Here is a 114,234-nt window from a genome sequence, read left to right on the forward strand (position 1 = left end):
ATAATAACTTTGAACTTGGTCGGAGACGAACCCAACGTCACAGCGCAACTTGCCCAGAAGCCCCGCCCTTACTCCGATGCCACACCCAAGATGACGGCTCCAATCACATCACCACTAACAGAGAAGAATGGCATCGCAGAACAGACATGCGCTTACGTTGGCCGCCAATAACGCATGCGCATGTTTTGGACAGTCTGGTGACCTCTGACGTAGTGCGTTGATGGGGTCACGTACCGTACAACAGCGCCGGTTGACAGCGCCGTTTGAATCCGGTGAGCTTGCGGCCGCTTCGGCTTCAGTAGAACCTGGGGAGGAGAACGGGTGGTATGAGGATGAGGGGAGGGACATGCAGGAAGGGAGGAGGAGATAGGAGCGAATTAAGACAAGGAGGGGATAGTGGTGGGAGCTGGTGGAGAGGGAAAGGTGATGAAAGGGGGAACATGGAAACGAGGAGGAAGGGAAGGACAAGGAGGGAACTAGATGGAGGGTAGTAGAAGGGAGATGAATAGAGGGTACTGAGGGAAGAGGAAGGAAAGTTGAGGGATGGGGACCTGAGACGCAGAGAGGGAATCTGTGAAGAGGAGAGGATGTTAACTTGAGATGGGATGAGGGCAGGAGATTGGGGAGAACCTTAGAAGAAGGAATCGGGGAGGGGGTTTGAATGGAATCATTGGCTGTATTTAAAGCTGAGATGACTTCCTCTAGCACTGTGTGTTGATAGTGTTTTGATTAGTCAGGGTATCAAAGGTTACAGGACGAAGGTAGGAGAATAGGATTCAGAGGGAAAATAAATAGCAATGATGGAATGGTGGAGAAGACTTGATGGGCCAAATGGCCTAATTCTGCTCTTATGCCTTTTGGTCTTAAATGTTTCATTCAGGTAATTCTAACCCCTGCTCCCACCTGCTAGGGTAAACAAATGCAACCTCTTCAGAATTGAAACAGAGCATCTTAGTGAATCTCTACACCCTCTCCAGTGTGGCTGTGGAGATCACATGTACACTAAAGCATTGTGAATTGTGTAATTTGCATTAACGACCAGCACAATCTGAGGATGTGCGAATGTTGTCACATACATTCTAGCACCGATATAGCAGGTGTACAATGTTCAGCTGAGCAACACACAGCCCGCATACAACAAGCAACATTAACCCTCACCTCACCATCACTCCACCCTACTCCAGACCGTAGTACTCCAGCTATGGTCTACCCAATTTTTTGTGCAGTGGCACCATTACCTCCCTGATCAGGTACTTAGATAATCTAACTAATATATCTCATGTGGTTTCTTCCCAACATTGACAGCTTCTGGGGACCTTTGGATTTAAATACTGCAGTTCCCCTGTTATTTAGTATTTGGCCCTACTAAGGGGAAGGGTGGAGTGTCGGGGACGTACAGGAAAAGTTATGGGGAAGGTTGAGATCAGGGTGGGTGGAGTCTCAGTGAGAGGGATCAGAAGACAAAACACAATGTGTTTGTGTGTGGAGGGGGTGTAACCAAGGTGGAGATTAGATTTGGTGTAGGGGAGGGAAAATTGGGGTTCAATTTATAGCTTACTGTTCAATTTGGGTTTTTTTTTTAAAGGATGCTGTTGGTCTGCAGACCTGGATCTTGTTCTGCTGGAATGCTTAGTTGCTTTTTGAAATATTTATACAAGGTTAAGCTTGGCAGAACAATTGGAGTGACTTCCAAAAAGGTGTGTTCGTGCTGCATGAGAACATGATCTTCAAGAAATACCAGAGCTGTGAAGAAAATGCTGAGGAACAGGAATCAGTGAATTGGCTTGGAATTGGGCTGTGATTCTGTGCTCTGTCCTTTGGTCTGTTTGCACAACTTTTGCTGTTTTAAAACAATGAAGGAGACCAGGCGAATACTGTAACATTAATGTAGGAAGTGGTTCCATTTTGCAGCAGTTTCTGTTCTCTGATGCTTGATGCTTCTAGTTTAGGAGTTTCAGTACTGTTGAATGAAAAGTGTTAATGGTTTTATCTCCATCAGTGCAATCAAATGTTACCTTCATCTTACTCAAGCATTAAAATTAATGACAGAAGAGTTAAAACCATCAAGAGTCTTGAAAACAATAGCTCTCCAGACATAATTTTTTAATCTGCATTCAGCATTTAATTTAGTTTAAACTCAAAACATTGCTGGGTGTTGGATTTTACCTTGCCTGGGATTTTGCCACTGAGGTTACATACAGTAACAGGTATTTTAACAGAATCCTCTGGCCCTTCAAGCCATGTTGCCAGCAACTTGCCGATTTAACCCTAGCCTAATCACAGGACAATTTACAATGACTAGTTAATCTACCAACCAATATGCCTTTGAACTGTGGGAAGAAGGCGGAACAACTCTGGGGAATCCATACAGTCATGGAGAAATGTACAAACTACTTACTTTTGATAAGGGTGATTGAAGGTAGAGCAGTGGATGTTGTCTATATTGAACAATGAATTCTGGCACCTTGATCCATTATAGCGTTGTGCTGGCTGCTACGCTGTACGTAATGTCTTTAGACGTTCCAGTGTGTTTGTCACACCTACATTTTTGTAATTGGAGTCTCTGTCAGCAATCTTTCCACAACAAACAATGAAGACCAGATAACCTGGATTTTGATGCTATTTGCTCTTTGAAGAAGAGCCTTGAGAGCTTTTTCATTCATCTCAGTGGAAATGAGGTGTGGGCTGAATGCTTTACCCTCTGATAGTGAACAACTTCCTCATGACTGCACTGCAGACTGTTGAAGTCTCTGTGGTGCTATGTCTAAGTTAGAAGGCAGCTCTAGATTGACATTTAGTCCTGACGAAGGGTCTCGGCCCGAAACGTCGACAGTGCTTCTCCTTATAGATGCTGCCTGGCCTGCTGTGTTCCACCAGCATTTTGTGTGTGTTGCTTGAATTTCCAGCATCTGCAGATTTCCTCCTGTTTGCTCTAGAGTGACAAGTATGGTTTCCAAACAATTGCGCTAAAATGGGCTAGTAGCTTGGCAAACTATTGAACAAGTTCAATAGACTGTTGACAAATAATTTTCATTAAAAAAGGTTACAGTTTTTTTATTTGCAGTGGATTAAAAAAAAATCCTTAATTTCACATATTTATTATACCCCCGGCCATTTTGGTTCCCTTCAGGTCCATGAGAACAGCAGCAGCTACATATCTTCCTCTGGACTTGTACAGTCGGCCCTCCTTATCCGTGGGTTCCACATGCATGGATTCAACCAACCGTGGATCGGGAAAACCCAGAAGTTCTCTCTCCAGCAACTCGTTTGAGCATGTACAGATTATTTTTTTCTTGTCATTATTCCCTAAACAATACAGTATAACAATTATTTACATAGCATTTACTTTGTATTAGGTATTATAAGTAATCTAGAGATGATTTTAAAGTACAGGCAGTCCCTGGGTTATTAACAAATTCCGTTCCTGAGTCCGTCTTTAAGTCGGATTTGAAGTCAGAACAGTTACATCTGGTATTATTTAGCATCAGTTAGTCAAATGTTTGTCTTAGTATATAGTATATATTTTACCTTTCTATGCATATAAAACACTTAAGAAAAGTATGTATTTCAATAATTAAACCACTGCGTTGCTTAGATATAATTGTAGCTTTCATCGGGGTAGGGCCTTTCACATGCTGCATTAAAATTGTTCCAATCGTTGACCGACTGTAGCCTAAAGCTTTTCCACTGTCTGATGGTACTTCAGCTCTTTCTGATCACTTTATTACTTCCACTTTATTTTCAATCGTGATCTTGATTATTTTCATGAACAGAAACACTGCTGATTTAGAGCTGTGCCTGGTCCACTGCACTGAGACAGGTTAAATAAGGTCCGGGGTAAATGGTAGGGCATTGAAGAATGCAGTAGAACAGAGTGATCTAGGAATAATGGTGCATAGTTCCCTGAAGGTGGAATCTCATGTGGATAGGGTGGTGAAGAAAGCTTTTGGTATGCTGGCCTTTATAAATCAGAGCATTGAGTATAGGAGTTGGGATGTAATGTTAAAATTGTACGAGACATTGGTAAGGCCGAATTTGGAGTATTGTGTACAGTTCTGGTCACCGAATTATAGGAAAGATATCAACAAAATAGAGTACAGAGAAGATTTACTAGAATGTTACCTGGGTTTCAGCACCCAAGTTAAAGGGAAAGGCTGAACAAGTTAGGTCTTTATTCTTTGGAGTGTAGAAGGTTGAGGGGCGATGATAGATGTATTTAAAATAATGAGGGGGATAGATCGAGTTAACGTGGATAGGCTTTTTCCATTGAGAGTAGGGGAGATTCAAACAAGAGGACATGAGTTGAGAGTTAGGGGGCAAAAGTTTAAGGGTAACACAAGGGGGAATTTCTTTACTCAGAGAGTGGTAGCTGTGTGGAACGAGCTTCCAGTAGAAGTGGTAGAGGCAGGTTCAGTATTGTCATTTAAAGTAAAATTGGATAGGTATATGGACAGGAAAGGAATGGAGGGTTATGGGCTGAGTGCGGGCCAGTGGGACTAGGTGAGAGTAAGTGTCGGCATGGACTAGAAGGGCTGAGATGGCCTGTTTCCGTGCTGTAATTGTTATATGGTTAATAAGGGACTTGAGCATCTGCGTTTTTTGGTATCCGCGGGGGTCCCGGAACCAATCCCCCGCGGATAAGGAGGGCTGACTGTACATGTGTCTTCAGGACCACCTAGTGACTTTTTGAGAGATTAAAAGGTGCCGTGATCAGAAACCTTTGGGTGTCCCAGTGAAAGAATCACTAAAAATTAATATGCTGGCTCAACAGCAGTAAGACAAAAGTTATGTGGCCTTTACTGCATAAGGATTTGGATTCTAGCGTGCTTCAATTATACAGAGCCCTAGTGAGATTCTGATATGGAGTGATATCTGAGAGATTGCGTGCTGATCGATCATTCCTACCTTGGGAACAATATTCCTAAGATGGAGAGAATGAAGCAAAGGGTCGCTAGGTTGATTCCCAGGGCAGTGGGCTTTTCACAGGAGCCAGGATTAGCCTCAGGAGAAATTGACAAGTGTTCAGCGTTAAGGAGCTTGAGAGGGTAGATGCAGGGTTGATGTTTCTTTTGGCTAGAAGTATCGAATAGTGGCCACAGTGACAAAATAAATGGCCAGTTATTCAGGACGAAGCTGAGAGAAACTCCTTCACTCAGCATGATGAATCTACTAGACAAGTGGAAACTGAATTGCTGTTAATTTTAAAGACAGATCAATAAATTTTTAGCTGGGGATTTAAGGTACAGTAAATGGGATTAGAACGTGAAAGTGGCACTGGGGTAAAAGATCGATCTTGATTCCATTGGACAGCTGGCATGACCTACGTGCTCCTGTTTATGTTATTTGGGCCAAAATCCCTACTGATTAGTACTGTGTAGGTATCTCTAACATGGACAACAGTTCAAGAAGGTAACTCAGATTTTTTTTTAGAGAAACTTAAGAGATGTCATCACTGTCCTCATCACCTCTGGAGATCTCTGAACTACAGACTTTTGTCTGCATATCTTGACTCTATTTTGTACCCCTTAGTTCATTCCCTTCCCACCTCCATTTATGCTTTATATCAATTCAACTTTCAGCTTCCTGGTCCTGACTTCCTTATTTTTACGTGTCTGGTCTCTGTGCACTTCCACCTTCCCCTTCTCATCTGTACTCGCCTACCTACCAGCTTGTGTCCCTCTCCCTCCCCTACCTTTTTATTCTGGCTTCTGTCTCTTCCTTTCCAGTCCTGATGATGAGACTTGGCCTGGAATGTTGACTGCTTATTTCCCTCCACAGGTGCTGCCTTCTGAGTTCCTCCAGCATTTTTTTTGTGTTGCTCAAGATTTCCAACACCTGCACAATCTCTTGTAACTGAGTTTTTCATCTGTAACTGCAATTGATTAATGATGTATGCACTGGCATGGCAACTACCTATGGATGAGTAGCAATTTTAGACATAGAACCAAAGGACACTAGCAAATAGGTATGGCCACCAGGCCCCTCAAGCCTGCTCTGCTTTTCAATATGATCTCGGCTGGCCCATGCCAATCTCAGTTCCTTTTCTGTGTTGACGCCTCAATGAAGATTGGTGCATGTTCTCCTGACTTCTCTTTCCTGATGTCCACTATTGCATACCTGGACTTGCTGATGTTGAGTGCGAAGTTGCTGTTGAAATGTTCTCACTCCTATGCACCACCTTGTCTATATTTATCTATCCTCTAATATTTATTCCACCTTAAATATATCTAATGATTGAGCCTCCACATCCTTTGGGGTGGAGAATTCTGTGATACCCTCAGAGGTAATTTCACTGTACCTCACTTTTAAATGACTAGCCCATTATGTCGTAATTATGTTTCCCTGTTCATGACTGTGTAGACATAAGCTAATGTTACAGCAGGGGTTCCCAACCTGGGGTCCATGGCATTAAAAGGGTTGGGATTGGAACCCCTGCTTTAGAAGGTGTGCATCATCATTGTGTAGCTAGTATAAAATATTCGTTTGTGTGGATAACATCTTGAATCTCTTTTCCACTCTGTAGTAAGCGGCCTCTGGTCTCCCTGCATTTGTGACTGTTGGACTTCTGGTTATTTGTAATGAGTATGCTGGCTTGGTCATGGTCCTCAATTCAGTGCTGAAGTTGGTTCAGAGGCAGACTTACACCTGCCTGTCCCACCGATATGGCCTTTACCTTTGCTTCGGAGGAATAGTGCTCATGATTGTGTCTGCCTTCCAGTTCGGAGAGGTGGGTAACTAAACTATTATCTGGGAGTTTGGCTGTTCAAAAGGTGCTACATTAGAAGCTAGATGAAGGAGCCATGAGGAGGTGAAAATAATTTGAATGGATGATGCTGAAGGCGGGTTTATGGGAAAGGGGACAAATTGGACCAGAGATGAGAGCGGGTAACCGAGGGTAAAGGTTAACTGAAATTAAAAAGTCAGCATTCAAAATTTTGGGTTGTAGATGTTTATTCCAACATTTGCTCCATTTGATGCTGTTGATGTGGCCTTTTTAAGGCTAAATGTAGACTAGGCAACCTTCAAGCTGCTTCACAAATACTTCCAACAAAAACTTGGTGATCCATATACACTGACAGCTAAATTAGTCAATTACAAGTCAGAAAGTATTTAGTTTCCCTAAGGACCCAGTAGAGTTAAATTCTAGGCTGTTATTCAGATGATACTGAACTGTGTTTGGAAGTGTGTGTTAATAAAAAAACAATTTACATTTATTTTTTAATTTTATTTTGTTTTCATAGGTGTTCTTGGAATGGAGTCGGGATCAATATCATGTCATGTTTGATTCATATCGTGACAATGTAGCAGGAAAATCATTTCAAAACAGGTAAAAGTAAAATCAAACCCTCCTTGATTACTGGTTTAGAGCATTAGAGTCAGAGACATACACCACCACAGAACAGAAACAGGCCCTTCCACCCATCTAGTACATGCCAAGATATTAATCTACCCAGTCTTATCAACCTAAACCCGGACCATAACCGTCCCATCTGTGTCATTATCCAAACTTAACTCTGATAACTCTGAACATCCTCTACATAGCACCATCCAGAGACAGAGAAGCAGTTTCAGCGACAGGTTACTATCGATGCAATGCTCCTCAGACAGGATGAAGAGGTCAATACTCCCCAATGCCATTAGGCTTTACAATTCTACCGCCAGGACTTAAGAACTTTTTAAAAGCTATTATTAATGCTTTTTGAGATAGTGATTTAGATGCATATCATATTTTTTACTGAGTTAAGTATTGTATGTAATTAGTTTTGCTACAACAAGTGTATGGGACATTGGAAAAAAAGTTGAATTTCCCCATGGGGATGAATAAAGTATCTATCTATCTATCTATCTTCTGGTAGTTCATTCCATGCTCATACCCACCTCTGAATGAAGGAGCTCCCCCTCAGGTTCCCCTTAAATATTTCACCTTTCACCCTTAACACAACCTCTAGTTCCAATCTCACACACAACCTCAGTGCACTTACCCTATCTATATCCCTCAAACAGATGGCTTTTGTAGGGGGTGACCATAGTGTAGCAAAACTAATAACCTTGTATCCTTGAATCTTCTGTGCCAAACATTTCTGGTCCACTGGATGGTGCATCTATTAATATCTCAGAATCAGATTTATCATCACTGGCACGTGTCATGAAATTTGTTAACTTAGCAGCAGCAGTTCAATGCAATACATAATATAGAAAAAAAAGTAAATTACAGTATACTTATTTTGAATAGATTAAAAATCGTACAAAAAACAGAAATAATGTATATTAAAAGTGAGGTAGTGTTCAAAGATTCAGTGTCCATTTAGGAATCGGATGGCAGAGGGGAAGAAGCTGTTCCTGAATCGCTGAGTGTGTGCCTTCAGAGAGGGGATACTCTCTGGAGTTCAGAAGAATGAGAGGGGATCTTATAGAAACATACAAAATTTTGCTAGGGATAGATAAGACAGAAGTTGGAAAGTTGTTTCCATTGGTAGGTGTGATTGGAACTAGGAGACATTGCCTCAAGATTCAGGGGAGAAGATTTAGGATGGAGATGAGGAGAAACTGTTTTTCCCAGAGAGTGATGAATCTGTGGAATTCTCTGCCCAGGGAAGCAGTTGAGGCTTCTTCACTAAATATATTTAAGATACAGTTAGATAGGTTTTTACATAGTAAGGGAATTAAGGGTGATGGGAAAAAGACAGGTAGATGAAGCTGAGTTTATGGACAGATCAGCCATGATCTTATTGAATGGCGGGGCCGGCTCGATGGGCTGGATGGCCTACTCCTGCTCTTATATCTTGTGATCTTGTGTGTTTTTGTGTTCAGGCTTCTGTACCTCCTACCCGATTGTAACAGTGAGAAAAGCGCATCCCCTGGGTGCTTGAGGTCCTTAATAATAAACGCTGCCTTTCTGAAGATGTCCTGGGTACTTTGTAGAACAGTACCCAAGATGGAGCTGACTAAATTTACAACCCTCTGCAGCTTCTTTCGGTCCTGTGCAGTAGCCCCTCCCCCCGCCGCCCCCATACCAGACAGTGATGCAGCCTGTCAGAATGCTCTCCACGGTACAACTATAGAAGTTCTTGAATGTATTTGTTGACATCCCAAATCTCTTTAAGCTCCTAATGAAGTATAGTTGCTGTCTTTCCTTCTTTATAAATGCATCGATAAGTTGGGACCAGGTTAGGTCCTCTGAAAATTTGACATCCAGGAACTTGAATCTGCTCACTCTCTCCACTTCTGATCCCTCTATGAGGATTGATATGTGTTCCTTCGTCTTACCCTTCCTGAAGTCCACAGTCAACCCTTTCGTCTTACTGACGTTGAGTGCCAGGTTGTTGCTGCAGCATCACTCCACTAGTTGGCATATCTCACTCCTGTACGCCCTCTCGTCACCACCTGAGATTTTACCAGCAATGGTTGTATCATCAGCAAATTTATAAATGGTTTTGAGCTGTGCATAGCCATACAGTCATGGGTATAGAGAGAGTAGAGCAGTGGGCTAAGCACACACCCCTGAGGTGCACCAGTGTTGATCGTCAGCGAGGAGAAGATATTATCACCAATCCACGCAAATTTGGTCTTCCGGTTAGGAAGTAGAGGATCCAATTGCAGAGGGAGGTACAGAGGTCCAGGTTCTGTAACTTCTCAATCAAGATTGTGGTGTTAAATGCTGAGCTATAGTCGATGAACAGCATTCTGACATAGGTGGTTGTGTTGTTCAGGTGGTCTAAAGCCATGTGAAGAGCCATTGAGATTGCGTCTGCCATTGACCTTTTGTGGTGATAGGCAAATTTCAATGGGTCCAGGTCCTTGCTGAGGCAGGAGTTCAGTCTGGTCATGACCACCCTCTCAAAGCATTTCATCACTGTAGATGTGATTGCTACTGGGCGATAGTCATTAATGCAGCTCACATTATTCTTCTTAGGCACTGGTATGATTATTGCCTTTAAGCAAGTGGGAATTTCAGCCTGTAGCAGTGAGAGGTTGAAAATGCCCTTGAATACACCTGCCAGTTGATTGGCACAGATTTTCAGAGCGTTACCAGGTGCTCCATCAAGACCTTCTGCCTTGCAAGGGTTCACCCTCTTTAAAGATAAACCTAACATCGGCCTCTGAGACAGAGGTCACAGGGTCATCAGGTGTAGTAGGGATCTTCACAGCTGTAGTTATATTCTCCCTTTTAAAGTGGGCATAGAAGGTGTTGAGTTCATCTGGTAGTGAAACATTGCTGCCAATTATGCTATTGGGTGTATTGTCACTGATGCATGTTGTCTTGTGACAGCAGTACACTATCATACATAAAATATACTGTGACTTATAATGAGAAACATTAAAACTAAATGCAAAAAGAGAGGTAAAAATAGCGAGATAGTATTCAGAAATCTGATGGCAGAGGGGAAAAAGTTGTTCCTAAAATGTTGGGTGTGTGTCTTCAGGCTCCTGTACCTCCCCTTTGATGGTAGTAATGAGAAGTGGGCATGTCCTGGGTGATGAAGATCCATAATGATGGATACCAGCTTTTTTGAGGCATTTCCTTTTGAGGATGTCCTCGATGCTGGGGAGGCTAGTGCGGGAGCGGGTTAAATTTGCTATACTCTGCAGCTTTTTTGATCCTGTGCAGTGGCCCCTTCATGCCAGATGATGATGCAACCATTGAATGCTCTCCACAGTACATCTGTAGAAATTTTCTAGTCTTTTGTGACATACCAAATCTCTTTAAGTTCCTAATGAAATATAGCCGCTGGTGTGCCTTTGTAATTGCATCAATACGTTGGGCCCAGGATAGACCTTCAGAGATATTAACACCCAGGAACTTGAAACTGCTCACTCTTCCCACTGCTGACCACTTAATGAGGACTGGGCTTTCCCTTTCTGAACTCCACTATCAATTCCGTGGTCTTACTGATATTGAGTGCAAGATTGTTGTTGCAACACCATTCAACGAGCCGATCTGTCTCACCCTTTTATGCCACCTTGTCACCTTATGAAATTCTACTTACAGCAGTTGTGTCATCAGTGAATTTATAATGGCATTTATGCTGTGCCTCACCACACAGTCATGGGTGTAGAAAAAGTAGAGCAGTGAGCTAAGCACACATCCTTGAAGGCGCCAGCGTTGATTCAACACATTTTTAATTTACTTAGTTTTAAGATTTATATTGTGATATAATAAACATAGCAGTCAATCCATTAAGTTTAAAAGAAGCATTAGAAATGGGGTCCAAGTAATTCGAAGCAAGGATGGATAAGAGATCCAGTGACTTAGATGCAGAATCACTGGGATTACTGAACAATGGGATAAAAGGTTATCAGAATTTTATTGTACTATTTGCTTCAGTACTGACATATGTAAACCCATTCCATATCTCTTGTTCATTTTAGCTAATGGGCTTATCACAAGTTTTATTGTTTGCTCACTTGAGGGGACTTGTCAATTTATTCTAATAAACAAAATGTGGTCTTTTAGAAACCATGTTATCTACGTCAGAACACGGCTTATTGAGGGCTGTACAGAAGAGAGAATGTGAACCTGTTGAATGAATGAGGCCTCCGTTGGTTAGGGTTGACTATGGATGTTGCATCCTAGCTGTCTAGACACACAAGCCTGATTAATAAGATATGAAGAGCAAGCTGTTGCTCATGTAGCAAGTTCCCCCTCTCCACACATCTTATGAACCCAAAGGAACGGCAGAGACTGATACAGTTTGGCACCAGCAGCTTTGGAGGAGTTGCCAGTCAGCGTTGAACTCAATGTAGGACTGCCTTAGGGACTCCAGCTCTGGAGTTTTTTCTTGGGATTTACTTCCAAAGCCTTCTCCATGACTGGATGAGACTACAAGGCAGTGAAGGTTTGAGATTAGAGTTCTCCTCCTTCTAGATGAACTGCCAACCACAGTTTACGAGCCCCATCTGCCTGAAGCAACTGGTTTTAAAGCACCAGTAACCTTCTGTCAGTAGGAATGGTTCTGCCGGGTTTGGTAACTAAGCCACACATGAAGCTGGACTTAGTTGTCAGAAGTTAACTGAGTTGCACACCACTGGGAGCGTTTAATAGGTAGTGGGAGCTTGTCCCCACTACCACTCCTAGCTATAACAACCTTAAAGGAACCAAGTGAGCATATTAATGGAACATAAAGTGAACTTTTAAAGCAAATAGTTGCATTTGTGTAGGAATTACAGCTCCAAAAGGGCCACAAACTTGTGGTTTAGAGGCTCATGTGCTTCAATGACCCAGAAGGCTACGTTGGCTGAAGTCGAGGCTTTGTGCTTTGACTCTTGGTTGTGTCACACATGCCAAATAGGTCAAAGGGTAGAGGCCAGATTAAGAGCGGTCCACCAGTCCTCCGGTTTCAAGGATTCACCTCAGGGCTAACAACCCAGATTGATCAAACAAAGCTGTTACAGAAACAGCAATAAAAAAATCCTATATCTGAGTGTGACAGTATTCCTGAGTCTCCACCTGGGACTTGCATGGCTGACAGTAGTGAAAACAGAGAGGAAGCTACTGGCACAATGAAGGAAACCCTGAACATTGCCAAGACAATGACCACAGTTGTTTTCTGGATAGACAGACTGAGATGGAGGACCTTTATTGCCGTCTGATACACCAGCAGGCGTAACGGGTAGTAACTAAGAAAGAAGGAATTCAGTGGGTTGAACAGTGGGGGAGAGGGAAGGAATTGACAACATTTTAGATTGAGACTGTCAGGACTGAGAACAGAGAGAGAAGACAGCCAGAATAAAGAGAAGAGTGGGGACAGGTCTTTCAGAAGCCAGTAGTGATAGGTGGACCAAGTAGGGGTGATGGGCAGATGGAGCCAGGTGTGTGTGGCGGGGATGTTGGGAGAGGAACCGGACACTAGATTCTGCAATCTGCAGCAACAACCTATCTGCTGGAGGACCTCAGTGGGTTCAGCAGCATCTGTGGGAAGCAGATAGTAAGGAAGTGTCGTTCCTGCATCAGGACAGAGACGGGAGAAGGCTAATATAAAAAGGGGAAAGGGGGAGTGATGAGGCAGGAGCCTAAGGTGATTGATGGACTGAGGAGAGGTGAGGGCTGATGGGTTGATCAAACTAAGTGGGGAGGAGAAAGATATAATTAGGAGGCAGCAGTTGGTTGACAGGTGGAAGCAGACAAAAGAATTTGTGTATTTGCATTTAAGTAGCTTCTTACCTCCAAACCACCCAAACTAGTTTGCAGTCAGTCCTCATTATCCAACAAATTGCTCTCTATCAATTGGTATATAAGCAAAAGCTCCTTGTGTGTAGATATGTGTTTAAAACAAATGTTTAATCATTGAAGAGTCAATTTGTTTAAGTAAATATCTGTTTCTAAACCACTATTATTGATGGTTTTCTGCTGTGTGGATTCTAACAGAAGGGAAAGGGGTGGAGGGTTCTGACCTGGGTGCAAGTCAATTGGACGAGGGAGAATAGCTTAGGACACAACTGCACAGTGATTTTTTGAAACCAATCCTGCTTGTAAGCTTCAGTGGAAATCATTTGTTGGCCAATATCGTTTCATTTTAGGTGTTTAAGCATTTTAATGTGTTTATTAATTTAGACTGATTCCATGAGGACAATTATAAGGTACTCTTGTGCTCATTTGAAGGTTGGGTTCGGTAGGAAGCAGAAGGTCATTTGTAATATTGTTGATTTTGTTGTATGTGCGAAGTCCATATCCTTATTCATAGAGCCAATTAAGTAATTTTGAAGTGGAGGCAATACTGTAAGAAGAGGATCTAATTAACATGTGAAAGTCTCCATGAAAAAGCATTGTGGTAATAACATCACTAACGTAGCTTGTGGCCATCTGAAATAAATATCGGGCAAGATATTTGAGAGATTCCCTTTGCATTTCACTAAAGTACAACTGATTCTTTTCCTTTGGAATGGAGCTTAGTATTTTGTAACTCAACACCTTTGATTGTGGATGGCTTCTTGAATGCTGTGCTGGAGTCTAAAACTTCTACTCTGAAACTGGGTGGGACTCTACTTTCAGCCTTCAGGCTAGAGTTGGTTAGCTACTACTGAGCCATTTCAATTTGTGGTAGCTTTGATTTATGTGTCAGTATATTCAAAATAACATGGTAGATTTGGAGGTTGTATGGATGGGTGGTACCATAAATATTACTTCATACAAGTATGTGTGGAATTCTTGAAGGAGTGGTTAAGAAACATGGAGCCTTGCTGAACATTTGACTCTTAATATCTGGTTTAGTGAGGAATAACTCTTAAATCGAGTTTGTTGAAATGCTTCAAATAAGACATTGGGGTTTATTAATATTGAACTTATCAAGTCAGTTTTACTGTAATGTAGCAACTTTATAGCTGCTTTGAGGAGAGGAAAGTGTGAGGTTGTACTGCAAGGCAGGACCTCTGTATGGGTCTCCAGCTTTCAATTCTTAGGAGTGAACATCAAAAGGGGGATCCCTTGGGCCACCACCAATACTTCCATGATAGTAGGGAAGGCTCAGCTGTGCCTATACAATTGTAGGAGTTTAAAGACAGCAAATCTGCCTCAAAAGCTGCTGGTAAACTATTGATGTGTGATTGAGAGCATACTGCAGTATGGTATACTAGCTGCCACAAGATCGACCAAAAAGCATTGCATCAGGTGGTCAGGACTGCACAAAGCATCGCTCAGACACAGCTATCAGATAGGGAAACCATCTACAGCTCGTGACATCTACAGTGGGCTTGCAAAACTGGGATGGACTCATCCCATCCTCCCTCCCAGTAATCACCTGTTCAATTTCTTACCATTTGGCAGAAGATACAGAAATATCTCTGCACAGACATCCAGACCAAAAAACAGCTTTGTCCCCATGGCTTTTCTGCAACTGAACAATAACCACCCCCCCCCCCCCCCATAGTCCAAAGGCATTATAGACAACCTCTATGTGCAATATATGGGTATGTGCAATATTTGGGTTTAAATGAGACAGCTACCTTCCTTTGATATCAGAGCTCTTTTTTAAAATCTTAGATTTAATTCTTGATGCTATTTTATATTTAATCATTGTATTTTTATAACATGGGTATGTGCAATACTTAAATGGGCTGCGACTGTTTCTTTTAATTTTAGATTTGATTGTTTTTAATCCAGTTGTAATTTAGATGTCATTCTAAATAACTCGGACATTATTTTAAATGTAGTCATTGTGATTTTAGTAATTGAATTGACAGTATGTTGTGACTGAATGGAGTAGCACTGCAATCTGTTTGTCTTTAGACTGAACTGAAATTAACAGTATACTTTTTTATTACCATTTTTGTTATACTAGGTTATGTCTACCAATGCCAATTGACGTGGTATATACGTGGGTCAATGGTACAGATCCAGGTTTGCTAAAGGAACTGCAAGAATTAAGGGAGCAGATGAAGAAAGACCAGCATAAGCTGAGGTATATCTTTCCTTCAACTTTTTAAACATGCCTTTTGACATTTTATTGCAAATGAATGTATTATTTTCACTGTCAGTGTTTCTGCATAGATCTAGGTTTGTGTGGCAGGTCGGTACTGATCTGAATGCAATAGTTCCTACTTATGTTCATTCCATTAACACCATTTTCTTTCTTTTAGAGAAAGTCTTGGAAATGTCACAGAAGCTACTATGAAAAGGTAACTTATATTTTAACTTGTTTTACCTTACAGACATTTTATAATGTTAAATTTTGTCTCTTGGTTTATATTATTTTAGGTAAGGAAGCAGCTGAGACATCTTTGTATATACCTTGTCACTGTGAATATTTTTCACGATAGTACTAGCAGTAAGATCATTTGTAAAAGTAGTTATATTTTGTAGGATGTTTTGCTTATTTTCAAATGCCATAATGATGCTAAGTGATATCAAGTCCTTTTTAACCTTGCTGTTTTCAGAATGTTTTGTAAATACATACTGTAGTTTACTAATGACTAACTATGTGACTAGTTGCTTGCACCTTTTGAGACGGCATGAACAGGGCCTAAAGTCGATTGGTTTAGGATAGGCAGGCTTTATTCTTAGTTCAGCTGAAAGCTAGAAAAGTTCTCATTTCATAAACATAAGAGATTCTGCAGATGCTGGAAATCCAGAGCAACACACATAAAATGCAAGAGGAACCCTGCAGTTGAGGCAACATCTATAGAAGTATAAAGAGTTGACGTTTCGGGTCAGAACCCTTTATCAGGACACTTCTTCAGTCCTGATGAGCGATCTCTGCTCAAAACATCGACTGCTTATTCCCCTCAATTGATGCTGCCTGACCTGCTGGCCTTCAACATATTGTGTGTGTTGCTCAAAAGTTCCTATTTTCTCATTTGAATTAAAACTTTAAGCTGTGGGGATCAAAATAGATTAGTGCATATGGATTTGAAGTGGGCACTTCTCTCCTGGAGTGGAGAATGCTTTACTTTTCTAAAGAATATCTTGACTGGGAGGTCTTTGATTTACCAAGTTCTTTAGAGGTAGAAGCAAGCAAATCTCTTTGTTGATTGGAAATTGAATTGAAGCTGCCTGCTCCAAAACTGATCATAGCAACAATCATTTATTTAGGACTGAGGACACTAAGCAGTGAGTCCAGTAATTGCTTTTAACATGACTACAATAAATGCGGTTTTGTTTATTACAGTGAGAAGCAACCAGAATGTTTGTTATCGCACTGTGTAAAGGGACCCATGATCGTTTTGGATCCAAGTTTACCAGCAAACATTACGGTCAAGGAGTTGCCTTCAGTCTTCCCTCACTTGCGTGCTGTAAAGCATCTGTTTCAAATACCAAAGCTGAAAAGCCCATCATCCAATATTACTGTAGTTATGTTTGATAATCAAAAAGAGGGTAACTATAACACAACTTTAAACCATATATTTGGTAAAGTAGGAAGTTGATAAAAATTGTTGGCATTTTATTATTTTTTAAAGCTATAAATCATCGAGAAAATGGATGTTAAGTTAATCTTTGAGATATTGGACAGTGTAGGAGAAATTTTTTCAAAGTTCTAAAATTGTAGAGTCCACTGTGGTTGAAGCAGAATGTATGTGAATGAGATTGTAGTTTTGCCCATTATATCAGATCTTGTGGAAGTGTTCAAAGGAGAGTTCTGCAGAAGATTGGTCGGTTGGTTTATGGCTTTTGTGGGATGTTGCTTTGAATGATTATCTCCATGATAGCCATGACTAAACTTTGACACTAATTTATGTGAATTGTTTTTGGTTTATGCAAAATTTGGCTTGCTAACTTCTAAATTCATCTGTGAAACTTGTATTGGGCCATAAAGCTAATTTAATACAGGTACTTGAGCAGGTCCAGGCACGATTCATATAATTTTATCTCCACACAGAAATGTAAAGCATTAAATTACCAGTGACCAATGTTAATTTCCCTCCACTGTCGTACCACCTTCCTGTGACATGGATTTCTCCAGGTGTGCCCACATTCCAAAGATATATGGATTAATAAGTTAATTGGCCATGTGTTGTCACTTTCAGATAACCAATGGGATAAAATTTTTCATTTGGTAAATATCTCTTCAATTTGTGCCTGTCACTCCTTGATACAGTTCAAGGTGTAGTGCATTGGGCCCATATGTCAAAGGACAAATTAGCCTGTATTTTTTCTAATATTAATCGCATTTGTGACAGATGTAATATTGAGGTGGCTACTTTAACACATGTTCTGGTCTTGTATCAAATTAGATAATTTTTGGAAAGAAGTCTTCAAAACTTTGCCAAAGGTTCTGAATTGGGATCTACAACTGAATTTACTTACAGCAATTTTTGGGATCATTCCTTTGGAAGCAGGAGATATTCCTGCTTCCGCTCAACGGATGATAGATTTTACAACTTTATTGGCTAGAAGAGCCATTTTGCTTAAATGGAAGGATTCTAATCCAGCTACTGTTATTCATTGGCTTGCCTCCATTATGTCCTGTTTAAGTTTAGATAAAATAAGAAGTTGGACATTTGATACATCCTCTAAATTTGAGGAAACTTGGTGACTTATGGCCCTTCCAGTTACCTTTTTGAAGTTTTGGATTTGATCAGAAAGATTTTCCTTTTTTTTGGCTTTCACTCTCAGTTTGAGCTGCCTAGTTCTTTTTTCTTTATTTTAATAAATGTTTTGGGGTTTTTTTTACTGTTTATGTCAATTATAAAAGTTTCTTTATCTTTTTTTTCTTTTTATGGATAAGAGGAGAATCAATTACCTTTTTCTTTATTATATACTATTAGATTAATACTTTGATCCTGATAATGTTTATTTTTCCTTCATTCGAACAGTTATTGATGTAGATATTTGTGATAATTCTCCGTGTGTGTGTGTATATATGTGTGTGTGTGTGTGTGCATATATATGTATGTATATGTATATATATATGTACTTTTTTATTTAACTAGTAAAAAGATTGATAAAGGAAAGGAAAGGCCATGTGTAATTGGGCGGAGAGGGCTCGTTGGGTCAGAAGAGCCTGTTACCATGCTTTGTCTGCAAACAAACAAGTAATGTAATGGTTGTATTAAGAAGCAAATAAAGCTTTATGCAGTCAAAATGTATTATCGATAAATCTGCATGAGTATAATATTCAATATTTCTTTTAGTGGATGATGCCCTTTTAACAACACGAAACCAAAATGATAAACAATTGGCGTGGAGAGGTTATCTGGTATGTGCTTGTTTTCATATCTAATTCTTGGAGCAATGCCATATTGTTATTTACTTAAGTAGGTTCATGCTTACAGTGCTTGCTTAAAAAGCTTAAGCTATTACAGATTTATTGAGTATGCCCACAAGAAAATGAACCTCGGGGTTGTTTTATGGTGACACATACTTTGATAAGTTTACTTTGAAGTATTGTATTCTAATAGTTTTGAAACCTTGCTAAATATTGTGTTGTATTGTGGACATCCTATGTTGATGCCAGAATGTGTGGCATGTTAATACAACTGACACATTTCATCATCTTTTGATGTACATGTGATAAATAAATCTGAATCTGAACTGATTACATGGACCTGAATATGATGTGAATGAATTGTGATTGAGGTCCTGCAATCTTATGCAACAGCTCACTGGAGGAACTGTATGAAATGAGCAGCCTCTTGAGGATGGAAGGAATTATTGACTTTTACACAATTCCTTTCCTCCCACAGTCACTGCTCAACCCACTGAGTTCCTCCAGCAGATTGTGTGTTGCTCCAGAGTCCAGCATTTGCAGTTTCTTATGACTCCTATCATATTTTGTTAGATTTTGAAGAAGCAATTTGCCAGTACAGTCTTTGCAAAGCATACACCAGAGAAGCATGGATAACTATTAGTAGGTCAAATATGATGGCAGAATATAGTATTAATGGTAAGACTCTTGGCAGTGTGGAGGATCAGAGGGATCTTGGGGTCCGAGTCCATAGGACGCTCAAAACAGCTGCGCAGGTTGACTCTGTGGTTAAGATGGCATATGGTGTATTGGCCTTCATCAATCATGGAATTGAATTTTGGAGCCGAGAGGTAATTTTACAACTCTATAGGACCCTAATCAGACCCCACTTGGAGTACTGTGCTTAGTTCTGGTTGCCTCACTATAGGAAGGATATGGAAACCGTAGAAAGGGTGCAGAGGAGATTTACAAGGATGTTGCCTGGATTGGGGAGCACGCCTTAAGAGAATAGGTTGAGTGAACTAGGTCCTTTTCTCCTTGGTGCGACGGAGGTGACCCAATAGAAGTGTATAAAATGATTAGGGTCATTGATTGTGTGGATAGTCAGAGGCTTTTTCCCAGGGCTGAAATGGCTAGCACGAAAGGGCAGTTTTAAGGTGTTTGGAAGTAGGTACAGAGGAGATGTCAGGGGTAAGTGTTTTTTTTTAAATGCAGAGAGAGGCGAGTGCATGGAATGGGCTGCCAGCGATGGTGGTTGAGGTGGATATGATAGGGTCTTTTAAGAGACTCCTGGACAGGTGCATGGAGCTCAGAAAAATAGAGGGCTGTGGGTAATGCTAGGTAATTTCTAAGGTAAGGACTTGATCAGCACAGCTTTGTGAGCCAAAGAGCCTGTATTGTGCTGTAAGCTTTCTGTGTTTCTCTTAATTTATTTTATTTTTGGTGTATTTCACATTAATATAGTAAGACCATAACTCATAGGAGTGGAATTGGGCTATTCAATCAACACCGGTTTATATTCTGACTGAACCCCATTCTTCTGCCTTTCCCTGTAAACTTTCGCACCCTTACTAATCAAGAACCAATCAATCAGAGCTTTAAATATACCCAATGATGGCCTTCACAGCTGTCTGTGCCAATGAATTCCACAGATTCACCAAACTCTGGCTAAAGAAATTCCTCCTCATCTTTTATTCTGAGGCTGACATCCCTCCACACTATCCACAATGACTGAACTCATCATCATATGAAGTGTTAAATCTTTGATGACCTTATCAGCCTACAACTGTATTGCCCTGATGTGTAAACATAAATAAACTAAAAGTTGAAATAATGCTACAGTAAGGCTTTTGGGTAGATGAATGCAGAACTTGAGCCAGTTTCATTGTACCTTGAGCTGCACTTGGTCACTTTATTAGGTACAGGAGTGGAACCCAGTGCTACTGTCACCGATCCACTCAAGATTCAACGTGTTGTACATTTAGAGATACTATTCTGCACACCACTATTCTAACACGTGGTTATTTGAGTTACTGTTGCCTTCCTTCTTATTGAACAGCGGAGGAGGCTCGACGGGCCAGATGACCTACTCCTGCTCTGATTTCTTATGTTCTGTCAGCTTGAACCAGTCTGGCTATTCTCCCCTGTCCTCTCTTTAATAACATGCTTTGATCCACTGTTTGCTCATTGGATGTGTATTTTTATTTTTAGCACCATTTTTTTGTAAACTCTAGAGTAGGGGTTTCCAAACTTTTTTTATGCCATGGACCCCTACCATTAACCAAGGTGTCCATGGACCCCAGATTGGGAACTCCTGCTCTAGAAACTGTTGTGTGTGAAAATCCCAGGAGATCAGCAATTCCTGAGATACTCAAACCACCCCATCCAGTACCAACTATTATTCCACAGTCAGAGTAACTTAGATCACATTTCTTCTTCATTATGATTGGACTGAAGAATAACTGAACCTCTTGACTACACCTGCAAACTTTTGGGTATCGCATTGCTGCCACATGATTGGCTGATTAGATATTTGCATTAACGAGCAGGTATACCTAATAAAGTGGGCACTGAATGCATTTTACAGCTCCGTTAGGGAGATGGAAGTTATTTACACCTATTTTGTACAACAAAATAAAATTTGCTGAGCATATTTTTCAATTAAAAACCAGTTTTCGCCAGTTACATGAGAATTGTGAATGCATGAATAGCAGTGAGAGTTTTCTGTAACTCTACACAATTAACAGCAAGTAACTGTTTTGTCTAGACCACAGATAAAGACTCTCCTGGATCCATTCTAATGCAAAATCTTGCTTTCTTGAGTGGTTTTCCAGCATCCTGCAAAGAGGAGGAACAAATTCGAGCCAAGCTGCCACCATTTATTGCAGGCAAAATGAAACAGGTAATATCTTTACAATTGTTTTGAATCTTAAGGGAAATGTGTTATTTCATTGATTGCAAAAGGAAATCAGACTGGTACTAGCTCAGTATTCCATGGGAACATAAGAATAGAAAGGAGCAGACTGTGTGGCCCCTCAAGTTGCTCAGTAAATTCATCAGTGATTTGGTTTCGGCCATAGTCGTCATTCTTTATGTAACCCATAATGCTGTATATCCTACTGGTTCAAACTTTGATCTCAGCCCTGAATATATTTAGTGATGTGATTCAAGTGCTCTAGTAGAAAACTTTCACAACACTCTAGCAAGGTTCTTCCTTGTTTTCATTGGTGATTCTTTTTCTGAAAAATTTCTCTTAAGCTTGATTTCACTAAGAAAAGATGTGCTGGGAATGGAGAGGGTCCAGAGGAGATTCAAGAGAGTGATTCTCAGAATGAAAGGGTTAATGTATGTGGAATGTTTGGCTTTTGGCTTGTATGCACTGGGGTTTAGAATATTGAATGTCATTGAAACCTATCGAATATTGAAAGGCCTAGATAGAGTAGATGTTGAGAGGATGTTTCCTATAATGGGGGAGTCTACGTCCAAAAGGTGATGAATCTGTGGAATTCATTGTCACAGGGAAGTCATTGAGTGTATTTGATTAGTCAGGGCGTCAAAGGTTATGGAGTAAAGGCAGGAGAATGGGGTTGAGAGGGATAATAAATCAGCCATGATGTAATGTTGGAGCAGACTTGATGTGCTGAATAGCCTAATTCTGCTCCTATGTCTTATGATCTTAATTAAAAACTAGTTAAAGTGATTTGACTTTGTTTCCAACTTGATGGTTGATCAGACTGGTTGTTTTAATGCTTGCTTTCAGCAAACCTGAACGTCACTAAATTATCCTGAATCTTCATTCAATTGTTATGGCCTTCCAAAACTTATTTCCTTTCCCCGAATTCTTTTCTGATTCCCCTCATTATGTTTTCAGACGTACTCCAGTACAAAGAAATTTGTGACAATGTGTCAAGGTCGGTCTGTCCTTCCTACACCTTTGACATGGTTCGTTTTATTTTCATGTTAATTTCCACCATCATAGCTTGCTGGGTGAAACTTGACCAATTAGCTACAAAACCACTTGCATATGTTTCTATTTCGCCAAGGGCAATCTGTGGTCTTTCTACTTCTCCACTATAGATTGATTGTCCATCACAATCTCATTGGAAGACACTTTATTTCCTACATGGATCCTTGCCTCCTAATTATCTTGCTTGTTTTGGACATGACTGATTTCAGCCACTAGATGGCACTCTGCACATTTTCACACAATCTGTGCTCGGGGTTAATATTAGATAGATAGATAGATAGATACTTTATTCATCCCCATGGGGAAATTCAACTTTTTTCCAATGTCCCATACACTTGTTGTAGCAAAACTAATTACATTCAATACTTAACTCAGTAAAAAATATGATATGCATCTAAATCACTATCTCAAAAAGCATTAATAATAGCTTTTAAAAAGTTCTTAAGTCCTGGCGGTAGAATTGTAAAGCCTAATGGCATTGGGGAGTATTGACCTCTTCATCCTGTCTGAGGAGCATTGCATCGATAGTAACCTGTCGCTGAAACTGCTTCTCTGTCTCTGGATGGTGCTATGTAGAGGATGTTCAGAGTTATCCATAATTGAACGTAGCCTACTCAGCGCCCTTCGCTCAGCTACCGATGTTAAACTCTCCAGTACTTTGCCCACGACAGAGCCCGCCTTCCTTACCAGCTTATTAAGACGTGAGGCGTCCCTCTTCTTAATGCTTCCTCCCCAACATGCCACCACAAAGAAGAGGGCGCTCTCCACAACTGACCTATAGAACATCTTCAGCATCTCACTACAGACATTGAATGACGCCAACCTTCTAAGGAAGTACAGTCGACTCTGTGCCTTCCTGCACAAGGCATCTGTGTTGGCAGTCCAGTCTAGCTTCTCGTCTAACTGTACTCCCAGATACTTGTAGGTCTTAACCTGCTCCACACATTCTCCATTAATGATCACTGGCTCCATATGAGGCCTAGATCTCCTAAAGTCCACCACCATCTCCTTGGTCTTGGTGATATTGAGACGCAGGTAGTTTGAGTTGCACCATATCACAAAGTCCTGTATCAGTTTCCTATACTCCTCCTCCTGTCCATTCCTGACACACCCTACTATGGCCGTGTCATCAGCGAACTTCTGCACATGGCAGGACTCCGAGTTATATTGGAAGTCTGATGTGTACAGGGTGAACAGGACCACCGTGTCAGACCTACAGTCTCCCATATTCCAGCATATGGGATTTATTGTTTCACTATCTAACCATAGTCACAAGTTCTTTTTGGAAAAATAGTTAATTAACTCTGGCAGCAGTACAAGTTAGAATTTAATTTGGCCATTAATAAAGTATGATCAAGGTTCAACATATGTTAAATCTCTCCTGCACAGTGTGTCAACAGTGCATCAGTTCTACATGTAACACAATGTATGGTACAGAAGCAGGCCTTTCAGCCCATGATGTCTATGCTGACTGTACCAATCCAAACTAATCTAATCTGTACAGGCACGACTGCTACTTTCCATCTTAAATTGTGGAGGTACGAGGGATAAATTGGCTGTGGTAGATTACATTAGTGAGAGTGATGGTGGGTAGATAATGATTAATATTTGAAGATGTTTGCAACAAATATGCATTGCTTTAAAATACTTCTGGAAAAGTGGGCCAATCATGGATTACAGAGGAAATTAAAAGGTATTAAATCTAAAGATTTGGTTTATAAAATTGCTAGAATAATCAGACTAGGGACATCTTAAAAAATCAACAAAATACGATCAAGAAATTAAGAAAGTGAAAATAATGTGCGTAAAGTAATAAGATAAATATTAGTAAAAGTTACTTTAAGTATATATTTAATAAAGGCCTAATGAGGATAAATGTGGTAAAAGACAGGAGAATTTACAATGGAGAGTAAGGAAGTGGCAGAGGAATTAAACTAATGCTTTGTCAGTTTTAAATAGCAGGATCTTTCTAACTGTATGACATCAGGCAGTGTACAGGGAATGGAGAGAGAGGCATTGTGCAGGCAGAAGAGATGTGGCATCATGTTCAGAGCAGACATTGAAGGCTGAAGGGCTTGTTTGTGTGCTGTATTGTCCCATGTAAGTCATTTACTGCAATACAATATTTTATTCCACCTTTAAAATTCCAGCTGAGCAGAAGCACAATTTGCCTTTGCAACAGTTATTTAATTACTAATGTAAAGATGACACGGGCTAATTGGAAATTGTTTGATCATTGCTCAGGATTTTAGAAATTTGATACTTGATCCGTGTATTCTCTTAAATGGGTCTATGCATTTCAACAGCGTAGTATTGGAAATTCAAATCAGGCTTGGCAGAATATCAGTCAGCCAATGCTGGGGTCATCTTTCAATTGTCCTGGCTATTCTTGACCTCTTTCCATGAAAAGCCTCAACAGACATGCTAGATCTTTAGGCCTTAGCGAAAGGAATATTTTTAGAGTATTATCTAAAAGTCATATTGAACATAGGATGGCATTAAATTATTCTGTTTGTGGCTTCCCAATGAACTTGAACTTGATGCAGTGAATGTTTCCAAACTTGTTTAAGTAGTTTCCTACTTTTGTGAATAATGCCTGAATGTTTCTTTGTTCTGTTCTTCCACATGCCATGCAAGTTTTGTTTAATTCATATTGTCTCTGCTATAATGCAAGTTATTTTGTAAACTGTCAGATTGGTTTATTTGTTTTATTGAAATTTAATTATGTAAATTTCATAATTAAGGTGTATTATGCCACATAAACATTAAAAAGGTGACTGTTGTTCTGCAGACAGAATTCATTAGCTGTGAAACTGACTGTTCAGAGGGTCCACAGGAGGTTCACAGTTTTGGGCCTCTTATCTAAGAAGAGTTATGCTGGCATTGGACAGGGTCCAGAGGAGGTTAGCAAAACTGATTCCAGGAATGAAAGGGTTAATGTGAGGAATGTTTTGATGGCTCTAGGTTTGTACTCTCTGCAGTTTAGAAGAATGAAAGGGGATCTCATTGAAGCCTATCGAATATTGAAAGGCCTGCACAGAATGCATGTAGAGAGGATGTTTCCTAGAGTGTGAGAGTCTAGGACCAGGGGACAGAGCCTCAAAATAGAGGGATGTCCTTTTAGAACAGAGATGAGGAGGGATTAATTTAACCAGAAGGCCGAATCCATGGAATTCATTGCCACAAATGGCTGTAGAGGCCATGTCATTGGGTATATTTGAAGTCGAGGCTGATAGGTTCTTGATTAGTCAGGGTGTCAAAAGGTTACAGGGTGAAGGCAGGAGTAAGGAGTTGAGAGGGCTAATAAATCAGGCATGATGGAATGGAGCATGATGAATGGCCTAATTCTGCCCCCATGTCTTATGGTCTTGTGGGCTCTTGTTATACGTTGCATGGATATTTTTGTTGACCTTCATTTAGTCACACTTGTGCCTTTACGTTCCTCTTCAGATTGGTCTGTCAAACCTGTAGCAAGATCCTGATCAATATGAAATGTAAACCTGTTCCATGTTAATGGCTACAAGTACCTCAAGACAAACATTAATATGACATAAACAGCTTAAACCAAAGTATGTTGTTAGTGGCTAAATCTTAGAAACATAGAAAATAGGTGCAAGAGTAGGCCATTCAGCCCTTCGAGCCTGCACCATTCAGTATGATCATGGCTGATCATCCAACTCAAAACCCTGTACCTGCTTTCTCTCCATACCCCCTGATCCCTTTAGCCACAAGGGCCATATCTAACTTACTCTTAAATATAGCCAATGAACCAGCCTCAACTGTTTCCTGTGGCAGAGAGTTCCACAGATCATCAGAATTTCTTTCCCTGCTCAAAAGTGGAAATATCTTGCATATCTTGGACATTTAAACATTTGTAAATGAATTCTGAACCTTGTAACAATAGTGTAAAAACAAACTTAATTGCCTTGGACTGAAGATCAGGCTTTCCAACAGGTAAGTATTTCAAATCCAGGCTCTTTGGACGGAGGGAATTTTGGCAGGAAATTTGGATTTGAAAAGCACCTTTTTTATTTTATTACTTTTTGGAGAGATACAGTGTGAAATAGGCCCTTCCTGCCCTCGAACCACACCGCCAGCAACCCACTGATTTAACCCTTGCCTAATCACAGGACAATTAACCTACTAACGTACTAAACAGGATGACGTCAGAGCAAATGTCACTGAAAATTGGGCATCCATGATTGTTGTGACCTCTTCAGTAGCAGAAATCCATGTTGCAAAGTCATTAACGTTCTGAATTTGATTTTTCCTCTCCAGTTTCTGTTATATTCTGAAGCTGGTGTTGTGCTGTTGTTACTCAAAAATCCTAGAGATTTTGTAGAACTAACCAAGCAGCCTAAGAACAACATGACTGTGGAAGGAAAAGAGATAACAATCAACCCAGTCTATTTATTGTGGGACCTCAGCACCATCAGCCAGGTATGTCCTTCAAGCTGTTACAGGACTGCAAATGTTTATGTGGACTTTTAAAATATACCTTGTGTTAAGAATTTTTAAAAGTATTTTAATACATCAAATATATTTTTGCAGTATCTTGTGTGACCTGCATTTTATATTGTTTAACAGGAGTTTCATGCTGTATATTTCATTTGAAGGGTTTCTCTCCACTAAGCACCAAAATAACGTGGGGAATCAAAGCCAAAAAATAAATTGCACTAGATGCTGAAAACTTAAAATGAGGACAAAAGTGGGAACCAACAGCTGGTTGGGCAGTATTTATGTAGAATATATGCAAGGCATTTCATCCATTCGAGAGCAAGAGGGCATGTGTGCTTGGATGTAGTTGAGGTCCTAAATGAAAACTTCGTCAGTATTATCAGGAGAAGGTCATCGATGATCATGAGATCAGTGTGGGATGCTAATATGTGAGGGCATTTTGAGATAACAAGGTCGTGTTGGGTCTCATGAAGAATGTTAATGTAGTTAAGACCCAGGAGCTTTGTAGGATATACTTCAGGTTATTAAGAAGAGGCAATGATCACTCGAGCCTTGCCCAAGATCTTTGTGTCCTCTCTTGCCACTGGAAAGATCCTCAGGGACTAGTGAGTAACTAACATTCATTTTGTTCAAGAAGAGAAATGGGGACAATTCTGACAATTATAGATGGGTGTGTCTCATCTCAGTGGTTGGGAAGCTGTTGGAGAGAATCAAGAGATAGAATTTATAAACATCTGAAAAAGAATGGAATGTGTTCATTAGTCGAGGCCTTGAATTCAAGAATCAGGAAGTTATTTTACAGCTTTATAAAACACTGGTTAGGCTGCATTATTGCATTTACTTTGACTTCCCATTTTAGGAAGAATGTGGAAGCTTTGTAAAAGGTGCAAAAGAGTTTTACCAGGATGCTGTTGGGATTAGAGGACATGCGCTATAAGGAGAGGGTGGACAAACGTGGATTATTTTCTCTGTAGCAGCAGAGGCTGAGGAGAGATCTGGTGCAAGTTTATAATATTAAGAGTCAAAATGTCTAACACCAGAGGACAGGCACTTAAGGTGAGAGGAGAGAAGTTTAAAGGAGATGTGTGGGGAAGCTTTGTTTTAAATATATAGTGGTGGGTGTCTGCAATGTACTGCCAGGAAGGTGGTGGGGAAAAATACAATTGCAGAACTTAAGGGGCTTCTAGATAGGCCCATGAATATGCAGAGAATGCGATATGGACCAGATGCAGGCAGAAGTGATTGGATGTCAGTTGCTCAATTAGTTTGGCACAACATTGTGGACTGAAAGGCCTGTTTCTCTTCTACGCTTTGTATGTTGTAAATATTAGATTGAAAGGTGAGAAGTTGTGTAATTAAAAAAACTGCAGTTGGTGAAAATTTGAGATCTGAACAAAAAACTACTGCTCAGACTGCAAGTGTGGAAGGTGAACTGGAGATAAAATACTTCTTCATTATTCTCAACATTATTAAATAATATGTTGAGGTTATAGTATGTTACAGTTGCATTAAGTGTTATAATGATGGTACTTCTGGATTGGACCTGGAGATAAGTTGATGTTTACTGCGGTGATTGTGTACAAGCAGTTGAAAACTGTAACACAGAAAGTCCATTCCTCACCAGCTTCACTCTTCTCCACAAGTCCAAGCAGGATGACGATATTTCAGCCAGTCGATTTGAGGACAACGAGGAACTACGATACTCTTTGCGTTCTGTGGAGAGATATGCACCTTGGATACGGCATGTCTTTATCGTAACAAATGGCCAAATTCCTTCTTGGTTAAACTTGGACAATCCTCGTGTTACAATAGTAACACACCAGGCAAGTATATTTACAACCACCGCTCTAATTTTGTGGGTGAAAAATGGCAAATTGAGAAAAAATAAATGCATTAAAATCAAAAGCAAGGAAAAATACAGTGGATTTCCCTTAGGGCTTTGATTGATCAGAGCAGCCATTTACTTGGGACAAAAGCTAACAGAGAAAATTACTGTGGTTCCCTTTGGTTATTTGGGACACTGTGCCACCTAATTGGGACAGCAGAACAGGAGACTGTTGCCAAACATTTTCTGTTTAGCGTCAGTCCTGTGCACTTGTGTGGCCATTAGACACTACACCTTGCTCAGAGTTTTTAACAGTGTCAGTTACGCATGCTTGTGCTATGTTATCCATTCGGGCTGATAGACACCCATTTAAAAAAATCAGTGATTTGACTTTTTAAAAAAAAATTCTGACCCTTGCCAAGGTACCACAAAAAAAAAATTGACTCTTGCTGGAAAAAATTGCCCTATATGGCAGGGTACTTTGGATGAATTCCTCTGTTGGTAATTATTAGGAACTAATACAGTTTTATACTGCTTTAGTAGTATTGGTGGTTTAGTTTGTTCAGTATTTCATCGTAACTTGTTACTCAGTTAAACAATAACTTGTTTTTAAACCTTTTTAACTATATCCATGAAACTTTGGCTAATTAGGACAGCTGCTTAATTGGGCCAAAATGTACTGGTCCCAATGTGTCCCAGTTAACCAGAATCCACTGTACTGCACTTTGCTTCATATATGTAACTTCTGAAAAGCAATCAACAATATAAGATCATAAGACATAGGAACAGAATTAAGCCTTTTCCTGCTTCCTCACACTGCTTGCCCCTCTGCCTGTCTTTGTATCATCCGCAAACTTGGCCACAAAGCCATCAATTCCATCATCCAGACTATATCTTAATTGGCTTCAGATGGTCAGGATCGACCATGGATGTTGCGAACTTGCTGTCAAAATCAATACTCGAGTCAGTAGGCCATCCAAGACAGTACAATATGGAGTGTAAGCTGTTGCCCATGTACCAAACTTCCCCTCTCCACACACCCAGTGAATCCAAAGGAATGGCAGAGACTGGTACAGTTTGGTAACAGTGGAGTTGCGGGAGTTACTAGTCAGCAGTGGACTCAGTGTAGAACTACCTTAGGAACTGCAGCTCTGGATGTTTGCTCGGGGTTTACTGCTGAAGCCTTCCCTATGATTGAGTATAATTGCAAGGCAGCGGAGGTTTGAAATAGTTTTCCTGCTACTAGATGAGTGGCCAACCACAGCTGATAAACCCTATCCACCCAAAGCAACTAGTTTTAAAGCGCCAGTAACCCATCTTTGCCCCTTCTCCTGTCAGTAGAAATTGTTTGGCCAGGTTTAGTAGCTAAGCCACATGTGAAGGCCAGGAGCTGTCAGAGGCTATTAGAGACACATGACATTGGGAGCATTTAATAGGTAATGGGAACATATCTCCATTACCCCCTCCTGCGATGACAACCTGAAGAAACCAAATCCTATATAAGATCATTAAGAAGATTGAAAATGGCTTGGATCTCAAGTGTTGCTTTCTGCTCATAGTCCTGAATCTAATTGGTTCCATTTGTTTAAGTTAACTCCATTAATGTCAATCCCCTTCTGTGGAGACTGCATCATTGCAATCTTATATAGTTTTGCATCTACCGCTGTACACTGTGTTTGGTTTCATTTCACATGCAATGCTTCTGTTTTTTTAGTTTGTATTATACCTGTTCTTAATCCTTTCCAATGGTCTGGGACTGAAGTATATTACAAAATCACTTTTATTTTGTAATCCCACTCTAGCTCTCAGGTTTTCTTCTGCTAGTCTCTTGAGTTTAAGCAAACTGTCTCGAATTCTAATTAGCAGGTCAGCTTTTTTGAATTAAGCTCCTAAACTGTGGGATTCAATACCTAAAAAGATAAGGGATGCAAACTTTTAAATGCCAGTTCAAAACCTATTTATTTAACCTTGTTTTTAACTAACATCTTTTTGTCTTTTATTTTTGTTTGCTCTTTATCCCATTGTAAAGCACTTTAAACTACATTTCCTGCATGAAAAGTCCTCTATAAATAAATTGTAATGCTTGTATCATGGTAAGTATTATTTCTAATACTTGCTTTGAATTTGTCAGTTTGATACATTAACCTATCAAGGTCTTTTTGTATTTGTTTAGAATTATTAAACTGGCATTTGGTATTTCAGTGCACATTTGCTGTGAAACTGCTTTCCAGGAATCTAATTTCAAACGGTAATAAATTTTGTTTATATCAGATTGCCTTTCATGTTTGACCTTCCTCCCTTAGGAAGTTTTCAGGAATCTCAGCCATTTGCCAACATTCAGCTCCCCAGCTATTGAAACGCACCTGCATCGCATTCCTGGCCTTTCTCAGAAATTCATCTATTTAAATGATGATGTAATGTTTGGCAAGGAAGTCTGGCCTGATGACTTTTACTCTCATTCAAACGGACAAAAGGTAGGCAGTATTTTAAATTCAGTACATGATATACTATTTTGAGTTTTAGAAATGCAGCACAGTCACGAGACCTTTTGGCCCAATGAGACCATGCCTGTGTGACCAATTAACCTACTGACCCATGTGTCTAGGACTGTGGGTGGAAACCGGAGCACCACAGGGAAACCCTAAAGGACAGGTCGTGGGGAGAAGGTACAGACTCCTTACAAACAGCAGTGGAATTGAACCCGGATTGCTAGTGCCATAACAGTGTTGCACTATTCAGTACACATTTGCTACCATGCCACCCTTGAACAAAATTGTGTAGATCTGCAAAATTGTTTATGGATTTTGATTTGATTTATGCAGTGTAATTGTCTTTTCAGTTGCACTAATTAGATACAGTAAATATATTCTAGTAAAAATGTGAAATCTCACTTCTAGAGATCTAAGGAAATTTCCAAGGCAACTAATTTAGCAATTGATACTTTTTTTGATATTAATTTAACAAATTAAATTTTGCAATATATTCACCCTGCCAGTTAATGTTACAGAAGCCAATATTTTTTTTATTAGGTTTATCTAACCTGGCCAGTTCCAAATTGTGCTGATGGATGTCCTGGGTCTTGGATTAAGGATGGCTACTGTGATAAGGCTTGCAATAATTCAGCTTGTGATTGGGATGGAGGTGATTGCCTTGGTAGGTTAAACCACTTAGATTAATTCTACTTAATCATAAAATGTGATAATGTGATGCTGAGGCTTTATAAGGCACTGGTGAAGCCTCACCTTGAGTATTGTGAACAGTTTTGGGGTCCCTCATCTTAGAAAAGATATGCTAGCGTTGGAGAGAGTCCAGAGGAGGTTCACAAGAATGATTCCAGGAATGAAAGGGTTATCATACGAGGAACGTTTGATGGCTCTGGGTCTTTACTCAGAATTCAGAAGGATGAGGGGGGATCTCATTGAAACCTTTTGAATGTTGAAAGGCCCAGACAGAGTAGATACAGAAACGATGTTTCTCATGGTGCGAGAGCCTAGGACAAGAGGGCACAGCCTCAGGATAGAGGGGTGCCCTTTCAAAACAGAGATACAGAGAAATTTCTTTAGCCAGAGGGTGGTGAATTTGTGGAATTCGTTGCCACATGCAGCTGTGGTGGCCAGATTATTGGGTGTATTTAAGGCAGAGATTGATAGGTTCTTGATTGGACATGGCATCAAAGGTTATGGGGAGAAGGCCGGGAACTGGGGTTGAGGAGGAGTTAGAAAAAGAGAATCAGTCATGATTGAATGGTGGAGCAGACTCAATGGGCCAGGTGGCCTAATTCTGCTCCTATATCTTATGGTCATAAAAGTAATGTAGGTGGGCCTATTCACCCCATGGTTCAAGATACAAAATATGTAGGCTTGCCCACTTTTGTGTTTCCTGTTCCAACTTTGAACATTGCACTATTTATCTGTGGAATTCTCTGCCACAGGAAACAGTTGAGGCCAGTTCATTGGCTATATTTAAGAGGAAGTTAGATATGGCCCTTGTGGCTAAAGGGATCAGGGGGTATGGAGAGAAAGCAGGTACAGGGTTCTGAGTTGGATAATCAGCCATGATCATACTGAATGGCGGTGCAGGCTCAAAGGGCCGAATGGCCTACTCCTGCACCTATTTTCTATGTTTCTATCTCCTGCCTCTTCTGTTCTAATAGACTGTTAGTAACGTCTCCTCAGTCACTTTGCTCACCCTCTGTTACTCACAAGTGTCTATTATAGATTTTCATCTCTCCAGAGAACGTTGGATTGCAGGTATTCTTGCTGCTTAGTAGAGTACTATGATCCTCCCTTCCCCAGCTTTGATGCTTTACTGTGTAAAAAGGTGCTAAATTAATGTAAATTGTTAAACCTTTCTATGTCTTTTTGCCCTCACTGTAAATCCATGTATTTGGTTCTTCCTCATCTAAGGTTTTACAAATTTTCTTTGATCAAGCTTTAGACAAACTTTGGAACAAGTTATGTACTTTATGGCTTGATATCAAATTTTATTGAAACATTTTGGGGCATTTTGCAATGTTAAAGATGCTCTAAATGCAAATTGTTGAAGAGATTCTTGATGTTTGGTGTTACAATGACAGGAAACACTGCAAGTAGTCGTGGTGGTGCTGGAGGAATGGCGAATGGACAGGTGTGGCAGTTTGGCGGTGGTCTCCCTGGATTAACGTATTGCAACCAAGGTTGTGCTAATTCCTGGCTGGCTGATAAATTTTGTGATCAAGCTTGTAACATCCTGTCATGTGGTTTTGATGCTGGTGATTGTGGGCAGGGTAAGTTGAACTCTGACCTTGAAATATGTTGAAATACAAAAGCGGATTTATTGCAAGTTGGATTTGATTTCTTTCCACCATCACCCTCCTCTGTCTGCCAGAACTGGTCCTCACCCTCAACAGTTTTTCCTTTAGCTCCTCCCACTTTCTCCAGACTCGAGGAGTAGCCATGGGCCTCAGCTATGTCTGTCTTTTGGTTGGCTATGTAGAACAGTCTACGTTCCAAGCCTTCCCCAGTAATGCTCCCGTACTCCTCCTCCGCTATATTAACTACTGCATTAGTGCTGCTTCCTGCACCCATGCTGAACTTGTCAATTTCATCAGCTTTGCCTTAACTTCTACCCTGCCCATAAATTGATTTCGTCCATCACCTCCCTCCCTTTTCTCAATCTCTCTGTCTTCATCTCTGGAGATAAACTGTCGACTGACATCTTTTATAAATCTACTGATTTTCAGAGATCTTAATTATACCTCTTCACCCTGTCTTCTGTAAAAATGGTATTCCCTTTTCTCAGATCCTTTGTCTCCGCTGTATTTACTCCCAGGATGCGACTTTCCAGGACATTAGAGCTGTCCTCCTTTAAAGAACAGGGTTTCCTTTCCCCACCATTGATGCTGTCCTCACCATCATCTCCTCCATTTCCTGGACATCTGTGCTCACCCCATCTTCCCAGCAGCTTAACAGTGCTAGAATTCCTCTTGTCCTTGCCTACCATCCCGTGAGCCTTCAGACCAAGCACATTGTTCTCCGCAACTTCCATGTGACTCAGTGATGCATGGGTACGGTGAGAATAAGCAACACACATCTAGGGTTGGTATGATTCTGGTTCAACCAAACAGGAAAGTTGGAATGTTCTGTTGAGAGGGCGCAAGTTATGGTGAATGCTGTATAAGTACTGCCTTGTGCAAAATTTATTGTTCGTCTGGAAATAAAGTAACTTATTTACATAAACTTAAAGTTGAAGTATATTTACAGATATTTCAGCTTTAACTTTCAGTTAACAGAAAAAGGGCCCATTATAGTTAAGTCAGTCCATAATGTGCACTTGAATGTTGGAGCTCATTGCTGGGTAGCGGGAAGCTTTTCTTTAATTACTCACAGTGCTAAACCCACATTCAGTGTGAAGGGCACCAGCCACAATTTAAATTTTCCTCGAAGTCTGTTTTGAAATAACTAGCTAACTTAGAAATGTTGGCACTTCCTCTGTGAAACCGTTTGTTTGCACAAAGAAGGTCTTACAACAGGATCTATCCTTCGGGCAGGGTTTCGCAAGCGGTTTCGCAAGCGTCTTCTATTATCCCTGCTCTGCACCTCACTTCTTCTCCAACTCCTGCAAAAGGACCTCTTCCCAAAGCTCACTTTCTCCAAGAAATTGGATGTCACCAATCACATTTCCTTGCTGTAATTGTATTTTGCAAGCTAGTTTTTGAATTTAAACACTTTGAATGTACTGTACAGAGCAAAGTGTTTGCAGCTTTTTATGGTCTATTATCTGATGCCTTTAGAACCACATCACTTTTTAACCTTGCATTATTTCTCCTTTCAATCACTTTAGTTACATTTATTTCAAGGGTTGCAAGATTGTTTTTGCATTTACTGTCTATTTCTATTATTGCCAAAATTTTATGAAATTATTTTGTATCTGATTTTAGTTTTGCAGAAATGAGAGGACAAAATTGATAGAAATCTTTTGCTGCTTAAAGGCATTTTGTGTTGACTTGGTTCTCAACAATTTTTCACAGAACACTTTGATCAGATGTACCGTGTGATTCTCCATCCCAACCAGACCCATTACGTGCTTCCGAAAGGTGAGGCTTTACCTTACTTCAGTTTTGAGGACTTTGCTAACAAGATCACAGAGGCATCATACGTGGATAATGCAGTTATTCGGCATGCCTCAGTGGCTAACAAATGGAAGACCATTCACTTGATCATGCATATAGGAATGAATGCGACTACCATCCACTTTAACCTGACTTTCCTGAATAAAAATGATAAGGAGTTTAAAACGCACTTTACTGTAGATGTTGATACCAGGGAAAATCCAAAATCAAATCAAACTGCCAACATGAAGGAAGGAAGGACAATAAATGTCACTGCATCACCACTGGAAATAGAAGTACCTTTCAAAGACATTGCTGAAGAACTGCTTTATCCCAAAATTCAGGAAAGGACTCTGGATCACTTGAATATCAGCCGCCAGCTTCTTAACCTTCAGTTTATTAATATGTCATTTCTGCCTATTACTGTTCAAAATGAGTTGAAAGAACTAGATTCAAAATTAAAAGATGGGGATATCACACTTAAAGGGTACAATCGTACAAAGTTGCTAATCTTAGAACCTTTTAGAAATCTTATCCATTCTTCAAAACAAAATGAAAATAAAGAGGTCTCTCAACACACAGGAATGATTACTTTGGTAAAGGATCAGGACTTGTTGAAAAGAGTATTTGCTGTTACAGTATATCAGGGTAAGGATGAAAAAGCTAAGACTTATTTGACAAAAGAACAAGTTGAGAAAGAGCAACCTGGAAGAAATGAACCAGCTGACAATCCAGTGACTCTAAATAATTTGCTTACTGTGAAAGTGAGCAGCATGCTAAAACACCCAGCCAAAGACATCCCAGACTTCCAGAAGGCTGACGTCAAGCCCGTAACTTCACAGAAAATTCTTAATATTCTCATACCAAATGAGAACAGCAAACTGAAACAGGATCTGAGTGCAAGAGAAATTGAAACCAAGTTCAAGCACCAGGAGAAAAAGGAGAAAGCATTGAGAGGAGGCAATGCTGTGGCTCCAGAAGCTGAATCTAAAAATATGGATGTAGGTCATGCCGGCAGAAAACTGCATAATTATGTGGAAAATTATGTTGGCTTTTTACCTTGGGAGAAACAAGGGTATTTCCAAGATCTGTTGGAAGTAAGTAGTTTATAAAATTCACTATTCGCTTGAAAGCCTTGATACAAAATTATAAAAAATGTGTAATTGTGTGTTTATGCAATAAGCATTTTAAAAAATGCGAAAGAGATTAGTTAAAGTTAATGTGGGTGCCTTGGAACTGAGACAAGAAAAATTATACTGGAACCGGAAGCAGAATATTAGAGAATACAGAATACAGTGATGAGGACCAATTTCATTGGCCAGAAGGTGGTAAATACGTGAAATTCAATACCACAGGTGGCTGTGGAAGCCAGGTCACTGGGAATATTTAAAATGGAGGTTGATAGGATCTTGATTAATCAGGGCATCAATGGTTATGGGTAGTAAGTAGGAGAATGGGATTGAGAGGGATAATAAATCAGCCATGATGGAATGGCAGAACAGACTTGATGGGCCAAATGGCCTAATTCTGCTCCTACCTCAGGGGTTTCCAACTTTTTTTATGCCATGGTCCCTACCATTTACTGAGGGACCCATGGACCCGTTTGGGAACCCCTGTTCCATCTCTTATTGTCTTAATTCCTTTGCTATTTTTATAGAAAACACTAGAGAGCCACTAGTCTAATGAATGAGGAGCTCAAAGAAATTGGCTCCATTATTTAAAAGATATAGTATTGAAGAAAGTAATGGAATCCAGAGGCATTAAATCCTCAGGATTTACTAGTATCCCAGAATTATGGGAGGTGGCCAAGAAGATGGTGGATCTTCTGATGGGAACCTTCTAAAGTCCCATAGAATTTAGAATGCTTCCAAACAGTTACTTAAGAAGGGAGGAAAAAAACCCAACTGGAACTATAGACCAGTTAGCATGACAGTTGGAGTGAAAAATACTGGTCTATTATTGAAGAAATGGTAGAGCATTTGACAAATGATACGATTAACCAAAGTCAGCTTGTCTCTATTATAGAGAAATTGTTTGGCATATGTTTTGTTTGAGATTATACCTAGCAAAGTAGGTTTTGTAGATCCAATTGATGTGTGTATTTGGAGTTCCAGAACTTTATCACATATCTACCCCTCAATTATTAAACTCTTGAACCAGAGGAATAATTTCACTCACCATAACACTGAACTGTTCCCACAACCTATGGACTTGCTTTCAACGACTCATCATCTATGTTCTTGATATTTATTGCTTATTTAATTATTATTATTATGAATATTTGTGTTTCTTTTTATTTACTGTGAATGCCCATAAGAAAATGAATCTCAGTGTTTGTATATGGTGGCATATATGTACTTTGATAATAAATTTACTTTGAACTTTGAAAATACATTAGACAGCTGGGATTCCAGCACAGATCTTTGAAGCACCTCTCCTGTTATAATCTCCCAACTCGAAAACCATGTTTATATTCTAAGGCTTTTTTTTTAAAACTCATTAGCCATTTCTCAGTCCAAGACAATATATGATGCCCATATCTACTTGCTGCAATTTTAATAATCAAGCGCCATCTTATCAAAATGGTACATGTTTGGCACAGCATTGTGGGCCGAAGGGCCTGTATTGTGCTGTAAGTTTCCTATGTTTCTGTGTTCCTAAAATGTCTTTATGTGTGATGGACTGGGCCATATCCACTACTTTTTGTAAGGATTTTCTATTCAAGGGCATCGGTGTTTCCATACCAGGCCCTGATATAACCAGTCAATATACGCTCCTCCACACATCTATAGGAGTTTGTCAAAGTCTTAGATGACAACCCATATCTTTGCAAACTTCTAAGAAAATAGAGGCGCTGCCTGCTTTCTTCGTAATGGCACTTGGACCATAAGACATAGGAGCAGAATTAGGCCATTTGGCCCATCAAATCTGCTCCACCATTCAATCATGGCTGATCCTTTCTTCCCCTCCTCAGCCCCATTCCCAGCCTTCTTCTCCCTGTAACCTTTGATGCGGTCTCCAGTCGAAACCTATCAAACTCTGCCTTAAGTACACCCAACAACCTGGCCTCCACAGCTGCTTGTGGTAACAAGTTCATCACCACCCTGTGAATTTACGTGATAAAGTAGCTGGTGAGGGGTTGTGGAGGGGTGAGTTAGTGATTGGAGCTATTGATCAACCTTACTAATGGTTGGTACAAGGTTTAAAGGGAAGGTGACAATGTTTCCTGCCCTCCCCACGCTCATAAGCTGAAGTTTACTACTTAATACGTGGTAAGGGTAGAAACTCGTCACATTGAAATAGAAGTTGCATGTTGAATGAGCCATGACCAGCAAAACTGTGAACTTAGTGCTGGGAGATGGAATTAGACTGGGCAGCTCTTTCTAAGCCAACATGGACGTATTGGAACATGCAACATTGTTTTGTAAATTTTATGTCATTTTGAGATGCTGGTGAGATCAAAAACTTGGTCAGGGTGCTCATGACTAATAATGGCCTTAAAAATGACTTCAGACAAATGCAGTTGAACAAAGTCTCCGCATTTGCTTGTGTTTATCTACCTCCCCTCACTATACACATGATTGGTTACATTAAATGACGGATGTATGTGCAAATTGGGATAACTGGCATTGAGCTTTGCTGTCCATGTTGAATTGAAAACTATCCCATGGCAATAGTGTTGACTGGTTTCTCCATTTTTAATTCAGTCTTTTAAAAATGTATGTCATCAATTCACATCTGAATACTTAACCTAAAATCTCATGAACTATAACATGTTTATTTTAGGAGAAGGAAATGCTGGAGAAGGCAAGTGCATATCACACTGATGGTAAACAAATGCGAAGAAAACTCCAGGACACGTTTGCAGACTCACTGCGCTATGTTAATAAACTTCTCAATACCAAATTTGGATTTACTTCTCGTAAAGTTCCTGCTCATATGCCTCATATGATTGACCGCATAATCATGAGTGATCTTCAAGATCTGTGAGATATTGTCAATTTCACTTTTCCAGCTTTATTTTTTTAAATAAATATCTCTTATGGAGTTCTGATTTTCACTGCAATATGTTCTAATGTTAATTTGAGAAGGAGCATGACACAAAATGCATGATTTAAAATATTATCTAAGTACGGTTATCCTTTCTGTGAGGAGATGTGGCTTGACATACCATGTGATCCACTTGTCTAGATTGTTATTCTGTGAAGTGTGCAAGTCCAAGGGGTGATTTGTCATCAGACAATGGAGCCTGATGCTACACTCTGACTAGCCTAATTATCCTTTAACATCTTTTAAGGTCTTTTCAAATGTTTCTAAACATCTCTGGTAGTTAGACCATGACCGTAAGATATAGGAGCAGGATTTAGCAATTTGGCCCATTGAGTCTGTTCTGCCATTTCATCATGACTGATCCATTTTCACTTTCAGCACCAATCTCCTGCCTTCTCCTCGTATCCCTTCATGCCCTGACCAATCAACCTCTGGCTTAAATATAACCATTGACTTGGCCTCTAGAGCCGCCTGTGGCAACAAATTCCACAGGTTCACCACTCGTTGGCTAAAGAAATTCCTCTTCTGTTCTAAGTTGAGGTCCCTCTCTTCTAAGGCTGTGTTCTCTGGTCTTAGACACCTCCATCATAGGAAACATTTGATAAGTTTCAATGAGATCTTTAAATGCCTTTCAGTGAGTTGAAGACATTTAAAGAGTAAAAATACAATTAGATTTTGAATTATAAAAATATATTAACTGTTAGAAATTAAAATAAAATAGACTACTTCATTTATCTTTTCCATTGGGGTCTAGGAGGCATGGCCAGGTACAAATGTAACTAGTTCCTCAGTTTAAGACAAATGCCCCCTGTCCCAAACTTGGAGCTGAGCAGAACAATATCACAGCCTGCAAATCAGGATTGTGGGTGTACAGTGGCCTGCAAAAAGCACTCCTCTGTTTCTTCTAACTGTCAACAAAAGATAGCTAGGTTTGTGTCCATTCTCTTAAATTTTAAATATTTAATATACTAACCCAAGGCAGATCTGAGGGTGAGAGTACTTGGTCATGTAAGCATAGAAAGTTTCAGATTTAATTTTGGTTTTAACCTAAATTTACAGTATAAGTTGGGTACCTTGGCAGGAAGTTCAAACAGCGAAACCACTACACATCCCTGAGAACATAGAACAGGAGCAGGCCCTTTGGCTCACAACGTTGCACTGATCCAGTTCAATTAATAATCACGTGGCTAGCTAATCTCTTTTTTATATACTATGTCCACATACCTCCATTTTCCTCACATTCATATGCCTATCTGAACATCTCTTAAAAGACCCTAGTGTTTCTGCCTCCACCACCATTTCAAGCACCCACCATTCTCCATGCAAAGAAACTTGCAACTTGCATCTCCTTTAAAATGACCTCCTCTCACCCTAAGTGCATGCTCTCTGTATTAGACATTTCAACACGGGGGAAAAAAGATGGTCTGTCTACTCTATGTATGCCTCTCATAATTTTATAAACCTCTATTAGATCTCCCGCAGCCACCTCCTGAGATCTGTAGCTTCTTCACCTTCAAGGTTTCCATTTTTGTTCTTCTCAACCAACATCAGACTGATTTGCCCCATTCCTCATGACTTGCTGTCACAAGACTTAGAAGTTAAGTTGTCAATCTGTTTGCCTGTGGCCATGGCCATTCTCAGAGTCTGTACTTGCATAATACAGGAAGCGTGGTAGTGTAGTGGTTGGCTCTATGCTATTACATCTCAGGGCTTCGGAGTTCAATTCCAGTGTTATCTGTAAAGACTCTGTACATCCTCCCATGGAGTGAATGAGTGGGTTTTCTCTGGGTGCTCCGGTTTCCTCCCACAGTCCAGAGGTGTATCAAGTAGATTAATTGGTCATTGTAAATTGTTCTATGATTAGGTTAGAGTTAAAGTGGGGTTGTGGGGGTTTGCTCGGCAGTGCGACTCGAAGGGCTGGAATGGTCTATTCTACACTATATCTTTAAATAAATTAACAGAATAAAACCTGCTGTGAATGGTAGAGATAGACTTTGCCTTGTGATCATTCTTCTTTGCTCTGAGCATGGTTGGAAGCACTGAATGGCTAGAATGGCTATTTAAGGCAATGTCTGGTGGCAACAAAGTGTACACGAGACTTGGGTAAGACTCCAAATAACAGGAAGATATAGGAAATTGAAAAAAAAAAGCAGCTTTACAGAATTCATTACTTAATGTTTTAACATGCTCAGAACCCAGCATTATTTAATTCACTTACCAAAATTGTATGTTTTTGGACAGATTTCCCAAGGCGTTTGACAAGACTTCTAACCATAAAGTTCGTCATTCTGAGGACATGCAGTTCGCATTTTCATATTTTTACTATGTCATGAGTGCACTCCAGCCATTTAACCTATCAGATGTTTTTGATGAAATTGACACGGATCGATCAGGAATTCTCTCTGATCGAGAAATCAGGACATTGGCAACTCGGATTCATGAGCTCCCCCTGAGCTTGCAGGTAAAATTTGTATCCTCTGCTTGGGTTCTGAATCATGATTGTCATCTGGAACATGTATATATTGGAGCAGATCTACTAATACCAAGATCATTGATGCTTAGACCACTCTTTTTTTCCAGTGACAGTCTCTCAGCAGAATGGAGTCCATTAATATGGGTATATTTAAAGTGGAGGTTGATAAATTCTTGATTAGTAAGGGCATCAAAGGTTATGGAAGAGGGCAGGAGTAAACAGTTGTGAGGGATAATAAATAGCCATGATTGAATTGCAGGGCAGACTTCATGGGCTGAAGAGCCTAGAGTCATAAAACACTACAGGGGTGAAATTGTTGGCTCATCTAGTCCATGCCAAACTACTAATCTGCCTTGTCCTATTAACCTGCACCTGGACCATAGTCCTCCATACACCTCCCATCCATGCACCTATCGAAATTTCTCTTAACTGTTGAAATTGAACCTGCTTCCACAACTTCTGCTGGCAGTTTGTTCCACACTCTCACCACCCTTTGAGTGAAGAAGTTCTGTCTCATATTCCCCTGAACTATTTCACCTTTCACACTTAACCCATGACCTGCAGTTCTAGTCTCACCCAAACTCCGTGGAAAAAGCCTGCTTGCATTTACCCTAGCTATACCCCTCATAATTTTGTATATTTATCAAGTCTCCCCTCATTTTAATTCTGAACCTATGCTTTATGTTCTTAATGGAGATCTGTAATCACAAATGACCAGCTGCCTTTCCTGAGAAGCCATCATTCAGAAGATTGAGGAATGCGTTTTAAAAATCTGTAATAATGCAAAAAAATCAACTTAAAATTAATTTATTTACATCTGATTTAAATGTAAGAAAAAGATCTACTTCTCCTTCACCCTGCAGCCAGTTGTTCCCACTATCTTTGTGGGTGTTCATTGGGAGCAGTTTCCTTCTGAACAGGAGTGCGTGATGCCCCATTTTATTCCCACTGGTAGATTTCTGGTGCTTGGGACTTGATTATGGTGGAAGGTTACACTGAGGAATCCCAAGCATCTGCTCCATTTAATTGCTTAAAAAAAGCAGATCTGAGTGAATCGCCTGGTTTTTAAATGGACAGCTGAGGGCATTCTTTAACAAAGAACATTTTTAAATCCATACCAATTTAATAATTGTACTAAAATAGTTGTTAGATTGGATTGCATAATTATCAAGTAGTAGTAAATCAAGGCAACTGGACTTGTTGTGTTGTCTAGAAGACGTTTCACCACTCATCCGAGAGGCTTCTTTGGTTCTGATTCATGGTGGGTAATTTTCCGGTTTATAAACTCTGAGTTGTTTAAATGTATAGCAATCACATGAGGGTCATTAAGAGTTGTAGAGGTGATTAGTCTTATCTTTGCATGAATGGAGGTGTGAATTCATGTGATTGCTATACCTTTAAACAACTCAGCGTTTATAAACTGGAAAAATACCCACCATGGATCAGAACAGAAGAAGCCTCGGATAAGTGTGATACAGTAAGTCCAGTTGCTTGATATACAATGAACTGGATGACTGAGAACCTTCATTGACAGACTGTATAATTGTTATTTTCTTTGCAATTGAAAAATTTATGCCTGTTTGTATTTTATATAACAGCACAATAGCATAGTGGTTAGCACAACATTTTACAGTACAGGTGATTAGGGTTCAATTTCTGCCGCTGCCTGTAAGGAGTTTGTATGTTCTCCCCTTGTCCATGTGGGTTTCCTCCGGGTGCTCCGGTTTGGTTCCTCCTACAGTTCAAAATGTATGGGTAGGTAGGTTGATTGGTCATTGTAAATTGTCCTGTGCTCAGGTTAAGAAATCAGGGGATTGCTGGGTGGCGTGACTCAAAAGGTCAGAAGTACTTATTCAGTGCTGTATCTCAATACATAAAAATATAACTTTGTTTTTTTTTGTGGTCACAGTATGTATATACAATTGTTCTGTGTCCCCCATAGATGAACAGTTGTCTTTCTGGAAGCTTGGTATCACCTTATTTGAATAATTTGATTGGTTAACACTTATCTGCAAATTTGAGTGGAATGTTTCTTATCTATGAAGTTTAAGAAGGGCAGGATGTGTTGTCCCACCATTTTTACTTTTTTTCTGTTCTTTGATCTTAGCTACTAGATTTTTGCAGCTCTACATTTCTGAATCTTTGTTCTATAGCACTTAATTAAATGATCGTGGAACAACAAATATCAGAAACATCAGAATCCAACATGGGGTTGAGAATGCAGCGATGTCTCTTGTGAACAGGATTTAATGCTACTTTCTGTTTCAGGATTTGACCAGTCTGGAACAAATGCTGATCAATTGTTCAAAGATGCTTCCCACAAATGAAACACAAATTGACAGAGTTTCTCCCACTCAGGAAGCGTATTATGACCCCAACCTGGTAAGAATTGCAAATAAACTAATCCATGCCATTTGTTATTCAAGTATAATTAGAAACTTTATACTTTACAAATTAAATACTTTAATTGGTGAAGTAACATTTCAACCAGTGCAATGGGCTGAATGCTTTATAAATTAATTGTATTGCTAACATACAAAATAATTAGGAATGCCGACAAAGTTCAGAAGTTAAAAGTAAAATTTATTATCGAAGTGCATACATGTCACTTCATACAACCCTGAGATTCTTTTTCCTGTGGGCATATTTAGCAAATGTATAGAACAGTAACTGTATGCAGGATCAATGAACAACAAAATATGCAAATGCAAATATAAATAAATAGCAATAAATAACAAGTATGAAATAACAAGATATAGAGTTCTTGAAGTGAAACTATCAGTTGTGGGAACACCAGGATTAGAATGAATATAGTTATCTACTTTTGTTCAAGAGCCTGGTGATTGAGGGGTAGTAACTTTTTCTTGAACCTAGTGGTGCGGGTCCTGAGGCACTTCTACCTGGCAGCAGCGAGAATGGCCTGGGTGGTAAAGTTCTTTGAACGTTTCATGTAGATTTTCTCAATGATTGGGAAGGCTTTACCCATGATCTACTGGGCTGAATCCACTACCTTTCATAGGATTTTCCGCCTAAAGGCATTGGTGTTCCCATACCAGGCTGTAATGCAACGCGTCAGCACATTTCTCACCACACATCTATAGATGTTCGCCAAGGTTTCTGATGATGTGCTGAATCTCCACAGACTTCTGAGAAGCAGAGGCACTGTCATGCTTTCTTTGCAAATATATTTATACAATGGTTCCAGGACAGGTTTTCTGAGATAGTGACGCCCAGGAATTTAAAGTTATTGACCCTCCCTACCTCTGGTTTTCCTTTGCTGAAGTCTACAATTAGTTCTTTGGTCTTATTGACATTAAGTGAGAGCTATTGTTTTAACACCACTCAGCCAAATTTTCAATCTCCCTCATGTTTCTTTGTCATTGTGTGTTTCTTTTTCTTCAGACTCTGAAATGGTGAATTTTTATTCTGTATTACAAACATTTTGATATTGGTGAATTCTGTTAGGGCAAACTTCCTGTCGTAGAACAGGGATGTATTTGGCTTTTCCTCATTGGTGAAAATCACTGCTTTACTGATGACATTGTATATAGTACTGTGCAAAAGTCTTGGGCACCGTAGCTACATCAATGTGCCTAAGAGTTTTGCACAGTACTGTATTTGCCTCATAGAGCAGAGAGTGAGTTTTAAAATCTGGTGAGAGGAAAGGATGTTGGGAATAGCAAAGGGGGAGCACTGAGGGATGAAGTGCCGGTGGTGGGGGTGCAGGCACATAATTTGATTCCAAACAGTTGGTTTATTGATCATTACAGAATGTGTCTGTGGTGCTTCCTGGTCCCTTCCATCTCCCTTCCCTTTTTCCCAACCATGATTCTCCTCTCCCTGCCCCCCTTCCCACTCTCAGTCCTCGATAGAGACCCGTATCAGAATCAGGATTATCATCACTTGTGTCATGAAATTTGTTTTTTTTCGTGGCAGCAGTACAGTCCAACGCATAAAAATTCAGATAAAAATGGTTGAATTTCCATGGCCATTGTTTTTATTTGTAAGCAATTTATTCACAATAAATGCTCCCTGTAAGTGGCTACACAAGTTGATAGGGTAGTTAAGAATGTATATGATATGTTTGCCTTCATTAGTCGAGATATTGAGTTCAGAATTTAGGAAGTTATGTTGCAGCTTTATAAAACTCTAGTTAGGCCGCAGCTGGAGTATTGCACACAGTTCTGGTTGCCCTTTTATAGGAAGGATGACAAGGTTTTGGAGAGGGTTCAGAACAAATTAACCAGGATGTTGCCTGGATTAGAGGGCATGTGCTATAATGAGAGGTTGACAAACTTGGGTTGTTTTCTCTGGAGCGGCTGAGGGGAGATCTGATGAGAGATTTACAAAATTGAAGCATAGATAGACAGTATCTTTTTCCAAGGGTTAAAATGTCAAATATCAGAGGACATGCATTTCAGGTGATGGGGTAATTTCAAAGAAGATGTGAGGGGCAAGTTTTTTTTACAAAGAATGGTAATGGTGCATGTCTGGGAACGTGCTGTCTGGGGTGGTGGTAGAGGTAGAAACATTAGAGATTTTTAAAAGACGTTTAGCTAAGCACGTGAATATGAGGAAAATGGAAGAATATGACATTGTGTAGGCAAAAGAGATTAGTTAGTCATTTAGTTACTAATTTAATTGGTTTGGCACAACATTGTGGCCTATTGTGTTATATTATCTGTATTGTTCTATGTTCTATTATGTGGGCACCACAACCAGTGTCGATTATCAGAGTAGAATATTAAGAGGGATCCCATTTGTAAGTAAAAACCATTTGTAAAGCTGCATTTTATGTAATGTGTAGTTAAACACTAGTGTTAATTTAGTGTAGCTTTCAGTGACTTTGTTTCCTGAATGCTGAAGAATTTGAGTTGTGCAGTGGTGTGTTGAAATGCATGCATAATAGTGAGACTAAGACTAAAACATGTAGCAATTATATGAATCTGAAAAAAAAACTTATATTGTTTTATGTATAAGTACTTATTTTTACAAAGGTGATTTAAAACATTCAGTTAAAAATTAATGTCAAGTCAGGTGATTAGATACTGGCATGATAGATGAATTCTGGGAAATGTATTAAATAGGTAAAATTGCAAAGCATTTGCATTTGAGCCATGAGATGGAATCTCTTCATGTTTGCTTTACTTGTAGTAATATTAATGTGGTAAATGCTGATCCTTCCTTTGAGTAATGTTTGAATTTCTTTAAAAATCTTTGCTCTAGCCTCCAGTGACTAAAGGACTTGTGATCAACTGCAAGCCCGTTACTGATCGTATTCGTAAGGCTTACAAGGACAAAAATAAATACAAGTATGTACAAAGCTATACAGATAGTTTTTTGGATATAAGCACTTTGGGTTTGATTATCCAATTATATTCATTTGAAACCACTAGTGTTTGTAGATATGCAATAATTTTATTCCTTTTAAAAGCATCTCATGGGGGAAAAAAATCAATTTTGAGCAATATGTCATGTCAGACGTATCCAGAATTAAAGTCATAGAGTCATAAGCACAGAAACAGACTCTTCAGCCTAATTCATTCTTGCCGACTGTGTTGTCCAGCGAGCTAGTCCCATCTGCCATAGCCCTCCAAACCTTTCCTATCCATGGACTTATTTAAATGTTGCTAATGTGCCTGCCTCAACCACTGTTTCTGGCAGCTCATTCCAAATGCACACCACCCTTTGAGTGAAGAAGCTGCCCCCGATGCCCCTTTTAAATCTCTTGGGATCTTAAACCTGTGCCCTCTTGTTTTTAGCATCCCCTCAGTGTCAAAAAGACCTTGTGCTTTCACCTGGTCTATGCCCATTGTGATCCTGTATACCTCTATCAGATTTCTCCTCAAGCTCCTACCTTCAGAGAATAAAGTTCAAGTCTAGGCAACGTCCCGATAAACCTTTTCTGCATTTTTTAATCAGTGGTGGGGCAGTGGGGGAGAGAGAGGGAGCAGACTATCTTAACATGAACTATTCTCTGCTCTGCTCAGGAGCTTTCCTCTCTGCTCTAGTCTTCAATAAATTAAGATGAGCTGTTTCACTGGTTGTAATCGGAAGGATGCTGGAGGAACTCAGCAGATTGGGCAGCATCCGTAGAAATGAGTAGTCAACGTTTCGGGCTGAGACCCTTCGTCAGGACAGTTTTGTCAGTTTATGATGAAGTAGCCAAATTAAACATTAACCTTGGAAATAAGATCAATACCAGCAGTAGTTGCATGTGGGATCACTGATGGGATTTTATCCCATTAGAGTAAGCTGCAATCAGACATAACAATGCTTCAAAAGCAAACACGAGGAAATCTGCAGATGCTGGAAATTCAAGCAGCACACACAAAATGCTGGTGGAACACAGCAGTCTTGACGACGGGTCTCGGCCCAAAACGTCGACAGTGCTTCTTCCTATAGATGCTGCCTGGCCTGCTGTGTTCCACCAGCATTTTGTGTGTGTTGCTTATAACAGTGCTTCACATGTTTTTGTTGGTCCCCATATTATCTACTCATCCTTTGTTTAATATTTCTGCCTGAGGATGAGCCATTAGACCCACACCGCCGGGTTCAGGAACAGTCAATACCCCTCAACCATCAGGCTCTCGAACCAGAGAGGATAACTTCACTCACCCAACTCTGAACTGTTCCACACAACATATGGACTCACTTTCAAGGACTCATGTTTTTGACACTTAATGCTTATTTATTTATTATTATTTGTTTTCTTTGTATTTGTGCATTTGTCTTTGCACGTTCGTTGTCTGCCCTTGGATGCAGTTCCTCATTGATGTTATTGTTTCTCTGTACTTTGAATGCCTGCAAGAAATTGAATCTCAGGGTTGTATGTGGAGACATATAGGTACTTTGATAATAAATTTACTTTGAACTTTAATGTATAGAGCTTCTCATTGAGTTTTAGCACATTTAATAGTCTATAATTTACTTGTTTAGCCCTTACTCTCGATTATTGAGGAAGAGTTTCTGGACTAATTTCCCCTTTTATTTATACACAGGTTTGAAATAATGGGTGAAGAAGAGATTGCTTTTAAAATGATTCGCACTAATGTTTCTCATGTTGTTGGGCAATTGGATGATATCCGAAGAAACCCTAGGTATGAATGTGATAATAACCATGGCAATATTTTCTCTGACGTTTCAATAAATTGTTATGAATTATGTAACATCCAGTGATATATTGTATGGTCTTTGTATGTATGAAGACTTCTGCGTTTGGAAAATGGTACAACAGTAGGTTCAAAGAGATCACTTTTCCTAGCCCTGTCAAGGCTCGTCTAAACCAAATTTTATTTCATATGCACCAAGGTTAAGCTCATAAACCAAATATATGTTTGAATGGATGGAATAAAAATTCCAAATTAATTCTAGCATATCAAGATGCTTAAAAAATATCTTAGCCACCAATGCTAGCAAAATTAAGCAATCAAAGCTCCCAAGGTCATGCTGAAATTACGCAAAGCTCGATTTTTGCAATAGTTCAAACAAAGTGCTTGTCGAGCACCTTAACTCCGTTTGCCAAAAGTGGAATTTCCTGGTAGCCAACCTTTTAAATTCCTAACCCCATTCCGATCTGACATGTTGGCCCATGGCCTCCTCTTTTGCTGCAATGAAGCTACTCTCATTGTGGTGGAACAACATCTGATGGCATAATCACAGATTTCTCCATTGGTTTAAAAAAAATCCCTTTCCTCTATCCCCCACTATAGCCTGTTACCTGCTCTCCTCACCTGTCTATCAACCGTGCCTTCCTCCTTCCCTTTCTCCTATGGTCCACTTTTCTCTCCTACCAGATTTCTCCTTCTCCATCCCTTTACTTCTTCCATCTACTTGTCTTCATCTATCACCTTCTAGCTAGTCCTCCTTCTCCTCCCTCCATCTTTTTATTCTGATCTAATTCCCCCTTCCTCTGCAGTCCTGATGAAGGGTCTCAGCCCGAGACGTTGACTATTTACTAATTTCCAAAGATCCTTCCTGACCTGCTGAGTTCCTCCAGCATTGTGTGTGCAATTTATTTGTTGATGCATTATGTAATCAAGGAAATTTGTCACAAGATGGTGGTATGCCTGGTCACAGTGGCCACTCCAGCTCCAATCAACATTGAAATTTATTGTCCTGTTCATCTTTTCTATGACTGAAAAACACTAGAAACGATTTATGTTGAAAAATGCAGAGAATGTTTGAATATTCAAAAAGCATTTGGTAAGCTACTGCAGAGGAAGCTGATAAAATTGCGAGTTATGCCAGAGAGTGTTTGAAAACAAGCTGGACAACAGTATTGATTAAGAAGTTTTTAATTTTACAGAAAAAGGATCTAGTAATTTCCTGGTGTATATAACGAGTAAACTCTTCTTGGGCTTCCAGCCAGATATAGGTATTGAATTTAACCAATGTTTCGATGACAGAGTCTACCATTTTCATCAGAAATGATGCCTGGACAGTCTAGTCCGGTAGTATTTATAACCCTGTCATCTGTCCCTCCTGATTGGTTAGTCCTCACCCAATCAGATCTCTGCTGTCCCACCTTCTTTTTAATAATTAAAAGATGCAGATTTTGACCACCAGATGTCACATTGGGCCCAATAATCCTCTCAGTTTATAAATAATATGCACTGTTGAAATTACAGTGGCTGCAATCTGTGTGCTAGGAGCCTTAATTTAGAAAATTACAGAAGAGATTCATGGATACTATGAAGAGCTTTAGTAATGAGAAGAGAGAAAATGCTAATGATAGAAATATTGAGATAAGTTGGCAAGTGGAATTCATTAGCTTGAGATTCTGCAGATTCATTTTTCTGTTGTTTCCTATTGGAATTAAGTTTTCCTCTAAATTTTTAATTTAGAGATACAGCACAGTAACAGATCCTTCTGGCCCAACAAGCCCATGCTGCCTAATTCCACTCATGTGACCAGCCATGTCTTTGGAATATGGGGGGAAAGCAAATTACCCAGAGGAAACCCACGCAATCACAAGGAAAATGTACAAACTCCTTACAGACAGTTGCAGGAATTGAACCCTGGTCGGTGGTACTGTAAAGCGTTGTGCTGCCCCATAGTACTGGTGTTGGTTCTGTTACGTACCCCGTAACTGGGTCACTTACCAGCAAAGATAGAGAGGTCCGTTGAAGTCTGATGGTACTATTTTTAACAGTATTTATTGATAAAAATTGATAATATCAATGCAAACATACAGATAATATACGTCGTCAATACTAAATCTAAAAGCACGGGTATAATAATAATCAATAAGAAATAGCACTATTGTTGTCTAGGGGATAATGTATTGTCCGATGGAAATATAAAAGTCACTCAAGTTCATTTAGGCTGCAGTTTTTGGCTGGAGAGAGAGGTGGGGTTTAGAACTTGCCCGTTTTCCCTTGTTATGATGTCGATCCTTCGAAATGTCGTCGGTGTCCTTTTCCTTTTAGCTAAGCCGTCTTCCGTGGTCAGTCCCACCAATTCCGAGGCAAATGGAAAAGGACGCACGTGGGCTTTCCACCGGCTTTCGCTATTAAACGCTGTCACGGGATTTCTATCGTTTCTCCTGGTGCGTCTAAAAGGGGTTGTTCCCCAGACACTCTTTTATCCTTACTCACGGGGTCTCAGATGTCAATCAGGTTGGGGAGGATGCCATCCCCCCAACCAGCCCACGTTGCTCATTCCTTGAGGACGTCGATGAATAGCATAGTGCTCAATACACAATTCCGTCTCCAAGAGACAATGGCCGGTTCCCGTGGCTTTGTATCGTTGAGGGGCCAGGACATTCCAAACCCCCTGTGGATTCTGCGTCTCCCTCTCATTTCCTGGGTCTCCTGACCTGAATTAATAGCGATCTTGCGATTCTCAAAAAGGAAGGGGCTACTTTATACCCTTCGGCCCCTCAGAGTTGGGGCGCAGGCGTAACAGTTCCAACTGTATAAATTTAAGCTAATGTCAAAAGGCTGAAGAGAACGCAAAATACTCTCTGCATAATGAATTGTTTTGGCCAGAAACAGGTGCAAAAGCAGCCTCTGTCACAACCTTAACATAGGAAGTGGATGAATGTTTAAAGTGTGTACATTGTGGGACTAAGGACTTGCAATGATGGACTGATTTAAAACCAAGCCTCCTGTGCACTAGCATCATAATTCCAGCATTCAACAAAACCAATGACCTTTTGAAGCAGATAAATGTTAAGTATGTGGCAAAAATCCTTTGAGGAGGGAAAATTCTCAGGAAGCATCTAAACTACGCAGACAAACTGAACACCATGTAAAAATGTGTATTAGAGTCACGTGGAAGCAGCATGTTTCAACTCTTTCTCATAGATTTGAGAAATATGCTTAAAATAATGAGCTCCTACAACTGAATTGAGTTTTCAAATAGTTAATGAGCAAACGGTCCACCATTGATTTGAATATATACTGCATCTTCATGCTCCCACAGGAAGTTTATTTGTCTGAATGACAATATTGACCACAATCACAAAGACGGAGCCACAGTGAAGGCAGTGCTTCGTGATTTCTATGAGTCATTATTCCCAGTAGCGTCCCAGTTTGAACTGCCAAGGGAATACCGCAATCGATTTCTCCACATGCATGAGCTTCGTGAATGGTAAGTGCTGTCGAATCACAGAAACAGCCCTTCTATTATTCCATACCCAACAGTTATTCTACCACATTCCATCAACCCATACCCAGACCGTAGTTCAACATACTCGTCCTATCTATATGGTCATAGAGTACTGCAACACTGAAGTAGGCCCTTCAGCCCATCTAGTCTATGTCGAACTACTAATCTGCCAAGTCCCATTGACCTGGACTTGGACCATAGCCCTCCATGCCCCTACCAACCATGTACTAACACAAACTTCTCTTAAGTATTACAATTGAACCTGCATCCTCTACTTCTACTGGCACCTTGTTCCACACTTACAGTACACTCTAAGTGAAGAAGTTTTCCTCATATTCCCCTTGGACATTTCACTTTTCACCCTTAACCCATGACCTCTAATATAGGCTCCCCAACCTCAATGGGAAGACCAGCTTGTATTTATCCTATCCATACCCCTCAACATTTTGTTTACCTCTATCAAATCTTTCCTCATTCTCCTATGCTCTTGCAAATAAAGTCCTAACTCATTACTGAATTGTTCCCACAACCTATGGAATCATTTTCAATGACTCTTCATCTCATGTTCTTGGTATTTTTTGTTTACTTGTAATTCTTTCTTTCTTTCTCCTCTGTTTGCCTGGTTCATTGTCTTTTGCACAGGGATTGTTTGTCCATCCTGTTGGGTGCAGCTTTTCATTGATTCCATTGTGTTTCTTGTATTTACTATGAATGCCTGCAAGAAAATGAATCTCAGGGTTGTACAGGATGACATGTATGTACTTTGATAATAGATTTACTTTGAACTTTTTGAACCTATTCAACCTTATTAAAAGGTGATACTATGGGAGCCCACTTTTCTATTTTATAGGAAATATTTTGTTCAGAATATTCATTTTGTACTTCATACTTCAATTTAATTTCTTTCATTGGCACTATTACTTACTGCCCATTATGCCAGCTGGCATTTTGGGCAGCAATGAAGGCCCTCCATCTCTGTCTGTCTTTGGCAGCCATTTTAGGCCTAGAGGAGACTCAGGAATACCATCACACACAGATGTAAAATAATTCTTTATTGCTGTTTCCCTAACAGTTTTGTTTTACCAATCACGTTTGTTAGCCCTGAGCTAAAGCCTGAAACCTGGAGGACAGGTGGACCGCTCTTAATCTGGCCTCTACCCTTTGACCTGTTGGGCATGGGTGACCCTGCAAGAGCCAAAGCAGAAAGCCAGCACAGATCTCTGGGTCATTGAAGGATGCAAGCCTTCAAACCCAACTATAAGGTTGTGGTCCTCTTGGAGGATTGGAACTGTTAGTTCATGTTTCTCTCCTGACTCACCCATTCTGATATTGCCTGGAAACAATGTGAACCAGCTTCATGTCAAGAGATACAGAGCCCAGCTTTATGCCAGCCTGCAAACCAAAGCTGGAGTGCTGAGTCCCAGAAAAAATGTGGTTTGATGTTAGGGTTTGGATTCAAGTTTATTGTCATCTGATTTTACTTATATCCAACCATGGTCTTCTGGATAACCGTGCACCCACAAAACATGTATCACACACAGCATATAAACCAAAATATTACCACAAATAAGTTAATAAAATATAATTCAAAATGCACGTAGTGCTGAGCAGAGGTAAACAATAAACAGTACGAAGAACATTTATGGCACCAGCCATTACCCAAGTGGCAAGTGCCTACAAAGTCCTTACAGTACTGACTTGCTCAGCCTCTAGATGATAATTTTACATCTTTGCCACCTAGGAGGGAGGTACCAGATGACTAAAGGGTGGTAAATCTTCAAGTAGGGACTGCAGGGGAAAAGCCTAACAGCTATAGACCTGTGGGTCTGATATTAGTCATAAGGAAGTTACTGTAAGAAAAAGAGCGGTGGGAGTAGTTAAAGGTAGGGTCATGCCTGACATGGAGAGCATTCTGATATGCTGGTATGAGGGGGAGCTACTGCACAGGATTGAAAGAAGCTACAGAAAGTTGTAAAATCAGTCGACTCCATCTTGGGTACCAGCCTCCATAGTATCCAAGAGATCTTCAAAGAACGATGCCTCAAAAAATGGTGCCCATTATTAAGGACCGCCATCACCCAGGTCATGCACTCTTCTCATTGTTACCGTTAGGAAGGAGGTTAGTACAATGAAGGCACATACTCATGATTCTGATTCTAATCAGAGATGGTCAACATGGTTTTGTCAAGGGCAGATCTGGTCTTGCCAATCTCTTTTATTTTTTTTGAGGCGGCAGTGCATTAGATGTGTTTACGTGTTCTTCGATGATGTCCCACATGGGATACTGATCCAGAAGGGACCATGGGATCCAGCAGAAGGTGACAAATTGAATCCAAAATTGGCTTGGCAATAGGAGACAAAAGGTGGTGGTAGAGAGTTGTTCTGATTGGATACATTTGTGTTCCACAGGTACTGGTGCTGGACTCATATTGTTCTTAATGTAGAAGAGTGGTTTGGAGATGGATGTTGGTGGCATGAATAATAAATTCACAGATTGTACTAAGATTGGGGAACCAGTTGACAGTGTGGAAGGTAGTCTTGGGCTTCTGGGTGATATTGATGTATTGAAGTGGATTGGAAAATGACAGATGAAATTTATTCTAGACAATTGAGGTGATGCCTTTAGGGAGTACTAATGAGGCTTAGGCATGCACCATGGATGGTACCATTCTAGGGCATGTTAAGGAACAGAGGAACCCAAGAGTACATCCAAAGATCTTTGAAGATGACAAAGGTAAATGTCATGAATGAGATAGCATATGGGAGACTGACCTTCGTTTGTTGGAGCACTGAAAACAAGACATGAAACACTGGCCAGAACTCGAAGTCTGGGGCACTGTATGTAGTCTGGTCACCAAGGTACAGGAAGAATGTGATAGCGCAGAGACAGTGTAGAGTGGATTCACCAGGATGTTGTCTGGTATGGAATCAAATTTATCATTGACTTAAATAACTTGAAATTTGTTTTTTTTGCAGAAATACTGCAGTACAAAGACATAATATTGGTATAAATTACTAAAAATTTTGCAGTGTGTTGCAGACTAGTGAGAGACTAGTCTGTTTTACCAAATAAATAAAACTGAGGGGTACAGATGAGTTAGCCTGCAGGCATCTTTATCAAATCCCCGTAAAAGAGGTGAATTAACCTAAAGGAAACATTGATTTTCAGCAAGATGTTAGCAATTTAGAGGAGTGTTTCTCCCATTGACTGCTGCTTATCTGGTGTACGTTGCTGAAGAGAGCGGTGGAAGCAGACTCAACAACTGCATTCTTTTGATCAAGTGATGAGAGTGATTGATGAAGGCAGAGCTGTGGACGTTGTCTTTGTGAACAATAGTAAGGTGTTTGTAAAGGTTCCCCATGGGAGGCTCATCCAGAAGATGAAGTTTCATGGGATCCCTGGTAAATTGCCTGTTTGGATTCAGAACTGGCTAAATGTCAGAGGGTACTGGTCAAAGGGATTTGCTGTAGCTGAAGGTTTGTGATTAGTGGTATTCCTCAGGGTTCTGTACTGGTTTCTCTGCTACTTGTCATGTATATAAATGACCTGGATGAAAATGTAGATAGGTGGGTTAGTAAGTTTGCAAATTATACAAAAATTGGTGGTAGTGTGGATAGCGTAGAAAATTAGTAAAGAGTACAACAGGATGTAGATCATTTGCAGATATGAGTAGAGAAATGGCAGATGGAGTTACCCCTGTAAAGAGACAGTACACTTAAGGGCAGAGCAAGACCCTTAATGGTGTTGATGAACAGATAGATCTTGGAGTCCAAGTTCATAGCTCCCTGAAAATGGCCACTCAATTTGAGAAGGCTTATGATGTGCTTGCCTTTATTAGTCGAGGCATTGAGTTTAACCCTATACTTTTTGTTCCCTCGTGACTGTGTTTTTCTGAAATTGTAACCATTTGTGCTATGTGCTATTGGTAACATATTTCAACTTGGCCTTAAGGAACACTGTTTCATTTGACTATGTTCATGTATGGATGAGCAATAATCAACTTTGAACTTGAAAAGTCAGAAAGTTATGTTGCAGCTTTGTAAAACTAGTTAGGTTGCATACAGTTCTAAACGCCCCATTATAGGAAGGATGTTGGGGCTTTGGAGACGGTGCAGAAGAGGTTTACCAGGATGCTGCCTGAATTAGAGGGCATGTGCTATAATAGGGGTTGGGACACTTGGCTTGTTTTCTGTGGAAGGGCAGAGGCTGAGGGTAGATCAGATAGATCTTCAACAGGTTTGACAATTGCCCTCCTGTTTACAGCCCCCTCAGCACACCTGTCCAATGCCAAGGCTCCCAATGTTCCCTCAGCATCAATGCCTCCCTTCCTCCCTCCTACCCCCTCCAGTTCAACACGTGGATGAGCATCACGGGATACTACTGTCTCCATCCCTTCCTTGCCCTGCGTCTATCATCCACACCTCCACATATCAACTGTTATCAAACCGATCTTCCCCTCCCACAGCCCCCACTTTCCACCAACACCCCAGTCATTGTGGACTCACCTTCACTACTGAGCAGGTGAGAAGGGCTCTGGGGAATCTCAGACACGCCAAAGCATCGGGACCAGATGGTGTGAACCCAGGGTCCTGAAGGAGTGCGCTGAGCAGCCGTGTGGAGTTCTCCAGCACATTTTCAATCTGAATTTCAGCCTGGAAAGTATCCCAACTGTGTGGAAAACATGGTGTGGTCCTAGTACCCCAGAAGGGCCACAGAAATGACTACTGTGCAGTGGCCCTGACTTCACACATCATGTGAGGCTGGTCCTTTCTCACCTTTGATCCCTGATCAGACCAGCCCTCGATCTCCCAGGAGTGCATTGGAGTTGACGATGTTGGTATCTACCTGCGGAACAGAACCTACTCTGATTTGGATAAGCAGGGCAGCTCAGAGAGGATCATGATTTTTGATTTCTCAAGTGCCTCATTTCTGGGGAAAAGCTCTGTTCAATGCAGGTTGACACTTCCATTGGATAATGGACTACCTGACTGCAGTTTGTGCGGATTCAGAGTTGTGTGTCAGACATGGCTACCAGCAGCACTGGGCTATAACTCCTTCACATGTTCTACCAGTCTGTTGTCGCCAGTACAGTCTTGTATGCGGTTTTGTGCTGGGGCAATGACAACAACATGGGTGAAACCATCAGGCTCAATAAACTGATTAGAAAGGCTGGCTCTGTTATAGGACCCACTGGAGGCTGTGGTAGAACAAAGAACCCCATGGAAAACCCTGGCAGTTCTGGACAATGTTTTTCACTCTTTGCATGCCACCTTGGCTGAACAGAGGAGCACTTTTGGTAATAGACTAAGACAACTGCGCTGCTCCAAAGAGTGCTATATGAGGTCATTTTACCCTTGGCCATTAGCCTCTATAATGAGTCAATCTATAGCCAGGGAAGAGATGACCCCCTCCTGTTAGACTGTTTGAGGTAACTTTTTTTTATTCTTCCGTGCATCTCTCCTAATATTTGTCTGTCTGTGCACTTGTAGTGTCACTGTGACACTTAACACTTCCTTTGGCATCAGTAAAATATCTACCTATCCAGAAGTTTATAAGATTATGAGAGGCGTAGCTGAAGTGGACAGGCAGCATCCTTTTCCAAGGGTTGAAATTTCTAATACCAGAGGATATCCATTTAAGGTGAGAGGAGTAATTCCAAAGGAGATGGGAGGGCAAGTTTTTGTCACAGTGATGAGTGCTTGGAATGTGCTGCATGGGGTTTTGGTAGAGGCAGTGAAGTCGAGAAAGGGAAGGGGGTTGTCAGAAATGGACCAGGTGAATTTGAGGCCAGGGTGAAAGTGGATCAATGACTGCATTGGTGCTGCTTCCTGCACCCGTGCTGAACTTGTCAACTTCATCCACTTTGCCTCCAACTTCCACCCTGTCCTCAAATTCACCTGGTCCATTTCTGACACTTCCCTTCGCTTTCTCAACCTCACTGTCTCTAACTCCGGAGACAGGTTATCCACTGATGTTTATTACAGACCCATGGACTCTCACAGCTACCTAGACTACACCTCATCCCACCCTACTACAAATGCTATCCTCTTTTCTCAATTCCTCCATCTCCTCCATATCTGCTGTCAAGATAAGGCTTTTCATTCTAGAACGAAGGAGATGTCCTTTTTCAAAGAAAGGGGCTTCCTTTCCCCCACCATTCACACTGCCCTTAACCACATCTCTTCCATTTCACGCACGTCTGCTCCTACCCCATCCTCCCACCACCCTACCAGGGATAGAGTTCCTCTTGTCCTCACCTACCACCCCACCAGTCTCCACGCCCAGTACATAATTGTTCAGAAACTTCTACCACCTCTAAAGGTGTAAAATGAGTCAACCTATAGCCAGGGAAGTGATGACCCCCTCCTGTTAGACTGTTTGTGGTAACTTTTTTTTATTCTTTTCCTCCCCTCACACTCCCCTTCCCCTTATTCTGCTTTTCATAGGGAGCTCTCCCTATGCGATTCCCTTGTCCATTTGTCCCTCCCCACTGATCTTCCTCCTGGCACTTATCCTCCTTGCAAGCAGAACAAGTGCTACACCTGCCTCTATACCTCCTCCCTCATTACTATTCATGGCCCCAAACAGTCCTTCCAGGTGAGGCGATAATTCACCTGTGAGTCTGATGGGGTCGTATACTGCTTTCGGTGCTCCCAATGCAGCCTCCTGTGAATTGGTGAGACCCGACCCAGATTGGGAGACCACTTGGCCGAACATCTACGCTCCATCTGCCAGAACAAGTGGGATCTCCCAGTGCTTACCCATTTTAATTCCACTTCCCATTCCCAATCCGATATGCCCATCCATGGCCTCCTCCTCTGTCGTGGTGAGGCTACACTTAGGTTGAAGGAACAACATATTCCATTTGGGTAGCCTCCAACCTGATGGCATGAACATTGATTTCTCAAACTTTTGGTAATGCCCCTCAACCCCCCCCCCCTTCCATTTCCCACCCCCTTTTCCCTCTTATCTTGCCAGCCCATCACCTCCCTCTGGTGCTCCTTCCCCCTTTTTCTTTCTTCCATGGCCTTCTGTCTCTTTCACCAATCAACTTCCCAGCTCTTTACTTCATCCCTCCCCCTCCAGGTCTCACCTATTGCCTGGTGTTTCTCCCCTCACCCTACCTTTTAAATCAACTCCTCAGCCTTTTTTCTCCAGTCCTGCTGAAGGGTTTCAGCCCAAAACGTCGACTGTGCTTTTTTCCATAGATGCTGCCTGGCCTGCTGAGTTCCTCCAGCATTTTGTGTATAGAACCTTTAGACTTTATAGCCATGAAGGTGATGAATGGTAACACATCCCTATTCCATTTCTCTTGAGGGGCAGTGCACTGTCTGCTATACTATTTCCGTTTGTAAAACCATCATAAATTGTACTTCATTTTATTTCTCCTTGTACAACATAATAAAACATGCTGGTCCTCACTTGACCAGTGGTAATTACAGATTAGTCCAGTGTGTTGCCAAGAATAGCATTTGTCTTATTTATACTTACTGTTAATGTGATTACAGACTATTACACAGCTATTTATATACAGCAAGGTAATGATATAGTAATTTTGATTCTAAAATATGGTGCATTTTGTTAATATACAAAAGGATGTGATTTACTAGAGTCAAAAATACAATGTTTTAATTTGCCAGTAAGTTTTTAATTCCATTTGTGAGCACTTCAAAATAAATGTAGTCATTTACTAGGTCTTTAGCCCTTGTCAAAGAAATGGTATGCTCATTTTGAATGGGTGCAGATAAAGGTTCACAGTATTGCTTCTTGAATGACATGCTTCAAACTAGGAAAGAATGGAGATTAAGATGGCATTGAAATAACAGATGGAATTTAATCCTAAAGAAATTTTGGAAAGACCAGAAAGTCTAGGAGAAATGCAATAAATGGTAAGGCCCAAGGGAATACTGAGGAACAGAGCGAGCTAGGTGTGCAAGACCAAGGATTCTTGATAATGGCAGCACAGGTAGCTTTGATGGTTAAGAGGCATGTGGGAAAGCTAGGCTTCATTAGCTAGGGTTTGGAATGGAAGAACAGGTTCCACTAGATAAAACATTTGGTTAGTCTACATCTGATTGAAATCTGTTCATTTCTGGTTACCACACTATAAGAAGGATGTGATTGCACTGGAGATAGTGAACCTCCTCTGCACAAGGATGTTGCCTGGGATGGATGGTTAGAAGGTGAAAACCATGGGCAAACTGCTGGTAAATAGATACATGACACCCACTTTCAAATCTCTTACTATCTTTTCTTTCAGTTAGTCCTGACGAAGGGTCTCGGCCTGAAACATCGACTGTACTTCTTCCTATAGATGCTGCCTGGCCTGCTGCGTTCCACCAGCATTTTGTGTGTGTTGCTTGAATTTCCAGCATATGCAGATTTCCTCGTGTTTACATGACACGAAAGTCATGTTTCTGTGCTGTATGACTCTGACGCAGTAAACGTGATGCTGTCTAATTGAGACATGATATCCCTCCTGGATGCCTTTTCTCTCCTAACTTCATTCTGAATCCCTTCAGACCATAAAATATAGGTGCACAATTAGGCCATTCAGCCCATTGAGTCTGCACCACCATTCCATCATGGCTGGTTTATTATCCTTCTCAATCTTATTCTTATGCCTGCTCCCCATAATCTATGACACCCTGACTAATCAAGAAGCTGTCAATCTCCACTTTAACTGTACCCAATGATTTGGCTTCCACAGCCATCCATAGCAATGAATTGACCAGATTCACCAGGCTCTGGCTAAAGGAATTCCTCCTCATCACTGTTCTAAAGGGATGTCCTTCTATTCTGATGCTGTGTTCTTTGGTCCTAGACTCCCTCACTATTAGAAACATCCTCACCACATCCATTCTATCTATGCCTTTCAATATTTGAAAGATTTCAATGAGATCTCCTCTCATTCTTCTAAACTCCGGTGAGTACAGGCCCAGTGCCATCAAATGCTTAAGTTAACCCTTTCATTCCTGGAATCATTCTTATTAACCTCCTCTGAACCCTCTTCAATGCCAGCACAGTCTATACGGATGGAACCAAAAAAAGGAAGAATGCGATCACTCTGGGATTGTATTGCAGACCCCCCCCCCCCCCCCCCCCATTGCCACTGGTACTTTGAGGTACAGATGCACAGGCAGATTAATAAAAGGTGTAAAAACAATAAGGTTGTTGTCATGGAGGTCTTCAACTTCCCTAATATAAACTGGCACCTTCTTAGTGCAAGAGGTTAGATGGGGCAGAATTTGTTAGGTGCATCCAGGAAGTTTCCTTAAATCATTATGTAGATAGTTCAACAAGAGGGAGGGGCTGTTTTGGACCTGGTGTTCAGTCATGAGTCTGGCCAGGTGACCGACCTTTCAGTGGGTGAACAGTCATGGAGCAGTGACCACAACTCCGTAAGTTTTAAGATAGCTATTGATACGGATAAGTATGGACCTTGTGGGAGAGTGTTAATTTGGATCAGGGCAAATTACGAGAACATTAGGCAGGAACTAGGGAGAGTTAATTGGGGCTATATACAATGCTCAGCAGGCCAGGCAGCATCTGTGGAGAAGGGTAAACAGTCAACCCTTCATCAAAATAACTGTTTTTGGGCAAGTCCACATCTGACATGTAGAGAGTGTTAAAGACCAACTGCGCAGAGTACAGGACAGGAATGTTCCTGTAGAAGGAAAGAGAAGATAAGGGAAACCTTGGATGTCGAGACACGTGATGAATTTAGTCAGTAAGAAAAAGGAAAAGTATGTAAAGCTTAGGAAGCTCGAATCAAACACAGCCCTTGAGAACTATAAAGAAGCCAGAAAAGAACACAAGAAGGGAATTAGGAAACCCAGGAGTGTCCATGAAATGTCCTTAACAAGTAGGATTAAAATTAATCCCAAGGCATTCTATACATACATCGGGAGCAAGAGGATAATTAGAGAGAGGGTGGGACCACTCAAAGATGTAATTATGGTGACAGTGGGGAAATGATCCCTCTTGTGTCTCTTCATCTCGTTACTGGAGACTCAATGTCACTTGACCCTGCCACTTTGATCTGGCCCACGTCTTCACTATTTGCCTTTATTGAGATCTTCCTCCTTCCTGTATCAATCTTAAGGTTTAGGGTTATGAATATACTGAGGGTTTGTGGGGTGGTGGGGTTGGGTCAGGAAATAGCTGTGATTGTCGAAATCATGGGTGAGAAATTTAATTTACAAAGCTGTTTGAAAGTCTGGATATATGGCCATTGAAGATGTTGACTTAATAAAAAAAATCAACTGATTAAGTTTGATAATTTGAGTTCCTATTCACTCATATTTGCTAAAGCTCAGAACATTGCAGTGAATGAAATCATAGAATGAACACAAATAAGAACATTAAAATTAAATGTGGGTGCAAATAGGACATCTTTCACTCACGTGCGTGTGCACATATGGGCAAAGTTTTATCAGATGCTTATCAAAGTTTATGATGTCAGCAATAACAAACACTTTTGAGAATCAATCAGCTGCCAAGTCTATGATTTGTATTTAAAATAGTTAACTAAATGTAATCGACTGTTTTCCTTATAGGAGAACTTACAGAGACAAGTTGAAGTTCTGGACACATTGTGTGCTTGTGACTCTCATCACTTTCACTGTTTGTTCTTTCTTTGCTGAACAGGTGCGTAAATCTTGAATTTGTTATGGATATTGTTTGATTGAAAATCATGGTATACCTTCTGGTAGCTGGGGCAATGTTTCCAGTGGAGAAGCAACTATTTAGATATTATAGAATTTTTGGTTTGCGAATCTTGAGAAGATTTGGCATAATGGGAAGTGTATGAGGTTTGGTTTTGGATTCATAAAACATACAATATCTCATGCTCTTCATTTTTTTAATAATCTGAAGTCACAGAGCAATACAGCATGGTGACCCATCCATCTGACCATGATGCCCTCGTAGTTAGTCCCAACTTCCTGCGTTTGTTCCATATCCGTCCAAGCCCCCCTTCTCTGTATATATCCACGTACTACTTAAATCACTCTATTATACCTTCCTTAACTGCTTCCTCAGGCAGCCTGTTACATATACTCACCACCCTCTGCCTAGAAAAGATGCCCCTCCTTTCTTTCCACCTTAAAGTTATGGCCCTTTGTTTTGGACTCCCCTACCCTGGGGAAAAGGCTGTTATCATTTAATTTTTTAGTATTGTGTTACAGCGTGGAATAGGGACTTTCACCCCAGCCTAATCTCAGGGCAATTTACAATAACCAATTAATCTGCTAACCTATGTGTCTTTGGACTGTGGGAGGAAACCCATGCAGTCACAGAGAGAACATACAAACTCCTTATAGGCAGCAACAGGAATTAAACCCAGGTCGCTGGTACAGTAAAGCATTGTGCTAACCGCTACCCTACCGTACCTCCCCAGTCTACTTTATCTATGCCCCTAATCATTTCTATGATGTTGCTCCTCACTCTCCTAAAGACCTAGCCTGGCCATTCTCTCTATAATTCAAGCCCCGGGTCCTGGCAGCATCCCCGTAAATCTTTCCTGTGCTTAACCACATTTTTCCTATAGCAGGAGTCCAGAAATGTCCACAGTGCTCCTCCTGTGGCTTCCAAGCACCGAAATTAAACATCTTGTTACTCACTACATACCTGGTAAATAAGCTTTAGGAAAATTCATATTCCATTGCTATGTAGGAATTCACATTCACAAGTGCCATCTGGTAATATAATTCCCTCATCTGTGACATCTTTTGTCATTTTCTTCTCCACTTTATCAGCAGTATTGTGAAGGGGTATTCTTCAGTTTAATTTCAGAGAGGGCATAATTTTAAGGTGATTGGAGAAAAGTATTACGGTTATGTCAGAGGTAAGATCAGTACAATATCATCATCTGAAGGACCTACACAGTGCTATGTTCTATGTTAATGCAGCCCTTTTTGTTAATCCCTTTTCTTAAATTCAGCTGAGTTTGATTAGTGCATCTCTAAGTAATGCTAATCAGCCTTGAACCCACTGCACAAATCTTACAAAAGATGAATACTGGCTTGTTCAGCCAAGCAATCTTGTTCAAATTGCAAAGCTTTACCTAAAGCCAGGACAGGCTTTTATCATGTTTCAGCTAGCTGATCATTCCAGACCACTGCACAGTGTGCAGAGTGAATCATCGAATCGTCTTGAAACTCTGAAACCAAACCTTGACAACTGGATAAAGTGTATTGTGGCTTAAATTTTAAAAATGGAGATATTTGCAAACTATTAAAATTGGAAGTAATATTTTTTAATTTAAAGCAGTTAGCAAAAAATACCTAAATTGACAACATTGAAACACCAGACAACACCTTTGCTTTTTGAAGCCTACCAATCCCCATTAATATCAATGGAACTCAGATCTAAAACACTACACTTGGGAGTCCTGACCTCCCATAGTCCACTGTCCTGTTCTATCAGATTCCTCCTCTTTTCAGCCCTTTACCTCTTTCAGCTAGCTCCTCACAGCTTCTCCCTCCCTTTCCTCACCCTCCAACCTTTCCCTTCACCTGGACTCACCTATCACCTGCCAGCTTTACTCCTTCCCCTCTACTCTCCCCCCTCCCCCCCACCTTATTCTGGCATTTTCCCCCTTCCTTTTCAGTCCGATGAAAGGTCTGGGCCAGAAACATTAGTTGTTTATTCCTCTCCATAGACGCTGCTTGACCTGCTGAGTTCCTCCAGCACATTCTGTGTGTTGCTCTAAATTTTCAGCCAAGATCCATTTCTGTAGTGAGTACTGAAGCAAAGTACTCGTTAAGTACCTCTGCTATCTCCCCCAGTTCCATACACACTTTTCCACTGTCACAATTGATTGGTCCTATTGTCTCACGTTTTATCCTCTTGCTCTTAACGTACTTGTAGAATGCCTTGGGGTTTTCCTTAATCCTGCCCACCAAGGCCTTCTCATGGCCCCTTCTGGTTTTGCTAATTTCTTTCTTGAGTTCCTTCCTGCTAGCCTTATAATCTTCTAGCCCTCTATCATTACCTAGCTTTTTGAACCTTTCATAAGCTCTTCTTTTCTTCTTGATTAAATTTACAACAGCCTTTGTACACTACCATCCTTTCCGTCTCATTGGAACGTACCTATGCAGAACTCAACGCAAATATCCCGTGAACATTTGCCACATTTCTTCCACTCATTTCCGTGAGAACATCTATTTCCAATTTATGCTTCCAAGTTCCTGCCTGATAGCCTCATATTTCCCTTTACTCCAATTAAACGCTTTCCTAACTTGTCTGTTCCTATTCCTCTCCGGTGCTATGGTAAAGGAGATAGAGTTGTGATCACTATCTCCAAAATGCTCTCCCACTGAGAGATCTGACACCTGACCAGGTTCATTTCCTAATACCAGATCAAGTACAGCCTCTCTTCTTGTAGTCTTATCTACATATTGTTTCAGAAAACCTTCTTGAACACATCTAACAAACTCCACCCCATCTAAACCCCTAACTCTAGGGACATGCCAATCGATGTTTGGGAAATTAAAATTTCTCTCCACGACAACCCTGTTATTATTACACCTTTGCAGAATCTGTCTCTCTATCTGCTCTTTGATGTCCCTGTTACTATTGGGTGGTCTATAAAAAAACACCCAGTAGAGTTATTGACCCCTTCCTGTTCCTAACATCCATCCACAGAGACTCCGTAGACAATCCCTCCATGTCTTCCTCCTTTTCTACGGCCATGACACTATCTCTGATCAACAGTGCCATGCCCCCACCTCTTTAGCCTCCCTCCCTGTCCTTTCTGAAACATCTAAAGCCTGGTACTCGAAGTAACCATTCCTGCCTCTGAGCCATCAAAGTCTCTGTAATGGCCAAGTACTGATCCACACCCTAATCTCATCCGCTTTGTTCTTAATAGTCTTTGCAATAAAATAGACTCATCTCAAACCATCGGTCTGAGCGCATCCTTTCTCGATCACCTGCCTATCCTCCCTCACACACTCTCTCCAACCACCAGTCTCTTCAGTTTGGTTCCCAACCCCCAACAATCCTAGTTTAAACTCTTCCCAATAGCCTTAGCAAACCTCCCCACCAGGATATTGGTCCCCCTGGGATTCAAGTGCAACCTGTCCTTTTTTTACAGGTCACTCCTGCCCCAAAAGAGGTCCCAAGGATCCAGAAATCTTAATCCCTTTCCCCCGCTCCAATCTCTCAGCCGCACATTTATCCTCCACCTCATTCTGTTCCTATACTCACTGTCACGTGGCACAAGCAGTAATCCCGAGATTGGGTCCTGCTTCTCAACTTCCTTCCTAACTCCCTGTGGTTTGTTTTCAGGACCTCCTCCCTCTTCCTGCCTATGTTGTTGATACCAATATGTACCACGACCTCTGGCTGTTCTCCTTCCCACTTCAGGATATCGTGGACGCGATGAGAAACATCCCGGACCCTGGTTCCTGGGAGGCAAATTACCATCCGTGCTTCTTTCCTGTGTCCACAGAATCCCTGTCTGACCCCCTAACTATAGAGTCCCCTATCACTGCTGCCATCCTCTTCCTTTCCCTACCCTTCTGTGCCACAGGCACAGTCACTGCTGCTTCCCCCAGGTATGCTGTCTCCCCACCGCCCTCAACAGTACTCAAACAGGAGTACTTATTGTCAAGGGGTACAGCCACAGGGGTACTCTCTAGTATCTGACTCTTGCCCTTCCCTCTCCTGACTGTTACCCACTTATCTGTCTCCCGAGGCCCCGGTGTGACTACCTGCCAACAGCTCCTCTCTATCACCTCCTCACTCTCCCTGACCAGATGAAGGTTATCGAGCTGCATCTCCAGTTCCCTAACACGAACCCTAAGGAGCTGCAGCTTGATGCACCTGACACAGATGTGGTCGTCCAGGAGGCTAGAAGTTTCCCGGACCTCCCACATCTGACACCAAGCACAGAAAACCGGCCTCACACACATACTTCCTGTCTGTATTCCTACACAGGCAACCTACCTTGTCTCGACCCATTAACGCCAAAGCCTTCCTACTCTGTCGCTCACTCCACTGACACCTGCTCTATAAGGCTGTCTCCTTTTAAACCCTTCTTGCTGTTTTCACTGGCTGACGTCCACACGCTTGCAGAGTTGTGCCCTGGTCAAAACGCTGAAGGAATAGCCATCTCCCTTTAAACTCTTCTCACTTTTAAAGTCTTCTCGCTGATCTCCTCTCATCCTTCTGAATTCCAGCAAATACAGTCTCCAAAAAAAGTCTACAATTTTCTGTAGATCCGATTACACCCATAGATGCTGCTATGATTGCAAAGTGCTGTTTTCATCAACTTGTTCACAATGCCGTAGTAAAAAGCACCATAATTAAACATCCCAAACCAAATCTATGAAACACATAATCTCATTGTGTGTAAACTTACCTCGTTTTAATGCTGCTTTGTATGTCCTTTGTTCCTGTTAACAGATGTTTTGTGGACAAGCACTTATAGTTTGAAGTAGCACTCAAAAAGATTTCATTTCACAATAAAGATTGCGGATTGCTTCTTGTTTTCTCAGTTAATTGCACTAAAGCGAAAGATCTTCCCAAGAAGACGAGTGTACACAAATGTTGCTCCTGATCGAAGCAGTGTGTAAGGGGAATGATGACAAACTTCTGTTTCTGTTCTTAAACCAAAATTCAGCTGTTTCTCCAGCAAGAAGGAAGAAAATGATTAACTGTAATGATCACAGGATGACAGAGGCAAACAAGGCTCTGAACGAAGCAAAAGGAATGGAACTGGGTAGCAGCATTACCCAGGAACGTAGTGGACCAGAAACTGAGCGTATTTTACAGAAACAACTGCACTTGACAGTTGCCTTTTGGGCTTTCTCACAAGCTACAAAATTATTGAAAGCATGAAAGTGCATCAGGGATGGGAAATCAGTGTCACAAATAGAATTGGTGGAGGTGTTTTCGAAAGGAGTCATTGAAGTGCTGTTCTCAGTGAGATGCACCTACGTACATTTCAGAAATGGTATTATACTGTGTTTGAACTACTGCACTATAAAAAAAATCATTGTGAAATAAGGTGATCATACTGTCACTTTGAGGACTGCGAAGAGCCTGTATTGTCAATTCGACTAGGGTCTTTTATGGCGTTTGAACTTTGCAAATGTAGTTGCATTTGATATAATGCTGCATCTATGTGTGCATCAGAGTACTGCTTGTATTAATGTAAAATGCATTAACTGATGTAATTTAAATATTTATACTTTGGGTAATATATTAAAATACACTAATTTTAACATGCTATCCAAAAGTATAAATATTTAAATCTGATCACATCTTTCATCTCAATCTGTTCTTCTCCGCACACTCCGTACCTAAGTGCCTGTCCTGGATATTACAGGTGACAGTGGCGTTAGAAATTTTATTTATTTTAGAGGAATTGGTGCAACTGTGTGACAGGGTGACTGTAACTTTTATTGTATTTGTATGTTCAAAGTGATCCCCTTCTTGAAGCAAATCCATTTTTTATATTTTATCAGAGATTGATGTTTTATCTGTAAATGTGCAATTAACCTTTATGGTCATTAATTTTAAAATAAAATTCTGCCATCAAGATACTAACTGTTTAAATTTTGAATGTAAATTCTTGTCTTTTGCCAGAATACCAGAATCAGGTTTATTATCATTGGTATGTGACGTGAAATTTGTTAACTTAGCAGCAACAGTTCGATGTATTACATAATCTAGCAGAGAGAAAAAAAAACAAGTAAATCAATTACGTACATTGAATAGATTTTTAAAAAACTTGCAAAAACAAATACTGTATATTTTTTTAAAAAGTGAGGTAGTGTCCAAAGGTTCAATGTCCATTTAGGAATCGGACGGCAGAGGGGAAGAAGCTGTTCCTGAATCACTGAGTGTGTGCCTTCAGGTTTCTGTACTGATTCTCACTGATGGTAGCAGTGAGAAAAGGGCATGTCCTGGCTGCTGGAGGTCCTTAATAATGGATGCTGCCTTTCTGAGACACCGCTCCTTAAAGATGTCCTGGGTACTTTGTGGGCTAGTACCCAAGATGGAGCTGATTAGATTTACAACCTTCTGCAGCTTCTTTTGGTCCTGTGCAGTAGCTCCTCCATATCAGACAGTGATGCAGTCTGTCAGAATACTCTCCATGGTACAACAATAGAAGTTTTTGAGTGTATTTGTTGACATACCAAATCTCTTCAAACTCCTAATAAAGTATAGCCACTGTCTTGCCTTCTTTATAACCACATCGATATGTTGGGACCAGGTTAGATCCTCAGAGATCTTGATACCCAGGAACTTGAAGCTGCTCACTCTCTCCACTTCTGATCCCTCTATGAGGATTGGTATGTGTTCCTTCGTCTTACCCTTCCTGAAGTCCACAATTAGCTCTTTCATCTTACTAATGTTGAGTGCTAGGTTGTTGCTGCGTCACCATTCCACTAGTTGACATATCTCACTCCTGTACGCCCTCTTGTCACCACCTGAGATTCTGCCAACAATGGTTGTATCATCAACAAATTTGTAGATAGTATTTGAGCTATGCCTAACCACACAGTCATGTGTATATAGAGCAGTGGGCTAAGCACACACCCCTGAGGTGCGCCAGTGTTGATCGTTAGTGAGGAGGATGTGTTATCACCAATCTGCACAGATTCACCTCATCCTGAATGCCAAGTAAATGAGTTTTCTTGAGCAACCTCCCATGCAGGACTTTATCAAATGCCTTGCTAAAGTTTATGTAGACAACATCCACTATCTTGCCTTCATCAACTTTCCCTGTAATCTCCTCGAAGAACTCTGTAAGATTTGTTAGACATGACCAACCATGCACACAGCCATGTTGACTAACTCTAATCAGTCCCTGCCTATCAAATACTTGTATATCAGCCCTTTAGAATACTTCCCAATAACTTGCCAATTACTGATGTTCGGCTCACTGGCTTACTATTTCCCAGCATATTCTCAGAGCCTTTCTTCAACAACGGAACAGTAGTAGCTGTCCTCCAGTTCTCCAGCACCTTGCCTGTGGCTAAGGACGTCTTAAGTTCCTCTGCTAGGACCTCTGGAATTTCTGCTTCAGCCTCTCACAGGGTCCAAGGGAGCATCTTGTCAGGCTGTGGGGATTTTCTATCCATGCTCAAAAGTACTGCCATTATGATCACTAGATCCAAAGTATTCCCTTACATGCCTGTCACCTGTCCTGTCTTGTTCCCTAATAAGAGATACAGTATTGTACTCTCTCTAGTTGGGACCTCTGTATATTGATTCAGGAAACTTTCATCTACACATTTGACAGACTGTCACATCCAGCTTTTTTAGTGTGGAAATCACTCAATATGTGAAAAGTTAAAATCACCTTCTATCATAACCATGTTATGTTTCTTGTAGCTGTCTGTGATCCTACAAATCTGCTCCTCTAAGTCCAGCTGACTACAAGGTATTCTGTAACCCCAGCATCTGCAGAGTATTCTATAATACCTCACCTGCAAGTCTGTTGGAGTCATCTACTGTATCTGGTATCCCCAATGCAACCTCCTGTACATCGGTGACACTCAACATAGATTAGATGGGGGCACCGCTAAGTTGAGCACCTTCGGTCCATCTGCAACAGGCAAGACTTCGCAGTGGCCAACCATTTTAATTCCCATCCTAACCTGTCGGTTCATGGCCTCCTCTACTGCCATGATCAGGCCACTCTCAGGTTGGAGGAACAACATTTCATATGCTGTCTGGGTATGTACAGCTCCAAAGCCATATTTAAGTTTGCTGATAACACCACTCCCATTGGCCGTATCAAAGGTGGTGATGAGTCAACATATGGAAAGGAGATTGAAAATCTGGCTGAGTGGTGCCACAACAAAAACCTCTCACTCAATGTCAGCAAGACCAAGGAGCTGATTATTGACTTCAGGAGGAGGAAACCGGAGATCCGTGAGCCAGTCCTCATTGGAGGGATCAGAGGTGAAGGTCAGCAACTCTAAATTCCTTGGTATTATTATTTCAGAGAACTTGTCCTGGGCCCAGCATGTAAGCGCAATTACAAAGCAGACATTGCAGTGCCTCTATTTCTTTAAGAGTTTATGAAGATTCAACATGACATCTAAAACTTTGACAAACTTCTATAGATGTGTGGTGGAGAGTATATTGACTGGCTGCATCACAGCTGGGTATGGAAGCACCAATGCCCTTGAACAGAAAATCCTACAAAAAGAGTGGATACAGCCCAGTCCATCCTAGGTAAAACCCTCCCCACCATTAAGCACATCCATATGGAGTGTCCATCATCAGGGACCCCCACCACCCAGGACAAGCTCTCTTCTTTCTGCTGCCATCAGGAAAAATGTACAGGAGCCTCAGGACTCGCACTTCCAGGTTCAGGAACAGTTATTACCCCTCAACCATCAGGCTCTTGAACCAATGGGGATAACTTTACTCAACTTCACTTGTCCCATCACTGAACTGTTCCCACAACCTATTGACTCAGTTTCAAGGGCTCTTCATCTCATGTTCTCAATATTTATTGCTTATTTATTTATTATTATTTTTCTGTTTTGTATTTGCACAGTTTATTGTCTTTTGCATGTTGGGAGTTCATCTGCGCTGTTGAGTGTGCTCTTTCATTAATTCTATTATTCTTGGATTTACTGTGCATGCCTGCAAGAAAATGAATCTCAGGATTGTACGTGGTGACATATATGTACTTAGATAATAAATTTACTTTGACATTTGAACTTTGGGAAGTCTCCAACCTGATGGTATGAACATAGATTTCTCTTAAGTTACAGTAATTATTCCCAATTACCCCTACATCATCTTCCATTCCTCGCTGTGGCTCCCCTCTTAACTCTTCTTTCCACCTCACTTGCCTATCACTCCCTGTGGTTCCCCTCCTCATTCCCTTTCTCCCATGGCCCACTATCCTCTCCTATTAGATTTCTTCCTCTTCAGCCCTCTACCTTTTCTAGCTGACCCCTCCCAGCTTCTCATTCCATCCTTCCTCTCCAACTCACTTGGTCTCACTTATCACTTCCCAGCTTGTACTCCTTCCCCTCCCCCACCTTCTTTCCCCTTCCTTTCTAGTCCTGATGAAGTATCTCGGCCTGAAATATCAACCATTTATTCCTCTCCATAGATGCTACCTGACCTGCCGAGTTTCTCCAGCACTTAGTTTTGCTCCAGACTTCCAGTATCTGCAGAATCTCTTGTGTCTAAAATATAAATCCATTAACATGGTTATCCCTTTCTTATTCCTCAATTCCACCCGTATAGGCTCAGTTGACAAGCCTGTCTCCAGCCTGTCCTGTCTGAGCACTGCCATGACATTTCCTCAGACTAGTAACGCTATCCTTCCTCCTTTAGTCCCTCCCTCTCTGTCCCGTCTAAAACAATGGAATCCCAGAATATTGAACTGCCAGCCCTGCCCCTTCTACGACCAAGTCTCACTTATGGCTACAATGTCATAATCCACATGCTGATCCATGCTCCCCCTTTCCTACAATACTCATTGCATTGAATTAGACACAACTTAGAACATTAGTCAAACCATGCTCAACCTTTTGATTCCTGTCTTTGCATGTAGACTTAATAACATCTTTCTCCATAACCACTCTACTCTCTGCTCTGGCACTCTGGTGTCTAGCCCCCACCCCCACTGTGCAGTAATAGCAAACCTTCCCACTGGCATATTAGTCCCCCTCCAGTTCAGGTGCAAACCATTCAGGTAGCAATCCTGAGATCACAACCCTGGAGGTCCTTTCCTTTAACCTCGTACCTAAGTGCCTGAACTCAATTTGCAGGACCTCATCACTCATCCTACCCCTGTCATTGGTACCGACGTGGACCATGACCTCTGGCTGCTCACCATCTTGATGCTGTGGACTCGATATGAGATGCCCCTGACCAACGTTCCCTTTAAATTTCTTTTACAGCTGCGTGGACAAACCATTGCTCTGAGCAGGAAATTTTTACAGTCTGAAAATGTGCCATTTAAAGAATGTTTCCTTTTATAATATGCTTACTATGAATATTTAGAATGAAAATTGAAAAAAATCATATACTTTTGATTTTATTTACAGTATTAATTGAAAGGTATAATTAAATACAGTACAACTAAGAAAATCTTTAATGTTTTGTAAACTTTTCCTTGTCTGTCCTTATCTCAGCTGTACAGCAACGAAGAGTTACTGCGTGGCCACACACCTGAGTTCCCAATGGTGTCCCCAACTCTGACACCCAGGAGGCAACTTAACATTCAGGAATCTCATTCTCATCCACAAAACCGCCTGTCTGTTCCCCTAACCAATGAATTTCCTAATACAACAGCTTGTCTCTTCTCCCCAATTCCTTTCTGAGCCACAGAGCCAGACTCAGTGCCAGAAACTGGACTGCAGATTCTTTCCTCTGCTGCACGAAACATTGTCGCAGGAAAGCAACATTCATCATCGGGAACCGCTCACCATCCAGGATATGCACTCTAATTTAGGTAAATCTCCTCTGCACCCTTTCTAAAGCTTCCTATAATAAGGTAAGCAGAACTGAAGGCAATACTCCAGGTGTGGTCTAACCAGAATTTTATAGAGCTGCAACCTATCTCATGGCTCTTAAGACCATAAGACCATAGGATATAGGAGCAGAATTAGGCCATTTCACCCATTGAGTCTGCTCTGCCATTTCATCATGACTGATCCATTTCCCTCAAAGCCCCAATCTCCTGCCTTCTCCCCTTATCTGTTCATGCCCTGACTAATCAAGAATCTATCAGCCTCTTAAAGGGTGGAGTAACAAATGTTACTCCACTCTTTAAGAACGGTGGGAGGCAGCAGAAATGAAATTATTGATTAGTTAGCCTGACTTCAGTAGTTGGGAAGATGTTAAGGGTGAGGTGATCGAGTACTTGGTGACACAGAACAAGATAGTACAAAGTCAGCATGGTTTCCTTCAGGGAAAATCCTACCTGACAAACCTGTTGGAATTCTTTGAGGAGATTACAAGTAGGATAGATAACGGGGATGCAGTGGATGTTGTATATTTGGACTTTCAGAAGGCCTTTGACAAAGAGCCACACATGAGGCTGTTTACCAAGTTGAGAGCCCATGGTATTACAGGAAAGTTACTAACATGGTTAGGGCATTGGCTGATTGGTAGGAGGCAGCGAGTGGGAATGAAAAGATCCTTTTCTGGTTGGCTGCCTTGACTAGTGGTGTTCCGCAGGGGTTGGTGTTGGGACCGCTTCTTTTTATGCTGTATATCAATAATTTAGATGATGAAATAGATGGCTTCGTTGGCAAGTTTGAAGATGATATGAAGATTGGTGGAAGGGCAGGTAGTGTTGAGGAAATAGGAAGGCTGGAGAAGGATGTTCAAAATGGAAGCATAGATCCTAATTGGTCGAGCATCAAGGGATATGGTGAGAGGGCAGATGCATGGGGTTGAATGGGATCTGTGATCAGCCATGATGAAATGGCAGAGCAGACTCAACGGGCTAAATGACATAATTCTACTCCTATGTCTTATAGTCTATGGTCTTATCTCTCTCACCCTTTATAAATTCTGCTCTGTCATCTGTGGGCATACTGATGCAGAGCGATTTCAAGCTGGTTCTTATTTTAGATTTATTGGGTTCTAAAACAGTAAATTCAGGATAGTAGAAATCGTTGAAGGATCCATTACTCTCTGCATATCTGTCATTCCTTCTTTCTGTCCTATCTTCATATTGTACGTAAAAAAAATCAGGATGAATTATATATCTTGAATTACTTATAAAGATGCCTGCCCCAGCAGTGATGGATGTAGCAAATGTTTGTGTTCATATAATCGGATAGGAATGCTCTCTGATTACTGAAATTTGATGCAAACCAATTTAAAGTGAGAAGTCTAGTAAGTGTAGTAGTTAATGTCTCTCGTGTCAGAGTCCTTCAAACCTGTGCATCTCTTCATCAAGACGGCATGGTAGTGTAGTGGTTAGCGTAATGCTATTACAGCCCCGGCGATCTTGGTTTGATTCCTGCCGCCATACGTAAGGAGCTTGTACATTCTCCTCATGACCGCATGGGTTTCCACTGGGTTCGCCGGTTTCCTCCCAAGTTTCAAAGATGTACAGGTTAGGGTTAGACAAGTATTAGGAGAAGGCCTAGGCCGTTACACTCATTGAGTCTGCTCCATCAGTCTATCGTGGCTGAAATGTTATCCCTCTCAACCCATTCACCTGCCTTCTCCCTTCAACCTATGGCATCCTTATTAATCTAGAACTTATTAACTTCCGATTTAAATATACTCAGTGACTCGGCTGCCACAGTCAACTGTGCCAATGAATTCCACAGATTCACCACCCTCTGGCTAAAGTTCCTCATCTCTGTTCTAAAGTGACATCCTTCTGTTCTGAGGCTGTCCTCTGGTCTTAGACTTCCCCATTATAGGAAACGTCCTCTCCATATCCACTCTATCTAGGGCTTTCAATATTCAATATGCTTCAATGAGATCCCCCCTCATTCTTCTAAATGCCAGCGAGTACTGGCCACAGGCATCAAACATTAACCCTTTCATTCCTGGAATAATTATTGTGAACCTTGTCTGTTTTAATATATAAAGAATGAATGACCTAAAATGGAAGAATTTGCCATTGAATCATACAGGTAGGAATGTGCCCGGACAGAAGCTGAAGTGTTGTTCTCTGAGTTTGTGTTCAGCCTTATTGAAGCAGTGCAGAAAATTATAGACAAAGGTCAGAATGGGACAGTTAATCAGTGGCTCAGAGTCAAAGTTCAAAGTATATTGATTATCGAAGTACAACCCTGAGATTTATTTTCTTGTGGGTATTCATAGTTTAGTAAATTTGCTGATGACACAAAGGTTGAGGGTGTTGTGGACAGTGTGGAGGGCTGTCAGAGGTTACAGCAGTACATCGATAGGATGCAAGATCGGGCTGAGAAGTGGCAGATGGAGTTCAACCCAGTAAAGTGTGAGGTGGTTCATTTTGGTAGGTCAAATATGATGACAGAATATAGTATTAATGGTAAGACTCTTGGCAGTGCGGAGGATCAGAGGGATCTTGGGGTCCGAGTCCATAGGACATTCAAATCCGAAGGGCCTGTATTGTGCTGTAGGTTTTCTATGTTTCTATCATTGTCTTGTATCATCCAACTTCTACTAAGCTTCAGGGGATAGATCACTACCCTGACATTTCCCTGTAAAATGTATTTGTACAATTTTGAGTTTATTGTTCCTGCAAGATTACAAGCAGCCCCCAAACCATGATGCTCCTTCCACCATGCTTCACAGATGGGATGGGGTTTTGGTGTTGATGTGCAGTGTCCTTTTTACCTCCAAACATAGCAGTGTGCATTTCTGTCAAAAGTTCAACTTTTCTCTCACCTGTCCACAGAACATTGTCCCAGAAGCATTCTGGAACATCCAGGTGGTCTTTTTCAAACTTGAGCTATGCAACAATATTTTTTTGGAGAGCAGTGGTATCCTGCCACAAACACCGTTCTTGTTCAGTATTTTTCATACAGTGGACACATTAACAGAGACTTTCTCAAGATCGAGAGATTTCTTCAGGTCCTTTGCTGTTACCCTTGGGTTCTTTTTCACCTCTTTCGGCCTTGCACATTGTGCTCTTGGTGTGATCTTTGTAGGACCCCCACTCCTAGGGAGAGTAGCAACAGTACTGAGTTTCCTCCGTTTGTAGACAATTTCTCTTACTGTGGACTGATGAACACTCAGGTATTTAGAAATGCCTTTGTAGTCTTTTCTAGCTTCCTGTACCTCTCCAATTCCTCCAAGGTCCTCTGAAAGTTGTTTTGATCACAGCATAAACAGAGGTTTCTTGAGTTAAGAGCAGCAGACTGTCAGTAACCTGTGTCTTTTTTTTAAATAGGGCAGGGCACCTCCAATCTCATCTGATTGATTGTTACACCTGACTCCAAATAGCTCTTGTAGAAGGCATTACCAGAGCAGTTCACATACTTTTTACGAATCTAGACTGTGACCATTCAAATGGTGCACTCACTATTGACAAGTACAATTGTTTATGTTATTGATTTAGGCAGGTAGTGTTTGTCTATTATGGTGACTTAGATGAAGATCAGATTAATGTGTAATTAATGCAGAAAACTAGGTAATTTCAAATGGTTCACAAATTTTTTCTTGCAACTGTATGCGCACTTTGATAATTTACTTTAAGCTTTATTAGGTTTTTTAGTTTGCGGTCATTGGTTGCACATTTTAGAGGCTGCAGTCTTTCACTGATTTGTATTTACTGCGAATGTCGGTAAGAAAGCGAACCTCAGCATTGCATATGGTAGCATATACATACTAATAATACATTTATTTTGAACTTTGGGTGAAGGGTTTACAACCACCGAGCTGAGTGAGTGGAATTTAGAAATGGAAGAAACCCGAAGAGAAAAATATTTTTTAAACCCCTCTTTCATTTAACTGAAACATCTTTCTATGCTAAATGCCTTGTATAAAACACAGTGCTATATTGTCATTCAGTACTGACCAAAGATAACAAGACAATCAGGTTTGATTTTTAGTTTAATTACAAAGGTAGAAAGAACAAACGTTTAGTGTTGAACTAAATGATACATTTCCCACCATGAGGGCACAAAACTGCAGCATAAACACCAGGTCCTGAGACAAGTCCACAATAAAACATTCAGAGCAACGCTGCATCTAACTGGTGATCCTAACAACTCCACTACGAAGCCTGCACCGAACAATGAAAAGCAGCATCATAAGCAATATTCTGGTGAGACAGCACCTTGTTCCCAGTTAGTGAATCACTTACTTGATTTTAATACAAACCTCTTCCACAATTAACTTCTTTTGGTAGCTTAAAGCTATGTTCCCAAGATATGTACGTTGTCAGAATTTAATCCCTGATCCCCTTTGAGGTGGTTTTGGTAGCCTTCAACCAATATAATCCATGTAGTGAAGGTGCTCCCACTGTGCAGTCACACTTGAAAATTCAGGATTTCAGTTAACACCCAGAAAGGGATGGATAGACTACATGGCTGACCTGCCAATAACATGGAACAACCATTTAAACTTGTGATCATCCAAACTTCAATCTACTTGATCTGCAAACAATCAGCAGATACCCAGCTCCCTAACATGTCCATGATATTTGATCGATCAGTGATGAGAACAGGTTGTTGGAACTCAAATCAGCATTCGTAGGAAAAGGTTTAACATTGCACAAATTTTAGAGATGGCGTTTGAATCACAAAATGTGTGAAGAAGTTTAATGTGTAAGGAACCAATGTTTTCACTGTAGGCACTCTCCCAGCTCAAAGGGTCCGGACCTTTCTTCAGTGAATCCAGGCAAGTTTAATACTCATAACCAACATGAAGTTCTAAAACTGTCAAGAGTAAAATTCATAAAGGCATTGATAGTGAAGAAGAGTCCACTATAGTGGGAGAGTTCAAGACCAGAGGATACAGCCTCAGAACAGAGGGATGTCCTTTTAGAATGGAGATGAGGAATTTCTCTAGCCAGAGAGAGGTGTATCTGTGGAATTCGCTGCCAAAGGCAGCTGTGGAGGCCAAATCTTTATGTATATTTAAGGCAGAGATTTGTGGATTCTTGATTAGTCGGGGCGTGAAGGGATATGGGCAGAAAGTAGGACACTGGGACTGAGAGGGAAAATGGATCAGCAGAGCAGATTAGATTTTATGGTAAAATGGCCCAATTTTTCTCCTACATATTATGGTTTTATATGGAATGGTAGGAGAGATGTACGAATGAATTATATTGAATCAAATAAAGAAATTCTAACATTAGGAGATTTATTTTCAAACCAGTTCCAGCCTTGAACCAGGTGGATGTGTAAACACAAGCTTCCCTTCAGAAGAGACCTGCTGACTCTTGGTATCACCCTCATGCTTTTATCATTCCACAGGACATTAACTAGTGGTGGATAAACTGGCTCCAGTTCAGAGATCTGCCTGGGAATGTTGACTGGTCTCCCTGCCAACGTGAGACAGTCACTGGGCCTTGAGTTTTAGCTCACTGTGGGGTTGGATGGTACAAACTCAGCCAGTTCTGCCCTCACCTCAAATTTACAGTACTCGTGTACTGTGACACTCCAAACACTTGGGAAGGTTGAAGGCATATGCAAATTTGGCATCAGTCATTTTTGTTCTCTGACCTGCAGAGTTCCTCCAGTACCTTCTCTGTGTTAAACTGTAAAATATAGGAGCAGAATTAGGCTATTTGGCCCACTGAGTCTGCTCCACCATTCCAGTATTGCTCCAGTCTGTTTCAGTAAACGCAAGACAAAGCCTTCTAACTCAAGTGAAGGAGCAGGACAACAATATTCTCCAATCTTCCTTACACATTCTGAATTTCCTGGTACATGAAAGATAACGCTTGTGTAAGGAAGGAGTTACGAGGGTGGTTAAAGAAATGAATTTGAAGAGTTTGTAGTCAGCTTATGAAGAGGAAGCTGTAATTTGGACGGAATAAATCAGAAAATATTGAAGTTAGCAAGTGGTGCAGCGTCTGAGGAAGGAGATTTCAAACCTTTCATCAGAAGTATAGGGGCATTGGTAGGGTAGATCAGACTTTTTCCCACGGAGTCTCACATTAGAGAGCATAGGATTATGGAGAGAAAGGGAGATTTAAAGGGGACCTGACAGGGCAACTTTTCCCAGACCAGGTGGTGGGTGTATGGAATGAGGTACCCAAGGAAGTGGTAGAGGCAGGGACAATTACAATGCTTAAAAAGCATTTGGTATGAAACAAAGGGTGTGGTTGGTAGAATCTTGGTTGGCCTGCATGGATTGGGCTCTAATGACATGGAAACAGATCTTAACTCTATGCAATCTGCTTTCAAAGCTTAAAGTATGGTTGCTAATGGGAGGGCCTCCCTGAGAACCTCAGAGAAGGGCCTCGCATATAAACGTGAGTGGTTCAAACGCAACGATTCCTGAGCTGGGTTAATGATATTTTCCGGTTTATTTTTGCACTGTATTAATGTTCTTCATTTCGATCTGGGTTTTTTTTTAATCTGTAGCGATGTAGAAAATGTATAAAAAAACTAATAAAAAAAATAAAATAATAATGATATTTTCCACAGATTCTTGCAGCACTGATGGGTGGGTGGGCAGGTTAAACAGATCTCTCCCATTCATTACCAAAATATTCAACTCATTTAAGTCATAATTACAGAAGGTAGAATTAATATGGAGACGCGGGTTTGGTGTGTGAGATCCGGGTTCGGAGACATGGGTTTGGTCTGTGATCCAGGTTCAGAGACGTGGGTTTGGTCTGTGATCCCAGTTCGTTTTCACTCAGGAGTTCTTCCTGCGACTCTCCTTCCTCCAGCTGGGCAAATTGTCACTTGTGGTGTCTCGGCACATGTTCTGGAGCGTGTGGTGATATGCGGAAGACCTGGATGTGGAGGTGGGAGGCGATCTGCGTGCAGACGAATGTGCAGTACATCAGCAGGTCACACAGAGAGAGGATCTGAAAAGCATCAGAACAGGCCTCAGAATTCTTTCATCCCTCGAACAAGCCCCCGACCCAATCTTTCCCCCATTATCACCTTCATACAGCCTGAGGTGGTCACCATGGTGACACAGGAGATGTCAACGTTGGAACCTGGAGCAACAAATGGGAATATTGTCCTGATAAAGGGTCTCAGCCTGAAATATCAACTGGTTATTCCTCTCCATAGATGCCACCTGTCCTGCTGAGTTCCCCAGCAGTCTGTGGATTTCCAGCATTTACACAATCTCATGTTGACAGTTAAAACCCTAGAACAGGCTGAGCTTTTCAAACTAGCACTTAACTTAAGAACTTAGCAACCAGGAGCAGGAGTTGACCATCTGGCCTGTCGAGCCTCAATGGTTGATCTGGTCATGAACTGAGCTCCCCCTACCTGTCTGCCCCCCATAATCCTTAACTGCCACTTCAAGCCCTGTTAGTCAGGGTTGACCATGGATATTGCGTCCTAGCTGTTAATGTAGTCAAAACGCAATCCAGGACAGTACGATATGGTGAACAAGCTGACACCTGTGCAGCAAGCTCTCCCTCTCCACACAGCTGATGAACCCAAAGACCAGCAGAGACTGATGCAGTTTACCACCAGCAGTGTCGCAGGAGTTGCCAGTCAGCGTTGAACTCAATGTAGGACTGCCCTAGTGACGCCAGCTGTGGATTTTTTCTTGGAGTTTACTCCCAAAACCTTCCTTGTGTGTACAGCCGCAAGGCAACAGAGGTTTGAGATGAGTGTTTTCTTTCTGCTAAATGAGCCGCCGACCCTAATCCTAACCTTAACTCCCATGCGATGCAGACATCTATGTCTTTAGGCAGCCTCTGCTGCGTCCCCGAGCAGAACACATCACGACTCGGAAAAGCAGTTCCTCCTCCTCTGTCCCCGAGCCTTCATGTTGTGTCCCCTTCTTCTAGTCCCACTTACCAGTGAAACAAATTTCCTTCCTTTACCTTATATACCCCTTTCATAATTTTAGTCGTTTCAATAAGATCCTCTCATGCTTCTGAATTCCAGGGAGAGGAGCACAGTTAATAGGTGAGGGGGTGAGGAGAGGGTATGAGGGAATAACGTGCTGGGAGGAGGGAGAGGAGCATAGCTGACAGGTGATAGGTGAGGGGGTGGGGGAGAGGGTATGAGGGAATAATGTGCTGGGAGGAGGGAGAGGAGCACAGCTGACAGGTGATAGGTGAGGGAGAGGGTATGAGGGAATAACTTGCTGGGAGGAGGGAGAGGAGCATAGCTGACAGGTGATAGGTGAGGGGGTGGGGGAGAGGGTATGAGGGAATAACGTGCTGGGAGGAGGGAGAGGAGCACAGCTGACAGGTGATAGGTGAGGGAGAGGGTATGAGGGAATAACGTGCTGGGAGGAGGGAGAGGAGCATAGCTGACAGGTGATAGGTGAGGGGGTGGGGGAGAGGGTATGAGGGAATAACGTGCTGGGAGGAGGGAGAGGGGCATAGCTGACAGGTGATAGGTGAGGGAGAGGGTATGAGGGAATAACGTGCTGGGAGGAGGGAGAGGAGCACAGCTGACAGGTGATAGGTGAGGGAGAGGGTATAACGTGCTGGGAGGAGGGAGAGGAGTACAGCTGACAGGTGATAGGTGAGGGGGTGGGGGAGAGGGTATGAGGGAATAACGTGCTGGGAGGAGGGAGAGGAGCATAGCTGACAGGTGATAGGTGAGGGGGTGGGGGAGAGGGTATGAGGGAATAACGTGCTGGGAGGAGGAAGAGGAGCACAGCTGACAGGTGACAGGTGAGGGAGAGGGTATGAGGGAATAACGTGCTGGGAGGAGGGAGAGGAGCACAGCTGACAGGTGATAGGTGAGGGGGTGGGGGAGAGGGTATGAGGGAATAACATGCTGGGAGGAGGGAGAGGAGCACAGCTGACAGGTGATAGGTGAGGGAGAGGGTATGAGGGAATAACGTGCTGGGAGGAGGGAGAGGAGCATAGCTGACAGGTGGGGGTGAGGGTATGATGTGAGAAGCTGGAGGGGATAAGTGAAAAAGGTAAAGGGCAGAAGAAATGAGTTGACAGGCGAGGACAGATGAGTTCCACCAGCATTTTGTTGCTGAGTTTCAGCAGCTGCAGATTGTGTTGAAAGCTGAGGTACCTGAATTCTGAATGCAAGTGGCAACGCACTGTGTATCTAAATAATCCTAATCCTGACCATCATAGATGGAGATATGACCCACCCACCTTCCCCCCACCCTCTTATTCTTGTTTTTCCTCCTTGCTTCCCATTCCAGATGAAGGGTCTTGGCCTAAAACACTGTTTATTCCTCTCTATTGATGCTGTCCGATAGCAGTTCCTCCAGGAATGTTTTTTTAAAAATTTCTTAGTGTGCAATAGGCCCCGCCGTCCCTTTTTCTCCCCACACTACCCCGGCAACCCCCAAAACCCCTGATTTAACCCTAACCTAATCACGGGTCCATCTTTGAACTGTGGGAGGAAAGCAGAACGCCTGGGGAAAACCCACACATTTCTCAGGGAGGACAAACTAACTCCTTCCAGTTGATGCTGGATCTCAGATGTAATAACATTGTACTATCTGCTCTAGCACTGATGTTATTTTCTGGATTTCCAATATCTGCAGAAACTCACGTTTCCGTATGGAGATGAGATGCTTACCATCGCTATCCACAGTACAATATATTCATTAATAAAGCTATCGAAGTACTGATTGAAGAACAGCAGGCCGGGCCCTATGAATGCTGTGTCTTGCAGTTTCATCTTGCTTCTCGTCATGTGTGCCACCTGGAGAACCAACAGGAAACGTCATTACCACAACAAGTGTCACATATTGTTGGAAAATTACCACACAGCCGACTGGGAGGACTCCAGTATCTCTTGATCTACTCCCAGTTCATGGATTTTTCCACTCAGGGACTGGTCCACAAAACATACAAACAGAATTCGGCCATTCAGCCCATCTTGTCTGTTCCACCATTCAATCATGACTGATTTATTTTCCCTCTCAATCCCGTTCTCCTGCCTTCTGCCCGTAACCTTTGACACTCACTATCAACCTGCTGTAAATATACCAATGAATTGGCCTGCACAACCATCTGTGGCAATGAATTCCAGATTCACCACCCTCTGGCTGAAGAAATTCCTCATCTGTTCTAAAGGGACACCCCCCTCTGTTCAGAAGTTGTGCCCTCTGGGTCTCACTGCACCTGAACCCTCGGCTGAATACTTTATTACTCTATCCTCGAGACCTGTGCTTTCAGAAACCCGTTTCCTTTTAACTGAATGGCATCTAAACTTCACAATTCCTCCTCTACACATGTTGATCGAGCTGCTTTTCCACAACAATCACTGCCAGACTCTGTCCTAACAGCCTGTTCAAATATGTTTAAAAAATTAAGGCCACAGATGGTGCAGATGTCACCTTATTCCAGATGTAGCAGGTGAGAACCAAGTTGGTCGTATGCACAAACAAGCATCAAAAACAGACCTGTGCACTCCTCAGATGATCAATTCCCTGGAAAGTTGTGCCTGTTAAACACGGATTGGAATCAACACAGAACAGTACAGCACAGTTTAGCCCACAACCTTTTAACCTACTCCAAGATCAACATAACCCTTCCCTCCTAAGCCTTCCTCTGACATCCTCCCTATACTTCCCTCCAATCTTCTTAAAGTTATGACCCCTCATCTTAATCATCTCTGCCCTGGGGCAAAGCCTCTGCCTCTTATCTTGGACAACTCTCAAATTGCCTCTCTTCCTCTTTTGCCCCCAAAATGAAAAGTCCTAACTCCCTCAACCCATCCTCATAAGACGTGCTCTCTAATCCAGGCAACAAGTTCAAGTTTAATTGTCATTCATGAATACCCATGAATACAGCCAAATGAGACCGCATTACTGGTAAATCTCCTCTGCCCCCTCTCCAAATTTTTCACATCCTTCCTATAATAAGGCAACCAGAACTGAACACAATATTTAGAGTGTGGTCTAACCTGGGTTTTATAGAGCTGTAACATTACCTCGTGGCTCTGGAACTCAACCCCCTCACTAATGAAGGCCAACACACCATATATCTTTTCAACAAATGTTGAAAGGCAAGACCCCATTTAAAAACAGGTGATTTACTGCCACGCATTTAATATTAACATACCACTAACTTGTTTGTGACTTTTGAAGTCACACATCCGAATGCTAAAACATAGAGACACGGATGTTCCTCAAACAAATGTGTGGTGGATTTCTTGTAGATCATTGCCGCCAGGATTATAACCAGGCCGATGTGCATGGCTGGTGACAAAACGCTGGTGCCCTAGAGAAATGGGGAATATTACACTCAGTATCAGAAGCCACAAGCCCGGTAACCACATGGAAAATGTGCTGTCATTCAGTATATCTGCCTACCGCGATCGTGGAGCCATTTTTCCCTGTCCCGCCAGTAAAGATGACCCGAAAGTAATTGGTGCACGTGTAGATTGCTCCCAGCATTATCCCAAGCACTGGAATAATTTTCATCCTTATTCCTAATACTGGGATCTTTATGGAAAGAAAGAAGGCTGTAACAATGCAGACAAGGACACTGAGATCATAAACCATAAGCAATAACTGAGGTAGAAACCTGTAGACCATCTCTCATTTGGTTCTAAACCTCATTCACTCAGTATGATTAGAAGACAAGTGTAGAAAATGCATTACCTTTCTTTAGCCATCCCGTGTAACATTTTACAGGGGCGGGGGGGATGTCCAGAGGCAGCAGAATATAAAAAAGAGACAAATAAGAAACACAGATTTTTGTGTCCCCACCACTTTGGCGTGCATACGGAATGGAACACCACACTGTCAATGAAGCACACTGCATCTCATCACGTGCAACCCAGTCCTTGCAAAACGTCACAAACAAATCTCTGGCAAAGCCCGAGCAAGGTGAAAGACAGTAAATCCTCAACTTCAATTTAGACATTGCCATGGTGCAGAACTTTCCAAACTAAAATAATCTGTAAACAGCGGTGGAAAGGAGACAAACAAAATCGATTAGATTCAAGATCCCAATAACTACACTTTATTGAAATGTCACCTAAGACTCCAGGAAGTTTCTACAGATGTACTGTGGACAGCATTCTGTCTGGTATGGAGGCATCAATGCACAGCATCGCAAGGAGCTGCAGAGGGAACCGCTCCATCGTGGGCACGACCCTGCCTTCCACCAAGGACATCTTCAAAACTGGATGCCTCTAGAAGGTGGATCCATCAAGGATCCTCACCACCCAGGACATGCCCTCTTCTCAGGGAGGAGGTACAGGAGCCTGAAGGCACACACTCAACATTTTAGGAACAGCTTCTTCCCCTGCACCATATTTCTGAATGAACAATGGACCCATGAACACCATCTCACTAATTCATGGCAATGAATAAACAATTGATGTTTCCAGCTGAGAACCTTCACCAGGACTGTTTAATCATTTCCATAGATGCTGCCTGACCTGCTGAGTTCCTCCAGCATTTTGTGTGTTGCTCTGGATTTCCAGCATCTGCAGAATCTCTTGTGTCTTCCTCACTAATTTGGCCTACTTTACACTATTTATAATTTTACTATTTCTTATTGTAACTAATAGTAATGCTTATGTCTTCAGCTTTACTGCTGTTGCAAAAACAAATTTCACAACATACGTCAGTGATAATAAACCTGATTCAGTTTCTAGAATGGAGGTAGATGGAGAGTACGGGGTTCACATTTACTACCAGCACCTAACCTGCAGGAATAGCAACGTCTCAATGCCATAAGTGAATCCCTCTGTTGGCAAGGATCAATTAAATATAACAATGGCCAACATGGACGGACATGATACCATAGCGATTTACGGCACGCTATTGCAGCTTGGAGCTTCAGTTTGGAGTTCAATTTCTTGTCCTCTCTGTGGAATACATGGGTTTTCTCCGGGTGCTCTGGTTTCCTCCCATGGTCCAAAGACATGTTGATTGGTAGGTTAACTGGTTATTGTAAATTGCCCCACGATTAGGCTAGGGTTAAATTGGGAGGTGAATCAAACGAACTGTGGAGCTTACCAACAAATTGGGCGGTGCAGCTTGAAGCATCAGAAGGGCCTATTCCTCGCTTTATTTCTAAATAAACTAACTCCATGATCAGAAACACCCGCACTTGTTCTCAGTACTTCTGTATTATATGCAGTTTGTCTTCCTTCACACATTTGTTGTTTGTCAGCGTGTTTATGTGGAGTTTTTCATAAATTTTATTAAATTTCTTTATTTTACAATAAATGCCTGCAAGATGAGGGGGATCTCTGAAATCTATTGAATATTAAAGGCCTAGATAGAGTGGATGTGGAGAGGACATTTCCTACAGTGAGTGAGCCTATGATCGGGGCACATCCTCAGAATACAAGGACACTTTAAACAGATGAGGAGGAATTTCTTTAGCCAGTGGGTGGTGAATCTGTGGAATTCAGTGCAACAGATGACAGGTCATTGGGAATATTTAAAGCAGAGATTGATAGGTTCTTGATTATTAAGGGTGTCAAAGGTTACAGGGAGAAGGCAGGGAAATGGGGTTGAGAGGGATAATAAATCAGCCATGGACCGAATACCTTAATTCTGCTCTTCTGTCAGTGCATGATGTAAAGGAGAACAAAATGATTATTGCTCAGAAAAGAAACCTCAGGGTAGAATGCAGTACTTTGAAAATAAATTTTACGTTGAGCTTTGCACAGACAAGTTGGCTCAGCTGTTGAATTAGAGACAGCACCTTGTTCCAATAATCTGTAGGCTTCTGAACATTTACAAAATAGACTCAAATGGACAGATAATAATGTGGAGATAGGGATTGTATCCTGAATGGCCAGCAGCAGGTCTGGGAAATGTCGATGGGAAGAATGGATAATTATGCGATGCATACGAGCAAGTTGGTAAGCTCCACAGTTCACTTGATTCACTGTGATGGACCCAACTGGGCTGTGTAGAACAAACTGTGTACAATTTATGTTGCACTTATATTTTTCTTGTAAATATTGCATATTGAAGGTCAACCTTATTTGTCAGATACATTTTACATTTGTTAGGAATTTACTGATGTGCATTGGCTCGACATTCAACAAAATGTGATGCTCTGTGCCTGCTGCGATGCTGCAGCAAGTTTGTTTCTCATTGCACCTCTGCGCACATGGACAGTGGTAATCATCAGGTGACAGTCAGATTCAACAAGCAACAGTGAATTAAATAATCACCAAAAGGTGCTGGGCGTGGGAAGGATGTTTGCTTGGACACCTTATTTCTAGTCTAGGGTCTAGTATCAGTATTACACTCCACAGTTTTCTAGGCAAATTGTAAAATTCAGTTCCCTACAAGAAGCCACTGATATTAGCTATAAGCAGAAGTCTGAAATCTTGAACAAAGGAGATTCTGCACCTGTTCGAGTCTTGAGCAACACACACAAAATTCTGGAGGAACTCGGCAGGTCAGGCAACACCTATGAAAGGAATTTCAGGCTGAGACCCTGATGAAGGGTCTGTGTGTGTCAGAGAAACTTAGGTAGTTTTACTCTGAAGCATCAGAAGTCATTCCCTTTGGACCAAGAGTCTGATGGTTAAGGGGTAATAACTGTTCCTGAAGCTGGTGGTGAGCCCTGAGGCTCCTGTACCTTCTTCCTGATGGCCACAGCAGGAAGAGAGCGTGGTCTGGGTGGTGGGGGTCCCTGCTTTACTTTTACAGTGCCAGTGATCAACAATCAAGAGTTTAACTCCTACTGCTATAAGGAGATTGTACTTTCTCCCCATGACCATGTGGGTTTCGTCAAGGTGCTCTGGTGTCCTCCAACAGTCCAAAGGTGAACGAGTGAGGGTCAGAGAGTCGAGGGCACGCTATGTGAAGCTAATGTCACATCTCACTTTTTTTTCCAATGTATATGTGACAAATAAAGCTAATCTTTGATCTTTAACTAATTGTGTTAAATTATATGTATTTCATTCTAATTGTATAGGGATCATTAAAGGCTCTTTTTAAAGCAGCCAAATGTAAACTTGGTTTTGCAAGAGCTACTACTTCCAGTGAAATATGGGTACATTAAGCCGGAGAGAAGACTGCATCCATCAGACGACCCTCACCATCTGGGACGTGCGCTCTTCTCATTACTACCATCAGGGAAGAGATACAGGAGCACAAAGACCACACACAATGTCTTAGGGACAGAATTTTCCACTCTGCCATCACTTTCTGAAGGATCCATAAACCCATAATCACTGTCTCACTGCAATATTTATTTTTGTAACTTATAGTAATTTTATGTCTTGAAATGCACTGCTGCAACAAAACAAAGTTCACAACATTCACCTTTGTGGAACACGCTGCCAGGGCCGGTGGTAGAGGCAGATAAATTAATCATCATCATGTGCCATGTCATGTGATGTGGGCAGTCTTGGTCTTTGACCATGATTGTTCTTGGCAAATTTTTCCACATAAGTGGTTTGCTATTGCCTTTTTCTGGGCAATGTCTTTACAAGACAGGTGACCCCAGCCATTATCAATACTCTTCAGAGAGTGTCTGCCTGGCATCAGTGGTCACATAACCGGTACTTGTGCCAGCAGACAATCTCTGAAGAGTACTGATAATGGCTGGGGTCACTCATCTTGTGAAGACACTGCCCAGAAGGCAACTAAAACCACATCTGTTGAAAAAATTGCCAAGAAAAATGGTCATGGATTAGACCATGATCATCCACGTCAATACAAGACAACATATAATGATGATGATGAGGCATAGGAGCATAATCAGGCCATTTGCCCATTGAGTTTGCTCTGCTCATCTCATTGCAAGATTCCAACCAATGACACAAACTGGAAGACACTTGTTCCTACACTGTAGTACCGATAATCCCTCAGTGAACCAAGACTGCAAGTCCCTCTTGCCTCCAGATTGGTTTCACACTGTACCCAAGTCATGAAATCAGGGTGCCATCATGAATTTATAGAACCACTCACCTCATTGTCCCAAAGTGTGGCTCCTCCAATGGCAGACAAGAAAAAGATGAGCATTATGCAGATTTGAACTTCAGTTACATCAATTCTAATCAAACAGAGAGACCAGTGGTTAATTGAGAATGAACTAGAGTAAACTGCAACATGAGAAATAGAATTCACTCAACTGGATGGTGTAAATCTACACTGAAATGCAATTTTTTGTTCTAATTGTGTTCTTCCTTGTAAAATTTGGCTATAATTTGTTTTTCTTGAGAATGCTGTTTATCTGATGCTAGGTGTTTGTGATGCTGCTGCACCTGTGCACACAGAATGATAATAAACCCCATTGTAGTGTGGAAAGGTAACAAGGCGGCAGGTAGCAACTACAGAACTATGAAAAGTAAGGGGCTTGCAAACTCAAAGGGTATGTTACTCATGGAATATTCTCATTTGTTTCCTTAACAGGTCAGCAACCAGACAGCATGGATTTAAAAGGAATTAAAGGGGAAATGGGAAAATACATTCACTGAGGGATCTGGAAGTCATTGCCTGGAAGGCAGAAAGCTTCATGACACTTAAGCAGGAACCAGGTCCACAACAAAATGTATTGTAATGTCACAGAGCACAGAAACAAGCCATTCGGCCCATCTAGTCAATGCCAAACTGTTATTCTGCCTGGTCCCATCAACCTGCACCTGTTCCCCAACTTGGTGGTGTTGGACCCAAGGCTCCTGTGCTTCCTGCCTAGTCCCATTGACAGGCACCTGGACTACAGACCTCCATAACTATCCCATCCATGTACTTATCCAAACTTCTCTTGACCAACCATGTGGTAATTTGTCAACGGCCTCGCACTAACTTTATCTCTTCCTCCTTTCCAGTTTTGGCAGGCTGGGCACCTGCCACCATTCGCTGAGGATCAGATTTGAACCTGATGTTCTTCTGCTACATTCCCTTCAGGTCCCCTAAAATACTTCACCTTTCACCCTTAACCTGTAGTTCAAGTCTAACTCAACTTCAGTGGGGAAAAAGCCTGCTTGCGTTTACACTATCTAGCTTCTGCAGATTTTCTCATTTGCGATTGGATTACTACACTGCGAAATCTCTTCAAGGGATGCCTCTCCTGAAAAGTTTAAATATTCCTTTCGACAGAGATCAGTGAAACCCTCTCTCACTCCTCGTGATCTCTGCAGCCCTCCGACACTTAAGTCTATTCATCTTTTTTTCCCTCCAGTAATGCTGAAGGGTGTTGGCCCCAAACTTCGACTGTACTCTTTTCCACAGATGTTGCCTGGCCTGCTGAGTTCCTCCAGCATTTTGTGTGTGTTGTTTGGAGTATTGTGGTCAGTTTGGGTGACCTTATTAGAGAAAGGATGCGGGAGCTTTAAGGAGGCAGCAAAGGTGCTGCCTGGATTAGAGAGCATGTCTTATGAGGAAAGGCTGAGCAAGCTAAGGCTTTTCCCTTTGCAAGCATAGCTCAAGAGAGCTCAATAGCCAGAGACTTTTCCTAGGACAGAAATGTCTAATATGAGGGGCATGATTTTAAGGTGATTTGAGGAAAGTATCATTATTATTATTGCTGTATTATTTCTCAGTTCAAGCTGATAAAGCCTGAGGTACAAGCACAGCCAAGCACACTCATTTCTCAATTGCTGGGAATTTTTGGACTATTCGAGTGTCGTTTAATACTGTGCCTTTCTGGAGATTTACATAAATATTGCTGTGTAGGCCCAACTGTTTAATGCTATTGTGTAGTGTCTTTGGGATGATACCAGTTGTAGATATTACTATTGGGACAATGTATATCTGTTCATGTTCCATAGTCTTTCAATTTCCTCTTTTAATTCAGCATATTGCTGGTGTTTTTCACTTCTTGATTTCTGTATGTTGTGTGTGTTTGGAATGGCTTCATCAATTAAGTTGTACTTGCTTGTTTATCCTGTATTATTATATCCAGACAGCTATTATGGATTGTCGTCTTATTATTATTCAATAAGATCACAGCTGATCTGTCTGTGGACTTAGTTCTACCCACCTGCCATTTCCCCATAACCCTTGCTCTGAAAAATTCTGTGTTTTAAATACATTTAATGGATAGCATTTAACACTGTATAGAATGAAATAAGCAAACTTACTTTGCAAATCGCAGTGACCCTGAGACGTAGGTTTGCCAGTGAGCACAGTAGAATAGAAACAAGCCAATGAAGCAGCAGAAGAACAGGAGTTCTGAATCCGTTCCCAAACGAACAGCCAGGCAGCAGCCCAAGCCCAACACAACTGGAAAGGAAAAACAAGGGGAAGAAATAAAGCTAATTACAACGGGACTTTAGCAAGGCCTTTGACAAGTTGGTCAAGGTTCAGTCACTTGGCATTCAGGATGATTAGACATTGGCTTTGCAGGTAGTAGATGGTTGCCTCATTGACTGGAGGCCTGTGACTAGTCATGTGCCATAGGGATCGGTGTTGGGTCTGTAGCAGTTACTTTAAAACAAATCAAAACCGTTGAGAGAAGAGGCCAGAGTAATCAATACTGTATGACTTGCTTTCGAATAACAAAGCTACAGAGTAGAAAAGTTACTTTTGATCATTTATTACAAAATCAGCAAAGACAAATGATCTTACAGCAATAAAAACAGAAACAAACTAGCTATATAGTGACCTTAATGCTCAAATCAACGTAACTAAGTGTTCTGATTGTTGGAAACAGAATTAGTTTTACGCTAGTTAATAGACAATAGGTGCAGAAGTAGACCATTTGGCCCTTCGAGCCTGCACCGCCATTTTGAGATCATGGCTGATCATCTACTATCAATACCCGGTTCCTGCCTTGTCCCCATATCCCTTGATTCCCCTATCCATAAGATACCTATCTAGCTCCTTCTTGAAAGCATCCAGAGAATTGGCCTCCACTACCTTTCGAGGCAGTGCATTCCAGACCCCAACAACTCTCTGGGAGAAGAAGTTTTTCCTTAACTCTGTCCTAAATGACCTACCCCTTATTCTCAAACCATGCCCTCTGGTACTGGACTCTCCCAGCATCTGGAACATATTTCCTGCCTCTATCTTGTCCAATCCCTTAATAATCTTATATGTTTCAATCAGATCCTCTCTCAATCTCCTTAATTCCAGCGTGTACAAGCCCAGTCTCTCTAACCTCTCTGCGTAAGACAGTCCAGACATCCCAGGAATTAACCTCGTGAATCTACGCTGCACTTCCTCTACAGCCAGGATGTCCTTCCTTAACCCTGGAGACCAAAACTGTACACAATACTCCAGGTGTGGTCTCACCAGGGCTCTGTACAAATGCAAGAGGATTTCCTTGCTCTTGTACTCAATTCCCTTTGTAATAAAGGCCAACATTCCATTAGCCTTCTTCACTGCCTGCTGCACTTGCTCATTCACCTTCAGTGACTGATGAACAAGGACTCCGAGATCTCTTTGTATTACTCCCTTACCCAACTCTATACCGTTCAGATAATAATCTGCTTTCCTGTTCTTACTCCCAAAGTGGATAACCTCACACTTATTCACATTAAACGCCATCTGCCAAGTATCTGCCCACTCACCCAGCCTATCCAAGTCACCCTGAATTCTCCTAACATCCTCATCACATGTCACACTGCCACCCAGCTTAGTATCATCAGCAAATTTGCTGATGTTATTCTCAATGCCTTCATCTAAATCGTTGACGTAAATTGTAAACAGCAGTGGTCCCAATACTGAGCCCTGTGGCACCCCACTAGTCACTACCTGCCATTCCGAGAAACACCCATTCACCGCTACCCTTTGCATTCTATCTGCCAACTAGTTTTCTATCCATGTCAATGTCTTCCCCCCAATGCCATGAGCTTTGATTTTACCCACCAATCTCCTATGTGGGACCTTATCAAATGCCTTCTGAAAATCGAGGTACACTACATCCACTGGATCTCCCCCATCTAACTTCCTGGTTACATCCTCGAAAAACTCCAACAGATTAGTCAAGCATGATTTACCCTTGGTAAATCCATGCTGGCTCAGCCCAGTCCTATTACTGCTATCTAGATATGCCACTATTTCATTCTTAATAATGGACTCTAGCATCTTCCTCACCACCTATGTTAGGCTGACAGGTTGATAGTTCTCTGTTTTCTCCCTCCCTCCTTTCTTAAAAAGTGGGATAACATTAGCCATTCTCCAATCCTCAGGAACTGATCCTGAATCTAAGGAACAGTCTAATAACGTTCCAATTGACCTAACTAGCACTCGAACTAAATTAGTGGTCAACAAAAGAAAAATTATCTTGTGACTTACCCCCTCAATTAGACTAAACTACCAAAATGTGAATATGTAACTGTACTCATTTGCTTCTACCACTCCCTAACTCTTGTGACTAATTACCATAATTAACAAACCACAACATATAACATATGGCTCCAACAGACAGAAAATAGACACAAGTCTCCTACAGTGTCTGTTGTTGTTGTTGTTTGTTATCTATATCAATGATCTGGATGATAATGTTGTTAACTGGATCACCAAATCTGTGGATGACACCAAGGTTGGGGGCACAGTGGACAGCGAGGGAGACTATCAAAGCTTCTAGTGGGATCTGGACCAGATGGAAAAATGGGCAAAAATGGCAGTAGATGAAATTTAATGCAGACAAGAGTAAAGTGTTACACTCTGGCAGGACAAACCAGGGTAGGACTTGCACCATGAGTGGGAGGACACTGAGGAATGCTTTACAACACAGGGATTTGGGAATACAAGTCCATAATTCCTTGAAGGTGATGCCAGGTATATAGAGCAGAAATCTTTTGGCATATTGGCCTTCACTAATCAAAGTATGAAGTACAGGAGTTGGGATGTTATGTTGAAGCTGTATAGGATGTTGGTAAGGCCTTATACAGAGCATTGTGTAGACTCATCCACTTATCTAGCTATAGGAAAGATGTCAATAAGATTGAAAGAGTATAAAGGAAATTTACAAGGATGTTACTGGGACTTTAGGACCTGAGTTATAGGGAAAGGCTGAATAGGTAAGACTTCACTCGCTGGAATGCAGGAGATTGAGGGGAGGATTGATAGAGGTATACAAAACTATGAGGGGTACAGACGGGTAAATTCAAACAGGCTTTTTCCACTGAGTTTGGATGAGATAAGAACAAGAGGTCACAGGTTAGATAGATAGATAGATACTTTATTCATCCCCATGGGGAAATTCAACTTTTTTTTCCAATGTCCCATACACTTGTTGTAGCAAAACTAATTACATACAATACTTAACTCTCCTTACCAGCTTATTAAGACGTGAGGCGTCCCTCTTCTTAATGCTTCCTCCCCAACACGCCACCACAAAGAAGAGGGCGCTCTCCACAACTGACCTATAGAACATCTTCAGCATCTCACTACAGACATTGAATGACGCCAACCTTCTTAGGAAGTACAGTCGACTCTGTGCCTTCCTGCACAAGGCATCTGTGTTGGCAGTCCAGTCTAGCTTCTCGTCTAACTGTACTCCCAGATACTTGTAGGTCTTAACCTGCTCCACACATTCTCCATTAATGATCACTGGCTCCATATGAGGCCTAGATCTCCTAAAGTCCACCACCATCTCCTTGGTCTTGGTGATATTGAGACGCAGGTAGTTTGAGTTGCACCATATCACAAAGTCCTGTATCAGTTTCCTATACTCCTCCTCCTGTCCATTCCTGACACACCCCACTATGGCCGTGTCATCAGCGAACTTCTGCACATGGCAGGACTCCGAGTTATATTGGAAGTCTGATGTGTACAGGGTGAACAGGACCGGAGAGAGTACGGTTCCCTGCGGCGCTCCTGTGCTGCTGACCACCGTGTCAGACCTACAGTCTCCCAACCGCACATACTGAGGTCTATCTGTAAGTACTGGAGAGTTTAACATTGGTAGCTGAGCGAAGGGCGCTGAGTAGGCTACGGTCAATTATGGATAACTCTGAACATCCTCTACATAGCACCATCCAGAGACAGAGAAGCAGTTTCAGCGACAGGTTACTATCGATACAATGCTCCTCAGACAGGATGAAGAGGTCAATACTCCCCAATGCCATTAGGCTTTACAATTCTAAAAGTTTAAGGGAAACATGAGGGACAGTTTCTTCATGGAGGGTGGTGTGAGTGTGGAATGAGCTGCCAGCAGAAGTGACCGATGCAGGTTTGATTGCAACATTTAAAAATTTTTTTTAAAAATTAGTTTCTACAATGCGACAAAAAACAGTAAAAGAGGTTTATACAGTGCAAAACAAACATATCAAATGTACAGTTCATAGCAATTAAGCACCCATAGTAGAATGGTATAAAGCTGGTTACCACCCACCCTCCCACTACCCAACTCCAAGCCAACCTTACAAAGTATAAAAAAGTTAATCAGAACTTTTATCACCATAGAGCCGTATTTATAAAAAGAATTTATGTTGCCTACTACCTAAACTATAATATGTTTACACATCAAAAACCATAAATCTTAACCGTAAGAAGCTGGAAGTAAGGGACTTAAATGCAAAAGAAAAAAGGAGGGATGCGCCCTTAATCTAAACGGGAATTATGAAAATATTCTAGGTCCCCACATCTTGTGGAACTTTACGTCCAAATTAAGAAGTGAATAATGAATCTTTTCAAGGTCTAAGCAGAACATAATCTCTCTGAGCCATTGAGCATGAGTGGGTGGGGCAGATTGCAACACTTAAGAGATGTTTGGATATGTACATGAATGGGAGGGGTATGGAGGATTATGGTCCAGAGGCAGGTCGATGGAGTAGACAGAACAACAGTTTGGCATAGACTAGATGGGCTGAAAGGCCTGTTGCTGTGCTGTAGTGCTCTACGACTCTACTCTGCCTTTCAATCTGATCCAGTTTGATGCTTGCTTTGTAATCTTGATCCTAATCTGCATCGCTACTGGTTGTCACTGTGTACTGCATCAGAGAATGTTCATTCATTAAAGCACGCACCTGTAGAAAAGGAATCACATCCATGGTCGAACAGCTCTCCAAGGGGAGAGCTGCTGTTGGTTCTTCTGGCCTGCTTTCCATCAATGGCATCCAAGGACTGATAGATAAATAATCCCAGACCACACAATACGTACACGTAACATGGTGCCTGCAAAGGGGGGAGAATAACAGGTCACAGACGGAATGGTGAACATCATGGTCATGAGCCATGATCCAAGAACTGCTGAGCAGGACTGAAGATGGATCGGAACTTTCTTCACAGGGAAGCTGCGTGTGCCCACTCCAGGTGATGGTGCATGGCCCGTACTGGAGACTGGAGCACAGACCCAGAATGACACTTCAGCACTGAGGGAGAGCTGTCAGAGAGGGTCAGAAAAAGCTGCAGGGACTTGCAAGCTCAGTCAGCATCCATGGCACCTTCAAAAGGCAGCCATCAGAATCAGAACTAGTTTAATATCACTGGCATTTGTTGTGAAATCTATTGTTTTGCAACAGCAGTAAAGTCCAATACATAATAATAAACAGATAAATACAAAATTAAAAAACTAACAATAAGAAAATATTATTAAATTAAATAAGCATATAAAAGGAGAGCAAAGAAAAATTAACGAGTTAGTGCACATGGGTTCATTGTCCATTCAGAAATCTAATGGTAGTTGGGGAAGAAGCTGTTCCTGAATTGTAGAGGATTCAGGAGCCTGAAGTTCCTGAATCTTCAGGCTCCTGTACCTCTACCTTGATGGTGACAATGAGAAAAAGACACATCCTGGGTGATGGAGGTCCTTAATGCCACCTTTCTGAGGCATGACCCTTCAAAGATGTCCATGATGCTGGGAAGGCTAGAGCTCATGATGGAGCTGACCAAGTTTACAACTTGGATCGATGGATCTAAGATAGCTTCACAGGGAAGCTGTGTGATGTGTGTGCCCACTCCAGCCTTTGAAACAGGGAGGTGATGGTTTCCTTAAGGGGAAATCTTGCCTGAGAAATCTATTGGAATTCTTTGAGGAAATAGCAGGTCGGATAGACAAAGGAATCAGTAGATGTTGTTTACTTGAATTTTCAGAAGGCCTTTGACAAGATGCCACACGAGTCTGTTAAACAAGAGCCCATGCTATTATAGGAAAGATACCAGCATGGACAGAAGATTGGCTGACTGGCAGGAGGCAGTGTGGGAATATAGGGAGCATATTCTGGTTGGCTGCCAGAATCTAGTGTTGGCTTTGGGACTACTTTTCACAGTGAGAAGCAGCCAATGATTTTGATGACAGAATTGATGGAAATATGGTGAAGTTTGCAAATGATACATTTATATAGATATGGTGAATAAAGTTGCTTTGATAATACAAACTGGAGAATTTTCAAGAAGCCTGCTACCTATGGCAACCATGTTAACATTGAGGAATACGTGGATTCTGTGACCAGCTACATAGAGAAGTGAACTGAGGATATTACCATCATGAAACACATCTGGGTGAGGGAAATCAGAAGCAGAGGGCACTGCCAGGCTGAGGGATCGTGGTGCTGCTTTTAGATTGGGGAATGCGACAGCTCTCAGGAAAGCAAGAACAATGCTTTCCCACTCCATCAGGAAGGTGAAATGGGAGCGTTCTCAGAGAACTGACAGTCACTTCTGTGATACCAGACACATGACATACATGTGGCAGGAAATTCAGAGGGTTACAGCCTACAAGTTTACCCTGTGCGTCAGTGACCAGGATGCTTCACTCCCTGAAAGGCTGAATGTCTTCTGCACCCAGTTTGAGGTGCAGAGCAGAGTGCTGGTGAAGAAGGCCCCCCTCCCCCAGGGGAGCAGACACTCCGTCTGGCTGAAGCTGAGGTGAGGAAGACCCTGGTCAGAGTGGGGCCTGATAATATGTTAGGTTGGGTTCTGAAAGACTGCACAGCCCAGCTGATGGAATTGGTGACAGATATATTTCACATCTCTCTGGAACAATCCACTGTCCGTTCAGTTTTCAAGGCAGCCACCAGCATTCCAGTGCCGAAGAAGGTGACAGTAACCTACCTAAGTGACTATTGTCCAGTGACATCAACTTAACCATTATAAAATGCTTTGAGTGACTGGTCATGGAGCACATTAAAGCCTTTCTTCCAGCTACACTAGATCCTTTCCAGTTCACTTATTGCTCAAATCGATCCACGGATGATGCAATAACCTCTGCCCTCCACTCTGTCCTGTCCCCCGTGGAAAATGGGGTCTCATATGCCAGACTGTTGTTATAGACTTCAGTTTGGTATTCAACACCATCATACCCCAGAAACTGGTGGGGAAACTGTCCTCGCTGGTCTCAACACCTCCCTCTGCAATTGGATACCAGATTTCTTTACAGTAGTCTATGCGGGCAGCAATATCTCTCATCGCACTCTGCTAAGCACTGGCTGTGTGCTCAGCCCACTGCTGACACGACTGTGTTGCAGGATCCTGCTCAAACTGTGTCATTAAGTTTGCAGATGATACAACAATGGTGACCTTATCAAGAACGATGTTGAGACAGAGTAGAGGAAGTGGAGTGGCTGGTGGATTGGTGTGAGAGCAACAACATAAGCCTGAACGTGGAGGACAAAGGAAATTACTGTAGACTTCAGGACCTTATATTTAATATTAATAAGTTTGTTACTATCCTTACCTTCAGTTATTGGGTATTATGTCTGTTATGTGTTTGAAGAAATGTCTCCTGTCTATATATATATATGTATGTAGTTAAATGACAATAAACTTCACTTGAACTCTCCACCTTCGCTGAATTCTTACAGGATCAAAATAAGCCGCAGTAAGTTGTAAATTCAGTCAGCTCCATCATGGACACTAGCCTCTCCAGCATCCAGGACATCTTCAGGGAGCGACGCTCAAAAAGACAGTATTCATTATTAACGATCCTAGTCACCCAGGACATACCCTCTTCTCATTGCTTCCATCAGGAAGCAGGCACAGGAGCCTGAAGGCACACACTCAATGATTCAGAAACATCTTCTTCATTAGATTTCTGAACAGATATTGGACATATCAGAGGGAGTACAGAGAGGGTTCACCAGATTGATTCCTGGGATGGCAGGACTTTCATATGAAGAAAGACTGGATCGACTAGGCTTATACTCACTGGAATTTAGAAGATTGAGGGGGGATCTTATTGAAATGTATAAAATTCTAACGGGATTGGATAGGCTAGATGCAGGAAGATTGTTTCCGATGTTGGGGAAGTCCAGAACGAGGGGTCACAGTTTAAGGGTAAAGAGGAAGCCTTTTAGGACTGAGATGAGGAAAAACTTCTTCACACAGAGAGTGGTGAATCTGTGGAATTCTCTGCCACAGTAAACAGTTGAGGCCGGTTCATTGGCTATATTTAAGAGGAAGTTAGATATGGCCCTTGTGGCTAAAGGGATCAGGGGGTATGGAGAGAAAGCAGGCACAGGGTTCTGAGTTGGATGATCAGCCATGATCATACTGAATGGCGGTGCAGGCTTGAAGGGCCGAATGGCCTACTCCTGCACCTATTTTCTATGTTTCTATATGAACACTACCTCACTATGGTTTCTTCCTCTTGTTTTGTACTTAAATTAATTTTTTAAAATAAATATACTTGTTACTGTGATTTACAGTTTTTATTATGCATTACAATGTACTGCTGCTGCAAAACAACAGATCTGATGTCATATGCCAGTGGTGTTAGATCTGATTCACATAGTGATGAAGGTAAGATCATCTAGATTACTGTTAAAATTGCATGCCGCAGCACAGTCAAAATAGCAAATGGCTACGTTCAGATTATCGAGGTGGAACGCAATGCAGCTACGGGAATTTGATACACACCAAATGGGAAGGAGAAGACTAATGAGTCTGCTGAGGGTGGTGTACCAGGTGTACCAGTCATGTTCAGATTCTACATTTTCAGTTTTGGTCACCCTGTAAGACCATAAGATACAGGACGAGAATCAGCCATTTGGCCCATTGAGTCTGCTCCATCATGGCTGATCCATTTCTTCCTCTCAGGCCCCATCTCCCCATATCCCTTCATGCCCCGACCAATCGAGAATCTATCAACCTCTGCCTTAAATATACACAAAGACTTTGTCTCCACAGCTGCCTGTGGAATGCTGTGAGTAAACTCGAAAGAGTGCAGAGAGGCTTTACGAGGATGCTGCCAGGACTTGAGGAACTGAGTTTTCAGGCGAGGTTACGCGAGCCAGGGCTTCATTTGTCACATGTATGTTGAAGCATACAGTGAATTAAGTTATCGGCATCAAGTCAAATCAGCAAGCAGTCTGCCGGTGTCGCCATGCTTCTGGCACCAACATAGAATGTCCACAACCCGCTAACCCTAACCTGCATGTTACTGGAATGCGAGAGGAATCCATAAATCCACGGAGAACATGCAAACTCGTGCGGAAGGAAGGAATCAACCCGAATCGGTGATTGCTGGCGCTGTAAAGCAATTGTGCTAACCATCATGCCTCTGGGCTGTACCGTGGTGGTGATGCCACAATTTCAGTTTTAGTCTGTTTTAGGACAGCTGTGATTAAACTGGAGAGAGTGAAGAGATGCTTTGCAAGGATCTGAGGGGCTGAGTTTTAGGGAGAGGTTGGGCCTTTTATTCTTTGGAGCGTAGGAGACAGAGGCAATTTCTTGGAGGTGTATAAAATCATTCGGGACACAGAGAGGGTGAGCAGCCTTTTGTCCAGGGTTGCTAATTAGCAACTAGAGGGCACAAAAGTCACTGCACACGCTGGAAATCTTGAGCAACAGAGACAAAATGATGGAGGAACTCAGCAGGTCAGGCAGCAACTATGGAGGGCAATAAAGTTAAGACCCTTCATTAGGACTAGACTAAAGGAAATAGGTTTAAGGTTAGAGGTGAAAGGTTTATAACCTGAAGGGCAACTTTTTTTGAAACAGAGGGTGATAGATATATGAAATGAGCTGTCAGAGGAAGTGGCTGAGGATATACATTAGATAATCACACAAAATGCTGGAGGAACTCAGCAGGTCGGGCAGCATCCATGTAGGAGAATAAACAGTCAATGTTTCAGACACGGACCTTTCATCAGGACTGGAAAGGAAGGGGGCAGAAACCAGAATAAGGTGGGGGGAGGGAAGAGGGGGAAGAAGATCAAGCCGGCAGGTGATAGGTTAGACCTGCTGAGTGAGAAGGGCGAAGGATGAGGAATGAAGTAAGAAGTTGAAGGGTAATAGGTGGAGGAGATAAAGGGCTGAAGGAGAAGAAATCCGATAGAAATTTGACAGTGGACCCAGAGGGAGGTGATGGGCAGTTGAGGAAAAGAGAAACGGCAAAAGGGGAACCAGAATGAGGAATAAAAAGAGAGAAGGGGAGTGACAGGGGGAGAAACTACCAGAAGGTAGAGAAATCGATATTCATGCCATCAGACACGGACAGACATATTGCAATGGGAATGGGAAGTAAATTAAAATGGGTGGAGATATGGCAGACCGGGTGAAGGTGCTTTGTGCACCTTGGTCAGCACAGACACAGATGGGTACAAGGGCTTCCCACCGCACCCTCTGAACATCGAGTCTATAGCTTGCTGGGCAATGCTGAGCTGACCGAGACCGAGATCCCAGCTGCTCCAAGGGAAATGCTTCAAACTGACGTACCATCTTGATGGACAGACAGGCTTGAGAAGCCAGATGGCCCAACTCCTGCTCCTATTATTTTTAAATCACACCCTTACACAACAGATATTAATTACGATACTCGCTAGACATCTCACTTTTAATTGGAATGAATCAAATTTCAGTAATCAGAGTATTCCTATCTGATTATAATCAGAACACAAACATTTGCTATATCCATCCCTGCTGGGTCAGGCATCTTATAATTAATTTGAGATAAATACTTTACCCTGCATTACTTACAATATGAAGATAGGATTCCGGAGAACATGGGGAGAGAAAGACAGATATCCAGAGTAACTGCACACTCCTTGGTGGTAATTGAACCTGGGTCGCTGTGCTGTAATAGCGTTTTGCTAACCATTAATAGTAAGACAGCAGTTTCTGTAAAGCAGATGAAACTATACAGAAAGCCAAAAAGAGAAGCAAAAACTCAAATTTTAATGGGTAAAGAGTGAATTATCTGGAATGGAACAATTTGACATTGAATCCTACAAGGTACCCAGACAGAAGACGAAATGTGTCCATCCTGTGTTACAATGCATGAGATTTATAGACAAAGGTCAGAGTGGGACAGTTAATCAGCAGCAGCCAACTCGAACCCAAATCCAGTCGACTAGTGCTTCCCAAAGCAGCTACTCAAAGCAGCGCACACAAAATGCTGGAGGAACCCAGCAGGTCAGCAGCGTCAATGGAGAGGAATAGCAAGCTGATATCTCGGGCTGAGGCCCTTGATCAGGATTCAGTCTACATTTGGTTTCACTGAAATAGTGTGAACCCATTTGCTATGTCTATCTCCACCTTTATAAGTATTTTGAGATAGATACTTTATCCTGATTTTTTTTTTTTACATATAATATGAAGATAGGACACAAGGAGGGATTGACAGATGTGCAGACAGTAAATGCAGTGGGTAATGGATCCTTCAATAGTGTCTATTTTCCTGAATTTACTGTTTTAGAACCCAATAAATCTAAACTCAGAACCAGTATGCCCACAATTATAGAATGGATTTTAAAGATAAGGACTGATGGTGAGTATTAAGTTGGCTGAGAGGAGAGATGGTCTGAATCACCCATTTGAGCGATCTAAGAGTAATTCAGAACCATAAGACCAGAATTAGGTCATTCAGGCTATTGTGTCTGCTCTGGCATTCTATCACCGCTGATATAGTAACGCTCTCAAGGGGATGGATACAACACAAGACCATATCAGCCCATTGAGTCTGCTCTGCCATTCCATCACTGCTGATATAGTAACGCTCTCAACTTTATTCTCCTGCCTTTGCCCCATAACCTTTGACTCCCCAACTAAACATGATTTATCACGTCCATTTTTAACATACCCAATGACTTGTCCTTCAGAGCTGCCCGTGGAAATGAGTTCCACAGAGTCACCACTCTGTGGCTAAAGAAATTCTTCATCTGTTTTAACTGAATGTCCTTCTACTGAGGCTGCAGCCTCTGGTCCTACTCTCCCCCACTATAGCAAACATTCTCTCCACATCCACTCCTTCTAGGCCTTCCAATATTTGAGAGGCTTCAATGAGAACAGAATGTATGCTCTTAGAGGTGAGATCAAGATGATTCACAATACTCCATTTTCAGGCTGATCAAGGCCCTGCTGAATTGTAGTAGGACATTAGTACTTGGTAGTACATTAGTACTTGGGTACTAACACACCATAAAATCCAATATACCATTAGCCTTCACAATAGCCTGCTGTACTAGTTATCTGTGCACAAAGGGCTCCAAGTCCTTTCTGATTAGTGACTGGGGTTCAATTCCCACCACTGTCTGTAAGGAGCTTCTATGTTCTCCCCATGACTGTGTTCCTCACACATTCCAAAGACATACGGGTTAGTGTTAGTAGTTCTGTTGGCAGTGGAAACATAGCGACACATGGCCAAGTCACTGGGAATATTTAAAAAAGAGGTTGATAGGTTCTTGATTAATCAGGGCATCCAAGGTTACAGTGAGAAGGCAAGGGAATAGGGTTGAGAGAGATAATGATGGAATGCCAGAGCAGGCTCGATGGGCTGATAGGGTCTTGTGTTGTATCCATCCCCTTGATACTGAGATCACAAAGCCCAATGTTGGGAGGGGAACCTAATAGATTCTCGATGTCCACAGGTCTGGTGTAGCACCAGCAACCTCGTCTGGAGTCAGGAAACCTGTGGAGCATGACATGGGTTGAAGATGGGACACAAGGGGCTTGCTATATAAAACATCAGGAACATGGGAATCGGACAGGAAACTGGGAAAGAGGACCAGCCATGGTCTTTTTGAACGGGATAGCAGGTTTGAGAGACTGATTAGCCTACCCATGTTTCTCATGTCTACTGAAGTACTATAAAATATTAATTGACAAATGGGGACAGAGAGGACCTCCGTTGGTTGGGGTCAATCATGAAGGTTGTGACCTAGCTCTAACTCGACACGCAAGCCTGGGCAGTACGATATATAGAGCAGGCTGTTGCCCGTGTAGCAGGCTCCCCCTCTCCATGCACCTGATGAACCCAAAAGGAACAGCAGAGACTGATACAGTTTGGCACCAGTAGCATTGAGCTCAACGTAGGACTGCCTTAGGGACTCCAGTGCCAGATAGTTCCCTGGGGATTACTCCCAATGAGTGGGTATAGCCACAAGGAAGGGCAAGTTTGAGATCAGAGTTTTCCTTCTAGATGAGCTGCCAAATATGGCTGACAAGCCCCATCTGCTCAAAGCAACTGATTATGAAGGTACCAATAACCCACCCTTGCCCCTTATCCTTTCAGTTGAAATGGTTCCACAAGGCTTAGTAGCTGAGCCACATGAAGGCCAGGAGCTGGACTTGGTTGTCAGAGGCTATATGAGATGTATACAATTGAGAGAGTTTAATAGGTGGTGGGAGCTTATTCCCACTACTTCCCCAGATCTGACTAGACTAGATATTGACAAGGAAGCAGTTAGAGACCTCTCCCCAGAAACAAAAGGGTTCCTTGTGGCAATATAAGATTAGGTGGTTAACAAAAAAAATTGTCAAAAATACAAAATACAAGACCAACAAATTCAAGATGATAAATGCAGAAAATGCCAAGAGAAACCAGAAACAACCCAGCACATTAAAGGATCCTAAAGCAAACGCGAGGAAATCTGCAGATGCTGGAAATTCAAGCAACACACACAAAATGTTGGTGGAATGCAGGAGGCCAGGCAGCATCTATAGGAAGAAGTACAGTCGACGTTTCGGGCCGAGACCCTTCGTCAGGACTAACTGAAAGATAGTAACCTCTCTCTTAAAGTGTGTTGCTTAAAGGATCCTAAAGTAGTTTAACTCAATCTTACTACTTACACCGGCATAATCAAATGGCAAACATTCCCCAAAATCTTGAAAATAGAAACCCATAAAAGACACCAGAGTCAGAGTCCTACAAATTATATTACAATCCATCCATGATTACAGATAAGTCAATCCATCAAAACCATCTGGATATAATAATACAGGATAAACAAGAACAACTTACTAATAGCCATTCCAAACACACAAACAAATCATTAACACTAGAAATGTTGGAATTCTTTGAAGAGATTACAAGTAGGATAGATAAAGGGGACGCAGTGGATGTTGTATATTTGGACTTTCAGAAGGCCTTTGACAAAGAGCCACACATGAGGCTGTTTACCAAGTTGAGAGCCCGTGGTATTACAGGAAAGTTACTGATATGGTTAGGGCATTGGCTGATTGGTAGGAGGCAGTGGGTGGGGGAAAAAAGGATCCTCTTCTGGTTGGCTGCCAGTGACTAGTGCTCCACTGCAGTCAGTGTTGGGACCACTTCTTTTTATGCTGTATATAAATGATTTAGATGATAGAATATATGGCTTTGTTGCCAAGTTTGGAAATGATGTGAAGATTGGTGGAGGGGCAGGTAGTGTTGAGGAAACAGGTAAGATACAGAAGGACTTAGACAGATTAGGAGAATGGGCAAGGAAGTGACAAATGAAATACAATGTTGAAAAATGCATGGTCATGCACTTTGGTAGTAGAAATTAATGTATGGACTATTTTCTAAATGGGGAGAAAATCCAGGAATCTGAGGTGCAGAGGAACTTTGGAGTCCTGGTGCAGGACACCTTGAAGGTTAACGTGCTTTCTGAGTTGGTGGTGAGGAAGGCAAATGCCATGTTAGCATTCATTTCAAGAGGGCTAGAATACAAGAGCAAGGATGGGGCTTTAAAAGGTAATGGTAATGTTTCACCTTGTGAACAGTTTTGGGTTCTTCATCTAAGAAAAGATGTGCTGGCATTGGAGAGGGTCCAGAGGAGGTTCACAAGGATGATTCCAGGAACGAAAGGGTTATCATACGAGGAACGATCGATGGCTCTGGGTCTGTACTGCTGGAATTCAGAAGAATTGGGGGGGGGGGGGGGGGGGGGGGGAGATCTCATTGAAACCTTTTGAATGTTGAAAGACCTAGACAGAGTAGATGTGGAAAGGATGTTTCCCATGATGGGAGAGGACAAGAGGGCACATCCTCAGGATAGAGGGGCGCCCTTTCAAAACAGATGCTGAGAAATTTCTTTAGCCAGAGGGTGGTGAATTTGTGGAATTTGCTGCCACGTGCAGCTGTGGAGGCCAAGTCATTGGGTGTATTTAAGGCAGAGATTGATAGGTTCTTGATTGGACACGGCATCAAAGGTTATAGGGAGAAGGCCAGGGAGTGGGGTTGAGGAGAAATAGAAAAAAGGATCAGCCATGATTGAATGGCAGAGAGACTCGATGGGCCGGATGGCCCAATTCTGCTCCCACATCTTATGCCGAGTTAAAAGAGGATATTGAAAGACTATGGAGCCTGAGCAAAGTATACGTTGCCCCAATAGTAATATCTACAACTGGTGTCATCCCGAAATCACTACACAATAGCATTAAACAATTAGGCCTACACAGTAATATCTATGTAAATCTTCTGAAAACAACAATACCCAAATAGTCCAGAAGTTCCTAGCAATTGAGAAATGAGTGTGCTTGGTTATGCTTAAACTGAGAAAAAATATACAACAGATAGAAAAAAAATTGTGAATCCTTTCCATTTACCTGTTTTTCTGCATTAATTACTCATAAAATGCGGTCTGATCGTCCAGTCACAATAATAGACAGACCCAATCTGCCTAAACCAATAACGCAAGAACAATTGTATTTCTTCTCATCAATACTGAGTACATCATTTAAACACAGTCTAGGTGTTAGACTAATTTTAAACCATTTCTCCGTACAAAACTGTTTCAGTTGATAAATATTCCTGGGATGCCTTGCATGAACAGACCTTTTCAGGTCATGCCACAGCATCTCAATTGGATTAAGGTCTGGACTCTGACTTGGCCATTCCAAAACACAAATTTTCTTCTTTTTTTTAAAAAAAACCCTTCTGTTGTTGATTTAATCTTGTGCTTCAGATTATTGTCTTGTTGCATCATCCAACTTCTATTAAGCTTCAGATGACTGACTGCCAAACAGACATTCTCCTGTAAAATGGCTTGATACAATTTTGAATTCATTGTTCCCTCAATGATCGCAAGCTGTCCAGGCCCTGAGGCAGCAGAACAGCCCAAACCGTGATACTCCTTCCACCATGCTTCACAGTTGGGATGTGGTTTAGGTGCTGGTGTGCAGTGCCCTTTTGCCTCCAAACATAGCGGTGTGCACTTCTGCCAAAAAGTTCCAACTTTCATCTTATCTGGCCACAGAACATTGTCCCAGGAGCATCGGAAACATCCAGGTGGCCTTTTTCAATATTGAGATGTGAAGCAATATTTTTTTGGAGAACAATGATTTCTTCTTTGGCGTCATTCCATGAACACCATTCTTGTTCAGTGTTTTTCTTATAATGGACACATGAACAGAGACTTTACAAAGTTTTAGAGATTTCTTCAGGTCCTTTGCTGTTACCCTTGGGTTCTTTTTCACCTCCTTCAGCACTGCACATTGTGCTCTTGGTGTGATCTTTGCAGGACACCCACTCTCAGGGAGGGTAGCAACAGTACTGAGTTTTCACCATGTGTAGGCAGTTTCTCTTACTGTGGACTGATGGAGACTTGGGCCATTCAGAAATGGTCTTGTAGCCTTTTCCAGCTTCATGCATCTGTACAATTCTTCTAAGATCGAGGCATGATGCACATAAACAGAACTCTGAGAAGAGCAGGCTCTGTCAGTAACCTGACTGGGTATCTTTTTTTTAAAAAATCGGGCAGGGCACCTCTACAACCCACACCTCCAATCTCATCTCATTGATTGACACCCGACTCCAAATAGCTTTTGTAGAAGGCATTACCCACAGGTTCACATACTTTTTTGAGCCTACACTGATTGTTTAAATGGTGCACTCAGTACTGACAAGAAGCACAATTGTTTGTGTGTTATTGGTTTAGGCAGATAGTGTTTGTCTATTATTTGTGACTTAGATGAAGATCACAGCACATTTTATGAGTAATTAATGCAGAAAACCAGGCAAAGAGTTCACAAACTTTTTATTGTAACTGAAATAATAATTTATCTATAGAACACTTCATACAAACTAGATAACCCACTTCACAATGGGATAAACTTTAAATACGAAAATAAAAGATGCTAGTGAAAAGCAAGGTTAAATCCATAGGTTTTGCACTGAACATACACAATATTGTGCAGTGGTCTCATTCGCCAATTGAGATCAGGTTGGGGAAGATACATGATTAGCATCTTTCACAGAAACCTCAGTGCTTAGGACCAGCTTCCAAACTCTCTTAGAGACTCAGCAATCTTTCTCACTGACAGGAAGTTTCAGCTTAACGTCAATGCACTAAAGAAAAGCAAAATCAGACTGAAGCAGTGAGTCCTGAAGGGTTTTGGCCCAAAATATCGACCGTTTATTCCCCTCCAAGGAGAGAGGGGAAAGACCCGTTGAGTTCCTGCAGCATTTTGTGTGTTGCCTTGGATTTCCAGCATCTGTAGAATCCCTTCTGATTAAATATTTTACATAACTAAAACATCCAGAGTAATTGAGGTCACAGAGAATGTTCAAACTCTATGACACAGCCTTCTCAGTCTGGCAGACTGTGACTCGTGGGATTCAAGACAGAAATATTAGGGACTTCTAAGAGACATTTAGATTAGGCATATGAAATGTGAGGAAAATGGAAGGATATGGACACTGTGTAAGCAGAAGAGATTAGTTTAGTTGGCCATTTGATTAGTCTAGATGGAAATAGTGGTCTGAAGGGCCTGTTTCAGTGCAGTACTGTCCTATGCTCTGCAAGGAAAGACCTGCTTGCACATACTACGCTTGATAGTCATCGCACTCTGGTTTCAGCATCAAGGACCCCCACCACCCAGGACGTGCTCTCTTCTCGCAGCTGCCATCAGGAAGGAGGTACAGGAGTCCCAGGACCCACAGCATCAGGTTCAGCCTCAACCATCAGGCTCTTAAAGCAGAGGGGTAACTTCACTTGTCCAACAGTGAACTTGCAAAGACTCTTCCTCTGGTGTTGTAGTTAAGGATTTTTGTATTTGTACAGATTGGTGTTTTTTTTTTGTACACTGGTTGTTGCCTGTCTGTTGGGCGCAGTTTCTCATTGATTCTATTGGTTTTCTTGTATTTACTGTGATTGCTCACAAGGAAAGGAATCTCAGGATTGTTCAAAGTAAATTTTATTATCAAAGTACATAAAACCGAGATTTGTTTTCCTGCAGGTATATTCAGCAAATCCACAGAATAGTAACTACAACAGGATCAATGAAAGATCAACCAGAGTGCAGAAAACAGACTGTGCAAATGCAAATATAAATAAATAGCAATAAACAAGAGCATGAGATAATGTATATGGTGACATACGTGTACTTTGATAACAAATTTACTTTGAGCTTTCCCCACCTCCTTCCAAACACTTCCAAAGGACAACTGATTGCATCGGTTAAAGGAATCTGTTTATCTCCCCGCAGTAAGCAAATTGAAAAGTTGCTGCTTCAGCCGGTTATTACACAGACTCTGGGCTTGTTATCAAAACTCCTCCACATTCATACAAAGCTGGGTGACCTGATGGATGATAGAAAAATAGAGAGCTATGTGGGAGGGAAGGGCTTGATTGATCTTGGAGTATTAGAAGGCCTGTATTGTACTGTACATGCAACAAAAAATACTGGGAGTGCAGGTCAGGCAGCCTCCATAGAGGGAAATAAACAGTTGACATTTCAGGCCAAAACTCTTTGAGACCGGAAAGAAAGCATGCAGCAGCCAGAGTAAGGTACAAACTGGCAGGTGATAGGTGAGAGGGAGGGAAGGTGGGTAGATACGGAGAAAAGGTGGATGAGGGTGTGGGGGGGGGGGAGATGAAGTGAGAAATTGGAAGAGGTAAAGGACTGACAGAGGAATCAGATAGACGAATTTTTTTGCATACTAATGGAAAAGTATCTTAAACCTGCCATTTCTTTGCACTTTGCAAATACATGGCTTTGCATCTAACACAGAAATAGAATTAGCCCAGAGATTTGGTAAAATTAGTTTAGTTCAGATAATAGCAATGTGTTTCATTCTGGAAAGCAAAATCCAGGTAGGACTTTCCTCAGCAAATCCTGGAAAATGGTGCAGAACAGGAGGAGCTTGAGTACAAGCAACACACACAAAATGCTGGTGGAACACAGCAGGCCAGGCAGCATCTATAGGGAGAAGCACTGCCGACGTTTCGGGCCAAGACCCTTCATCAGGACTAACTGAAGGGAAAGATACTAAGAGATTTGAAAGTAGTGGGGGGAGGGAGAAATGTGAAATGATAGGAGAAGACCAGAGGGGGTGGGATGAAGCTAAGAGCTGGAAAGGTGATTGGCGAAAGTGATACAGAGCTGGAGAAGGGAAAGGATCATGGGACGGGAGGCCTCGGGAGAAAGAAAGGGGGAGGGGGGAGCACCAGAGGGAGATGGAGAACAGGCAGAGAGAGAGAGAGAGAATAAAAACAAACAACTAAATATGTCAGGGAGCAGGGGCATTAAAACTTCTGTTAATGCCCCTCCTCCCCTTCTTACCCCATCCCTGACATATTTAATTGTTTGTTCTTTTCTCTCTCTGCCCATCACTCTGCCTGTTCTCCATCTCCCTCTGGTGCTCCCTCCTCCCCCTTTCTTTCTTCTGTAGAGCATAGGAGACAGGGAGATGATCTTACAGAGCTGTATAAAATCATGAAGTCAGAGATAAGGGTGAATAAACTCAGTCCTCTTCCCCAGTGCTGGGGAATCAAGAGCAAGAGGGCATCATTTTAAGGAGAGAGGGGAAAGATTTAAGAGGAACTTGTGGGTTATTTTTTTTTCTTAAACAAATAAGAGAGGTATTCATGTGGAATGAGCTGCCAGCAGAAGGTAGTGAGGTGATACTATAAGAACATTTAAGAGGCGGACAGGTACATGGATAGGAAAGGTTTAGGAGGTTATACACCAAATGCTGGAAAAATGGGAAAAGGGTCATCTTGGTTAGCATGGACCAAATGGGCCGAATAGCCTACTTTCCTGCTGAATGATTACTTTCTGACACGAGTGGAATACTGGAGACAACTCAGGAAAAACTGCTGTCTTCTTCCTCCTATAGTAAACCTCACCCTGTTTTTACACAAACTCAACTCTCCCCAATGACCAGAGAATCGCACTTCAACCTGCCTGATTCTGAGCTCCAATCTAACGAAGCAGCATGTCCCGTAGACCAATACATGGTCAGTAACTTCTCTGTATAAAATACTGAGTACAGGAGTTGGGATGTCATGTTGAAGTTGAATAAGATGATGGCGAAGCCTAATTTGGTATATTGCACAAAGTTTTGGTAAGGTGGAAAGTGAAAAGATGTAAGATTGAAAGAGTGCAGAGAAAATTTCTTGCCAGGATTTGAGGTCCTGAGTTATAGGGAAAGATTGAATACATTAGCTCTTTATTCCTTAGAGCACAAGAGATTGAAGGGAGATTTGACAGACATATACAAAATTATGAGGGTATAGATAGTGGAAAAAGCCTGCTTGCATTTACCGAGATTGGGCCAGGCTACAACCAGTAGTCAAACGTTAAGGGTGAAAGGTGAAATTTTTACAAGGAAGATAAAGGAGAACAACTTCACTCAGAGGGTGGAAAGAGCTGCCAGAGGAAGTTCGATTTCAACACTTGAGAAGTTTGGATAGGTACATTTTTGGGAAGGGTATGGAGCACTATGGTCTAGGTGCAAGTCAATGGGACTAGGTAGATTAATAGTTTGACAGGGACTGGATGGGCCAAAGTCCTTGATTCTTTGCCATAGTGTTCGATGACTCCAAATACAGGTAATGTTCCTATTACCCCAAACTAGGCTCTCTGGTCACCAAACACTACCCCTACTCCAGGGTTAGTCAGCCCCCTCACCTAAAAGGAACTTATCAATCTCCACCCACAAATTCAATCACTTCCCACACGTGGGGCATAGTCATACCCCACCCAAAGGGACCCAAACATCCATAACCACGAGAAGCCAAAGTCACCTGCATCCAAGGGTCCAGTAAAACCCACCACCCATGGGACAATGAACTCCCTTCGCCGCCGGTCCAGTCAACACCCTACCCAAAGGGACACATCAGGCACCCTTCCTCACCCACAGGACACAGTCACCTCAGAGTCCTGAAAGCCCCAGCCTTACCTGCTCAGTGGCGCTGGGGCAGTAGTAGACCAGCAGCAGGGTGCTCAGAACGTTGGTGGCGAGTCCGAGCAGGGTGATGGTGTTGGGTGCCATCCAGGTGGGAATCAGCTCCAGCAGCCATCCCCAGAACACCTGCAGCGGCGGCTCCAGAAGCGAACGGCCTGACGCGCGGTACTTGTGCTCCTCCAGTCGCTTCAGCTGCGCCTCGCTCAGCGGCCACAGCAAACTCACACCCATCTCCAGACTGCGAGCAAAACCGAGCCCCAGGCCGCGGCCTGACACTGGGCGGGGACACGTGACCAGCTACGGAAACCAGGGGGCGGGGCGGAGCTTGAAGATTGGGGATTCCGAGTGGCCAGCAGCCAGTAATACGTCACCAACAAGGGCACCAACTAGAGACAAGGACCGATACAGCGAGCTATGCATCACACACAAAATGCTGCAGGAACTCAGCAGGCAAGCCAGCATCCATGGGGAAAAGCATAGTTGACATTTCCCTTCCGACGCTGCTGAGTTCCTCCAACAGTTTGAGTGTGGGTGTTGCACAGACACAGAGAGGTTAGCGACCCACGTGATCGGCCTCTCGGGGGCGGGGTCTAGGGACAACGCATGACCCACGTGACCAACGACCGGTGGGCGGGGCCTGGAGCCGATAGGTCAGCGACAATAGGTGGGATCCGCGTTGACCGACGTCCAGTGGCTAGTTCTGGACCAATAGAACGGAGGCGTACGGAAGTAGGCGGGTTCTACGTGCCAGACGCCGGGGGCGTCACAACGCAGTGGGCGGAACCGCGTAACTGACAGACGTGGAGCGGTGGCAGAGAGAGGGCGAGGTTTGGAAATAGGGCAGGGGCGTGGCCTGTGTGGGGAGGCGGAGTTTGGAAATGGGCGTGGCCTGTTTGGAGGGGTGGGACCATCTGGGTTGAGAGGACGGAGGTGTTAACTACTTCCCTGCAACCAATGAATT

General features: G+C 41.9%; 2 protein-coding genes across 3 annotated transcripts; one reads left to right on the top strand and one right to left on the bottom strand.

Moving 5' to 3' along the window:
- The first annotated feature begins 202 nt into the window (after nt 1-202).
- Nucleotides 203-69,150, top strand: gnptab (N-acetylglucosamine-1-phosphate transferase subunits alpha and beta). 2 transcript variants are annotated; one of them, XM_073059755.1, is made up of 23 exons: nt 203-272; nt 3,131-3,275; nt 6,524-6,727; nt 7,242-7,327; nt 15,276-15,395; nt 15,574-15,612; nt 16,602-16,807; nt 18,565-18,629; nt 21,385-21,519; nt 26,863-27,024; nt 28,686-28,869; nt 31,175-31,341; nt 31,897-32,020; nt 33,444-33,632; nt 35,376-36,553; nt 39,243-39,442; nt 41,748-41,967; nt 44,248-44,361; nt 47,206-47,291; nt 48,981-49,079; nt 52,408-52,575; nt 63,154-63,244; nt 68,101-69,150. In XM_073059755.1, exons 3-23 carry the CDS (start codon nt 6,599-6,601, stop codon nt 68,176-68,178), a joined length of 3,840 nt encoding a protein of 1,279 aa, XP_072915856.1. In that variant the 5' UTR covers nt 203-272; nt 3,131-3,275; nt 6,524-6,598; the 3' UTR covers nt 68,179-69,150. The 2 variants fall into 2 exon arrangements, with proteins under 2 accessions (XP_072915856.1, XP_072915857.1); XM_073059756.1 differs by lacking the exon at nt 3,131-3,275 and having other exon boundaries at nt 216-272.
- Nucleotides 69,151-78,079: 8,929 nt separating this feature from the next.
- On the bottom strand, nt 78,080-113,832 carry chpt1 (choline phosphotransferase 1). Its single transcript, XM_073059757.1, has 8 exons — nt 113,268-113,832; nt 96,970-97,117; nt 92,134-92,275; nt 90,020-90,104; nt 85,436-85,567; nt 85,185-85,343; nt 83,695-83,820; nt 78,080-81,032 (listed from the first exon to the last, which is right to left on the bottom strand). The coding sequence occupies exons 1-8, from the start codon at nt 113,502-113,504 to the stop codon at nt 80,904-80,906; spliced, it is 1,158 nt and encodes a 385-aa protein (XP_072915858.1). The 5' UTR covers nt 113,505-113,832; the 3' UTR covers nt 78,080-80,903.
- Between the last annotated feature and the right edge of the window lie 402 nt (nt 113,833-114,234).

Source organism: Hemitrygon akajei, chromosome 10 (genome assembly GCF_048418815.1).
Source record: "Hemitrygon akajei chromosome 10, sHemAka1.3, whole genome shotgun sequence".
Taxonomy (NCBI): Eukaryota; Metazoa; Chordata; class Chondrichthyes; order Myliobatiformes; family Dasyatidae; genus Hemitrygon; species Hemitrygon akajei.

Bases quoted from the DNA above. Each gene is read 5' to 3' on its own strand.
- gnptab (XM_073059755.1), top strand. From the start codon at position 6,599: ATGGTCCTCAATTCAGTGCTGAAGTTGGTTCAGAGGCAGACTTACACC. The intron at 7,328-15,275 runs GTAAAAGTAAAA...TTGTTATACTAG, and splicing joins GGAAAATCATTTCAAAACAG to GTTATGTCTACCAATGCCAA. The intron at 44,362-47,205 runs GTAAGAATTGCA...TCTTTGCTCTAG, and splicing joins CGTATTATGACCCCAACCTG to CCTCCAGTGACTAAAGGACT.
- chpt1 (XM_073059757.1), bottom strand. From the start codon at position 113,504: ATGGGTGTGAGTTTGCTGTGGCCGCTGAGCGAGGCGCAGCTGAAGCGA. The intron at 92,276-96,969 runs GTGCGTGCTTTA...TTTCCTTTCCAG, and splicing joins ATGTGATTCCTTTTCTACAG to TTGTGTTGGGCTTGGGCTGC. The intron at 83,821-85,184 runs GTATGTTAATAT...TTGGTTCTCCAG, and splicing joins AAGTCACAAACAAGTTAGTG to GTGGCACACATGACGAGAAG.